The sequence below is a fragment of the Oncorhynchus nerka genome, linkage group LG14 (assembly GCF_034236695.1).
Source record: "Oncorhynchus nerka isolate Pitt River linkage group LG14, Oner_Uvic_2.0, whole genome shotgun sequence".
Classification (NCBI taxonomy): Eukaryota; Metazoa; Chordata; class Actinopteri; order Salmoniformes; family Salmonidae; genus Oncorhynchus; species Oncorhynchus nerka.
This window is the reverse complement of record NC_088409.1, coordinates 37223335-37367513: the sequence shown is the minus strand read 5'-3', so window position 1 is coordinate 37367513 and position 144179 is coordinate 37223335. Positions and strand designations below refer to the sequence as shown.

At 42.7% G+C, this 144179-nt stretch overlaps 2 protein-coding genes and 1 pseudogene across 6 annotated transcripts; all 3 read right to left on the bottom strand.

Moving 5' to 3' along the window:
- Positions 1-57262: 57262 nt before the first annotated feature.
- On the bottom strand, positions 57263-78453 carry LOC115140962 (metalloreductase STEAP4-like). The gene is given in 12 exon segments (XM_029679488.2): positions 57263-58537; positions 58540-58702; positions 61660-61824; positions 62703-62745; positions 62827-62937; positions 65536-65630; positions 65715-65993; positions 75115-75202; positions 75310-75380; positions 75681-75788; positions 75963-76174; positions 78381-78453. Coding segments are annotated over 12 exon segments (1491 nt in total). The 5' UTR covers positions 78439-78453; the 3' UTR covers positions 57263-58439.
- A 3663-nt stretch (positions 78454-82116) lies between these two features.
- Positions 82117-96941, bottom strand: LOC115140963 (metalloreductase STEAP4-like). 5 transcript variants are annotated; one of them, XM_065000032.1, is made up of 11 exons: positions 96782-96941; positions 96317-96565; positions 96038-96145; positions 95765-95835; positions 95570-95657; positions 92224-92502; positions 92039-92133; positions 91818-91932; positions 91694-91756; positions 90679-90843; positions 82117-82619 (listed from the first exon to the last, which is right to left on the bottom strand). In XM_065000032.1, exons 1-11 carry the CDS (start codon positions 96815-96817, stop codon positions 82356-82358), a joined length of 1533 nt encoding a protein of 510 aa, XP_064856104.1. In that variant the 5' UTR covers positions 96818-96941; the 3' UTR covers positions 82117-82355. The 5 variants fall into 5 exon arrangements, with proteins under 5 accessions (XP_064856104.1, XP_064856100.1, XP_064856102.1 ...); XM_065000028.1 differs by lacking the exon at positions 91694-91756 and having other exon boundaries at positions 82511-82619; positions 91822-91932; XM_065000030.1 differs by lacking the exon at positions 91694-91756 and having other exon boundaries at positions 82511-82619; positions 91822-91932; positions 96317-96540.
- A 4971-nt stretch (positions 96942-101912) lies between these two features.
- Positions 101913-113396, bottom strand: LOC135559544 (metalloreductase STEAP4-like; annotated as a pseudogene).
- Positions 113397-144179: the final 30783 nt, after the last annotated feature.

The following is a 144179-nucleotide window of genomic DNA, read 5'->3' as shown; positions in this document are numbered from 1 at the left end:
AGACACACAGAGTGAGAGAGAGATGTTCTGCAGTAAACTGTGATAGCCTCTCTCTCTTTCTCTTTTCTCTCTCTCTCCCTCTGTCTCACTCTCTCACCATCCTTCTCTCTTATGGTCACTTACTGTCAGCAGCATACCACCCTGCATCTCACTGCTGGCTTTCCTCAGAAGCTAAGCAGGGTTGGTCCTGGATGGAAGACCAGATTCTGCTGGAAGTGGTGTTGGAGGGCCAGTAGGAGGTGCTCTTTCCTTTGGTCCCTCCCCCAAAAATATCCCAATGCCCCAGGGTAGTGATTGTGGGCATTGCCCTGTGTATGATGGGTTGTTAAATTGGTATCCTGACTCTCTGTGTTCACTAAAGATCTGATTGGCACTCATCATAAGATTAGGATTGTTAACCTTGGTGTCCTAGCTAAATTCCCAATCTCATACCGTGAACCCCAGCTTCCAATTGGCTCATTCCTCTCCATTGTAACTATTCCCCAGGTTGTTGCTGTAAATGAGAATGTGTTCTCAACCAACTTACCAGGTAGCCCAAAGGCTACAGTCTCCTGCCCCAAGGAGCACAGGTACAACAACCTTCATACTAGATCTGGTGTAATGTGATGATATGGTACATGTGGTGAATGTGGTGCATGTACAAATATTTGTTTATGTTATTAGACGGAGTACATGTGAATATAATGTATGTGTGTTTATGTGTGTATCAATATGTTGATAATGTATATGCAGGTCTTGGGCCATGCTGCAGCTGCCCAGTCAGCCCTTCTGATCTTCATTGCTGTCCAGAGAGAACACTACGACTTCCTGGTACCACTGGCCAATCAGCTAAAGGGTAGCAAATATGTTTTATTAATTCTGCTATATGTATGAATGTTTTTATTTGTATATTTGGCCAATATAATATGCACTAGCGTATTTAGCCAATGTAATGTATGTCCCAGTGTATTTAGCCAATATATTCTGTCCCAGTGTATTTAGCCAATATATTCTGTCCCAGTGTATTTAGCCAATATATCTTGTGTCCCAGTGTATTTAGCCAATAGAATGTATATTCCAGTGTTTTTAGCCAATTTATTCTGTCCCAGTGTATTTAGCCAATATATTATGTGTCCCAGTGTATTTAGCCAATATATTCTATGTCCCAGTGTATTTAGCCAACAGAACGTATATTCCAGTGTATTTGGCCAATATATTGTATGAACCAGTGTGTTTGTCTTATGCAGCAACTACCCAACGGGCTCGGGAGAGGCAAAGGTCAAGTCATGCGTCCTCCGGAACATGACCTGTCAAGCCGCTTGTTTAACACCCACTTGTTTAACCTGGAAGCCAGCAGCCCCAATGTGTAGGAGGGAACACCGTTCATCTGACAACCAAAGTCAGGCTGCAGGCGCCCAGCCCACTAGAAGGAGTCGCTGAAGCTCCATGAGCCAAGTAAAGCCCACCGGCCAAACCCTCCCCTATACCAGATGACGCTGGGCCAATTGTGACTCACCACCTGGATTCGGTCGTATGTAGCAACATTTGAATGTCTGTTTTTCACATTGGATAAAAGTAGAGACTCGGACCTACAAAGTGGTATATCATACACGGCATCTGAGGAAACAATGGGAAAGTAATTCCGCTATGAAAGTTGATCAACTTGTAAACTCACTTTTGAGAAAACTGTCAATGTTTTGATACTACTATTGGAGAGCCCTTCTTTGTCTCCACCCATTCAGCAATGTTCACACCCTCTTAAGCCTTAGCCCCACCCATTCAGCAATGTTCACACCCTCTTAAGCCTTATCCCCACCCATTCAGCAATGTTCACACCCTCTTAAGCCTTAGCCCCACCCATTCAGCAATGTTCACAACCTCTTAAGCCTTAGCCCCACCCATTCAGCAATGTTCACACCCTCTTAAGCCTTAGCCCCACCCATTCAGCAATGTTCACACCCTCTTAATCCTTAGCCCCGCCCATTCAGCAATGTTCACACCCTCTTAAGCCTTAGCCCCACCCATTCAGCAATGTTCACACCCTCTTAAGCCTTAACCCCACCCAATTCAGCAATGTTCACACCCTCTTAAGCCTTAGCCCCGCCCATTCAGCAATGTTCACACCCTCTTAAGCCTTAGCCCCACCCATTCAGCAATGTTCACACCCTCTTAAGCCTTAGCCCCACCCATCTCTTTAAGTGTTGATCCAACCCTTCTGTACTAAGTTGCCAGCTACTTCCAGACATCTAAGAGAGAGAACAGCTCACTGAACATTGCTCGCCCTAGTCAGATTGTCCGTTAGTAAATTCAGAGCGTTTCGCGTTCAGAGTGCACATTGGATGCTCTGTACAATAAGTAGGGTGGTTCCGAAAGCTCAGACCTCACAACTACAGTCAAGCACCCAAGCTAACTGGCTAACATTGGCTAACTACTTAGACATAACATGAGAGAACACCCGTGTCTGACCACTTTACTTGCTCTCACACAGCTGGTTAGGCTTTTTTCATGTTATCCAGAATGCCTACTTTCCTGAATTGTGTCACAATTGTGCACCGCCCTATGGGACTCCCGGTAAAAGACTGTTATGACAGTCTGGGATCAAACCCCAGACTGTAGTGATGCCGCAACACTAAGATGCGGTGCCTTTGATCGAGGAATGTTTTTATGTATCGATCTGTATCTACAGTATGTGTATGTTGATGTACTGTAAATGTGGTTATAATGTTATGTACCTGAGCAGTCTGGTCCCTGGAGTTGAGGTGGTTAAAGGATTCAACACCCTGTCTGCCTGGGCTCTGCAGAATGGACCACTGGCCTGGAAAACAGGAACACGCACATAAACACCTGACAATAAAGAAAACAAATCATTGAGAACATTTATTTATTTACAGCTTATAGAAGTTTTCAAAACGGTCTCCTTTTTTTTTCAAAACTCTACACACAATTCCCAAAACTGCACACACAAAATGCCTCACATCTCCTTCAAAATGTAACACTGCATTCAAAATGCCATAAACACATGTCAGAATGAAGCATTTGCATCAAATGACAAACACTGCTTTCATAATAGTACATTTTTGGATATACCATGTAAACACTGTTGTTCTAAATCTAAAGCTCTTTGGTCTTTCATAGGCTTATATCTACATTTCAATACAATGTTCTACAGTGAAAGTAATCTGCTGAAAGGGGTAACAAGGGTTCAATTCTCGGGCCGACTCTCTGTATACATCAATGATGTTGCTCTTGCTGCTGGTGATTCTCTGATCCACCTCTACGCAGACGACACCATTCTGTATACTTCTGGCCCCTCCTTGGACACTGTGTTAACTAACCTCCAGACGAGCTTCAATGCCATACAACTCTCCTTCCGTGGCCTCCAACTGCTCTTAAACGCAAGTAAAACTAAATGCATGCTCTTCAATCGATCGCTGTCCGCACCTGCTTGCCTGTCCAGCATCACTACTCTGGACGGCTCTGACTTAGAATACGTGGACAACTACAAATACCTGGGTGTCTGGTTAGACTAAACTCTCCTTCCAGACTCACATTAAGCATCTCCAATCCAAAATTAAATCTAGAATCGGCTTCCTATATCGCAACAAAGCATCCTTCACCCATGTTGCCAAACATACCCTCGTCAAACTGACTATCCTACCGATCCTTGACTTCGGTGATGTCATCTATAAAATAGCCTCCAACACTCTACTCAACAAACTGGATGCAGTCTATCACAGTGCCATCCGTTTCGTCACCAAAGCCCCATACACTACCCACCATTGCGACCTGTACGCTCTCGTTGGTTGGCCCTAGCTTCATACTCGTCGCCAAACCCACTGGCTACAGGTTATCTACAAGTCTCTGCTAGGTAAAGCCCCGCCTTATCTCAGCTCACTGGTCACCATAGCAGCACCTACTCGTAGCACGCGCTCCAGCAGGTATATCTCACTGGTCACCCCCAAAGCCAGTGCCTCCTTTGGTTGTATTTCCTTCCAGTTCTCTGCTGCCAATGACTGGAACGAACTGCAAAAATCTCTGAAGCTGGAGACTCACATCTCCCTCACTAGCTTTAAGCACCAGCTGTCAGAGCATTTTACAGATCACTGCACTAGTACTTAGCCTATCTGTAAACAGTCCATCTATCTACCTACCTCATCCCCATACTGGTATTTATTTATTTATTTTGCTCCTTTGCACCCCAGTATCTCTACCTGCACATTCATCTTCTGCCGATCTACCATTCCAGTGTTTAATTGCTATATTGTAATTACTTCGCCATCATGGCCTATTTATTTCCTTAACTTACCTCATTTGCACTCACTGTATATAGACTTTTTGTTTTCTTTTGTTCTACTGTATGTTTTGTTTATTCCATGTGTAACTCTGTTGTTGTATGTGTCGAATTGCTACACTTTATCTTGGCCAGGTCGCAGTTGCAAATGAGGACTTGTTCTCAACTAGCCTACCTGGTTAAATAAAGGTGAAATTACAGTTTTTTCCAACTGCTTACACAAGTTTTCAAAACGTTCTCCTTTTTTTCAAAACTCTACACACAATTCCCAAAACTGCACACACAAAATGCAAAATGCCCCACATCTCATTCAAAATGTAACACTGCATTCAAAATGCCATAAACACATGTCAGAGTGAAGCATTTGCATGAAATGACAAACACTGCTTTCATAATAGTACATTTTTGGATATACCATGTAAACACTGTTGTTCTAAATCTAAAGCTCCTTGGTCTTTCATAGGCTTATATATACATTTCAATACAATGTTCTACAGTGAAAGTAATCTGCTGAGAGGGGTAACAAGTACACTGTAAACACCAATGCAATGTAGAAACAGAAAATATTTATTAGGCCAAACATTACTGTTGTATGCAGTGGCATACAACAAAACCATAAACATATGTAAACCAAAAGTATATTCTTTAGAATACAGTAAAGAACACAATTGTGTGTGTGAGGTCCCGGGGGGGGCAGTCCAGGAATTGGTAGGGGGGGGGGGCAGTCACCAGTGCTAAGCTACGCTTCATCTCTTCTCCGGCCTGGGTCTGGCCACAATACTTCGTCCACATCACAAGATACGTTTTCTCTTGCCAAACATCGAGGGAAGTATCTCCTAGCATGGCGTATCCAACCTTGGACAGGGGCAACCTCTATGTCCCCACATGCGTCCTCCATTGCCTGGAGAAGCGGCATGCGGGCATAGAGTTGGTGATCATACACTTTCCAGCGCCAGGCTGAGAAGAATTCCTCTTTGGGATTTAGAAAAGGTGAATGTGGGGGTAGGTACAAAACTACAAATTGTGGATGGGTGGCAAACCAGTTTTGGACCAGAACAGCCTGGTGAAAACTAACATTGTCCCATAAAACCACAAATATAGCAGGCTCCTGATCTGGATCAGGGACAAGCATTGTGTAAATTGCATCCAGAAAAGTGAGCATATGGCCGGTGTTGTACGGACCCAGTGTGGCATTGTGATCGAGGACCCCGTTTTGAGTGATGGCAGCACACATGGTTATATTACCCCCACGCTGTCCAGGGACATCGGTAATGGCCCTCTGTCCTATTACATTTCTTCCGCGGTGCCTGGTTTTGGTGAGGTTGAAGCCAACCTCATCCACATAAATAAATTCATGGCGAATTACATGGGCATCCAGCTCCAATACTCTCTGCAACAGACAAAAGGATATACAGATGAGTAAATATGGTATGTCTGAAGTACTGGAAGTAGTGTTGCATACATACCTCTACAAAGTCATGTCGCATATTCTTGACTCTGTCAGAGTTTCTCTCAAATGGCACCTTGTAAAGTTGTTTCATCGTCACTCGGTGCCGTTGGAGGATGCGTTGTATGGTCGACAGGCTTACAGCATTGATGTTGTTAAATATGGTGTCATTATTCAAGATATGCTCTCTTATCTCTCGAATCCTAATTGCATTGTTGGCCAAAACCATATTTATAATTGCAGTCTCTTGTACATCTGTAAACAAGTGTCCTCGTCCTCCATGATGTCTTTGCCTTTCCACTCTGTACAGAATTCAAACTTAGTATGTGTTCAGCATAGGAACTGTAAACAATGTACAAAAAAAATGTAGTACAGCATGATAACCAACCTCATTCATTCAATGCAGTAAATGGATGGCTTAGAGTTACAAACGTTTATGCAATACTATGCAGTCATACGTATTTTACAGTACATTACTGTAATGCTAAAATAGTCATTAGATAGTTGCATACCTGTTCACATTTCTGAAAGTTCGAATTATGGACAATTGACAACTGAGTCAAAGGCTGAGAAATAGCTTATGGTTTTGGATATTTGGTGTGTAGTTTAGCACTTTGAGTGAGAGGTTTCAAAAATCGTGTGATATGAAAAGATTTTGTGTGTAAGCAGTTGGAAAAAACTGTAAATGGGTTGTGGGGCCAGTGTGGAGGCCTTTTGTTTGTTTTACTTATATTTTTTATTGGTGAAACAACAACATCATTGTTATAGTATACAAACACACACACACTTAGTTATGTTGTGGAGATGAGGCACTAGCATTCATGCCTCAGCTTCAGAGAGAAAAACAAACACCTCAACCCTCTGGAGAGCAAACCTGAATCTGCCTCACATGCTCTTTGAACACATACACTGCTCTTCCCTCATAACTACCTGTTTTTCAACAAAATAGAGCACTGCAGTAGTGTTTGTGTGTTAATGTGTATGTGTGTGACAGGGTAAGAGAAACAGAGAGTGTGTGTGTGTGTGTGTGTGTGTGTGTGTGTGTGTGTGTGTGTGTGTGTGTGTGTGTGTGTGTGTGTGTGTGTGTGTGTGTGTGTGTGTGTGTGTGTGTGTGTGTGTGTGTGTGTGTGCGTGCGTGCGTGCGTGCGTGCGTGCGTGCGTGCGTGCGTGCGTGCGTGCGTGCGCATGCGTATGTGCATTCTTGCCTTGCAGTTTGATTAAATCCGCAGGGTTGCTCTGCTTGTGTCACAATTACATTCAGATAGGGATCCTGGTCCCTCGTCCCCATACTATTACTTTACTAGTAATGTACAGAGACACGGCTCGCTACCCGGTCCACTTACACACAATATTGAGTGAAACTACTCTTAATCCTCCCCACTAATAAACTATATATACAAAAGTATTTGGACAACCCTTCAAATAAGTGGATTTGGCAAATTTCAGCCACACCCGTTGCTGGCGTGTATAAAGTCAAGCGCACAGCCATGCCATCTCCATAGACAAACATTGGCAGTAGATTGGCCAACGTGGCATCTTCATAGGATGCCACCTTTCCAACAGGTCAGTTTGTACATTTTTTGCCCTGCTAGAGCTGCCCCAGTCAACTGTAAGTTCTGCTATTGTGAAGTAAAAACCTCTAGGAGCAGCAACGGCTCAGCCGTGAGGTGGTAGGCCACACAAGCACACAGAATGGGATCGCCGAGTGTTGAAGCGTGTAGCATATAAACAGTCCTCAGTTGCAACACTCACTACCGACTTACAAACTCCCTCTGGAAGCATTATCAGCACAATAACTGTTTGTCGGAAGCTTCATGAAATGGGTTTCCATGGCCGAGCAACCTCACACAAGACTAGGATCACCATACACAATGCCAAGTGTCGGCTGGAGTGGTGGAAAGCTCGCCGCCATTGGACTCTGGAGCAGTGGAAAAGTGTTCTCTGTAAATGATGAATCTGGCAGTCCGACGGTCAAATTTGGGTTTGACGGATGCCAAGAGAACGCTACCTGCACCCGTGCACAAAGCGAGGTCCATACAGAAATGGTTTGTCGAGATCGCAGTGGAAAAACTTGACTGGCCTACACAGATCCCTGACCTCAACCCCATCGATCACCTTGGAATGAATTGGAACGCAGACTGAAAAAGGCCTAATCGCCCAACATCAGTTCCCGACCTCACTAATGCTCATGGCTAAATGGAAGCAATGTTCCAACATCTAGTGGGAAGCCTTCCCAGAAGAGTGGAGGCTGTTATAGCCGCAAAGAGGGGACCAACTCCATATTAATGCCCATGATTTCGACAAGCAGTGTTCCTCATACTTTTGGTCATGTAGTGCATCTGTCTCTCAAACCGCTTTCACACTCTGATATGTGTTTAAATACAGTATGTCAGGTCTACATGGGGACAGTGTTATGAGTGCAATATGTATGTACATATAACTAATATACTATCTGTGTACCGTATACATGTATATGTGTCAAGTAATTTTGTAATCAGCGTTCATAAATTCCAATTATCTTTATCGGTCTGATATCCAGAGGTTGTAAAGTTCTGATCTTAAATAAAACAGACAGAATTCCCAGCTCACAATTGATCAGATCCAAATTTATTTGCGAAAGCTCTCAAGTTTTTACAAATACATTCCTTTTTATACCATCCTAAACTATGCACATACATACACACCAACATAGGGATTTTCTCATGAGTCTCACCACAGTTTATAACCCTTCAGCTGACAGTTCCAGGCTCCACCAGACACTAGAACTCTGGAGGAGCTCTCCCTGTCCTCTCTTATCTCCACAGATTTACATCCCGGTCGGTTCCAACATAGGTTAATGCTCTCCTCCGTTCTCTTTCTACCCCTACATACATTCCTTTCTTCCTAGGTACATGCCAAATAACCCATTCCTAATGAACAAACATTATTTAATACTACAAGAAAGACAGGGTAGAATTCTTGCCAGTTATAGTGCAGTATACCTCATTTAGTCATTATTGATAAAAAAAAATCCCATAACACTCTTTCCATGATGTAACAATGTGCGTTGAGAGTCGGGAACCAAGTTCAGGGAGTGAGTGTTTTAATAAAATAAACGGAACAAACCAAAGGGAGTGATATATTTAGGGAAGGTAATCAGGGTAGTGATGGAGTCCAGGTGAGTCTGACGACGTGCAGGTGCACGTAACGATGGTGACAGGTGTGCGCCATAACGAGCAGCCTGGTGACCTAGAGGCCAGAGAAGGAGCACAGGTGACACATGGCATAGACAGACCAGATGAATCAAGGTGGAAGCTATGATCCCTTATTGATGTCTGTTAAATCCCATTCAATCAGTGTCAATCAGGAGACAGGTTATAGAAGGATCTTTAAGCCTTTTGACAATTGAGACATGAATTCAGAGAGTGAATGGGAAAGACTAAATATTTAAATTCCTTTGAATGGGGTATGGTAGTAGGTGCCAGGCACACCGGTTTGAGTGTGTCAAGAACTGCAAAGTGTGTATCAAGAATGGTCCACCACCCAAAGGACATGCAGCCAACTTGACACAACTGTGGGAAGCATTGGAGTCAACATGGGCCACCATCTCTGTGGAAAGCTTTTGACACCTTGTAGAGTCCATGCCTTGATAAATTGAGGGTGTTATGAGGGCAAAAGAGGGTACAACTCTACCTCTGCAGCAGAGGTAACTCTGGATCTTCCATTCCTGTGGCGGTCATCGTGAGAGCAAGTTTCATCATAGCGCTTGATGGTTTTTGCGACTGCACTTGTAGAAACGTTCAAAGTTCATGATATTTTCTGGATTGACTGACCTTCATGTCTTAAAGTAATGGACTGTTTGTCTTTGCTTATTAGAGCTGTTCTTGCCATAAGATGGACTTGGTCTTTTACCAAATAGGGCTAAAGAGTCTCGATAATGAAACACTTTAAAAGTGTTACATTATGAGGAAGCAAAACACCCCACGTGCTGGTTCAATTGAAGTAAATTAACTAAGTAGACCAGACCCAGCTGCTATCACATTAGGGTTTATGGGTGTAGAGCCATCCCTTTAGGTACACAGGAACTGACAATTTCCCCCCCCCAATGGTAAACATCCTGCATGAACTCATCATTCATCTTTGGTCACCACCTTTCAAAGCATGTTGCGTTATGGGGACAAAATGCAGCTGCTCGAACACAGCCATTTGCTTAGTATGGTCAGATGTTGAATATCAGTTCTACCCGCCTAAAATTGCAGATAAATATTGCCGTAGATGCTGGATAATAGGATGCCTCTGGTTTAATGTTCTCCTTTGGGCAACAGTTTGTATATTACTCATTGACATATTGCTGGTGGATGTGTTATTCTCAGATTTCCTGGTGTTAATTTGGTCTGCTATAGGGTGCATGACAGTGTATGGTATATTGGCCACACAACTGAAAGACTGGTATGGCATTGCCAATTACAGAACATTACCCAACAGCTTAACTTGATTGGACTTAGATTTATTTGGTCGATTACATGTTTAAAAGGTTACAGCCCGACTGCTTGTTCTCCAGCAGTACTCGTCTGTAGTCGGGAAGTCCAGCCCCCCCCCCCCCAGTTGATCACGTTTCCAGAGGTGAAGTTTGTCTGGTTAGTCTACCTCTGGATCTCACAGGGAGACAGCATGTTGTCATCCGTCAGCAGGCCAACGAACGACTGCTGCTGGGCGAAAAGCCTAGCAAACTCAGCCTGCTCCTGAAACGTGTTCAGTAATAGAACGCCTTGTTTGTGGGCTCCCAAATGGCACAGCACTCTAAGGCACTGCATCTCAGCACTAAGAGGTGTCCCTGGTTCAAATCCAGGCTGTATCACATCTGGTTGTCATTGGGTGGGGCATGGGTTTGGCTTTCATTGTAAATAATAATTTGTTCTTAACTGACTTGCCTAGTGAAATAAAGGTTACATTAAAATAAGTGTTATTTTCAGTGTTTAATGCTTTGTTTCATTAGAGCATTACCTTGTGGCCAAAAGTAACACTGTATGGGAAATAGTGTTTAATTTCAACCAGCCATGGTTTTTCCCTTTATTGGCTTCAGATTGGAGGAATTTCCTGGTGCTGGTTTTGCCGTCCAGCCACAGCTGTCCAAGGCCTGTCTCAGAGGCCCAGATAGTGCCAGGTGTAGTCCTGGCCATCAAAGATAGCGGCGCTGTTCTTGGAAAGTTGTTTGATCTCGCCTACCGCCGTCCTCTTGAAGATGACAAAAGCGTCATCTTTAGTAGGTGTGACGAGGGAGAACAGGATGTGATTCCTTCTGAGATCCATGAGAAACCTGGAGACACATGTAGAGGGACAGGGAGAAACATGGTGAGAAATGGTTATGGTTCATGCGTCATACAATTGGCAAAAATAAAGAAGTCATACCATCCATTTGTTTTAATACATTGAACATTAGTAAAAAAAATGAGGTTTGGTTTCACTGTGTGAGTTCTCTAGAGGTCATTAGTCTCACATGAGCTGTGTTGGTCTCTTGTGGAAAGGTCAACATTTTACCTGAGAGTTATGCAGAAAGATTCTGAACAAGTTTTTCCTGATCAAAACATCTTTAATTTTTTAATCACCTTCAGTCTATGTACATACACACACAAACTTAGAAAAACTGCTACAAAGTTTTACTCTAGCAAGAGTTCAAATAACAAACAAAAGCCCCAACATTACAAAATTAGTTTGTATTATTTACTGTCACATTTCATTACTGTTATCAGTGATTATCTTACCACAAGCACTAGTAGGAATTTCTCCGTTGGGTAAGGATAATTGTAATTCATGTCAATGAACTGTTTCTATTACAGTGTCATGCACTGCAGAACAGAGAGGAGGAATATTAGTTTGGTCAGGTATAAGTAGTAATGACGGTGGTGATTAAGGAGAGTGAGGACAGGTGTGGAGGCTGATTGGCAATGAGTAGCAGCTGGTGCACGTTGAGGTAATAGAGGATCTGCGTTCAAGGCAGATAGTTGAGAGTTATGTTCAAGTCTGGTCCATAGAGTTAGTTAGAGGACCCATCTTTGTATGTTTCAGTATGGTGTCTGTGAGAACAAGGGCAGTGCCATTGATGCCATCTCATTTTTAAAGTTGTACATTTTCTTCTTCTTTTGTATTTGAAAAAAGCATAAAGCTAATATTGGTGGTGGAAGCCCCCGATGACAATGTCCATACAAAAATGGTTTATATCCATGATGAGTCCTATAAGTTCATTATTAACTCCATCAATTACCTTTTTCTGTTGCATAGCCTGCCCTGTACGCTATCAATCTTCTATTTGCCGTAGAACCGGTGCATATCTGTAATGAGTTTACCCTTCCCACATCCTAACTTTTTAAACACTACGGCGAAAAATGCTAAACTGACTTCAGTGCTTAGGATACACTTCATCCTGCACATGGGGATATATTGTTTCTCTGTAGATGGATAACAGACACAGGTACTCCCTGGATGAAGTGAATGGTTTTCCTGAAGGCATACTGTGTCTGCGTCCCAAATCGCGTGTGGGGTGGGGGTGGGGGGGTAGTGTTCAGAGAGACTGTAAAAGACTGTAGTTCTTCTGACTGCCATGGAAGTGTCTAGTCTTCAGAGGTGTACGGATAATCAAATAATTATTATTAGGAGCAAAACTAGGGTACTTGATGCTGTGAAAGTAGTGCACTATATAGGGAATAGGGTGTCATTTGGTACACACGCTATATCAGTCTCTCATCCTGTTTCACTGAAGGCAGAGGAAATTAACAGCTATCCTCGGGTGTGATAGATAGTTTTGACAAACATGGACAGAGCTTTTCTGTTTCCATAGAGTTGCCGTGTCCGAATAGCCATACTAGCATACTACATGCTTAAACTGCTAACAATGTGTCTGGATGTCATAAGGTGAAAGCACCAATTTGTAAGTCGTTCTGGATAAGAGCGTCTGCTAAATGACTTAAATGTAAATGTAAATGTAAATGTACTCATCTTCGTATACTATTTAACAAGCACCCTTTAGTAAAAAGCATGCAGTTTGCCATAGCCGCAACAAAGCAGTAGCGGCTCTTTACTGGCTTAGTAAGTGGGGCGGTGTTGAGTGCGGGTGGATTTTTCCAAATTCAACAGACATCCATCCCTGATAATAACTCATTTCCAATTTGATTAATTCATCTAACCTCTGTATAGAATAGGAATGGAGTTACAGGCCTATTCAGGCTGGTTTAGGCAGACTATCACATTCAATATATACTGTAGTCTATATACATGTAGCCCTTTATCCTATTTAAAAAGGACTGAAGAGAGAAACAGATAATTATGTCCCATTTCAACATATTCATTAATGAAACCAAAGTGTATATATAAATGAAATAATATCCTAGTACACACACCAAAACTTTTCAAATGTTAAAATCAAAAGGCTAGTGCACAGACAATCGTGGACAGTTGGGTGCATGGTCAATTCAGAACCGCTGGAGAGCAACATAATAAACTAAAACACTGGGAAGGAGATCAGAATGACTGCTGAGGCTAAATCCACGAGTTTGGGAAACCCTGGTCTAGCCTACAAAACTAAAACAATCCATATCTTCAAATCAAAAGGCCTGATTAACATGACATCAGTAATGCAGCCACATACCGAGTCCCTGGTGCAGACACATTCAGAAATCAAAAGAGGGTTTAGTGTTCAGTTTAAAAGCTCTGACGAAAACCAAGAGAACAAAACACACTTTTCAATGAGAAAACAGAAATCCACTTTAGGTTAAAAAAATACTTTTGTTTTCAAAGATGTACGCAAAAGGCTACTCGTTATCATTTTAAGGATATTTTTTTAGTTAGCCTACATTTGAACAACACCGCAGAATCAAATCAAATCAAATCAAATGTATTTATATAGCCCTTCGTACATCAGCTGATATCTCAAAGTGCTGTACAGAAACCCAGCCTAAAACCCCAAACAGCAAGCAATGCAGGTGTAGAAGCACGGTGGCTAGGAAAAACTCCCTAGAAAGGCCAAAACCTAGGAAGAAACGTAGAGAGGAACCAGGCTATGTGGGGTGGCCAGTCCTCTTCTGGCTGTGCCGGGTGGAGATTATAACAGAACATGGCCAAGATGTTCAAATGTTCATAAATGACCAGCATGTTCGAATAATAAGAAGGCAGAACAGTTGAAACTGGAGCAGCAGCACGGCCAGGTGGACTGGGGACAGCAAGGAGTCATCATGTCAGGTAGTCCTGGGGCATGCTCCTAGGGCTCAGGTCCTCCGAGAGAGAGAAAGAAAGAGAGAAGGAGAGAATTAGACAACGCACACTTAGATTCACACAGGACACCGAATAGGACAGGAGAAGTACTCCAGATATAACAAACTGACGCTAGCCCCCCGACACATAAACTACTGCAGCATAAATACTGGAGGCTGAGACAGGAGGGGTCAGGAGACACTGTGGCCCCATCTGAGGACACCCCCGGACAGGGCCAAACAGGAAGGATATAACCCCACCCACTTTGCCAAAGCACAGCCCCCACACCACTAGAGGGATATCTTCAACCACCAACTTACCATCCTGAGACAGGGCTGAGTAAAGCCCACAAAGATCTCCGCCATGGCACAACCCAAGGGGGGGCTCCAACCCAGACAGGATGACCACATCAGTGAATCAACCCACTCAGGTGACGCACCCCTTCCAGGGACGGCATGAGAGAGCCCCAGTAAGCCAGTGACTCAGCCCCTGTAATAGGGTTAGAGGCAGAGAATCCCAGTGGAAAGAGGGGAACCGGCCAGGCAGAGACAGCAAGGGCGGTTTGTTGCTCCAGAGCCTTTCCGTTCACCTTCCCACTCCTGGGCCAGACTACACTCAATCATATGACCCACTGAAGAGATGAGTCTTCAGTAAAGACTTAAAGGTTGAGACCGAGTTTGCGTCTCTGACATGGGTAGGCAGACTGTTCCATAAAAATGGAGCTCTATAGGAGAAAGCCCTGCCTCCAGCTGTTTGCTTAGAAATTCTAAGGACAATTAGGAGGCCTGCGTCTTGTGACCGTAGCGTACTTGTAGGTATGTACGGCAGGACCAAATCAGAGAGATAGGTAGGAGCAAGCCCATGTAATGCTTTGTAGGTTAGCAGTAAAACCTTGAAATCAGCCCTTGCTTTGACAGGAAGGCAGTGTAGAGAGGCTAGCACTGGAGTAATATGATCAAATTTTTTGGTTCTAGTCAGGATTCTAGCAGCCGTATTTAGCACCAACTGAAGTTTATTTAGTGCTTTATCCGGGTAGCCGGAAAGTAGAGCATTGCAGTAGTCTAACCTAGAAGCTTCGCTTTTGTCATCTTCCCAATTATGTAGCCTAGATTTGTTGTTTGGTTTCTTGAAGAGAACTAGGGCCAATCATTCGCAGCCCACCTCGGAAAAGTGTGCATCGAATTCTACTAGATGAAGACCCGAAATTAGTATAACATCCCACCGAGGTTGATGAAATGGGGTACCATTTTGAGTGGGGGATGTAGATGAGACTTGAGCAATTATTTCTGTCTTCTGTTCTGGGTATTGACTTGGAGGCCGACAGAGAGGTAGAAGGAGGAGAGCAGAGGTGTGTTCAACAAGGATTTGGTTTGTGAACGTTCATTGCAAACTATGTTCGTCATCAACAGAGTTTGTTGAATGTTTTTAATGTTACATTTCTGTTAGTTTCTGTTGGCAAAACTGAAGTGGATGTAGCAAGAGGAGCAGCTGTGCTTGCTGGAGCAATTGTGGAAGATTTTTTAAAGATTTTGTTCCCGATCCTATTGAAGCTGTCACGGCCTGACCTGTTTCACCTGTTTTTGTGATTTTCTCCACCCACCTCCAGGTGTCTCCTGTTTTCCCCATTAGTCCCCGGTGTATTTTTCCCTGTGTTTCCAGTCTCTCTGTGCCAGTTTGTCTTGTTTTACCAAGTCAACCAGCGTTTCTCCTAGCTTCTGTTTTTCCCCAAGCCCTTGTGGTTTTGACCCTTGCCTGTCCTGACGCCGAATCCACCTGCCTGACCACTCTGCCTGTTCTGACCTCGAGCCTGCCAATCCCCTGGTACTGTTTGGACTCTGACCTGGTTTATGAACTCTCGCCTGTCCCCGATCTGCCTTTTGCCAACCCCTTTTGGTAGAATAAATATCGGAGCTCAACCATCTGCCTCCTGTGTCTGCATTTGGGTCTTGCCTTGTGCCCTTATAGTACGAACCGGCCCTGACAGACCCAGCAGACTGGGACCACCTATGTCATGCTGTCTCCTTGCAGGGAGCCACCATTGGGAGGCATGAGGAGCTACTGCTGGATCTTTTGGAAGGGCTTCGTTCCCTGACGGAACGCCACGGCCAAGTGTTCAAGGCTATAATGGAGCAAATCAGTGAGTTAGCTCATAGGCAGCCCACCACCTCTGAGACCTCCCAACTACCCAGTACCTATTCTACTACTAGTGGACTTGTTCAACCTACCCCGGCTCCTCGAAAACCCCGCTTACCTCCTCCGGACCGTTATGCAGGCGATCCTGGTATCTGCCGGGTGTTCCTTTCCCAGTGGTCCCTCATTTTCGAAATCCAGCACTCTTCGTTCCTGTCGGACCAATCGACGATGGCGTATTTAATCATGCTAATGTCCGGAAGGACGCTCTTCTGGGCAACGGCTCTGTGGGAGCAGCAATCCCCTGTGTGCCATAGCCTGGAGGAATTCATGGCAGAAGTGAGGAATGTTTTCGATTCTCTGGTTCCCTCAAACTACTGCAGGTTCATCAGAACTCCTGTAGTGTGGCAGATTACGCAGTAGATTTTCTCACATTGACCGCTGAGAATTCCTTGAATCCGGAGGCTCTGTTTGACACCTTTCTCCACAGACTGTCGGAGGGGACAAAGGATGAGCTTGCAGCTTGGGAAATACGACGATTCCTTCATCGCCCTGGCAATTTAGGATTAATGGGCGCCTACGAGACCGGCGGTGTGAGATGAGGTCGGGTCTCCGGAACACTCGGTCGTCTGCTGATGCTGGAGCCCATCCGAAGGAATCTGGAAATCCCCAAAGTTGGTATTCCTGAGGAGAGACAAAAACACCCAAGGGGTGAGTTGGATACTCCTGAGTCCATGCAACTGGGAAGAGCTAGGTTATCGGTTGGAGAACGCTCAAGTAGGCTGAATTAGGTATTCTCACTCAACTTCTCTCTGTCCCCATGGATGCAAGGCAACTGGATGGCCGCTCTATTGAAAGAGTCACCTATAGCACTGTGCCCGTCCATATATGGGTATCAGGAAACCACAGTGAGAGCATACCCTGTGTGTTCCTCCTCATCGATTTTTTTACAAATTTTGTAATTGGAAAAAAAAGAAAATATGATTTTTTAAAATATATTATTTTATTATTATTATTATTTTTATATGTATATTTTTTTCCAGATACATGAAGGAGATGAGTGGAAGACAGCCTTTAACTTCTTGGCGCACCCATCCCGTTAGCGGGATCATTTCGTCAACATCCGCTGAATTGCAGAGCGCCAAATTCAAATTAAATTACTAAAAATATTAAATTTTCAGGAAATCACAAGTGCAATATAGCAAATCACAGATTAGCTTGTTGTTAATCCACCTGGCGTGTCAGATTTAAAAAAAGCTTTTCGGCGAAAGCTATCCAAGCGTTTATGTTAGGACACCTCTCTCAGCAAACAAAACATTACAAACAGCTAGCAGCAAAGTAGACTGATCACGAAAGTCAGAAAAGCGTCATTTCCGGTCACAACTTGCAGACTTGTTTTCGAGTTGCTGTGCGTTTTGTTGCCAACCTATTTTGCTACCTGACAACTTTACGGTTTTTACTTTTTAATTACCGTTTATATATATATATATTTTTCCCTCAACTTTTTCACTCCGGACGCTTTATCTGGACACGATTTGTCAGGACCTCCACCAGCCGAAGCTAAGTAGTAACATTAACATGATGCCTTCTAATTGCAGTCGCTGTACTCGCCTTACGGCGAGGATAGCTGTGCTACAAGCCCAGCTTCAGACGCAATCGTTAGGCAAGGGTAATTTCAGTGTAGGAAAGGATGAAACAGCGTCTGTGCCACCAGTAAGTACAGATAGTAGTATAAATCCCCTGGCACAGTCCGCGCAGCCGGACAACTTTCTCACGGTTTCTGGAAGGAAATGCTATAGGAACGCTCAACCGGTGTCGCTCATTCAGCCGACAGAAACTTTCAACCGGTTTTCCCCATTAAGCAGCGAGTCGGAGTCAGAGGCCGAGTCTTCTTTGGTCTCTACTCCTCTCGTTACGGGGTCTGAGACGCCGAAGCTTCCCACCATTAGCTCTGACAAATTGAAAACTCTAGTCATTGGCGACTCCATTACCCGCAGTATTAGACTTAAAACGAATCATCCAGCGATCATACACTGTTTACCAGGGGGCAGGGCTACCGACGTTAAGGCTAATCTGAAGATGATGCTGGCTAAAGCTAAAACTGGCGAGTGTAGAGAGTATAGAGATATTGTTATCCACGTCGGCACCAACGATGTTAGGATGAAACAGTCAGAGATCACCAAGCGCAACATAGCTTCTGCGTGTAAATCAGCTAGAAAGATGTGTCGGCATCGAGTAATTGTCTCTGGCCCCCTCCCAGTTAGGGGGAGTGATGAGCTCTACAGCAGAGTCTCACAACTCAATCGCTGGTTGAAAACTGTTTTCTGCCCCTCCCAAAAGATAGAATTTGTAGATAATTGGCCCTCTTTCTGGGACTCACCCACAAACAGGACCAAGCCTGACCTGCTGAGGAGTGACGGACTCCATCCTAGCTGGAGGGGTGCTCTCATCTTATCTACCAACATAGACAGGGCTCTAACTCCTCTAGCTCAACAATGAAATAGGGTGCAGGCCAGGCAGCAGGCTGTTAGCCAGCCTGCCAGCATAGTGGAGTCTGCCACTAGCACAGTCAGTGTAGTCAGCTCAGCTATCACCATTGAGACCGTGTCTGTGCCTCGACCGAGGTTGGGCAAAACTAAACATGGCGGTGTTCGCCTTAGCAATCTCACTAGGATAAAGACCACCTCCATTCCTGTCATTATTGAAAGAGATCATGATACCTCACATCTCAAAATAGGGCTACTTAATGTTAGATCCCTTACTTCAAAGGCAATTATAGTCAATGAACTAATCACTGATCATAATCTTGATGTGATTGGCCTGACTGAAACATGGCTTAAGCCTGATGAATTTACTGTGTTAAATGAGGCCTCACCTCCTGGCTACACTAGTGACCATATCCTCCGTGCATCCCGCAATGTTGCTAACATTTACAATAGCAAATTTCAATTTACAAAAAAAAAAAAGACGTTTTCATCTTTTGAGCTTCTAGTCATGAAATCTATGCAGCCTACTCAATCACTTTTTATAGCTACTGTTTACAGGCCTCCTGGGCCATATACAGCGTTCCTCACTGAGTTCCCTGAATACCTATCGGACCTTGTAGTCATAGAAGATAATATTCTAATTTTTGGTGACTTTAATATTCACATGGAAAAGTCCACAGACCCACTCCAAAAGGCTTTCGGAGCCATCATCGACTCAGTGGGTTTTGTCCAACATGTCTCTGGTCTCAGTCATACGCCGGACCTAGTTTTGTCCCATGGAATAAATGTTGTGGATCTTAATGTTTTTCCTCATAATCCTGGACTATCGGACCACTATTTTATTACGTTTGCAATTGCAACAAATAATCTGCTCAGACCCCAACCAAGGAACATCAAAAGTCGTGCTATAAATTCACAGACAACTCAAAGATTCCTTGATGTCCTTCCAGATTCCCTCTGTCTACCCAAGGACGCCAGAGGACAAAAATCAGTTAACCACCTAACTGAGGAACTCAATTTAACCTTGCGCAATACCCTAGATGCAGTTTCACCCCTAAAAACTAAAAACATTTCTCATAAGAAACTAGCTCCCTGGTACACAGAAAATACCCGAGCTCTGAAGCAAGCTTCCAGAAAATTGGAACGGAAATGGCGCCACACCAAACTGGAAGTCTTCCGACTAGCTTGGAAAGACAGTACCGTGCAGTACCGAAGAGCCCTTACTGCTGCTCGATCATCCTATTTTTCTAACTTAATTGAGGAAAATAAGAACAATCCGAAATTCCTTTTTGATACTGTCGCAAAGCTAACTAAAAAGCAGCATTCCCCAAGAGAGGATGACTTTCACTTTAGCAGTGATAAATTCATGAACTTCTTTGAGGAAAAGATTATGATTATTCGAAAGCAAATTACGGACTCATCTTTAAATCTGCGTATTCCTTCAAAGCTCAGTTGTCCTGAGTCTGCACAACTCTCCCAGGACCTAGGATCAAGAGAGACGCTCAAGTGTTTTAGTACTATATCTCTTGACACAATGATGAAAATAATCATGGCCTCTAAACCTTCAAGCTGCATACTGGACCCTATTCCAACTAAACTACTGAAAGAGCTGCTTCCTGTGCTTGGCCCTCCTATGTTGAACATAATAAACGGCTCTCTATCCACCGGATGTGTACCAAACTCACTAAAAGTGGCAGTAATAAAGCCTCTCTTGAAAAAGCCAAACCTTGACCCAGAAAATATAAAAAACTATCGGCCTATATCGAATCTTCCATTCCTCTCAAAAAATTTAGAAAAGGCTGTTGCGCAGCAACTTACTGCCTTCCTGAAGACAAACAATGTATACGAAATGCTTCAGTCTGGTTTTAGACCCCATCATAGCACTGAGACGGCACTTGTGAAGGTGGTAAATGACATTTTAATGGCATCGGACCGAGGCTCTGCATCTGTCCTCGTGCTCCTAGACCTTAGTGCTGCTTTTGATACCATCGATCACCACATTCTTTTGGAGAGATTGGAAACCCAAATTGGTCTACACGGACAAGTTCTGGCCTGGTTTAGATCTCATCTGTCGGAAAGATATCAGTTTGTCTCTGTGAATGGTTTGTCCTCTGACAAATCAACTGTAAATTTCGGTGTTCCTCAAGGTTCCGTTTTAGGACCACTATTGTTTTCACTATATATTTTACCTCTTGGTCATTCGAAAACATAATGTTAACTTTCACTGCTATGCGGATGACACACAGCTGTACATTTCAATGATGAAGCCCCAAAATTGCCCTTGCTAGAAGCATGTGTTTCAGACATAAGGAAGTGGATGGCTGCAAACGTTCTACTTTTAAACTCGGACAAAACAGAGATGCTTGTTCTAGGTCCCAAGAAACAAAGAGATCTTCTGTTGAATCTGACAATTATTCTTAATGGTTGTACAGTCGTCTCAAATAAAACTGTGAAGGACCTCGGCGTTACTCTGGACCCTGATCTCTCTTTTGAAGAACATATCAAGACCATTTCAAGGACAGCTTTTTTCCATCTACGTAACATTGCAAAAATCAGAAACTTTCTGTCCAAAAATGATGCAGAAAAATTAATCCATGCTTTTGTCACTTCTAGGTTAGACTACTGCAATGCTCTACTTTCCGGTTACCCGGATAAAGCACTAAATAAACTTCAGTTGGTGCTAAATACGGCTGCTAGAATCCTGACTAGAACCAAAAAATTTGATCATATTACTCCAGTGCTAGCCTCTCTACACTGGCTTCCTGTCAAAGCAAGGGCTGATTTCAAGGTTTTACTGCTAACCTACAAAGCATTACATGGGCTTGCTCCTACCTATCTCTCTGATTTGGTCCTGCCGTACATACCTACACGTACGCTACGGTCACAAGACGCAGGCCTCCTAATTGTCCCTAGAATTTCTAAGCAAACAGCTGGAGGCAGGGCTTTCTCCTATAGAGCTCCATTTTTATGGAACGGTCTGCCTACCCATGTCAGAGACGCAAACTCGGTCTCAACCTTTAAGTCTTTACTGAAGACTCATCTCTTCAGTGGGTCATATGATTGAGTGTAGTCTGGCCCAGGAGTGGGAAGGTGAACGGAAAGGCTCTGGAGCAACGAACCGCCCTTGCTGTCTCTGCCTGGCCGGTTCCCCTCTTCCCACTGGGATTCTCTGCCTCTAACCCTATTGCAGGTGCTGAGTCATTGGCTTACTGGGGCTCTCTCATGCTGTCCCTGGAAGGGGTGCGTCACCTGAGTGGGTTGATTCACTGATGTGGTCATCCTGTCTGGGTTGGAGCCCCCCCCTTGGGTTGTGCCATGGCGGAGATCTTTGTGGGCTATACTCAGCCTTGTCTCAGGATGGTAAGTTGGTGGTTGAAGATATCCCTCTAGTGGTGTGGGGGCTGTGCTTTGGCAAAGTGGGTGGGGTTATATCCTTCCTGTTTGGCCCTGTCTGGGGGTGTCCTCGGATGGGGCCACAGTATCTCCTGACCCCTCCTGTCTCAGCCTCCAGTATTTATGCTGCAGTAGTTTATGTGTCGGGGGGCTAGGGTCAGTTTGTTATATCTGGAGTACTTCTCCTGTCCTATTCGGTGTCCTGTGTGAATCTAAGTGTGTGTTCTCTAATTCTCTCCTTCTCTCTTTCTTTCTCTCTCTCGGAGGACCTGAGCCCTAGGACCATGCCCCAGGACTACCTGACATGATGACTCCTTGCTGTCCCCAGTCCACCTGGCCGTGCTGCTGCTCCAGTTTCAACTGTTCTGCCTTATTATTATTCGACCATGATGGTCATCTATGAACATTTGAACATCTTGGCCATGTTCCGTTATAATCTCCACCCGGCACAGCCAGAAGAGGACTGGCCACCCCACATATGCTCTCTCTACTCTAATTCTTTCTTTCTCTCTCTCGGAGGACCTGAGCCCTAGGACCATGCCCCAGGTCTACCTGACATGATGACTCCTTGCTGTCCCCAGTCCACCTGGCCGTGCTGCTGCTCCAGTTTCAACTGTTCTGCCTTATTATTATTCGACCATGCTGGTCATTTATGAACATTTTAACATCTTGGCCATGTTCTGTTATAATCTCCACCCGGCACAGCCAGAAGAGGACTGGCCACCCCACATAGCCTGGTTCCTCTCTAGGTTTCTTCCTAGGTTTTGGTCTTTCTTGGGAGTTTTTCCTAGCCACCGTGCTTCTACACCTGCATTGCTTGCTGTTTGGGGTTTTAGACTGGGTTTCTGTACAGCACTTTGAGATATCAGCTGATGTACGAAGGGCTATATAAATAAATTTGATTTGATTGATTTGATTTGAATAACATGAATCGCTTACCTTTGATGATCTTCCGATGTTTGCACTCACGAGACTCCCAGTTACACAATAAATGTTCCTTTTGTTCCATAAAGATTATTTTTAAATCCAAAAACCTCCATTTGGTTGGCGCGTTTTGTTCAGAAATCCACAGGCTCGAGCGGTCACGACGGGGCAGAGAAAATTCCAAAAGGTATCCGTAAAGTTTGTAGAAACATGTCAAAAGTTTTTTATAATCAATCCTCAGGTTGTTTTTACAATAAATAATCGATAATATTTCAACCGGACCGTAGCTTTTTCAATAGGAGTGAGAGAGAAAATGTCTGTTCCAAGCTGCTCACGCATGCAAAACTCTGCTGGCACCCAGCCATCCAATAACGCGATGTGATGTTTCTCGCTCATTTTTCAGAATAAATGCCTGAAACTATGTCTAAAGACTGTTCACACCACGTGGAAGCCATAAGAAAAGGAATCTGGTTGATATCCCTTTAAATGGAGGGAAGACATGCAATGGAACAGAGAGGTTTCAGGAAAAACAGAACTTCCTGGTTGGATTTTCCTCAGGTTTTCCCTGCAATATTTTGACAGTTTTGGAAACTTTATAGAGTGTTTTCTATCCTAATCTGACAATTATATGCATATTCTAGATTCTGGGCCTGAGAAATATGCAGTTTCATTTGGGTACGTTTTTCATCCAAACATCAAAATACTGCCCCCTACACTCAAGAGGTTAACACAGCCAGTGGACATAATGAGTATCAGGTCATGCCGTTTGGACTCACCAACGCCCCCGCTGTCTTCCAGGCTGTGGTAAACGATGTGCTCCGGGACATGCTAAACTGTTTCGTGTTTGTCTACCTTGACGACATCCTGTTTTTTTCCAGGTCTGCCCAAGACCACATTCTTCATGCCAGACAAGTCCTTCAGCGCTTCCTGGAGAACTAATTGTTTGTGAAAGCCGAGAAGTGTGAGTTCCACCGCTCTATAATCTCCTTTCTGGGATATGTCATTGCTGATGGAAATGTCCAAATGGATCCTGAAAAAGTGAAAGCAGTGGTAGTGGCCTGAATCTACATCCAGGGTGCAGTTACAATGTTTCCTGGGTTCGCTAACTTCTACCGCCATTTCATTCGGGGCTACGGCACCCTGGCGGCCCCCCTCTCGGCACTCACATCTCCCAAAGTACTGTTCACATGGTCTCCAGAGCCTTCTGATGTTTGAGTGGGGGCCCTGTCCCATCGATCTGCCCAGGACCAGAAGCTTAAACCCTGTGCCTTTCTGTCCCATCTTCTCAATCCTGCGGAGAGGAACTACGCCGTAGGCAACCGAGAACTCCTGGCGGTCAAGATGGCGTTGGAAGAGTGGGGGCACTGGCTGGAAGGATCAAAACAGCCATTCTTGGTCTGGACCGACCATAATAATTTGGAATATCTCCGTACAGCCCAGTGCCTTAACTTCAGGGCCGGTTGGCTTTATTGTTTACAGGATTCAACTTCACCATTTCCTACCGCCCAGGGTCCAAAAATGTGAAGCCTGAAACCCTCTCTATACAGTTCCTCTGCCACACCCTCAGTCTCCGAAACGATTCTCCCTACCTTATGCCTTGCGGCTTCAGTGGATTAGGCTATCGAAACCTTGGTCTGCAAGGCACAACGTTCCCAGCCTGAACCTGAAGTGGGTCCGGCTAACCGGTTGTTTGTCTCTAACTCAGTCCGGTCCCGGGTCCTGAAATGGGCTCATTCCTCCATTCCTCCTGACATATGATCCAGGTTGCCGCCGTACCCTAGCCTTCCTCCGACAATGTTTTTGGTAGCCCACAATGATTCCTGACGTCTCTGCCTTCGTCACCAAGTGCACAGTGTGTGCTTAGAACAAGACTCCATGGCAAACTCCTTCTGGCCTCCTTCAGCCACAACATGTCCCATAGCTCTCTGGACTTTGTCACTGGGCTCCCTCCTTCTGATGGCGACACCGTCATTCTGATGGTAGTGGACCGGTTCTCCAAGACTGCCCATTTCAGCCCTCTCCCCAAACTTCCCTCTGCCAAGGAGGCGGCCCAGCTTATGGTTCAGCACGTATTCCAGATCTGTGGACATGGTCTCCGACCGAGATCTCAGTTCTGGAAGGTGTTCTGCACCCTTATTGGGTTGTCCGCCAGCCTGTCCTCCGGATTCCATCCCCAATCCAACGGCCAGTTGGTACGAGCTTACCAGGACCTAGAAACCACCCTAAGATGCCTGGTCTCAAACAACCCCACTACCTGGAGCCGACAACTGGTCTGGGTGGAGTATGCCCGGAACACCCTTCCCTGTTCAGCCACGGGACTCTTTCCTTTTGAGTGAACTATGGGGTATCAACCTCCACTCTTCTCAGAACAAGAGCAGGAGGTCAATGTACCCTCGGCCCAGATGTTTGTCGGCCGCTTGTCGACATACCTGAAGAAGAGCGGCAGGTATTGTCGACAAGCGGACTGCCGCCGGACTCCAGGTCCCCGCTACTGCATTGGGTGGAGGGTATGGCTTTCCACTCGGGACCTGCACCTCCGGGTGGGGTCCTGCAAACTCCCCCCCCGTGTCATTGACGGTCATCCGGCATACATGGTAAAAAGCCTCCTGGGTGTTCGACCATGGCGCAGGGGTTCCAGTACCTGGTTGATTGGGAGGGTTACAGTTTATGAACTCTCGCCTGTCCCCGACCTGCCTGTGTCTGCATTTGGGTCTCGCCTTGTACCCTTATAGAAGCACTGCTTCCCCTACTAGCAGTTGCTATATATGGGATTGAAGATGAGTCCATTAGAATAGTGAATTATGTGGAGGAGGCGATCCCGACATACAGACCACTCCTTTCGGGATCACTTTCGGATGGGTCAGGAGACCTTCCAGGTAATATGCAGTACATTTGCATATTATATTTTGTATCCAATGTATTATTTATGATATGTGCCTACTCCTCTTTAATGTCTGAACGCTGTCTGATTTCCTGAATAAAATCAATCATAATACAAACAAGCCCAGCCTCAATGATCTAGCTAGCCAACCACAGCTTTGCAGTCTCCATTTGCGTTGTGTTTGGTCATTAGAATTGCCTCTAATTCAACTGAATTAGAAGAAGAAAAATATATATTTCAATATATCAAAACATAGGCAAATACATGATGTTTCAGTAAAGTAATGATTTACCAATCAATAATTAATTAACACCCTCCTCATAAATTACAGCCTACTATTAACCTTTTGCGTGTAGGGGGCAGTATTTTAATTTTTGGCTAAAAAACGTACCCATTTGAAACTGCCTATTTCTCAGCCCCAGAAACTAGAATATGCATATAATTGTCAGATTAGGATAGAAAACACTCTAAAGTTTCCAAAACTGTAAAAATATTGTCTGTGAGTATAACAGAACTGATATTGCAGGCGAAAACCCGAGGAAAATCCAATCAGGAAGTGCCTCTTATTTTGAAACCTCTCTGTTCCTATGCATGCCTATCCTCCATTTAAAGGGATATCAACCAGATTCCTTTTCTATGGCTTCCCTAAGGTGCCAACTGTCCTTAGACATAGTTTCAGGCTTTTATTTAGAAAAATGAGCATGAAAGATTACATTGCGTAAGTGGATAGGTGGGGGCTTTCAGAGTGAGTTTTGCGCTACAGAGTAAAGCGGCCATTGTTTCTCCCGGTGTAATTGAAAAACCTACACACCCGGTTAATATATTATCGAATATATAGTTTAAAAACAACCTGAGGATTGATTATAAAAAATGTTTGACATGTTTCTGTGGACATTATGGATATTATTTGGAATATACGTACGTCTGCGTTGTCGTGACCGCTCTTTCCTATGGATTTCTGAACATAAAGCGACAAACAAACGGAGGTATTTTGGTATAAAAATTATCTTTATGGAACAAAAGGAACATTTGTTGTGTAACGGGGAGTCTTGTGAGTGAAAACATCCGAAGATGATCAACTCCATTAATTAATTTGATTGCTTTTCTGATTTTCGTGACCTAACTACTTAATGCTTAGTGTACATAATGTTTTGTTATGCTATCGATAAACTTACACAAACGCTTGGATTGCTTTTGCTGTAAAGCATAATTTCAAAATCTTAGACGACAGGTGGATTAACAAAAGGCTAAGCTGTGTTTTGCAATATTGCACTTGTGATTTCATGAATCTGAATATTTAAAAAAAATATTATTTGACTGTGGCGCTATGCTATTCAGCGGTTGCTGACGAGTTAACTAGTTGCTCCTACCCTCTACTTTTTTGAACATTTTGTTAAAAATCGCGCAACATTTCAGCGCCCTGCTACTCATGCCAGGAATATAGTACGTTCATATGGTTAGAATGTGTGGATAGGAAACCCTCGGACGTTTTTAAAACTGGTTAAATCACGACTGTGGCTATAACATAACGTGCGTTACATCGGAAAGCGCAGGAAAACCTGATCATAGAAAATGGAAATAAATATCCTTGCGCCACTTCCAGCAGTGAGCCGAATTAGATAAGACCGAGCATTCAACTCCCACAGCATCCCCATGTTGTCTAGAGTCTTGTGAATTGAATCATCTTTGATTCTTGGTTGAACCGAAACAGGGGCACCACTTACCTCCAGTCTCCGCCCAGATCATTCTGGAAGAGCTCTCTCCTGAAATTTTTTCCAAGACGACAGCTAATGATTTTTACATCGCCTACGGATGATTTTTATCGCTTATTAACGTTTACTAATACCTAAAGTAGCATTACAAACGTATTTCGAAGTGTTTTGTGAAAGTTTATCGTCTACTTTTTGAATTTAAAAAAATGACGTTACGTTGTGAAATCGCTGTTTTTTTCGTTTATCACACAGTCTACATATAACGATATCTTGGCTTTATATGGCCCGATTTAATCGAAATAAAGACCCAATAGTGTTTATGGGACATCTAGGAGTGCCAACAAAGAAGATGGTGAAAGGTAATGACTGTTTTCTATTTTATTGTGCGGTTTGTGTAACGCCGAAATGCTAATTATTTTGTTTACGTCCCCTGCTGTGCTTTTGTGTTGTAGTGTATTGGTGCATGCTATCAGATAATAGCTTCTCATGCTGTCGCCGAAAAGCATTTTAAAAATCTGACTTGTTGCCTGGATTCACAACGAGTGTAGCTTTAATTTGATACCCTGCATGTGTATTTTAATGAACTTTTGAGTTTTAACTAATACTATTAGCATTTAGCGTAGCGCATTTGCATTTCCAGAGCTCTAGTTGGGACGCAAGCGTCCCAAGTAGAAGCAAGAGGTTAAAGATCCTCTGCACAGTAAACCTTGGTAAGCTGCCTGTCAATAGGCTACTGATGCCATCTACTGGCAAATGTTGCATTGCAATTGTGCAGTAAATCATCAACCCCAATGAATAACAGATTACTCAAGATTGTTTAGTGTTCTCAGCTGAAAGACAGAGCTAACAGATTCTTATTTTTCTTTGTTCCAGATACTGTGTGAGGACCTGGCTCCTCTAATGTCTTATTGGACCCATTGAAAATAGGGTGTTGGCCTCTCTGTGGATGATGGCCAACCAGGAAACTTTCAGGGGCGTGGTGGACCAGTTCAACTTCAGTAAAGAAACATTGCATCACCACTTCCTTCAAGTCACCAAGATGGCATAGCAGTTCAGACGTCTTTTGTCCTCGTCTTGTCGTGTCCTGTATATATATATATTTACAACTTTTTTTTTTCACATACATTTTATTTTTATTTTCCATCAACTCATCTTCAAAACACTCTCCTGCAACCCGCCTCACCAATTTATATTTATAAAAAAGTATTATTTACCTCAAATCTGTAATCCTCCAAGAAGCTAGCCAGAAACTCCAAGAAGCTAGCCAGAAACTAGCCAGAAGCTAGCCAGGAGCTAGCCAGAAGCTAGCCCAGAAGCTAATCCAGAAGCTAATCAGAAGCTAGTTCAGAAGCTAGTTAGCTTCTTTACTGGCATATCGTTAGTATTCAGCTAACCACGGTTTGTGGTCATCAGCTATCCTTTAGCTCGAAAATCTATCGCCAGTTTTGTACGGCGCAGCGCGGCTCGGAACGGAACATACCGGACCAATTTTTCTCTCCATGTCTCTGGATCTCAACAGCTCTCTGGACATTCATACCCGGATCTCACAGCTAGCTAGCTGCTATCCGTGTGACTATCGGCTTTCGTCGATTCCGGAGCAAACATCAATTATTCCGGAGCTAGCCAGCTCCGTCAATCACTCCTGAGTTCCATCAATCACTCCTGGGCTGCAGTCACCTATCCGGACCCGTTTTACTGCCTACGCGGAGCCCCACCGGGCCTTCACAACTGGACTGCCGACGTTATCTACCCGAAGGAGATCCGGCTGGCTCCTCCGTCGCGACGTTACCTGAACGCCCATCTGCGGCCTGCTAACCGTTAGCTGTCTTACCGGCTGCTATCTGAATAGACAATCGGACAATTTATTTATTTTTATTATTATTATGTTTTCTTCTTGGGCCTCTATAACTATATCTATTGTTTTTATTTTTGTTGTTGTTGTGTGATTTGGATTAATCCCCTCTACCACACGGAACCCCACTAATCTACTGACGGAACGCAAGAGGTGGCTAACAACAGACCTCCATCCTATGCTAGCTTGCTACCGATGGCCTGGCTAGCTGTCTAAATCGCAGTGACACCCAACCAACCTCTCCACTCACTGGACCCTTTTGATCACTCGACTAAGCATGCCTCTCCTTAATGTCAATATGTCTTGTCCATTGCTGTTCTGGTTAGTGTTTATTGGCTTATTTCACTGTAGAGCCTCTAGTCCTGCTCACTATACCTTATCCAACCTATTAGTTCCACCACCCACACATGCAATGACATCTCCTGGTTTCAATGATGTTTCTAGAGACAATATCTCTCTCTTCATCACTCAATACCTAGGTTTACCTCCACTGTATTCACATCCTACCATACCTTTGTCTGTACATTATACCTTGATGCTATTTTATCGCCCCCAGAAACCTCCTTTTACTCTCTGTTCCAGACGTTCTAGACGACCAATTCTTATTGCTTTTAGCCACACCCTTATTCTACTCCTCCTATGTTCCTCTGGCGATGTAGAGGTGAATCCAGGCCCTGCAGTGCCTAGCTCCACTCCTATTCCCCAGGTGCTCTCTTTTGACGACTTCTGTAACCGTAATAGCCTTGGTTTCATGCATGTTAACATTAGAAGCCTCCTCCCTAAGTTTGTTCTATTCACTGCTTTAGCACACTCTGCCAACCCGGATGTTCTAGCTGTGTCTGAATCCTGGCTTAGGAAGACCACCAAAAATTCAGACATTTTAATTCCAAACTACAACATTTTCAGACAAGATAGGACTGCCAAAGGGGGCGGTGTTGCAATCTACTGCAAAGATAGCCTGCAGAGTTCTGGCCTACTATCCAGGTCTGTACGCAAACAATTTGAACTTCTACTTTTAAAAATCCACCTCTCTAAAAACAAGTCTCTCACCGTTGCTGCCTGCTATAGACCACCCTCTGCCCCCAGCTGTGCTCTGGACACCATATGTGAACTGATTGCCCCCCATCTATCTTCAGAGCTCGTGCTGCTAGGCGACATAAACTGGAACATGCTTTAACACCCCAGACATCCTTCAATCTAAACTTGATGCCCTCAATCTCACACAAATTATCAATGAACCTACCAGGTACCTCCCCAAAGCCTTAAACACGGGCACCCTCATAGATATCATCCTAACCAACTTCCCCTCTAAATACACCTCTGCTGTCTTCAACCAAGATCTCAGCGATCACTGCCTCATTGCCTGCATCCGTAATGGGTCAGCGGTCAAACGACCTCCACTCATCACTGTAAAACGCTCCCTGAAACACTTCAGCGAGCAGGCCTTTCTAATCGACCTGGCCGGGGTATCCTGGAAGGATATTGATCTCATCCCGTCAGTAGAGGATGCCTGGATATTTTTTTTAAATGCCTTCCTAACCATCTTAAATAAACATGCCCCATTCAAGAAATTTAAAACCAGGAACAGATATAGCCCTTGGTTCTCCCCAGACCTGACTGCCCTTAACCAACACAAAAACATCCTATGGCGTTCTGCATTAGCATCGAACAGCCCCCGTGATATGCAGCTGTTCAGGGAAGCTAGAAACCATTACACACAGGCAGTTAGAAAAGCCAAGGCTAGCTTTTTCAAGCAGACATTTGCTTCCTGCAACACTAACTCAAAAAAGTTCTGGGACACTGTAAAGTCCATGGAGAATAAGAACACCTCCTCCCAGCTGCCCACTGCACTGAAGATAGGAAATACTGTCACCACTGATAAATCCACCATAATTGAGAATTTCAATAAGCATTTTTCTACGGCTGGCCATGCTTTCCACCTGGCTACTCCTACCCCCACAGCAACTCGCCCAATCCTTCCCCATTTCTCCTTCTCCCAAATCCATTCAGCTGATGTTCTGAAAGAGCTGCAAAATCTGGACCCCTACAAATCAGCCGGGCTAGACAATCTGGACCCTTTCTTTCAAAAATTATCTGCCGAAATTGTTGCCACCCCTATTACTAGCCTGTTCAACCTCTCTTTCGTGTCGTCTGAGATTCCCCAAGATTGGAAAGCAGCTGCGGTCATCCCCCTCTTCAAAGGGGAGGACACTCTTGACCCAAACTGCTACAGACCTATATCTATCCTACCATGCCTTTCTAAGGTCTTCGAAAGCCAAGTCAACAAACAGATTACCGACCATTTCGAATCTCACCATACCTTCTCTGCTATGCAATCTGGTTTCAGAGCTGGTCATGGGTGCACCTCAGCCACGCTCAAGGTCCTAAACGATATCTTAACCGACATCGATAAGAAACATTACTGTGCAGCCGTATTCATTGATCTGGCCAAGGCTTTCGACTCTGTCAATCAACACATCCTCATCGGCAGACTCGACAGCCTTGGTTTCTCAAATGATTGCCTCACCTGGTTCACCAACTACTTCTCTGATAGAGTTCAGTGTGTCAAATCGGAGGGTCTGCTGTCCGGACCTCTGGCAGTCTCTATGGGGGTGCCACAGGGTTCAATTCTTAGACTGACTCTCTTCTCTGTATACATCAATGAGGTCGCTCTTGCTGCTGGTGAGTCTCTGATCCACCTCTACGCAGACGACACCATTCTGTATACTTCCGGCCCTTCTTTGGACACTGTGTTAACAACCCTCCAGGCAAGCTTCAATGCCATACAACTCTCCTTCCGTGGCCTCCAATTGCTCTTAAATACAAGTAAAACTAAATGCATGCTCTTCAACCGATCGCTACCTGCACCTACCCGCCTGACCAACATCACTATTCTGGACGGCTCTGACTTAGAATACGTGGACAACTACAAATACTTAGGTGTCTGGTTAGACTGTAAACATCCTACCAATCCTCGACTTTGGCTATGTCATTTACAAAATAGCCTCCAATACCCTACTCAAAAAATTGGATGCAGTCTATCACAGTGCAATCCGTTTTGTCACCAAAGCCACATATACTACCCACCATTGCGACCTGTATGCTCTCGTTAGCTGGCCCTCGCTTCATACTCGTCGCCAAACCCACTAGCTCCATGTCATCTACAAGACCCTGCTAGGTAAAGTCCCCCCTTATCTCAGCTCGCTGGTCACCATAGCATCTCCCACCTGTAGCACACGCTCCAGCAGGTACATCTTGCTCACATTGTATATAGACTTGTTTATACTGTATTATTGACTGTATGTTTGTTTTACTCCATGTGTAACTCTGTGTCGTTGTATCTGTCGAACTGCTTTGCTTTATCTTGGCCAGGTCCAACATCACTATTCTGGACGGCTCTGACTTAGAATACGTGGACAACTACAAATACTTAGGTGTCTGGTTAGACTGTAAACATCCTACCAATCCTCGACTTTGGCGATGTCATTTACAAAATAGCCTCCAATACCCTACTCAAAAAATTGGATGCAGTCTATCACAGTGCAATCCGTTTTGTCACCAAAGCCACATATACTACCCACCATTGCGACCTGTATGCTCTCGTTAGCTGGCCCTCGCTTCATACTCGTCGCCAAACCCACTAGCTCCATGTCATCTACAAGACCCTGCTAGGTAAAGTCCCCCCTTATCTCAGCTCGCTGGTCACCATAGCATCTCCCACCTGTAGCACACGCTCCAGCAGGTACATCTCTCTAGTCACCCCCAAAACCAATTCTTTCTTTGGCCGCCTCTCCTTCCAGTTCTCTGCTGCCAATGACTGGAACGAACTACAAAAATCTCTGAAACTGGAAACACTTATCTCCCTCACTAGCTTTAAGCACCAACTGTCAGAGCAGCTCACAGATTACTGCACCTGTACATAGCCCACCTATAATTTAGCCCAAACAACTACCTCTTTCCCAACTGTATTTAATTAATTGATTTATTTTGCTCCTTTGCACCCCATTATTTTTATTTCTACTTTGCACATTCTTCCATTGCAAAACTACCATTCCAGTGTTTTACTTGCTATATTGTATTTACTTTGCCACCATGGCCTTTTTTGCCTTTACCTCCCTTCTCACCTCATTTGCTCACATTGTATATAGACTTGTTTATACTGTATTATTGACTGTATGTTTGTTTTACTCCATGTGTAACTCTGTGTCATTGTATCTGTCGAACTGCTTTGCTTTATCTTGGCCAGGTCGCAATTGTAAATGAGAACTTGTTCTCAACTTGCCTACCTGGTTAAATAAAGGTAAAATAAAAAAATAAAAAAATAAAAAGTGGTAGCAGGCCATTAGAGTGAAGTGAAGTGGAAGTGTGAAGTGAAGTGGCCTTCCGTGGTGGACCAATTCAACCTCAGTAAAGGAACATTGCATCACCACTTCCTTCAAGTGGTAACAGGCCATTAGAGTGAAGTGAAGTGGAAGTGTGAAGTGAAGTGGCCTTCTGTGAAGTAAAGTGGCCTTCTGTAGAGCAGCTGCCAGTGGCTGCATTTGAGAGAAAGACGGGATTCCCTAGGGTGATTGGGTGTATAGATGGCAATGTGGGTGCCATCAGGGGCCCTCCAACAACAGGGATGCCTACATAAGCAGAAAGAGCCATGCCAGCTTCCAACTCCAGGCAGTGTGCGACAGCCAGCTCATTTTTACAAACATCTACACAGGGAATGCTGGTTCTGTGCACAATGCCAGAGTGTACAGGACCAGCGACCTCAAGGCCCAACTGGAGACCAACCCAATTCCATCTGCTCTGGGATTCTGCATACTCTCTGAGCTTGGACTTAATTGTCCCATTCAGAAACAACGACCACCTTGAAGACGAACAAAATCATTTCAAGCAGGTCCACAGTTCAACACGTGGACACATTGAGAGGGCGTTTGGGATTCTCAAGTGGAGGAGACTCCTACATTTGGACATGCACCTTCTAAACAAAGTACCATGGAATTGCCAGTGCATGTGTTCTCCACAACATGGTCCTGATCCATGAAGGGATAAAGGAGGAAATACCAGTGCATGTGTTCTCCACAACATGGTCCTGATCCATGAAGGGATAAAGGAGGAAATACCAGTGCATGTGTTCTCCATAACATGGTCCTGATCCATGAAGGGATAAAGGAGGAAATACCAGTGCATGTGTTCTCCACAACATGGTCCTGATCCATGAAGGGATAAAGGAGGAAATACCAGTGCATGTGTTCTCCACAACATGGTCCTGATCCATGAAGGGATAAAGGAGGAAATACCAGTGCATGTGTTCTCCATAACATGGTCCTGATCCATGAAGGGATAAAGGAGGAAATACCAGTGCATGTGTTCTCCACAACATGGTCCTGATCCATGAAGGGATAAAGGAGGAAATACCAGTGCATGTGTTCTCCACAACATGGTCCTGATCCATGAAGGGATAAAGGAGGAAATACCAGTGCATGTGTTCTCCACAACATGGTCCTGATCCATGAAGGGATAAAGGAGGAAATACCAGTGCATGTGTTCTCCACAACATGGTCCTGATCCATGAAGGGATAAAGGAGGAAATACCAGTGCATGTGTTCTCCACAACATGGTCCTGATCCATGAAGGGATAAAGGAGGAAATACCAGTGCATGTGTTCTCCACAACATGGTCCTTGATCCATGAAGGGATAAAGGAGGAAATACCAGTGCATGTGTTCTCCACAACATGGTCCTGATCCATGAAGGGATAAAAGAGGAAATACCAGTGGAGACCCCCATTGCCCTTGCCCCTGCCCCAGACCCCCAATGGGCAGCTGTTCTACAATCACACACACACACACACAAATAGCCAACCACACGTGTATTTATGTGTTTGTGTTATTTGTGTTATTTAAGTTTCCAATGAATAAAACATGTTCCAAAACTATTTGTTATTAACGATTTCAGTTAAACATACAATCAAGGAAAATCTCAGGATAATTCATTATTAGGGTACAATTAAACAATAAATAAATACATAGATTCAGGCTACTATTATTTGAAATTCTGGAGTGCAGCGGTAAACTGTTAAAGAATTGTAACGGCTTTCCTCTTCCTCTTCTGAGGAGGAGTAGCAAGGATCGAACCAAAGCGCAGCGTGGGAATTGTTCATCTTGGTTTTTAATAAGAATAATGAACACTGAACAAAACAATAAACGACAACGTGAAAAAACAAAACCGAAACAGTTCCGTGTGGAACAAAACACTGACACGTAAAATAACTCCACTCAAAAGTGAAACCAGGCTACCTACGTATGGTTCTCAATCAGGGACAACGATGACAGCTGCCTCTGATTGAGAACCATACCAGGCCAAACACAGAAATCCCAAAACATAGAAAAAGGAACATAGACAACCCACCCAACTCACGCCCTGATCATACTAAAACAAAGACATAACAAAATAACTAAGGTCAGAACGTGACAAGAATATCGTTCTTCTCACTCTGTGCTTGAACTGTCTGTTTCTGAAGTGTGATGATATTGTCCAGTTTTGCATCAAGCATCACCTTTGGTCTCCTTTTTGGGTTGAGAGTGGGGAGTGGTGTTGGCATGAGAGTTATAAGGTACTGTAGCAGAGGGAGAGGGTGAGAGTGCATCAAGTGTTACTGTAGTGTGCTGTGTGTGGGGTGTTTGCAGAGATGCTGTGTTGAGTGACAGTGTAATTAGTATTGTGTGCTGTGTGTTGTGTGTGTAGTGATGTTGGGATTGGTGTGGGATGTGAGTGTTGTGGGTAACAGTGTGAGTGTTGTGTGTGGGAAAAGATGATATAATGACTGCGGGGATCACCAGAGAGGACCTCCTTCATGATGGAGTAGAACTCCCACTTCCTTCTCCCCTGCCCCATCTTCTGATGACCATCAAGGATAGCCTTGTACCAGAGATGAGGAATCTTAGGGTGATCTCCAGGTCCTGGTTAGCTTTCCCCGACTGACAGTTTGATTGGGGATGGAATCCGGAGGATAGACTGGCCGACGCCCCAATAATGGTGCAGAACGCCTTCCAAAACTGAGATGAGAATTGAGGACTCCGGTCGGAAACCAAATCCACCGGGAGTCCATGGAACCGGAAGACGTGCATCACAAGGACAGGTGAAACTGATCAGGGTGTGACAGAAGCAGCAGGTAAGGTAAGAGAGATTTTGAGGGTGTGGGGGGAGTAGCTGGGGATGTCCATAAGAGGAGTAGCATGGGGGAGGGGGAGCAGATAGCTGACTAGTGGTGCCTATTCAGCAGCCTGATGGTCTGAGGGTAGAAACTATTGGCCAGTCTTTCAGTTTTTGCCATGATTCTCCTGTACTGCCCACGTCTGAGTGTTTGAAGTAGGGAGAACATGGCATGGCTTGGGTGGCTGGGGTCCCTGATGATCATCTTGGCATTCCTGCGACACCTGCTGTTGTAGTTGTCCTGTGGGGCAGGCAGTGTGCACCCAGTGGTGCGTTCGGCTGCACGTTTCACCCACTGAAGAGCCTTGCGGTCCGCGGCGATGGAGTTGCCGTGCCAGGCTGTGATGCAGCCTGACAGTATGCTCTCGATTATGCTCCTAAGATCGTTCATGGGCCATGAGGGCTGGCCTTCTTTGCAGATGGGGGATGAGGTGGAGCAAAAATCCTGCGCAGGGAGTGGATTAAGGTGAGGGTATGAGTGCACAGTCCCTACACCCACCATCTTCACTCCAGCCAGACAGACTACTGCTTATTACAGCAGACTAGTCTGTTTATTACAGCATCCCACTGCTGATGTAGAATTTTTTTAAACACAAAATGACTGTGGAATGAATTCACATCAAGCCAAATACTGCCACAGAACAAGAATAACTGCAATTTAATAGGCAGAAAACACAGTTTAGGATTTAATAAGAAAATTACGAGGGATGAATGTTCTCTAAACTTCGTGTGTAGTATTAGAATCCTCAGTGTATCAACATCTGGGAATAAAATGTGAGTATTGGGATATATGACCTGTGGTTGTTGTTTTTCTACTGTTAAACCTTCCAGAGGTCTACATAGGATCAGTTATAGCTATGGTTATAGCTATGGTTTTACATGGCTTCTTCTCAAACAAGAATGTTTGGCAACGAAAATTATCTTAGTATGGTCTCAGATGTTGAAAATTAATCCTATCCACACACACACACACACACACACACACACACACACACACACACACACACACACACACACACACACACACACACACACACACACACACACACACACGTTATCTGAGATTGCAGATAGTGTGTAAATAATGCTGTTAGATGCTGGATAATAGGATGCCTCCTGTGAAACGTTCTGCTTTGGGCAACAGTTTTCACTCTCATATTACCATATTGCGCGCGCATGTGTGTGTGTTATTCTCATATTATCAGATTGCTGGTGTTAATTTTAGATTGTTATTTTTTGCTGTAGGGTGCAGCAGTGTGTGTGTGTGTGTGTGTGTGTGTGTGTGTGTGTGTGTGTGTGTGTGTGTGTGTGGGGCATGGGTGAACGCTGATCTACAAAATTAGATATCACAGTGCATATCTTCAGGACGGTATTAAGTTGTAACAACATCAGTAACATTGTGAAACACACTGGCTTACATCCTGCCTTTGCACTAATGTTTAATTTCACGCATTAGAGCAGCTCTTACATCCGTAGCAAGGTTATATTTATCCTAGCATGATAGAACCACTGACAGCTAAATCACGCAACCGAAACAGTACGTACTGTATGCTCACTGTTTATTTACATTGCCCGTTTCTTATGGTATACTGTCAGCACAACTAAAAATAAGCTTTTTGAAGTTGACTGAGAACACATTCTCATGTACAGCACTGACCTGGGGAATAGTTACAGGGGGGAAGAGAGGGGATGAATGAGTCAATTGGAAGCTGGGGATGATTAGGTGGCTATGATGGTATGAGGGCCAGATTGGGAATTTAGCCAGGACACCAGGGTTAACACCCTTACTTTTACGATGAGTGCCATGGGATCTTTAGTGACCACAGAGAGTCAGGACACCCGTTTGACGTTCAATCCAAAAGACGGCACCCTACACAGGGCAATGCCTTGTTGGTGTGTGTGAGGGACAGAGCTGAATACTTGTCTTCTACTAGTTTCCTCATTCATTTCTATCATAAGCAGTTATGACACAAAAAGGAAACAGGTTTATTATTCAAACACGACAGGCATTATTGACCTGAACAGGTATTATTATTCACCAGTTCCCTTACTCATAGAAATATCGACTCAGTCACACAAGAGGAAACATCAGCATAATAGACAACTAGAACATATCTTCATTTTTTGTTGTTGATTTCATCAAGAAATTATTCCTAAACTGGGAATTTCCCATCAGGGTTTTCATGAATACTGTATATATGTCTTGAAGAACATAACAATATAAACAGGTGAACAATAGCAGTCAAGTTTTTATATAACATTGATAAACTTCCGGCCCTAAGTGCTTTACAAACACTCACAAAACACATTCCTAAAAATAGCATTATACCAAGTACATACAACGAACGAAATGGAGATGAGGCTAAAACAACAGAAAACGAATCAAACAAAATCGACAGAACATTTAAAATGTGGAAACTGGTTTGAGCATAAACAAATTAAAAGGTACATTTAAACAGTATGGTCCATTTTGAACATTTTAAATAGCCTGCATTATTCACCTGTGCATTTTTTGTTTCCTCATAAACCAGGTTTCCATCCAACCTTTTTATGCGAGTAACCTGTCAGATAAAAAATGTCATGACACGTCTGATAGAAACAGCACATTTGATGGTAATCATTCCAAATGTTGACAAAACATGATAGACAAAGTGGGATCTTTTGTTTTGTCTAAATAAATAATGTGAGAAATGGCGGTGGAAACGCCTTTATGTGCAAATATCGATACAATAACCATCACAATGGTATGTGGTCCTCTCATTACGACTAGGGAAAAGCATGCAGTTTATTAGGCTACAGATGAAATATGTTATGATGAACTAACTGGTGGTGAAAGTGCATGGTGATGAGCTTGATGCTCCGTTCTAAGAAGTATTGAAGATCTTATTCTGGTAATATGATGTTCGATGTGTTTGGCTGCCGTTTGACTCTTTTGTTCATGATAATCTCATCATGTAGGTTATACCCTAGCTGGGATTTTCTACAAGGAATTTGCCTCCTGAAAAAAATCATCTACTCCCATTGCCTGTTGCACTGCTACTTGGATTCCACCTGGCGATCTGTTCACAGTCTGCCCTGGCCTGTCTCCCCCTGTCTGGTACAGGTACCCCCGCCACACTCTCTCCCCCGAGTTTTCTCTCGCCTCCAGCACAAACGCACTGTTAGCCCCAAGACGTTACATATATTTTTGTGTGCTTTATGCTATTTGTCTCATGGCTCCTGTGTGCTTTGTTGACTATGAACGTGCTTGTTTACCCAACCGTGGGACAGAATAAGTTTGTTCCCACACTCGGGGCTCTGACTCTCTATTGGTAACACAGACTCTTGGCCTCCCATCCTATTCTAACCACCTCTCGCCAGCTCTGTATTCATGTTACCTGTTGAAATGGTTGTAAAATATGATCTTGTTGCCATCTGATGCACATTCAGTTGTCATAAATCAACACTGCAGAGCTCTCCCTGTCCTCTGTCGTACCCTGATTGTATTACTGCTGATGATATCTGGAAATGTGCATGTACACCCTGGCCCATCTATTGTTGCTAACCCAATTCTGACCCACAATTCTGACTTGTGCTCTGATATCTGCTTTGGTGATTTTTGCTTTCGTAAAAGCCTGGCTTTTCAGCACGTTAACACTAGAAGCTTATTACCTAAAATTGATCAATTGAAAGTGTGGGTTCACAGCTCCAATCCAGATGTGTTGGTCTTTACTGAGACGTGGTCAAGAAAGAGTGTTTTGAACACCGATGTTAACCTTTCTGGTTAAAATCATTTTCGGCTAGACAGATCTTCCAAAGCTGGTGGAGTGGCAATCTTAACCAAGGAACACCTTCAGTGCTCGTTTGTCTCCACCATGTCTGTCCCCAAACAATTTAATTTGCTGGTTTTAAGCATAAAATGTTCAAATAGCGCTTTTATTTTACTGTTGCTGGGTGTTATCGTCCACCATCAGCACCGGCCTGTACCCTAAATGCCCTAAGTTCTCTCCTGGCCCCTTACACTAAGTCTGAATTTGTCCTGCTAGGTGACCTAAACTGGGACATGCTTAAACCACCTGACCAAGTCCTAAAGCAATGGGACTACCTAAATCTTTCTCAGATTATTACCAATCCCACAAGGTATGACTCCAAACACCCAGAAAAGGCTACACTCCTTGATGTTATCCTCACAAATAATCCTGATAGGTATAAATCTGGTGTATTCTGTAATGACCTTAGCGATCACTGTTTTACATCCTGTGTTTGTAATAGGTGCTCAGTGAAACGACCTGTCCTGATTTGTCATAGAGCCTTGCTAAAAAACTTTCATGAGCAAGCCTTCCTTCATGACCTGGTCTCTGTAAATTGGTATAGAATCAGCTTGATCCCCTCTGTCGAACACGCCCCCATAAGGAAAATGAGAATTAAAAGGAGGTTCAGCCCCTGGTTCGACAGTGATCTGGCAAAGTTACTCCACCTCAAGAATTACATTTGGCGAAAGGCTTGGCACAAGCATACTCAGGCTGACTGGTTTTCGTTCAGGCAAATGAAAAATAAGTGCACTCAGGCTATACAGAAGGCCAAAGTTAGCTACTTTAATTTAAGGAACAGTTCTCTTTCTGTGGGTCTAACCCAAGAAAATGGTTAAGACCTGGAGAATAAACCCTCCTCCTCACAGCTGCCCATGTCCCTTAATGTGGATGATGTGGTTGTTACTGACAAGGAGCACATGGCTGAGCTCTTTAAATCACCACTTCATTAAGTCAGGATGCCTATTTTACTTAGCCATGCCTCCTTTCCTGTCCAACATTTCCTCATCTCCTACTCCTTCTAATGCGACCAGTCCCGATGCTCCTCCCTCTTTTCCCCTGCCCTGCTACAAAGTTTCTCCCTGCAGGCAGTCACTGAGGTGCTAAAGGAGCTCCTTAAACTTGACCCCCCAAAAACATCTGGGTCAGATGGTTTAGATCCTTTCTTATTTAGGGTTGTGGCCCCTATCATCACCAAGCCTATCTCTGACCTTTTTAACCTGTCTCTCCTCTCTGGGGAGGTCCCAATTGCTTGGAAGGCAGCCACGGTGCGTCCTTTATTAAAAGGGGGAGATCAAGCTGATCCTAAATGTTATACGCCAATTTATATTTTGCCCTGTTAATCAAAAGTGTTGGAAAAACTTGTCAATAATGAACTGACTGGCTTTCTTGATGTCTATAGTATTCTCTCTGGTATGCAATCTGGTTTCCGCTCAGTTTATGGATGTGTCCCTGCAACCTTAAATGTCCTAAATGATGTCACCATTGCCCTTGAATCTAAGCAATGTTGTGCTCCTATTTTTATTGACTTGGCCAAATCTTTTGATACAGTAGAACAGTGGATCCTTTTTATAGTCTCGTACCCCCTTCAAACATTCAACCTCCAGCTGCGTACCTCCAGGGTCAGCGCACTCTCAAATGTTATTTTTTGCCATCATTGTAAGCCTGTCACACACACTATATGATACATTAACTGTCACAAACCGGGTCATTTTTCTAGAGATTGTGAGGCACCGCTCAAACACTGCAATAAAGTAGGCCATAATCACCGAGATTGTAAACAGATAGAACAGGTTGAGTCAGAGCATCTGACAGTAACTATCGGGGTAATTGAAGACAAACATAAAGGAGGCCTTAAGGGGAAGGGACCTAAGAGAGAAGGGAAAAATGGACAGGATCAGACGATAGAACATTTTTCAATTGCGATGAGACAGGACATTTCGCCCGGGAGTGTAAGGCTCCCTGTAAACATTGTGACCGAGTAGGACACAACCACCAAAATTGCAAACATAAGGGGAAGGACAGGCGCGACAATCGGGGGATAAAGAGAGAGGCAGAGACACGAGAGCGAGATTAATGTGAATGCTCGCTGGGGAAACGCTTGGACCTTTAAATTAGTGTTATTTTCTGGGAATTGTCTCGGTAGTACGTGCCGGAGTTAACGACTACAGACAATTATAATAATAGGGTTATCTGCGTCTCCATCACTTCAGTAATGTTGGTGGTCCAGCGGTTGAATTCTTGCCTACAACGTGGGAGAATCGGGTTTGAATCCCAGCCTATGCACCAATAGACATTCTGATTGTAATACAACTATTGATATGTTTTGCCTGGAAGGTTACAGTTAGTGTTTGTTTAAGATATAAATTGAAGGTTTTAATAGCTTGTTTAGGTTAAATTGAGAGACTAATTCATTCAAAATAATAGCGAAGCTAATTTCGATGCAAGACGGTGTCTTGCCTAAATGGTCTGCTGGAATAACCTATTGAGAATGGAGTCGTATTTAAATGACTGAATCAGAGAAGAGACAGTTACCTAAATCTAATGAATTCTAAATAGAGTTGTGCCCATCGAAATGTGTTTTTTATTCTTATGGATTGACCGATTGTCACGATCGTCGTCCTTCTCGGATGAGGAATAGGAAGGATCAGACCAAAACCAGCGTGGTAAGTGTCCATGTTAATTTTAATAAATAAACTGAACACTGCAATAACCAAAAAGCAACAAAGAGAGAGTGAACAAAACAAAACAGTTATGTAAGGTGAAGACACACAAAACAGAAAACCACTACCCACAAACACAGGTGGGAACAGGCTACCTAAGTATGGTTCTCAATCAGAGACAACGATAGACAGCTGCCTCTGATTGGGAACCATACCAGGCCAAACACAGAAATACAAAACATAGAACAAAAACATAGAATGCCCACCCCAACTCACGCCCTGACCAAACCAAAAATAGAGACATTAAATAGGAACTAAGGTCAGGACGTGACACTGATGTCGGATAAAAGTTTTGTGATAGTTTCTGGTTATGTTTTTTTGGTTTGATTGTTTAGGTAACACCAGTGAATTGGAACAGGAAGTTAAGGTATTCTAACATTATAATCTGTTTCCATTACGTGGAACAACGTCAGGTCAGTAAAGGGGATTGCAGGTTGAGTTCATTTTATTTTACAGTGCACATTAATCACAGTTGTGTGGGTCTAATGGCAGGTTATTCCTATCAAGCATTGTGAGAAACTGTTTGCAGACAGACTGAATGGGTTTTAATGTTGCAAAGCAAGCTTGGGCTAAACTAGTCAAGTAGTAGGGGAATTTCATAGATTTAAAGAACAGTATTGTAACCAAGGGTAGTGCATGTTCAATTAAGTACATATAACCATTGAGGAAATTTAAAACTAATGATTGAGGGAGTACAATGGAATTATCATTATTATTATGTTTTATTTGTAGTCAACGTTTGGGTTTCTGAATCGGGGTAGTATAATGAATGCTGAACAAGTGTTTTTTTCTGGGAGAAGGAGTGCTTCATTGTCTCCCTTCGGAAAATGTTTTCTGGGGGCTGTAATCTTGAAGGGAGTGAGTTTAGCTAGAGGCATGTTTCTACCAAATTGAAAAGGCCTGGAAATGTTTTGTTTGTTTTTAGCCTTTTGGTTTGAGGAGATTTCCATTTTTTTCCTAGAGACACGATATCTTAAAGGGGTACACACACATATGGAATATTAGATGTTTTATTTTCTGAGTTTTAATTAAACATGTGAATTATTTTGATAAAGGGAATGTTCTGGGAATCTGGGATACAACATGTAGAAAATGTTTGATGTTTTCTCTTTAATTTGTTTTATATAGTAAGAAACACTACTGTGAAAGGGTGGTATGACTTTTGACCTCTGTCGTGGCTTTCTTTGTGGTCTGATCAGCCTCATGGGAGGGCCATTTGGATAATGAATTTAAGGTAATTTGTGATACTGATTTTAAGGTAATTTGTGTAATTGATAATGAAAGAATGAGTTTATAGTTATTTGACATATTTCTAATTTGGCCCGATGAGAAGAAAGAAATGGCATAGCCTTAGATTAATGGTAGACTTGTGTTAAGTATTTATAACCTAATCCAAGCCAACAGGGCAGGAATATATGACATTTGTGGTGATTCAAGATCATTGAGAGCATCGAGATAACCTTAATCAAACTATGTAATAACATTAGAGATTGCCACCATAGACAGGTGATTTTTCTAGAAATCCATGAGTTCAGACAGGGTGACAGTGAGACATTTAGTTAATATTTGGAAACAGAACCCATATTTGATACTGACTGTTATTAGAAAGAGCGACAGACAGATAGAAGGAAGGGCAGACGGAGAAGCCCTCCCCGCACTGCTGAGACCTTGATGGTTGGGGAGTAGCCTGAGGAGAGAAGATAGAAGTGACACAGGAAGGGTAGATAACAGTTACTGAGTGGAGACAAAAGGGGAATGAAAGCTTAGTTGGTTTCAGGAAATAAGGTGTTAGACACTGAACCATTGCCTAGAAATTATTCGGCACAACAGGCCGAAATTGTAGCATTGACTAGTGCCTGCGAAATAACAAAGAAGAGAAAGGTTACTATTTACACAGGCAAGCACATAGGCATTTAAAACCATAAAAAGCAGCACAGATAAATCTTAAAGAAGACAAGACACTTGACAGAGAATTGTTACAGGATAGCCATGAACGAACGCCCCAGGGAGAATTGGACATGTGGAAAATGAAAGGGGCGATCCTACTAGATAATGTCAGACATAAGGATAATTTACTAATCTTACCTGTCATTGTTTAGATATGCAGCATATTGATACATGGGCAGAGCCAGGTATCAACCGGATGGAGGGTACAGGTAATTAGACAACACTTTGGAGCATACGGAGCATACGGAAATATTTGTGCACAGAATAAGCACCAGGGTAGACAGAAAGCAGGTTAGAGGAAGGATGGTAGAGCAGGTTAGGAAACACTGCAGGTTAGGAAAGAAGTTGTGGCCTATGTGATAATGAACTACTAATTTTATTTTATTTTTTACAATTGATAAATATAGCAAATGGGTAGAAGCGTTCCCAACTTACTTGGCGGACACGATTATGGTAACTAAAATATTAGGTCAAGATATTAGGTTTGGAAGTACAGGAGACAATTCTTAACCTCTCTAGGGTAGGGGGCAGCATTCGGAATTTTGGATGAAAAGCATGCCCAAATTAAACGGCCTGCTACTCGGGCCCAGAAGATATGATATGCATATAACTGATAGATTTGGATAGAAAACACTCTAAAGTTTCCAAAACTGTTAAATAGTGTCTGTGAGTAAAACAGAACTGATTTAGCAGGCGAAAACCTGAGAAAAATCCATTCAGGAAGTAGTTTTTGTTGCTGGTTTTGTAGTTTTCTATTCAATGCCATTACCGTATACATTGACTTAGGACTCCATTTGCAGTTCCTATACCATCCACTAGATGTCAACCGTCTTTAGAAATCGTTTCAGGCTTATATTCTTAATCTGAACTAGTGGACACTAACGTGAAGCAGAGTTCTTTCAGGCGCATGTGCATTTCTTGTTTACCTTTTATATTGACGACGTTATTGTCCGGTTGAAATATTATAGATCATTTAGGCAAAAAAAACAACAACCTGAGGATTGAATATAAACATTGTTTGACATGTTTCTATGAAATTTACAGATACAATTTGGATTTTTTTTGTCTGATTGTTTTGACTGAGTTTGAGCCTGTGGATTTCTGAAGAAAAGGCGTTAACAAAACAGAGGTTTTAGGATATAAAGAGACTTCATCGAACAAAAGGAACATTTATTGAGTAAATGAATGTCTTCTGATTGCCACCATATGAATATCATCAAAGGTAAGGGATTAATTTGATCTCTACTTCTGAGTTTTGTAACGCTTCTGCTTGGCTGGTTACTGTTTGTAATAATTTGTCAACTGGGCTATGTTCTGGGCTAGGTATGTTCTGGGCTAGGTATGCTTTTGCCGAAAAGCATTTTATAAATATGACACTGTGGTTGGTTTAACAAGAAGTTAATCTTTAAACTTATGTAAAATATGTTTTGTTTTCAGAATTTTTATAATCAGCATTTCTGTAATTGAATTTGGTGCTCTGCAACCTCACTGGATGTTGGCCAGATGGGACGCTAGCGTCCCACATACCCTAGAGAGGTTAACCTCACAGCACCTATATCTGATGTAGGGTGGGCTCATACCAGCAAAGGACGCATACGACAGAAACTACCAAAAAGGGTGGTTAGGAACTTGCACCCCGGTGTTATTGGTCCAATCAGTTTGAGTTAGTCATCAGAGGCCAGTTATAGGAGGCTAAAGTAGGCACAGGAGGAGTTTTGACCAGGATGGGAGTAGCTTTGTCTAGATGGATGCTATTGGCATCCTCAGGGAAGTTACAGATTAATACAAAGCTATGAATCAAATAGGTGAAGACATTACCACTACATTATTTTGGTGGTTGACAATATATAAAAATGTGGATTGGATTAATGACATCTATATTATAATCAACAGAGATTCGTGAATGATACTGGGGATGCAGTAAAGGGGTTCTCTGACCAATTATCCGCCACCTCCCTCATGACCTGGTAAAATAGACTGACTCTCGATATGTTAATTGGAAGAAAAGGGCGGGGTAGGTAGAATGATTGGGGTTCATTGCTGTACGTTTATTTTATGATAACACAGCTCCAGACAGATCAGTGACCAAGGCCCTGGCTGTTAAAGATAGGGCTGACTACTGCCCCCTTTGGAGGAATTGCGTGCCCATAGTAAACAGAAAAAAAATCTGTCCAAAATTGCTAATATATGCATATAATAATTATTATTGAATAGAAAACACTCTAAAGCTTCTAAAACCGTTCAAATTATGTCTGTATGTAAAGCAGAACTCTCAGGGCAGCCATTCTCCCAAACTCTCTCTTGTCATCAGAAAAGTTGGCCCAACTTTGACGTCATCGCCCCCACCCCTCCCAACCAGCTACGGATCTGGGAACAGTTTGTATCTCTTCAGCGCGATGTCTCCTTTCAGTGGGGCCTGTCATTGTGAGAATCGCCCGCCCCCTCGACTTTTGGCGGGCTGAAACCTTCAGGTAACGCGAAAATACATGTACTTTCATGCGCGCGTCGGCTCCAGAGCTCTCTTTCTTCCAGGATTGACCAAACGATGTAGGTGTGTCTGTTCGAGCTAAGGATTGTTTTGCACGTTTATAACATGCTAAAGCTTGATTCTGCACTTAGTTTGACCAGTTTAGTCGACATATAATATGTCATTTTGAATTTTTGATGCGCATCCACTAGAATTTTGGCTGCATTTCAACCGGAATTTGTCGCGTTTGATAACCTAAACATTTACATTTACATTTAAGTCATTTAGCAGACGCTCTTATCCAGAGCGACTTACAAATTGGTGCGTTCACCTTAAGACATCCAGTGGAACAGCCACTTTACAATAGTGCATCTAAATCTTTTAAGGGGGGTGAGAAGGATTACTTTATCCTATCCTAGGTATTCCTGAAAGAGGTGGGGTTTCAGGTGTCTCCGGAAGGTGGTGATTGACTCCGCTGTCCTGGCGTCGTGAGGGAGTTTGTTCCACCATTGGGGGGCCAGAGCAGCGAACAGTTTTGACTGGGCTGCGCGGGAACTGTACTTCCTCAGTGGTAGGGAGGCGAGCAGGCCAGAGGTGGATGAACGCAGTGCCCTTGTTTGGGTGTAGGGCCTGATCAGAGCCTGGAGGTACTGAGGTGCCGTTCCCCTCACAGCTCCGTAGGCAAGCACCATGGTCTTGTAGCGGATGCGAGCTTCAACTGGAAGCCAGTGGAGAGAGCGGAGGAGCGGGGTGACGTGAGAGAACTTGAGACTAAAGACACAGACTTGAAAACCAAACGCAGTTTTTGGTAAGTATGACTCCTTCCACGTCTTCTGATCGAAGAACATCAAAGGTAAGGGAATATTTATGTGGTAATTTTGGGTTTCTGTGGACTTCAACATAGAGGAGACATAATGCTAATTTCTGAGCGCCGTCTCATATTATAGCCTAGTGAACGAATTCTGTAACGTTAAAAATAAATGTAACACAGCGGTTGCATTAAGAAGAAGTGTATCTTTCTATCTATATGTAGAACATGTATATTTAATCAAAGTTTATGATGTGTATTGCTTGTTATCTGACGTTATCTGCCGGAGCTATCATCATTTCTCCGGACATTTGAGTAGCATTTTTTGAACATTGCGTCATTGTAAACAGAGATTTATGGATATAAATAGCATATTATTGAAAAAAACATAAATGTACTGTGTAACATGTCCTATTACTGTCATCTGATGAAGATTTTCAAAAGGTTAGTGAATTATTTTTCTTTGAATCCTGCGTTTGTTGATTGCATATTTTGTTCAACTTGGCTATTCAAATTAGCTGTGTCTTTGGTGGTGGTTTGACATAAATATGTGCTATGTTTTTGCCGTAAAACATTTTAGAAATCTGACTTGCTGGCTGGATGAACAAGGTGTTTATCTTTCATTTGAGCTATTGGACTTGTTAATGTGTGGAGGTTAAATATTTCTAAGAATATTTTTGCATTCCATGCGCCACCGTTCCAGCTGAACGTGGCAGGGGTCGTTCCCAAAAGGGAACCCTACCCCGTCAACAGGGTAACCACATTAGCTCACGAATTAGCAGAGAACTCTGGGGTGGATAACGCTCTAACAAATTGGTTTGACAGTGTGTTTTGGAAATGGAAAAATGTCCTAATCACTGTGTTGTGGGCAACTTTCACCTGTATGAGTGTTTTGGTTCTTTGTGGATGTTGTTTGATTCCATGTATGAGAGGTTTGATCTGGTCAGTGGGATGACGAATACAGGCCTCCAGGCCTAGGAGATGGCTCCGTTTCTTTTAACTACGAGGAGCCAATGTTGGATGAGACAATTTCTTATGCTTAGACTTTTTTTATGAAGATGGGATTTTTATTACGAACAGGAAACGTTATAATTGAATATAGGCCTATAACAGTCATTGATGCATATTGAATATACATACATGTATTGGTTTGAAATATTCTTGAAACCAAGAAATATTCTTGTGTATTAGTGTGTATTATTTAGTCAACCTCTTGGAACCACCCATCCCAGATCCGAGATAATTGTCATCAACTATGCTAAATAGCATAGTGCAACGGACAAATAATCTTACTAGAAAATATTCATATTCATGAAATCACAAGTGAAATATAGTGAAACACAGCTTAGCCTTTTGTTAACCTCTTCAACCTATGGGGGCGCTATGTCATTATTGGATAAAAAAAACGTGCCCGTTTTAAGCGCAATATTTTGTCACGAAAAGATGCTCGACTATGCATATAATTGCCAGCGTTGGAAAGAAAACACTCTGACGTTTTCAAAACTGCAAAGATATTATCTGTGAGTACCCCAGAACTGATCTTACAGGCGAAACCAAGATGAAACTTCAAACAGGAAATGAACAGGATTTTTGACGCTATGTTTTACTAACGTCTCCTTATATGGCTGTGAATATGCTGTGAACGAGCTTATGCGCTCTGCCGTTCATCCAAGATGTCTGCAGCATTGTGGCGTATTTGTAGGCATATCAATGGAAGATTGGCCATAAGAGACTACATTTGCCAGGGGGCCGTCCGGTGTCCTTTGTCTAAATTGGTGCGCAATTGTCAGTAACACTCATTTTGCCATGGGATACAGAAGCAGAAGCACACTTCCAGGAACGATACATAATTGAAGAGATATGTAGAAAAACACCTTGAGGATTGATTCTAAACAACGTTTGCCATGTTTCAGTCGATATTATGGAGTTATTTTGGAAAAAGTTCGGCGTTTTTCTAAATGAATTTTCATTTTTTTTGGTAGCCAAACATGACGCAGAAAATGGACCGATTTCTCCTGCACAAATAATCTTTCAGGAAAACTGAACATTTGCTATCTAACTGAGAGTCTCCTCATTGAAAACATCCGAAGTTCTTCAAAGGTAAATGATTTATTGAATGTTTTTGCTGGTTTTTGTGAAAATGTTGCCTGGTGATGCTAACGCTAAATGCTAACGCTAAATGCTAACGCTAAATGCTAAATGCTAGTTTTGCTATGGTAGAGAAGCATATTTTTGAAAATCTGAGATGACAGTGTTATTAACAAAAGGCTAAGAAAGGCTAAGAATGAGAGCTAGCATATTGATTTCATTTCATTTGCGATTTTCCGGAGTTAGTTTGATGCGTTATGCCTAGGAATCCACCGAAAGGTTGCAAGTTCAAATCCCCGAGCTGACAAGGTACAAATCTGTCGTTCTGCCCCTGAACAGGCAGTTAACCCACTGTTCCTAGGCCGTCATTGAAAATAAGAATTTGTTCTTAACTGACTTGCCTAGTAAAATAAAGGTAAAAAAAATAATAATAATAATTTAAAAAAGGAATCCACCGGAAATAGCGATCATGACAACGCAGGCAAAAATTCCAAATTATATCCATATTATCGACAGAAACATGTCAGACGTTTTTATAATCAATCCTCAAGGTGTTTTTCAAATATCTATTCGATAATATACCAACCGGGACAGTTGGCTTTTCACTAGGACCGGGAAGAAAAATGGCTACCTCTCTGTTTTGCACAAAAATCACACTGAGAGCCAACAACTGTCCACTTACGCAATGTGGACCTTTACGCTCATTCTTCAAAATAAAGACCTGAAACTACATCTAAAGGCTGTAGACACCTTAGGGAAGCAACATAAAAAGCAATCTGGTTGATATACCTTTCAATGGGCAATAGGGATGCATAGAAAGACCGGGGTTTCAAAATGATTGGATTTTTCTCAGGATTTCGCCTGCAATATCAGTTCTGTTATACTCACAGACAATATTTTTACAGTTTTGGAAACTTTAGAGTGTTTTCTATCCTAATCTGTCAATTATATGCATATTCTAGCATCTGGTCCTGAGAAATAGGCAGTTTACTTTGGGAACGTTATTTTTCCAAAAATAAAAATAGTGCCCCCTAGCTTCAAGAGGTTTTAAGGGTTGATTGTTAAAGTTAAGCATTAGGGGGTGCTATAAAACATTTTGGACGAAAAACGTTCCCGTTTTAAACAAGATATTTTGTCACGAAAAGATTCTCGACTATGCATATAATTGACAGCTTTGGAAAGAAAACACTCTGACGTTTCCAAAACTGCAAAGATATTGTCTGTGAGTGCCACAGAACTGATGTTACAGGCAAAACCCAGATAAAAATCCAACCAGGAAGTGCCGCATTTTTTAAAACCGCCTCATGCCAATGACTCCTTAAATGGCTGTGAATGAGCTACGAATGAGCTTACATTTTCCACGTATTCCCCAAGGTGTCTACAGCATTGTGACGTCTTTTTACGCATTTTCATTGAAGAATAGCCGTAAGAGAGCATATTTAGCAAGTGGTCACATGGTGTCTCCCGCAGAAAATCTGGTAGCCATTTTTCCAATCGCTTCTTATGAGAAACCAATTGCCTCGACGGATATATTATCGAATATATATGTTAAAAACACCTTGAGGATGGATCCTAAACAACGTTTGCCGTGTTTCTGCGATATTATGTAGCTAATTTTGAAAAAAGTTGGCGTTGTAGTGGTAGCATTTTCCGGTTGATTTCTCAGCCAAGCATGATGACCAAACGGGAGCTTTTCGCCTACAAAAATAATATTTTGGGAAAAAATGAACATTTGCTATCTAACTGGGAGTCTCCTGAGTGAAAGCATCCGAAGTTCTTCAAAGGTAAATTATTTAATTTGGTTGCTTTTCTTATTTTGGTGAAAATGTTGCCTGCTGCCAGCAGAACCTAGCATATCATTATGCCATGATAAACTTACACAAATGCTTGTCTAGCGTTGGCTGTAATGCATATTTTGAAAATCTGAGATGACAGTGTTGTTAAATGTTGAAAGATAATGATGAAATAATTCCACTCTGAAACCTTATAACTGTATGAAATTGATTAGAATCATACAATTATTATCTGATGGTTTTGTGTAGTTTTAGTCAGCAAAAGTATATACAGTGCCTTGCGAAAGTATTTGGCCCCTTTGAACTTTGCGACCTTTTGCCACATTTCAGGTTTCAAACATAAATATATAAAACTGTATTTTTTTGTGAAGAATCAACAACAAGTGGGACACAATCATGAAGTGGAACGACATTTATTGGATATTTCAAACTTTTTTAACATATCAAAATCTGAAAAATTTGCCGTGCAAAATTATTCAGCCCCTTTATTTCAGTGCAGCAAACTCTCTCCAGAAGTTCAGTGAGGATCTCTGAATGATCCAATGTTGACCTAAATGACTAATAATGATAAATACAATCCACCTGTGTGTAATCAAGTCTCCGTATAAATGCACCTGTACTGTGATAGTCTCAGAGGTCCGTTAAAAGCGCAGAGAGCATCATGAAGAACAAGGAACACACCAGGCAGGTCCGAGATACTGTTGTGAAGAAGTTTAAAGCCGGATTTGGATACAAAAAGATTTCCCAAGCTTTAAACATCCCAAGGAGCACTGTGCAAGCGATAATATTGAAATGGAAGGAGTATCAGACCACTGCAAATCTACCAAGACCTGACCGTCCCTCTAAACTTTCAGCTCATACAAGGAGAAGAATGATCAGAGATGCAGCCAAGAGGCCCATGATCACTCTGGATGAACTGCAGAGATCTACAGCTGAGGTGGGAGACTCTGTCCATAGGACAACAATCAGTCGTATATTGCACAAATCTGGCCTTTATGGAAGAGTGGCAAGAAGAAAGCCATTTCTTAAAGATATCCATAAAAAGTGTCATTTAAAGTTTGCCACAAGCCACCTGGGAGACACACCAAACATGTGGAAGAAGGTGCTCTGGTCAGATGAAACCAAAATTGAACTTTTTGGCAACAATGCAAAACGTTATGTTTGGCGTAAAAGCAACACAGCTCATCACCTTGAACACACCATCTCCACTGTCAAACATGGTGGTGGCAGCATCATGGTTTGGGCCTGTTTTTCTTCAGCAGGGACAGGGAAGATGGTTAAAATTGATGGGAAGATGAATGGAGCCAAATACAGGACCATTCTGGAAGAAAACCTGATGGAGTCTGCAAAAGACCTGAGACTGGGACGGAGATTTGTCTTCCAACAAGACAATGATCCAAAACATAAAGCAAAATCTACAATGGAATGGTTAAAAAATAAAAATATCCAGGTGTTAGAATGGCCAAGTCAAAGTCCAGACCTGAATCCAATCGAGAATCTGTGGAAAGAACTGAAAACTGCTGTTCACAAATGCTCTCCATCCAACCTCGCTGAGCTCGAGCTGTTTTGCAAGGAGGAATGGGAAAAAATGTCAGCCTCTCGATGTGCAAAACTGATAGAGACATACCCCAAGCGACTTACAGCTGTAATCGCAGCAAAAGGTGGCGCTACAAAGTATTAACTTAAGGGGGCTGAATCATTTTGCACGCCCAATTTTTCAGTTTTTGATTTGTTAAAAAAGTTTGAAATATCCAATAAATGTCGTTCCACTTCATGATTGTGTCCCACTTGTTGTTGATTCTTCACAAAAAAATACAGTTTTATATCTTTGTTTGAAGCCTGAAATGTGGCAAAAGGTCGCAAACATTTACATTTAAGTCATTTAGCAGACGCTCTTATCCAGAGCGACTTACAAATTGGTGCATTCACCTTATGACATCCAGTGGAACAGTAGTGCATCTAAATCTTTTAAGGGGGGGGGGGGGGGGGGGTGAGAGGGATTACTTCATCCTATCCTAGGTATTCCTTAAAGAGGTGGTGTTTCAGGTGTCTCCAGAGGTGGTGATCCGTCATCCACACTGATATGTCTGCCAGACATGCAGAGATGCGATTCGCCACCTGGTCATCAGAAGGGGGAAAGGAGAAGATTAATTGTGTGTCGTCTGCATAGCAATGATAGGAGAGACCATGTGAGGTTATGACAGAGCCAAGTTCAAGGGGGCCGAATACTTTCGCAAGGCACTGTATCTGTGACTGTAGTTTTAGTCAGAATTGGGGTAAAACAACATATCTGTACAATATGTCTTTATAGTATCTTAAACACAGACTGTCTGAGCAAAATTCGGTGCAGACCTGGCTAGAGATTTGGGAGAGGACAAGGGAGTACTTCTCAAGGTCTCAAGGTCTCCCTAATCTTTGTCGGCTGGGTAGTGATACAGTATGTGCGTAGGATACCTACTGTTTGTGTGTGCAAGTATGTGCGTAGGATACCTACTGTTTGTTTTCACACATGTAAGTGCATAAGGAGCCTGTATAAAATGAATGGTTTTGTACAGCGGACGAGCACTCTCGTGAATAAACATTTTGATCATCGTAGCTGGGCCTCCATCTGTTTCATTCAACCAGAATCTTACGAATTCTGGGATGCAGACTGAGTAGTTTAATTGAAGTGGTTTATGAGAAAATTGAGAAAATTGAGAAAATAATTTCCATGTTGGAGTCAACAGAAGTTAGAAATAACATTATAAATATTCACTTACCTTTGATGACCTTCATCGGAATGCACTCCCAGGAACCCCAGTTCCACAATAAATGTTTGATTTGTTCGCTAAAGTTCATAATTTATGTCCAAACACCTCCTTTTGTTAGTGCGTTTGGTAAACGAATCCAAACACACGGCGCGCGTGCAAGTCCAGCAGAAAGGTCGGACGAAAAGTCCAAAAAGTTCCGTTACAGTCCGTAGAAACATGTCAAACGAATCTTTAGGATGTTTTTATGATAAGTCTTCCATAATGTTCCAACCGGAGAATTCCTTTGTCTGTAGAAAAGCAATGGAACGTGAGGTAACTCTCACATGAATGCGTGTCAGGAGGCCATGGCACTCTTCCAGACAGCTGGCTCAATCCCCTCTCATTCAGCCCCACTTCACAGTAGAAGCGTGAAACAAGGTTCTAAAGACTGTTGACATCTAGTGGAAGCCTTAGGAAAATGACCCCACAGGCACTGTATATTGTAATGGCAATGAGTTGAAAAACTACAAACCTCAGATTACCCACTTCCTGGTTGGATTTTCCTCAGGTTTTTGCCTGCCATGTGAGTTCTGTTATACTCACAGACATCATTCAAACAGTTTTGTAAACTTTCTATCCAATTATAATAATAATATGCATATATTAGCATCTGGAACAGAGTAGGAGGCAGTTCACTCTGTGCACACTATTCATCCAAAAGTGAAAATGCTGCCCCCTATCCCAAAAAAGTTAAGCAATGGCTTTTTCTGGCCACTCTTCCATAAAGGCCAGCTCTGTGGAGTATACGGCTTAAAGTGGTCCTATGGACAGATACTCCAATCTCCGCTGTGGAGCTTTGCAGCTCCTTTAGGGTTATCTTTGGTCTCTTTGTTGCCTCTCTGATTAATGCCCTCCTTGCCTGGTCTGTGAGTTTGGTGGGCGGCCCTCTCTTGGCAGGTTTGTTGTGGCGCGATATTCTTTCCATTTTTAAATAATGGATTTAATGGTGCTCCGTGGGATGTTCAAAGTTTCAGATATTTTTTATAACCCAACCCTGATCTGTACTTCTCCACAACTTTGTCCCTGACCTGTTTGGAGAGCTCTTTGGTCTTCATGGTGCTGCTTGCTTGGTGGTACCCCTTGCTTAGTGGTGTTGCAGACTCTGGGGCTTTTCAGAACAGGTGTTCTATATACTGAGATCACGTGACACTTAGATTGCACACAGGTGGACTTTATTTAACTAATTATGTGACTTCTTAAGGTAATTGGTTGCACCACATCCTATTTAGGGACTTCATAGCAAAGGGGGTGAATACATATGCACGCACCACCTTTCCGTTTTTGTTGTTGTTGTGCATTTAAAAAAAACTTCTAATGGCTGGGGGCAGTATTGAGTAGCTTGGATGATTAAGGTGCCCAGAGGTGCCCAGAGTAAACTCAGTCCCAGTTGCTAATATATGCATATTATTAGTACATTTGGATAGAAAACACTCTGACATTTCTCAAACTGTTTGAATGATGTCTGTGAGTATAACAGAACTCATATGGCAGGGAAAAACCTGAGAAAAAATCCAAACAGGAAGTGGGAAATCTGAGGTTGGTCGATTTTCAACTCTGCCCCTATCGAACACACAGTGGGATGTTGGTCAAGTTGCACTTCCTAAGGCTTCCACTAGATGTCAACCATCTTTAGAAACTTGTTTGATGGTTCTACTGTGAAGTGGGGCCGAATGAGAGCCGAATGAGTCAGGTCTCTGGCAGAGTGCCACAGGCTGGTCACGCGCATTTCACATGAGAAGTAGCTGCGTTTCTTTGCATTTCTGAAGACAAAGGAATTCTCCGGTTGGAACCTTATTGATAATTTATGTTAAACATCCTAAAGATTGATTCCATACATCGTTTGACCTGTTTCTAAAGGACTGTAACGGAACTTTTTGACATTTCCTCTGCAACTAGTGAATGCGCTTCGTGAGTTTTGATTTGTTTACCAAACACGCTAACAAAAGTAGCTATTTGGACATAAATGACGGACATTATTGAACAAATCAAACATTTATTGTGGAACTAGGATCCCTGGGAGGCCATTCTGATGAAGATCATCAAAGGTAAGTGAATATTTATAATGTTATTTCTAACTTCTGTTGACTCCAACATGGTGGATATATGTAAATGTTTTCTGAGCGCCATTCTCAGATTATTGCATGGTTTGCTTTTTCCGTAAAGCTTTTTTGTCATCTGACACAGCGGTTGCATTAAGGAGAAGTGGATCTATAATTCCACACATAACACTTATAACTCTTATCAATGTTTGAGTATTTCTGTAAATTGATGTGGCTATGCAAAATCACTGGATGTTTTTGGAACTACTGAACATAATGCGCCAATGGAAACTCAGATTAAAAAAATATATAAATATGAACTTTATCAAACAAAACACACATGTATTGTGTAACATGAAGTCCTATGAGTGTCATCCGATGAAGATCATCAAAGGTTAGTGATTCATTTGATCTCTATTTGTGCTTTTTGTGACTCCTATCTTTGGCTGGAAAAATGGCTGTGTTTTTCTGTGACTTGGTGGTGACCTTAACATAATCGTTTGTGGTGCTTTCACTATAAAGCCTTTTTGAAATCTTACACTGTGGCTGGAGTAACGAGAATTGTATCTTTAAAATGGTGTAAAATACTTGTATGCTTGAGGAATTTTAATGAGATTTTTGTTGTTTTGAATTTGGCGCCCTGCACTTTCACTGGCTGTTGTCATATCGATCCCGTTAACGGGATTTCAGCCCTAAGTTTTAAACAAGTTATTTTTTTCACTTCACCAAATTGGACTATTTTGGGTATGTCAATTACATGAAATCTTTAAAACAAATCTATTGAAATTACAGGTAGTAATTCAACAAATTGAAAAAACGCCAAAGGGGATGAATACTTTTGCAGGACACTGCACACAAACAGCCAGCTATATCCACCACAAATGGAAGTGCTCCCCATAACAGAAGACACTGTGGGCCACTCTGTCTATCTAGTGATGAAAGGGAAGCCTGTTGCTGGGTTTCAGAGAGTCTGTTTTCTGGAGGAAATAATAACACTCTGCCCCAGAGAGGATCACACTGATAGATGTGTTTTTATGTGTCTGACCTGCCCCTGGAGATGTATGAGACAGACACAAAATATACATTTAAAAAGTTTATATGTCTCTGAAACCTGTGTTTTATCTGGGGATAACTGTACAGTCAATCAAAGAAGAGAGAGGATGTACAGTACGAGAGAATATGAGAGAGTGATAGAGAGAGCTTTCACCAGTGAAAACTAGTGTCTGGTTTGTGTACTATTGAAAATATATGTATTAAAATGCTACAATGTTTACAGTGTAATACAAAAATAAATACGACTGCATATCAATTAAATGTTATTGTTGGTTTTTGATCCCAGAAACATGGCAAACGATGATTGAATGGTAGCCAACCTCTGAGGGTACAATAGCAAAGAAATTAGAGTTCATGCCTCAAAGACAAAGCTGTCATCACACTGAGGGTGTTATTTTGTGTGTGTCTGTGTGTGTGTCCTCTAAGGTATCAGTGGTTGGCTGTCTTTAGGGTTCCTCTGATCTGCCCCCCTCTCCCATCCCTGGCGTATGCGGGTGATGGTTCGGTCCACACAGGGGTGATGAGCAGCAGCTTGAGTAGCAGCACCACAGAGGGAAGTACCAGACACAGCATGTAGCCCGGTGGGGTGTACCACTTGTAGGTGGAGGAACTCAGGAATCTGTTCCAGCCGTACAGGTAGGTGTGCGCCGTACACAACAGCAGAGTCAGGTGACCCAGCTTGGACTGGTAGGGGAGAAAAGAACACATAAACACATGAACCACACACACACACGCGCCAGGTACGTGCACAGATAGAGGTCTAAGGGAGCATGAGCACCTGCCCTTTTGACCTCCCATGATAAATTAAACTTTGTTTACATTTTAGTATATTGCCAATCAAACTAGCTAATTTCTAATTGTTTTCATTTTGGAAAGTTTCCCCTCCCTAGCTGCGCAGAAGCCATTTCCGGCTATCAATCAAGTTAAAGTAGCTAGCTATCTTAGCTGGCATGCCTGCTGGCAAGGTTGGTAGACTTGAAAAAAGCAAGCATTACTAAATGTACTGAATAAGACTCACATTCCTTTCAAGCTTTTACCCAAATTTTAGCATAGATGCAGAGAATAATATTTTGCTTCTTTAATTAAAAAAAGAACCACCAGTCAGGAGGACCCCTGGAATTAAGCATAATGATTATGGCTCTAGATTACAGTAAAAGGCTGCGTCTGGTGTTTGACAAACGCAAAATGCTCCAACGTCCAGATGCGGGGCCTAGCCGTCACCCAGCTATCCTCACGCATCTTCTGCCCTTTCAAATGTTTTGGGGTGCATGCCGGCCCTGCGAGCGCACACACACGTGCATTCTCCTGGCCTGTTCTAATATATTCTTCCTAAATTACATTTGATGAATAACTTAACATTTAAATCACTGCTTCAATTTGAGGGAAATTAATGAATTAGAGAATGAGCCGGAGTTTCTCGTGACCCAGTTACATTATGAATGAGTGTGTGTGTTCCCTGTAGTGATGGGAATACAGCTTCATATCCCCAGCACATAACCTCTGGCTTGTCTGCTGAAAATTAGATTACTTTCCTGGAGTTTTATTGCATTCTGGCCTGGATGTTGGCTCTGCACCCCGCATGAATAAGCTAATAGGGGAAATACTGAAGAGGGTAAGTGTACAAATTAGGGCTGGGAATTGCCAGGGACCTCACGATACAACATTATCACAATACTTAGGTGCTATACGGTATGTATTACAATTTTCACAATTTTATAACTATTGTGATTCGATACTTAGATTTTATTGCGATTTGATGTTCCAAACATATTGTTCAGTATATGTCTGCTGCAGAAAGACAAGAGCGAGCATAAGAAAAATAGTTTTTTTTATCAGTCATGGAAATAAGAAAACATTGTCTCACTATTTCAAAAGAAGATGGAGAACAAACTATAGGATGAAAAATAACGCTACCTAGGCAAATCGATACTTGGAGTCAAAGTATCAACATAATATTGTCCAAAATATTGTGATATACAGTGGGGCAGTATTTAGTCAGCCACCAATTGTGCAAGTTCTCCAACTTAAAAAGATGAGAGAGGCCTGTAATTTTCATCATAGGTACACTTCAACTATGACAGACAAAATGAGAAAAATAATTATGCAAATTATGGTGGAAAATAAGTATTTGTTCACCTACAAACAAGCAAGATTTCTGGCTCTCACAGACCTGTAACTTCTTCTTTAAGAGGCTCCTCTGTCCTCCACTCTTTACCTGTATTAATAGCACCTGTTTGAACTTGTTATCAGTATAAAAGACACCTGTCCACAACCTCAAACAGTCACACTCCAAACTCCACTATGGCCAAGACCAAAGAGCTGTCAAAGGACACCAGAAATAAAATTGTAGACCTGCACCAGGCTGGGAAAACTGTATCTGCAATAGGTAAGCAGCTTGGTTTGAAGAAATCAACTGTGGGAGCAATTATTAGGAAATGGAAGACATACAAGACCACTGATAATCTCCCTTGATCTGGGGCTCCACGCAAGATCTCACCCCGTAGGGTCAAAATGATCACAAGAACAGTGAGCAAAAATCCCAGAACCACACGGGGGGGATCTAGTGAATGACCAGCAGAGAGCTGAGACCAAAGTAACAAAGCCTTCCATCAGTAACACACTACGCCGCCAGGGACTCAAATCCTGCAGTGCCAGACGTGTCCCCCTGCTTAAGCCAGTACATGTCCAGGCCCGTCTGAAGTTGGCTAGAGAGCATTTGGATGATCCAGAAGAAGATTGGGAGAATGTCATATGGTCAGATGATACCAAAATATAACTTTTTGGTAAAAACTCAACTCGTCGTGTTTGGAGGACAAAGAATGCTGAGTTGCATCCAAAGAACTCCATACGTACTGTGAAGCATGGGGGTGGAAACATCATGCTTTGGGGCTGTTTTTCTGCAAAAGGACCAGGACGACTGAAGGAAAGAATGAATGGGGCCATGTATCGTGAGATTTTGAGTGAAATACTCCTTCCATCATCAAGGGCATTAAAGATGAAACGTGGCTGGGTCTTTCAGCATGACAATGATCCCAAACACACCGCCCGGGCAACGAAGGAGTGGCTTCGGAAGAAGCATTTCAAGGTCCTGAAGTGGCCTAGCCAGTCTCCAGACCTCAACCCAATAGAAAATCTTTGGAGGGAGTTGAAAGTCCGTGTTGCCCAGCAACAGCCCCAAAACATCACTGCTCTAGAGGAGATCTGCATGGAAGAACGGGCCAAAATACCAGCAACAGTGTGTGAAAACCTTGTGAAGACTTACAGAAAACGTTTGACCTCTGTCATTGCCAACAACGGGTATATAACAAAGTATTGAGATAAACTTTTGTTGTTGACCAAATACTTATTTTCTACCATAATTTGCAAATAAATTCATTAAATATCCTACAATGTGATTTTCTGGATTTTTTTCTCATTTTGTCTATCATAGTTGAAGTGTACCTATTATGAAAATTACAGGCCTCTCTCATCTTTTTAAGTAGGAGAACTTGCACAATTGGTGGCTGACTAAATACTTTTTCCCCCACTGTATGACTGTATCGATTTTATTCCCCCACTGCTAGTAAAAATGGGCAGAAAATGAGTGCCTCACAAGTGTGTCTGGCCTAAACATTCAGTGTGACCAGTCCTGGTGATCCCACCTGTATGAAGCTGAACTCCCTCCAGCTGAGAGCGTTAATGACGGAGGGAAGAGATGTGATTCCTAACAGGACGTACAGGCCAAATCCCAGAATTCCCAGGGATAAGTAGGAGTCATCACGCCAGGCCGTCGTCGTATCAAACTGAGTGGTCCTGTTCTCTCTGATCTGAGAGAGAGAGAGAGGCGTGTTTATAATCAAAACTAGTGCCTGAATATTGCTATATACTGTAGGTGTGTGTCCAATGTACAGATGTAGGATCTTAATATGACCAGTATTGTCTCAGAAAAATAATCCTGCAGCAACAGCATTCAAACATTTACTCCGTTCCCACTTTTCTGCCAATGTAATGTTACTTGATTGGTGGTTAGGCTATTAGCTGGCCAAAATTAGGCTACCTGAAAAGTGCAACACTGTTAAGACATGCTCCAGTTCCATGGCGACTAAGAAAATATTTTTTAAACCTCCTGCTTTAGGCTAGATGTCTCAATATGTAGTTCATACATTCATTTCCTATGAGCAGAATTACTTTCGTACCTCAATTATTCATGAAATACTTGAAAAGTAACCGTTTTCTTGAAGCTGTGCATCGCCATTTTCCCTACATTTCCCCCATATGGGCCAGCCACTTAGCAATTTGAGTTCGAGCAAAAGAGCTTCAGCCCCTCACATTTGAGTGACAGCTAGCAAGAGGCCCGCCCAGCATTAACCAATGAGGTTGCAGGGCTGGCCCAACAGCTCAGTGGCCACAGCAGATACAGAGAAAGCAAGGACTTGGTGTCACGTAGTACTCGTTTTCACCACTTTTGGCTCGTGAGTGCTGCTTTCAGAACTACTGGCCAAAAAGTATACAAAAGTTCCAGAGTATCTCTTTGAAATAAATTCACACTAATACATGGTTATATAAATGCTGCAGCGCAAGAAAAATCTCAGCGTCAACAGAGTGTTCAAATTAAGGTCTTAAATCTGTACACAATTTTGTCTATCCAATGTTCACTGTTTTGAAAGAGTTTAATTTGGCCTTAAAGATAGGTAGGTGTTCTTACCATAGAGACAGTGCGTTCAGTGGCCATGAACCTCACATAGTACCTGGGAAGAAAATCAATACTTTCTTTACTAAAATCCAATGGAAGACACATTTCACTGTGTGTGTGTGTGTGTTCCACTGACCGTATGGGTATGATCAGTGTGTAGAGCACGTGCAGAAAGGCGAATCCCAGTGCCAGAAGACCCAGCTGTTTCCTGCACAGCATCCAGCGGTCCAGCCAATCAGGGAAGCGCCTGATGTTAAACATACATAAACACTAATAATCAACATAAATACAGTACATATATACAAAAGTACACTCATTCAAGGGTTTTTCATTATTACTATTTTCTACATTGTAGAATAATAGTGAAGACATCAAAACTATGAAATAACACATTTGGATTCATGTCATAACCAAAAAAGTGTTCAATACATTTTCAAATAACCACCCTTTGCCTTGATGACAGCTTTGCACACTTGGCATTTCTCAACCAGCTTCATGAGGTAGTCACCTGGAATGCATGTGTGTTTCTCACCGTAAAGCATGGAGGAGGAGGTGATATAGTGTGAGGGTGTTTTGCTGGTGACACTGTCTGCGAATTATTTAGAATTCATGGCACACTTAACAAACACGGCTACCACAGCATTCTGCAGCGATACACCATCCCATGTGGTATGGGTTTAGTGGGACTGTCATTTTTATAAATTTAATTTTCACCTTTATTTAACCAGGTAGACCAGTTGAGAACAAGTTCTCATTTACAACTGCAACCTGGCCAAGATAACACAAAGCAGTGTGACAGAAACAACAACACAGAGTTACACATGGAATAAACAAATGTACAGTCAAAAACACAATAGGGAAGAAGAAAAATCTATATACAGTGTGTACAAATGAGGTAGGATTAGGGAGGTAAGGCAATAAATAGGCCATAATGAAGTAATTATAATTTAGCAATTAAACACTGGAGTGATAGATGTGCAGAAGATGAATGTGCAAGTAGAGATACTGGGGTGCAAAGGAGCAGGACAATGACCCAACACACCTCCAGGCTGTGTAAGGGCTATTTTACCAAGAATGAGAGTGATGACCTGTCTCAGATGACCTGGCCTCCACAATCCCTCGATCACAACCAAATTGAGATAGTTTGGTCTGAGTTGGACCGCAGTGTGAAGGAAAAGGAGCCAACAAGTGCTCAGGATATGTGGGAACTCCTTCAAGATTGTTGGAAAAGCATTCTAAGAGAGAATTCCAAGAGTGTGCAAAGCTGTCAACAGCTCAAATCTCAAATATTAAATACATTTTGATTTGTTTAACAGTTTTTTGGTTACTACATTATTCCATATGTGTTATTTCATAGTTTTGATGTCTTCACTATTATTCTACAATGTAGAAAATAGCAAAAATAAAGAAAAATCCTTGAATGAGTAGGTGTTTTAAAACATTTGGCAGGTAGTGTATGTGGACACCACTTCAAATTAGTGGATTCGGCTATTTCAGACACACCCGTTGCTAACAGGTGTATAAAATCGAGCACACAGCTATGCAATCTATGTAGACAAACATTGACAGTAGAATGGCCTTACTGAAGATCTCAGTGACTTTAAATTGTTTAACTCTGGTCAAATGTTTCGGGTAGCCTTCCACAAGCTTCCCACAATACGTTGGGTGAATTTTGGCCCACTCCTCCTGACAGAGCTGGTGTAACTGAGTCAGGTTTGTAAAGGCCTCCTTATTCGCACATGCTTTTTCAGTTCTGGCCACAAATGTTCTATAGGATTGAGTTCAGGGCTTTGTGATGGCCACTCCAATACCTTGACGTTGTTGTCCTTAAGCCATTTTGCCACAACTTTGGAAGTATGCTTGTCCATTTGGAAAACCCATTTGCGACCAAGCTTTAACTGATGTCTTGAGATGTTGCTTCAATATATCCACATCATTTTCCCTCTTCATGATGCCAGCTATTTTGTGAAGTGCACCAGTCTCTCCTGCAGCAAAACCCCCCCACAACATGATGCTGCCACCCCCGTGCTTCACGGTTGGATGGTTTCTGGATGTCATAAGGTGAATGCCTGGATGTCATAAGGTGAATGCACCAATTTGTAAGTCGCTCTGGATAAGAGCGTCTGCTAAATGACTTAAATGTAAATGTAAATGGTTGGGGTGGTGTTCTTCGGTTTGCAAGCTATCTAACTGGGAGTCTCCTGAGTGAAAACATCTGAAGTTCTTCAAAGGTAAATTATTTAATTTGATTGCTTTTCTTATTTTTGTGAAAATGTTGCCTGCTGCCAGCAGAGCCTAGCATAGCATTATGCCATGATAAACTTACACAAATGCTTGTCTAGCATTGGCTGTAACGCATATTTTGAAAATCTGAGATGACAGTGTGATTAAAAAAAGGCTAAGCTGTGTCTCAATATATTTCATTTGTGATTTTCATGAATAGGAACATTTTCTAGTGGTATTTATGTCCGCTGCGTTATGCTAATTCGTTTGAGGCTATGATTACGCTCCCGGATCCGGGATTGCTAGTCACAAGAAGTTTTAAAGGCACAATCATTGCACAATCAAGTATATGTAAACTTCTGACTCACTGGAATTGTGATACAGTGAAATAATCTGTCTGTAAACAATTGTTGGAAAAATTACTTGTCATACACAAAGTAGATGTCCTAACCGACTTGCCAAAACTATAGATTGTTTACAAGAAATTTGTGGAGTGGTTGAAAAATGAGTTTTAATGACTCCAAACTAAGTGCATGTAAACTTCTGACTTCAACTGTACGTACACAACATTGATTAAACATACATGTATGCAACCACACTCACATACACACAAAGGTCTGACCTGTACTTGGTGCCTCTGTAGAGCTGCAGGAAGGAAGCCAGGACACCAGGCAGGTAACAGAGAGACAGCATGATCAGAGACACGATGGGACACACCTGGGGAAAACACACACACCTTGAACAGCTGGTAACACACAGAGAAACACAAACACAACCACTCAGAGGGCCTGTGGCCAGTACCTTGTTGGCCAGTGAGACCATGATTCTGAAGGAGATGTCTTTGCTCTGGGTGACGTATGCATAGATGATGTCTCTGATCAGCAGGTAGAAGAAGAAGGCAGCACTGAGGCCAATGGCGATGCGCAGGGGGAGCCTCCACTGGGGGAACAGCTGTAGGGGGAAGTCCTCCAGCTCCCGGGCCACTGAGAGAAATCCCCGGTCCAGGGCACTGAAACCCAGCTTGATGGCTACCGCTATCACCGCCTGCTTGGCCTCCACACTTTCCCCGCAGATATACACCTGACATATATTTATACACATACAGTGGGGTCCTGAAATTGACACCCTTGATAAATATGAGCAAAAATGCCTGCATAAAATAAATCATTCAAATACTCAGCTACATTGGTGCTCCACAAATGCGGAAAATTATATTATTTTATACTAATAAGTGCTCAGTGAAAGATATGTTTAACAAGTAATAAAACAAATCTTAGAAAGGTATTGACACCACTGTTTTCAATACCCCACTTTGTGAGGATAACGACACTGAGCCTTTTTCTGAAATATACCCGTTTCAGGAAACTAGGTGTATATCGTGGGTCACTACTTCACACGAGAGCCATTTCAACATAATCTTATCTTTTTTTTGTTGCAAAATGCGTTTTTTGGCAGAAATGCCTTCTGGAACATGTTACCTTTCATGTGCCTTAAAACTTGTTAAGGATAGGGGTCAGTATTTCCCCTTTGGATGAATTGCGTGCCCATAGTGAACTGCATCAAAATCTGTACTAAATTGCTAATATATGCATATTATTATTATTATTGGACAGAAAACACTCTGAAGCTTCTAAAACCGTTTGAATTATGTCTGTGAGTATAACAGAACTCACAGGGCAGGCAATCTTCCAAACTAGTTTTGGAATCCTGAAAGGTGGGGCAAATTTGACGTCATCGCCCCCTCCCTCTCCCTTCCCTACAAGTTATGGATCTGGAAACACTTCCTATGTCTTCCACTAGATGTCCTCATTCAGTCAAAAGTGTAATGGAGCACTTGCTTTGAACTTTGACCTAATGGGAAGTAAAAGTACTAAGTGTGGCAAAGATTTCCATGTGCTTGAAGGCGCGTATGCGTTAGAGTGCTTTGTCTGTTCCAGTCAGCCCCAGATGAACTAGGATTGTCCGGTTGGAATGATATTCGATCTGTATGATTATAACATCCTGAAGATTGATTCTGCACTTAGTTTGACCAGTTTCGTCGACCTGTAATGTGTAATTTGGAAGTTTTGATGCAAAATTATTCTGGACCAGAAGTAATTCTTTGGGCATTTGAGCTGAAAGTGGTAGCAAATGCTGTTACATGGACACTAGAATTGAACATTATGAAACAAAACGATTTATTGTTGAACTAGGACTCCTTGTACTACATTCTGATCGAAGACCATCAAAGGTAAGGGAATATTTATGTTGTAATTTTGTATTTCTGTTGACTCCAACATAGCGGAGAAATATTGTTACGTCTGAGCGCCGTCTCAGATTATTGCATGGTAGGCTTTTTCCGTAACGTAAAAAAAATGTGACCAAGCGGTTGCATTAAGAACCAGTGTATCTTTTTAATTATATGTAGAATATGTATCTTTAGTCAAAGTTTATGATGAGTATTTCTGTTATCTGGCGTAGCTTTCTATAATTCCTCCGGACATTTTGGAGAATTTTATGAACATGGCGTCAATGTAAACCGAGATTTATGGATATAAAATGCATATTATCGAACAAAACATACATGTACTGTGTAACATGTCATATGACTATCATCTGATGAAGATTTTCAAGAGGTTAGTGAATTATTATTTTTTAAATCCTGCTTTTGGGATTTTATCTTTTGTGGTACAAAATGGCTACGTTTTGTCTTTGTTTTGGTGGTGGTCTAACATAAATATATGATGTGTTTTCGCCGTAAAACATTTTAAAAATCTGACACGCTGGGTAGATGAACAAGGTGTTTATCTTTCATTTGAGGTATTGGACTTGTTAATGTGTGGAGGTTAAATATTTCTAAGAATATTTTTGCATTCCCTGCGCCACCGTTTCAGCTGAACGGGGGGGTGTAGTTCCTGTAGGGGAACCCATAGGCTTAACAACATGTATGCCATCTGTAAATACTAATACATTTTTAAAATGACCAGTCTAGTTGTTTTAGCCACTGAAAATGTCAGCAACCTTCCCGCTAGCCATGATTGGCTGTGATAATGATTGGGATGGACTTGTCGAGAGATTAATTCGGATTGGACTGCCATATTGCACGCTTATGTCTATTTGAGCTGGTTAGTATGTGTAGGTAATCCCATCTTTAAAAATATATATATTGCTTAGTAGAACTGCTCAAGTTCCTCTCTAACTTTAATCATCAGCTGTCAGAGCAGGCGATCACTGTACCACAGCCAATCTGTAAATAGCACACCCAACTACCTCATCCCCATATTGTTTTTTATCTTCGTGCTCTTTTGCACCCCAGTATCTCTGCTTGCACAGCATCGGCACATCTATCACTCCAGTGTTAATGCTAAATTGTAATTATTTCACCTCTATGGCCTGTTTATTTCCTTACCTCCCTACTGTTCTACATTTGCACACACTGTACATAGATTTTTTCTATTGTGTTATTGACTACGTTTGTTTATGTGTCACTCTGTTTTTTGTTGCAGTGCTTTGCTTTATCTTGGCCAGTTCGCAGTTGTAAATGAGAACTTGTTCTCAACTGGCCTACCTGGTGAAAAGGTGAAACAAAAAAAAATAAGAAAATAAGTGTTGCTGTCCACTTTCTGGAGGACCGAGTTTGAAATCAGTTTAATTAAAGTATGATAGCTAAGGAGATGGAGAAAACACTAGTCTTCGAATTACATCTTTAGGCATCCGTTCAACCATGATCTATATGGGTAAGATAGTCTAGCCTTAACAAAATACTCCACTACACACGTCTCCATTTCAATAGAATGTCACTGCGACAACTGTTGATAGACGTAGCTGGTAAATTCGCTCTGGCTATCTACTCAGATTTTAGACCACGGGTAAGATAGTATAGCTAGCTACATTTTCAGAAATTACACGTTTCTCATTTATTTTCATTTCAAGTATACCGTTAGTTAGCTAACATTAGCGACCTGGCTCGCTAGCTAACGTTACATGTATGATCTTATTATTCGTATCTCAGAGCCATTTGCTTTGCTTGTTATAGCCTAATGTTAGCTAGCTAACATTGAACCTGGTTGGTTAGCTAGCTAGCTACATGTCTTCACAAAAGATTCCACTATGCAAGTGTCCATTTTATTAGAATGCTGTTGTTAGGACAGAACCCTCAGATCAACCCTTAAATACATTGGTGGAGCTAAAGCTTGAGAGGGTGTGAAAGATGCTGAATGGGTGTAGACAAAGAAGAGTCCTCCAGTATTTTATTTATTTAACTAGGCAAACCTCAACTAGAGCTCTCCAGTCTGTACCAAAACCTTCAAAGGCCAATTTCTCAAAAATTAGGTTTCAAGTGTATCAACTTTCAAAGCAGAATTACTTACCCATTGTTCCTCAAATGCATTATATATTATATACCATTGTGTAGCTCTGTGTCTCTGTTTTTATCCAATGTAAAAAACACCATTTCAAATGTTGCTACATAACACCGAATCAAGGCAGAGCATGCCAGTTGTGGATTTGGCATTGAAAAACACAAGCATATGCAGAAAAATACTTCAAACCCACTCTTAAATATTGACTCGTTTCAGGACACTAGGCGTGTGTCGCGCGTCACTACTTTACAGGAGAGGAAATACCTTCTGGAACATGTGAACTTTCATGTGCCTTAATAACAAATTTGTATGCCATCTGTAAATATGAATAGAATTGCCTAGTTGATTTATCTACGGAAAAAAGATGGGAACCTTCCCGCTCGCCATGATTGGCTGAGATAATGGATGGGCTAGACATGCCCATATAATATTCGGATTGGTTGCCATGTAGCACTGTCTATAACATGAGCTGGTCAGTTTATGTAGGTAATCCTTTCTAACGCGTTTAAAAAAAATACAATCAGTACATGTAAAACTGCAAAAGTGTTGTTCACCACTTTCTGGAGGACCAAGTTTTGAAATCAGTGGAATGATAGTTAAGGAAATGGAGAAAATTCTGCCGTTTGATTGCAAATATGCTGAGGGAGTCGAAAAGAGAACACGCAGAAGGCTGTTGTAGAAGACACCTGTCTCTGGATTACATCTTAAAACTAAGGGCAACCATGGCATATCTAAATATCTAATTTATATATATATTCACGCCCTTGAGTAAGTACTTTCAAAACTTTCTTGGTAAGTCTCTAAGAGCTTTCCACACCTGCATAGTGCATCATTTGAACATTATGCTCTGTGAAATTGGTTGTTGATCATTGCTAGACAACCATTTTCAGGTCTTGCCATACATTTTCAAGCAGATTTAAGTCAAAACTATAACTCAGCCACTCAGGAACATTCACTGTCTTCATGGTGAAAAGCACCAGTGTAGATTAGGTCTTATGTTTTAGGTTATTGTTCTGCTGAAAAGGTGAATTCATCTACCAGTGACTGGTGGAAAGCAGACTGAACCAGGTTTTCCTGTAGGATCTTTCTTATGCTTCGCTCTATTCCATGAATTGTTTATCCTGAAAAACATCCCAGTCCTTAACGATTACAAGCATACTCATAACATGGTGAAGCCACCACTATGCTTGAAAAATAGGGAGAGTGGTACTCAGCAATGTGTTGCATTGGATTTGCCCCCAAAATATAACACTTTCTATTCAGGATAAAAAGTTAATTGGTTTGCCACATTTTGCATAATTACTTTAGTGTCTTGATACAAACAGGATGCACGTTTTTGAATATTTTTTATTCTGTACAGGCTTCCTTCTTTTCACTCAACTACAATGTTGTTCATCTATCCTCAATTTTCCCATATCATAGCCATTAAAAGCTGTACAGACGCCTGTATCTTTGTATTGACTGTGTGTATTGACACACCATACAAAGTGTAATGAATAACTTAACCATGATCAAAGGGATATTCAATGTTGGCTTTTTTTACCCATCTAACCAATAGGTGCCCTTCTTTGCGAGATATTGGAAATCAAATGACATTTTATTTGTCACATGCGCCGAATGCAACAGGTGTAGGCCTTACAGTGAAATACTTACTTACAAGACCTTAACCACCAATGCAGCTTTAAGAAAAATACAACAAAAAAAGTACGAAATAAAAGTAATAAATAATGAAAGAGCAGCAGGAAAATAACAATAGCGAGGCAGGGGGTACCGGTACACATGGGGTACCGGAACAGAGTCAACTTGCAGACTTGTTTACACGTTGCTGTGCGTTTTGTTGCCAACCTTACTTTGCTACCTGACAACTTTACGTTTTTTACTCTTTAATTACCGTTTATATTTTTGGTTTTTCCCTTACTCAACTTTTTTTCATTCAACTTTTTCACTCCGTGCGATTTATCTGGACGTGGTTCGTCAGGACCTCCAACAGCCGAAGCTAAGTAGTAACATTAACATGATGCCTTCTAATTGCAGTCACTGTACTCATAATATACAGGAGAACGATCGCCTTACGGCGATGATAGCTGTGCTCCAAGCCCAGCTTCAGACGCAATCGTTAGGCAAGGGTAATTTCAGTGTAGGAACGGATGAAACAGCGTCTGTTCCACCAGTAAGTACAGATGGTAACGTTAGTATAAATCCCCTCGCACGGTCCCTAGCAGCCAGACAACTTTCTCATGGTTTCTGGAGGGAAATGCTGTAGGAATGCTCAGCCGGTGTTGCTCATTCAGCCGACAGAAACTTTCAACCGGTTTTCCCAGCCATTTTGTGATCCCACTTTTTCCTCATGGTAGTCACTTGCGTTCCATTGCTCATGAAGACAAGAAAGAATACTCCGGTTGGATCTTTATTGAAGCTATATGTTAAAAACATCCTAATGATTGATTCTGTACTTAGTTTGAAATGTTTCTTCAACCGGTAATATCACTTTTTGAAGTTTTTGTACGATATAATGCTGACCAGAATTAGCGTTTGGATATGTATACTAAACGCTCTAACAAAAGAAGGTATTTGGACATAAATAACGGACATTTTCGAACAAAACAAACATTTATTGTGGACCTGGGATTCCTGGAGTGCTTTCTGATGTAGATCATCAAAAGTAAGGGAATATTTATCATGTAATTTCTTGTCTTGTTCATGTTGACGCCATCTTTGCGGCTGTGGTGTTTTTAAATTGAGCTCCGTCTCAGATTATTGCATGCATTTCTTTTTCCGTAAAGTTTTTTAAAAATCTGACACAGTGGTTGCATTAAGGAGAGGTATATCTATAATTCCATGTGTATATTATCATCTACATTTATGATGAGTATTTCTGTTGAATGATGTGGCTATGCAAAATCACTTGATGTTTTTGAAACTAGTGAATCTAACGCGCCAATGTAAACTCAGATTTTTAAAAATACAAATATGAACTTTATCAAACAAAACATTCATGTATTGTGTAACATGAAGTCCTATGAGTGTCATCTGATGAAGATAATTCAAGGTTAGTGATTCATTTTATCTTTATTTCTGGTTTTTGTGAAGGCTATATTTTGCTGGAAAATGGCTGTGCTTATTGTGGTTTGGTGGAGACCTAACATAATCGTTTGTAGTGCTTTCGCTGAAAAGCCTATTTGAAATCGGACACTTTTGTGGGATTAACAACGAAAATAGATTTAAAATTATATAAGACACATGTATGTTTTAGGAATTGTAATTATGCGATTTCTGTGGTTTGAATTTTGGCGCCCTCCATTTTCACTGGTAATTGTCATATCGATCCCGGTATCGGGATTGCAGCCATAACAGGTTAAGCAACGAGTCGGAGTCTGAAACCGAGCCTTCTCTTGTCTCTACTCCTCCCGTTACGGGGTCTGAGACGCCGAAGCTTCCCACCATTAGCTCTGACAAATTGAAAACCCTAGTCATTGGCGACTCCATTACCCGCAGTATTAGACTTAAAACGAATCATCCAGCGATCATACACGGTTTAGCAGGGGGCAGGGCTACCGACGTTAAGGATAATCTGAAGATGGTGCTGGCTAAAGCTAAAACTGGCGAGTGTAGAGAGTATAGAGATATTGTTATCTACGTCGGCACTAACGATGTTAGGATGAAACAGTCAGAGTTCACCAAGCGCAACATAGCTTCAGCGTGTAAATCAGCTAGAAAGATGTGTCGGCATCGAGTAATTGTTTCTGGCCCCCTCCCAGTTAGGGGGAGTGATGAGCTCTACAGCAGTCTCACAATCGCTGGTTGAAAACTGTTTTCTGCCCCTCCCAAAAGATAGAATTTGTAGATAATTGGCCCTCTTTCTGGGACTCACCCACAAACAGGACCAAGCCTGGCCTGCTGAGGAGTGACGGACTCCATCCTATCTGGAGGGGTGCTCTCATCTTATCTACCAACATAGACAGGGCTCTAACTCCTCTAGCTCCACAATGAAATAGGGTGCAGGCCAGGGAGCAGGCTGTTAGCCAGCCTAGCCTAGCCTGCCAGCTTAGTGGAGTCTGCCACTAGCACAGTCAGTCAAACTTTCTACTCCCCCTTGCCTCCTTACACTAGGCTGCTGTGGTCAGAGGTCGTAAATCCCTGAGAAGACCCTGCCACATGGCCACATAGTAGAGAGAGAGTAAACTTTCATAGAAGGACAAAGGAAATCATTCCACCTCACAGAACTTGAGGTACGAACCAATTTCATGTTCCGGAGAATGTATAAAAGATCGGTGAAGAATCCAGCTACGAACTGGTCCGTTTGTCACAACTTGGGAAAGCTCATGGGAGACGGTGTGGCCACATTACCTTAACGCTGTTTATATAATAGCCTCATATGAGGTTTACATCTAAGTGTTGTATAAGATGAATGAGTGAGTATGATACTGTTTGTATAATTGTGTAATATGATTTTGGACTGTTTAATGAAGAAAAATACAATTCCCTTTTGATTTGAACTAAATCAGGGGACCGCCCCTGAGCCCAGTTAGGGTCAGACATCCTGGGACAGCCTTTTCTGCCATTCCCAATAAAAAACCCACTCGGGTTTTCGATCAACAGACCAAGCTTACCTCAATTATGAGAGACCATGTTTTTCTCCATTAGGAGGACAAAGGTTGTAGACCATAGCTGAATATTTTAACCATACCACGTGGTTAAACTCTTAGACTATCGATACCAACAGAATAAGAACAAGTCTTTGATGCTAATTACTAGTCTGCAGCTAGGAATTCGGTATCATTGAACGCGAAGAACGACAACCGCCGAAACATTCATTCTATAACTAATGTCACTTTGAACTATTCCCTCTAACCAAGACAGAGAGAGAGAGGGAGAGAGACGGACAATTCTACGAAAGACACAAACTTTTCACCAGCGATCAGGACGACACACTGAGCGTAAATATATATATTGATTGCAATTGTTCCCGAATGAGTGAGCGTTCATGTGTAAAGGATTAGCATTTCAATTGTTATAATTATCACTCTGTAGTGACTTCTTAGTCAACCCCCACTTCCCCTTTTGTCTAACAAGCCGCCATGCCGGTTTAGCCCACTAGAACACATTCTCCGATCATTACATTTACCTTGTTTGTTTGTTTGTTTATGCATTTCTGTGAATTACTTAGTTAGTAATAAATATTACTAATAATATTATTAATAAATAATAATTAATAATTATTAAAAAATTATTTAAGACAATTGATGTATGGATGACTCATAGTGAAGACTGGGTTCGTGCAGATAACCAACAATTTACGATGTTTGGAATGAGACTAACGTGAGGTAAAGTAAATAAATAAATAATTCAAAGACTAATTGATCAGATAAAATATCTGAAAAGTTATTTTAGGAAATGATAAATTTTTAAATCTGAATATTTTTCCTTGGTGCCCCAACTTCCTAGTTAATTAGTTACGTGATTAAGCAGTTGATCGTGTAGTAACTAATTACAGAGAATCTTTGATAAAAACTATCAGTCTTCAGTTAGTGATAGTAAAGACACGACATTAGTAAATAAATAATAATAAAATAAGCCTCTTCAGATTTTTAAGAGAGTGGATTCGGGAGATAACTGCTCTATATAATTAATGCTTCTGTTGTACCCCAGGATATTAATGGTTTAATTGTTGCATGGTTTAATTCAATCACATAATCAATTAAACATTAGGTAATCAATGTAATAAAATAGCATGTCATATAATTTAATCAGAGTCAAAGACATGACAACATACTACCACATACATTTGGTCATGTAGTGTATATAGAGTTGAATCTAGTAGCCAATTGGTTTCATGGGCATGGTTTAAACCTCGGTTTTACCTGTCTGTTGGCATCTGAAGGTCCATTCTGCAGACTCCAGGCAGACAGGGTGTTGAAGCCTTTAACCACCTCAGCTCCAGGAACCAGACTGTTCAGGTACATTTAACCACATTTACATTATATCAACATAGAAAAACATCCCTAATTAACAAAATAACATACACATAATAACAACCTGTACTGTATAGCTCTCACCTTTGCAGGTACTCTGCGTTGGCCTCTGGGTACTGATTCTTCCTCAGGTTGTTACTGAGGTCCACCAACACCTGCAATTCAACATGGCATCAAATACACTGGTTCATACTTTATATTTGCCAAAAACACTGGAATATACATTCTATTGGCTGAATGCAATGGTACGTACAATATATTTGCTAAATACACAAGCATTTCGCTACACTCGCAATAACATCTGCTAACCATGTGTATGTGACCATTAACATTTGATTTGACATACAGTGGAACATAGAATATATTGGCTAAATACGCTGGGACAACTTTACAGTTGCATGCTGACAAAACAGATATTCATACATATAGCAGAAGTAATAAAACATATATGCTACCTTTCCCTTCAGCTGATTGGCCAGTGGTACCAGGAAATCGTAGTGTTCTCTCTGGACAGCGATGAAGATCAGATGGGCTGACTGAGCAGCTGCAGCATGACCCAGGACCTGCATATACATCATCAACATATTGATACACACTTAAACACAAATACAGTACAGTATTAATATATACTCCCTCAAACATAAAGAAATATATTGAAATACATTTTCAACAAAGTAAAAACACATATCCACATTTAACATATCAGCACATAAAACCAGATCTACTTTATTTTGTACCTGTGCTCCGTGGGGTAGGAGGCTGCTGCTGCTGTGGGGCCGTCGGCTGCCGAACACCACACCGTACCCCGCCTGCAGCAGACGCAGGCCCAGAGAGCGCCCCAGGTCCCCCGTCCCAAACACACACACCCTCTCACTCTCAGGTGGGGCAGGGACAGCCTCCATCATCGGAGACAGGGACATACACTCACTCTTCTCCTCACCCGTCATGCCTGAACAGAGACAGGCAAAGACCTCCTTGAGTCGTAGATAGAATCAACAGAAAGTGTCAAAAGACCAAAGAGTTTAAAATAGCTTCCTGAAGTTTCAATCACAGAAAAAGTACATTCACATAAATGGAGCTCGAAGGATGAACGTCCCTTTCACTTCGCTAAATTCTTCAGCAGACACCTCTAGATAGAGTTACAGTACTGTCCAGACAGAGCACTGTCAATCAATGCTAGGACAGCTTACTGTAGTTGAAATCCTGCAATGAAAGTTTTCTGCATTACATGTCCCAAAACAATAGTCTTCAGAGTTGGAGCAGCTCCTCTGAGTTATCCAGACTCGACTGACTGAGTCTCTATTTGTGTCTGGACGTGCTCCTGGAGGGAGGAGGAAAGGGAGTAGTCTCTCTGCCAAGGTGGAAATTCAGTAAGAGGAGGGTTTTTGCGTGTTTGTGTGTGTGTGTGTGTGGGCAGGAAAGCCCATGGTACTAACTCTGTGTTGTCTCTGAGGACAGGCCAGTGGTTTCTGGGAAGCAGGGATGTTACATAATAGTAGAATTCCAGACCTGGAAAGATGCCAGATCACTGTTGTCTTTCTGGGTTCACACAAGCACAGGTCTGCAGTTCATGACAATAACACAACAGCTGATGCACTTTGGTTTGTTGTAATTGTACCTTACCTCAGATGGCTTTTGTTCAAAGATGTGACAACATTCCATTGTGTGCAACAATAAGCTTGTAACTCCAAAAATCACAGAATGTGAAATACCAGAAGAACTGTGTCACATCACCATGAACAGCGTTTCCCAAATACAGCAGTTGGTGACCTTGAGTTCCAATGTTTCTTTAAACACTGGTTTCATCACAGCAAGAGCAATCTAAATGCTTGAGGTGGATCAGAGCAGAGAATAATTAGTGAACCCAAGCTTTAGACTGGGCTTAGTTTACAGTAAACCAGTAGCGGTAAAATCACTGGGGAAGCCAGTAAAAAATGGCCATATTACAACCTATGTTGTGATAATTACGTTGTTTGCTCTATAACCTGTTAGTTCATATGCCTTGACACTGTGATCTATAGGCCTAAGTCTGAGACAATATGAAGACACAGTGGCAGAATAAATTCAACCACACATTTCTTTCATCACAAAGCCGGAGAGCGAGCTCTGTTCGGTGAAGTCCACAAAGCATATTGCATGTAACAACAGTTACGTGACCTACAGTATGGTCAAGCAAGTTAATGTCAATGACATTTTCAGACGACTAAACAATCATGGATTTAGAACCAAAGAAAACAGGAGCTGCCTCCACTATTCCAGCACCATTTCAACGTCAACATCATCAAATCACCTATGCTTACTCTAATACAGTGACAACTAAAAGATACCAAAAACTATTTAGTCCAATCAATGGAAGCTAAATATGATGTGGCTGTCATTGGTTCTGATTTGTGTGTGTGTGTGTGTGTGTGTGTGTGTGTAGTGCATGAATGAATGCTGATCTACAAAATTAGATATCACAGTGCATATCTTCAGGACGGTATTAAGTTGTAACAACATCAGTAACATTGTGAAACACACTGGCTTACATCCTGCCTTTGCACTAATGTTTAATTTCACGCCTTAGAGCAGCTCTTACATCCGTAGCAAGGTTATATTTATCCTAGCATGATAGAACCACTGACAGCTAATTCACGCAACCGACGCAGTTTATTTACATTGTCAGTTTCTTATGGTATACTATCTGGAAAGTTACCAGATTTCATAATAGACACTTGATTATTATTTGTTTGAGTGATAATGGTTGTCCAAGTTGGTCAAGTTCATCTGGTTGGTGCACCTCTGGATCTCACAGGGAGAGAACACGTAGTCCCAAATGTGGACATTTGTCAGCAGACCAACAAATGACTAATGCTAGTTGAAACACCCGCTGAACGAATCCAGAAACAGGACACAACAACATGTTGTGTTCTGTAATGGAATGCTTTCTTGTTCTTTTCAATGTTGGACGCTTTATATAAAAGCAGAAAAGACTATGTGCATTTTTCAGCTTACATTTCATTCGGAAAATAAACAGGTGCTAATTGTGCACTGTAGCAAAAGTTTAAATAGTAGTGAGCAAAACCAAAACCGCTAAACATGTCAAAACAGAATAAGTTTTACTCTCTACTATTTACTGTCATATTTCATTGCAGTTATCGCAGTGACTATCTTACTTTGAGTTACAGCACAGCATGTTGTAATCACCTCAAGTACTAGTAGGAATTTCTCCATCTGGAAAGAATTCAAAAAGGGTTATTTTCTCTTAATTAATTAACTTTTTTAATGCATATGAAAAACATCTGCCCTTTATGCTACTGAGCAGAACGGTAGTATACAATTTATCATAGCTGTGATGAAAAACATTTGCCGTGTATGCTAAAAAGCAGACCATTTTAGTTAGATTCAAGGTGCTATTACTAGCATTGCAACAGGTTTAAAATAAATGTGTAAAACACATGATCTTACCTCGTGGGTTGTCAGAGTGCCTTGTTGGTGTGTGTGAGGGAGAGAGCTGAATACTTATCTTCTACTAGTTTCCTCATTCATTTATATCATCAGCGGTTACAGCGCCTTGCAAAAGTATTCATCCCCCTTGGTGTTTTTCCTATTTTGTTGCATTACAACCTGTAATTTAAATGGATTTTAATTTGGATTTCATGTAATGGACATACACAAAATAGTCCATATTGGTGAAGTGAAATGAAAAAAATAACTTGTTTCAATAAATTATTAAAAAAATAAAAAACAGAAAAGTGGTTTGTGCATATGTATTCACCCCCTTTGCTATGAAGCCCCTAAATAAGATATGGTGCAACCAATTACCTTCAGAAGTCACATAATTAGTTAAATAAAGTCGACCTGTGTGCAATCTAAGTGTTACATGATCTGAGTATATATACACCTGTTCTGAAAAGCCCCAGAGTCTGCAACATCACTAAGCAAGGGGCACCACCAAGCAAGCAGCACCATGAAGACCAATGAGCTCTCCAAAAGGCATGTGGGAGACTCCCCAAACATATGGAAGAAGGTACTCTGGTCAGATGAGACTAAAATGTAGATTTTGGCCATCAAGGAAAATTGTATGTTTGGCACAAACCCAACATCTCTCATCACCCCGAGAACATCATCCCCACAGTGAAGCATGGTGGTGTCAGCATCATGCTGTAGGGATGTTTTTCCATCGGCAGGGACTTGGAAACTGGTCAGAATTGAAGGAATGATGGATGGCGCTAAATACAGGGAAATTCTTGAGGGAAACCTGTTTCAGTCTTCCAGAGATTTGAGACTGGAACGGAGGTACACCTTCCGATGACCCTAAGCATACTGCTAAAGCAACACTTGAGTGGTTTAAGGGGAAACATTTAAATGTCTTGGAAAGGCCAACACCCAGACCTCAATCCAATTGAGAATATGTGGTATGACTTAAAGATTGCGGTACACCAGCGGAATCCATCCAACTTGAAGGAGCTGGAGCAGTTTTGTCTTGAAGAATGGGAAACAATCCCAGTGGCTAGATGTGTCAAGCTTATGGAGACATATCCCAAGAGACTTGCAGCTATAATTGCTGCAAAAGGTGGCTACAAAGTATTGACATTGGGGGGGTGAATAGTTATGCAAGCTCAAGTTTTCAGTTTATTTGTCTTATTTCTTGTTTGTTTCACAATAAAAAATATTTTGCATCTTCAAAGTGGTAGGCATGTTGTGTAAATAAAAATATTTATTCAGCCACCAATTGTGCAAGTTCTCCCACTTAAAAAGATGAGAGAGGCCTGTAATTTTCATCATAGGTACACTTCAACTATGACAGACAAAATGAGAAAAGAAAATCCAGAAAATAACATTGTAGGATTTTTAATTAATTAATTTGCAAATTATGGTGGAAAATTAGTATTTGGTCACCTACAAACAAGCAAGATTTCTGGCTCTCACAGACCTGTAACTTCTTCTTTAAGAGGCTCCTCTGTCCTCCACTCGTTACCTGTACTAATGGCACCTGTTTGAACTTGTTATCAGTATAAAAGACACCTGTCCACAACCTCAAACAGTCACACTCCAAACTCCACTATGGCCAAGACCAAAGAGCTGTCAAAGGACACCAGAAACAAAATTGTAGTCTTTTCAGTCTTCCCAGCACCAGGCTGGGAAGACTGAATCTGCAATAGGTAAGCAGCTTGGTTTGAGCCGCCAGTCAGCCAGGAGCCTCCAGAGCCGCCAGCCAGCCAGGAGCCGCCAGAGCCGTCATTCAGCCAGGAGCCCCCAGAGCCGTCAGCCAGCCAGGAGCCGCCAGAGCCGTCAGCCAGCCAGAAGCCACCAGAGCCGTCAGCCAGCCAGGAGCTGCCAGAGCCTTCAGTCAGCCAGGAGCTGCCAGAGCCGTCCTTTACTGCCGGACTCTCCCGTCCATTCAGGACCCGTGGCGAGATTCCCCAGTCCAAGGTCGGCAGCAAGGGCCGGAGTCCGCACCTTTGAGGGGGGTACTGTCACGTTCTGACCTTTATTCCTTTGTTTTGTCTTTATTTAGTATGGTCAGGGCGTGAGTTGGGGTGGGCAGTCTATGTTCGTTTTTCTATATTTTCTATTCCTGTGTTTGGCCTGATATGGTTCTCAATCAGAGGCAGCTGTCTTTCGTTGTCCCTGATTGAGAACCATATTTAGGTAGCCTTCCTTTGTGTTTTGTGGGTGGTTGTTTTCTGTCTTTGTGTGTCTCCACCAGACAGAACTGTTTCGGTTGTTTTCTTTGTAGTTTTGTTATTCAGTGTTCAGTTTACATAAAAAAAAGATGAACACGTACCACACTGCGCATTGTTCATCACTTTCTTCCCAAGACAGCCGTTACAGTCACACAATGATATAGTGTGTGGTCGTCCCATTACGACTAAGGGAAAGCATGCAGTTTATTCGTCTACAGATGAAATAAATTATGACAAACTTCTCAGGGCGGTGAAAGTGCATGGTGATGAGCTCGATGCTCATTTCCAAGAAATATTAATGGTTTTATTCTGGTAATATGATGATTGATGCGCTTGGTTGCCGTTTGACAAATACAAATACTCTTCTGTCCATAATAATCTCATCATGTAGGCTATACCCTAGCTGTACCTGCGAGCTGTTAAATCGGAGTTGAAAATGGAATGGAAACACATTTAAATTATTTTTTATTTGGTGCATAGGAATTTAACCACAGAAGTTGTGTTATGTGGACTAGATCATCAAGCACAACATTTGACCCACAAGTCAATTTGATGGAAACATCTCTGGTGGGAAAATGCATATTTTGCAATAAAAATAATTATTCCAAAAGATCCCACTTGTCAGACACTGGTTGAATCAACATTGTTTCCACATTGTTCCTGTGTTTTTAATGTTGGTACAAGCTGTTTCTGGGAATATGTCTTTCTGCGTGCACCTAAAAGTGAATCTATGTATTTAGGTATTTGGCATCTACACAAACAGCCAGCTATATCCACCACAAATGGAAGTGCTCCCCATAACAGAAGACACTGTGGGCCACTCTGTCTATCTAGTGATGAAAGGGAAGCCTGTTGCTGGGTTTCAGAGAGTCTGTTTTCTGGAGGAAATAATAACACTCTGCCCCAGAGAGGATCACACTGATAGATGTGTTTTTATGTGTCTGACCTGCCCCTGGAGATGTATGAGACAGACACAAAATATACATTTAAAAACGTTTATATGTCTCTGAAACCTGTGTTTTATCTGGGGATAACTGTACAGTCAATCAAAGAAAAGAGAGGATGTACAGTAAGAGAGAGGATATAATAGAGAAAAAGCTTTCACCATTCTCTTTACGTAAGAGAGAAAACTCATGTCTGGTTAACATACGGTTGAAAATATATGCATTAAATGCAACAATGTTTACAGTATAATACAAAAATAAATATGACTGCATATCAATGAAATGTTATTGTTGGTTTTTGATCCCAGAAACATGGCAAACGATGATTGAATGGTAGCCAACCTCTGAGGGTACAATAGCAAAGAAATTAGAGTTCATGCCTCAACGACATTTACATTACATTTAAGTCATTTAGCAGACGCTCTTATCCAGAGCGACTTACAAATTGGTGCGTTCACCAGACAAAGCTGTCATCACACTGAGGGTGTTATTTTGTGTGTGTCTGTATGTGTGTCCTCTAAGGTATCAGTGGTTGGCTGTCTTTAGGGTTCCTCTGATCTGCCCCCCTCTCCCAGCCCTGTCGTATGCGGGTGATGGTTCGGTCCACACAGGGTGTGATGAGCAGCAGCTTGAGTAGCAGCACCACAGAGGGAAGTACCAGACACAGCATGTAGCCCGGTGGGGTGTACCACTTGTAGGTGGAGGAACTCAGGAATCTGTTCCAGCCGTACAGGTAGGTGTGCGCCGTACACAACAGCAGAGTCAGGTGACCCAGCTTGGACTGGTAGGGGAGAAAAGAACACATAAACACATGAACCACACACACACACGCGCCAGGTACGTGCACAGATAGAGGTCTAAGGAAGTTTGAGCACCTGCTTTTTTGCTTTCCTATGAGAAAATAGGAAAGCAAATGTCTATTTAGGAAATCATATGTCTATTTTCTCTGTTGCTATTTAAATTAATTGCCCATCAAACTAGCTAATTTCTCATTTTTTTATTTTGGAAAATGTCCCCTCCCTACCATTCTGCCCCCAGTAGGCCTGAGGCTGATGTTAACAGCAGAACATACTCCAATCACAGGTAAAGTCTAGTTAGATTGTTTCAACAGAATAACTAACTAACTAGCTAGCTAACTAGCTCCTTCTACATTCACTATGATCAGCTGAAAGCCCACCCCTCATTGCCCTCTCTCTAAGCAGTAGGCTATAAGCTTGCTTACAGTGGCGTTAGTGGGATTTGCATAAAATAAAGGTCTACTCTATACTTTCTATGGGGGGCTTTTTTCACTTTGAGCACGTCCCATCCAAAGTTCTGTGCATGGCCCTGACACACGCACAAGCACACCCAAACTCACACACTTTTGACAATTATCTTAAATATATAGTTTAGCTTTAGGATAGCCTATTGGACATGCACACGTTTATCCCAGATAGGGCTAATAACACTCTGGGTATTGGAGCTGTGCAAGAAGAAGCCTGGAGAAACCTCGGAAACAGGCTGGCCAGATACATCTCCCTTAATTGACCCTTAGCTAAGCTTCACCCCAGAATATTAGGCAACCAATCGCAGTGCTCCGTTGGATAGTGTTTTTTCTCCAATTTATGCTTTGGCCACAAATACTGGTATAGGATGAGTCAACAACCTTATCTACCGTAATTGCTGGACTATTAAGCGCACCTGAATATAAACCGCACCCACTGAATTATTTAAAAATATGTATTTTGTACATAAATAAGCCGCACGTGTCTATGAGCCGCAGGTGCCTACCGGTACATTGAAACAAATGAACTTTACACAGCCTTTAAACGAAACACGGCTTATAACAAAAATTAAACAGTGGCCTACCAAGAAAGTCATTGGTCACTATCTTCCTCCTCCTGTGCACTGAAACCACTGAAGCCATCTCCTTCGGTGTCGGAGTTGAATAGCCTCAGAATTGCTTCATCCGATGTTGGATCGTTTTCATTGTCGCTCTCGTCACTTTACATTTACATTTACATTTAAGTCATTTAGCAGACGCTCTTATCCAGAGCGACTTACAAATTGGTGCGTTCACCTTAAGACATCCAGTGGAACAGCCACTTTACAATAGTGCATCTAAATCTTTTAAGGGGGGGGTGAGAAGGATTACTTTATCCTATCCTAGGTATTCCTTAAAGAGGTGGGGTTTCAGGTGTCTCCGGAAGGTGGTGATTGACTCCTCTGTCCTGGCATCGTGAGGGAGTTTGTTCCACCATTGGGGGGCCAGAGCAGCGAACAGTTTTGACTGGGCTGCGCGGGAACTGTACTTCCTCAGTGGTAGGGAGGCGAGCAGGCCAGAGGTGGATGAACGCAGTGCCCTTGTTTGGGTGTAGGGCCTGATCAGAGCCTGGAGGTACTGAGGTGCCGTTCCCCTCACAGCTCCGTAGGCAAGCACCATGGTCTTGTAGCGGATGCAAGCTTCAACTGGAAGCCAGTGGAGAGAGCGGAGGAGCGGGGTGACGTGAGAGAACTTGGGAAGGTTGAACACCAGACGGGCTGCGGCGTTCTGGATGAGTTGTAGGGGTTTAATGGCACAGGCAGGGAGCCCAGCCAACAGCGAGTTGCAGTAATCCAGACGGGAGATGACAAGTGCCTGGATTAGGACCTGCGCCGCTTCCTGTGTGAGGCAGGGTCGTACTCTGCGGATGTTGTAGAGCATGAACCTACAGGAACGGGCCACCGCCTTGATGTTAGTTGAGAACGACAGGGTGTTGTCCAGGATCACGTCAAGGTTCTTAGCGCTCTGGGAGGAGGACACAATGGAGTTGTCAACCGTGATGGCGAGATCATGGAACGGGCAGTCCTTCCCCGGGAGGAAGAGCAGCTCCGTCTTGCCGAGGTTCAGCTTGAGGTGGTGATCCGTCATCCACACTGATATGTCTGCCAGACATGCAGAGATGCGATTCGCCACCTGGTCATCAGAAGGGGGAAAGGAGAAGATTAATTGTGTGTCGTCTGCATAGCAATGATAGGAGAGACCATGTGAGGTTATGACAGAGCCAAGTGACTTGGTGTATAGCGAGAATAGGAGAGGGCCTAGAACCGAGCCCTGGGGGACGCCAGTGGTGAGAGCGCGTGGTGAGGAGACAGATTCTCGCCACGCCACCTGGTAGGAGCGACCTGTCAGGTAGGACGCAATTCAAGCGTGGGCCGCGCCGGAGATGCCCAACTCGGAGAGGGTGGAGAGGAGGATCTGATGGTTCACAGTATCGAAGGCAGCCGATAGGTCTAGAAGGATGAGAGCAGAGGAGAGAGAGTTAGCTTTAGCAGTGCGGAGCGCCTCCGTGATACAGAGAAGAGCAGTCTCAGTTGAATGACTAGTCTTGAAACCTGACTGATTTGGATCAAGAAGGTCATTCTGAGAGAGATAGCGGGAGAGCTGGCCAAGGACGGCACGTTCAAGAGTTTTGGAGAGAAAAGAAAGAAGGGATACTGGTCTGTAGTTGTTGACATCGGAGGGATCGAGTGTAGGTTTTTTCAGAAGGGGTGCAACTCTCGCTCTCTTGAAGACGGGAGGGACGTAGCCAGCGGTCAGGGATGAGTTGATGAGCGAGGTGAGGTAAGGGAGAAGGTCTCCGGAAATGGTCTGGAGAAGAGAGGAGGGGATAGGGTCAAGCGGGCAGGTTGTTGGGCGGCCGGCCGTCACAAGACGCGAGATTTCATCTGGAGAGAGAGGGAGAAAGAGGTCAGAGCACAGGGTAGGGCAGTGTGAGCAGAACCAGCGGTGTCGTTTGACTTAGCAACGAGGATCGGATGTCGTCGACCTTCTTTTCAAAATGGTTGACGAAGTCATCTGCAGAGAGGGAGGAGGGGGGAGCGGGAGGAGGATTCAGGAGGGAGGAGAAGGTGGCAAAGAGCTTCCTAGGGTTAGAGGCAGATGCTTGGAATTTAGAGTGGTAGAAAGTGGCTTTAGCAGCAGAGACAGAAGAGGAAAATGTAGAGAGGAGGGAGTGAAAGGATGCCAGGTCCGCAGGGAGGCGAGTTTTCCTCCATTTCCGCTCGGCTGCCCGGAGCCCTGTTCTGTGAGCTCGCAATGAGTCGTCGAGCCACGGAGCGGGAGGGGAGGACCGAGCCGGCCTGGAGGATAGGGGACATAGAGAGTCAAAGGATGCAGAAAGGGAGGAGAGGAGGGTTGAGGAGGCAGAATCAGGAGATAGGTTGGAGAAGGTTTGAGCAGAGGGAAGAGATGATAGGATGGAAGAGGAGAGAGTAGCGGGGGAGAGAGAGCGAAGGTTGGGACGGCGCGATACCATCCGAGTAGGGGCAGTGTGGGAAGTGTTGGATGAGAGCGAGAGGGAAAAGGATACAAGGTAGTGGTCGGAGACTTGGAGGGGAGTTGCAGTGAGGTTAGTGGAAGAACAGCATCTAGTAAAGATGAGGTCGAGCGTATTGCCTGCCTTGTGAGTAGGGGGAAGGTGAGAGGGTGAGGTCAAAAGAGGAGAGGAGTGGAAAGAAGGAGGCAGAGAGGAATGAGTCAAAGGTAGACGTGGGGAGGTTAAAGTCGCCCAGAACTGTGAGAGGTGAGGCGTCCTCAGGAAAGGAGCTTATCAAGGCATCAAGCTCATTGATGAACTCTCCGAGGGAACCTGGAGGGCGATAAATGATAAGGATGTTAAGCTTGAAAGGGCTGGTAACTGTGACAGCATGGAATTCAAAGGAGGCGATAGACAGATGGGTAAGGGGAGAAAGAGAGAATGACCACTTGGGAGAGATGAGGATCCCGGTGCCACCACCCCGCTGACCAGAAGCTCTCGGGGTGTGCGAGAACACGTGGGCGGACGAAGAGAGAGCAGTAGGAGTAGCAGTGTTATCTGTGGTGATCCATGTTTCCGTCAGTGCCAAGAAGTCGAGGGACTGGAGGGAGGCATAGGCTGAGATGAACTCTGCCTTGTTGGCCGCAGATCGGCAGTTCCAGAGGCTACCCGGAGACCTGGAACTCCACGTGGGTCGTGTGCGCTGGGACCACCAGATTAGGGTGGCCGCGGCCACGCGGTGTGGAGCGTTTGTATGGTCTGTGCAGAGAGGAGAGAACAGGGATAGACAGACACATAGTTGACGGGCTACAGAAGAGGCTACGCTAATGCAAAGGAGATTGGAATGACAAGTGGACTACACGTCTCGAATGTTCAGAAAGTTAAGCTTACGTAGCAAGAATCTTATTGACTAAAATGATTAAAATGATACAGTACTGCTGAAGTAGGCTAGCTGACAGTGGCTGCGTTGTTGACTTTGTAGGCTAGCTGGCAGTGGCTGCGTTGTTGGCACTACACTAATCAAGTCGTTCCGTTGAGTGTGATAGTTTCTACAGTGCTGCTATTCGGGGGCTAGCTGGCTAGCTAGCAGTGTTGATTACGTTACGTTGGGTTAAAAGAATGACAATAGCTGGCTAGCTAACCTAGAAAATCGCTCTAGACTACACAATTATCTTTGATACAAAGACGGCTATGTAGCTAGGCAAATACCCCGCTGAGCTCATGCTGGCCCTTCAACATGCAGTAGTCCAGCCTTTCGAAACCCCTTGATGATAGTGGATTTTTTGACAATGCTCCACGCTGTCAGGACCCACTGGCAGACTTGACCATAAGTTGCTCTTCGCATGCGGCCCGTTTTAGTGAAGGATTTCTCCCCACTTGTCATCCAAGCCTCCCACTGAACAAGGAGCGCCACCTTAAATGCACGATTTACACTGATGTCGAGTGGCTGCAAATACTTTGGGCCATCTGCTTTTCTTCCCTCTGAAAGCTGTTGTTGTCTTTTTGCACTGAGTCAGTTCCTCACGCTGCTTTCCAACGTCTTATCATCGACTCATTAAGGCCAAGTTCCCGTGCAGAAGCTCTATTTCCTTTTCCAACAGCCAGATCGATCGCCTTCAACTTGAAAGCTGCATCATATGCATTTCTCCGTGTCTTTGCCATGATGAGGGTGACAAAATTACTACCGTAATCAGAATGATGGGAAGTTTGAGCGCTGCGATTTACGTCACATTATGTGACGGTGCTCAGTTTTTTGGCGGCATCAATCTTGTGAAAGCGGGAAAAATCCATAAATTAGCCGCGTCATTGTATAAACCGCGAGGTTCAAAGCGTGGGAATAAAGTAGCGGCTTATAGTCCGGAAATTACGTCAGTTAAGAGTTAACAGAACATCAACTTTTAAAAGTGAGATTTTCACTGGACAGTTACTTTAAAACACAATTTAAGATCATCCAATTTCTCCAATGGTGGTATGAACAGGGAGTTGGACTTCCTGGAAAATTAGTGCCCAAGTTTGCTAAGTAATGAAGGGGACGTGGCTTAGCGAAGGGGCAATCGTTGTATAATTTAACTATGATCAAATATGGAACTGACCTTCACAGAGACAGACCTCCAGAGGTGGGACCAAGTCATTGTTTAACAAGTCACAAGTAAGTCTCAAGTCTTAGCACTCAAGTCCCAAGTCAAGTCCCAAGCCAAGACCGACAAGGCTCAAGTCCTAAACTTTGAGTTTCGAGTCCTAAACAAGTCATGATGTGCTCTTCACCAAATGTAATACCATTTCATATTTTTAACAAGAGTAATAGTTAGTATATTACAATACGCAATCATGAATGCTTTAAAAAATATATATATTTATTACTTTCCATGGAAATACATGGGTTGCCATTAGAAAGTCCCCCCCACATTGCGATCAACTATCGAGGATCACTATGGGACCCAACCTTACCACACACACACACACACACACACACACACACACACACACACACACACCCTCTCTCTGTGTGGTTACAGTAGGCTAACATATGTCAATGGTTTTAGGAACAGCAGTAACATCAGGCAGGATTTAGGCTACCAACTGCCAAGTTGGTGCTCAATCTTGGGTGCAATGAACATGTATCCACACTGACTGACTGTGGAGGCTCATTGATTTAACGTTACGTTAGCCTACATGCTACACTAGCAAAGTTATAAATTATATAGCTGTCGTCTATATTAGCCACGACTTACCGTTCTTTGTGCAACTTCAAATGTTGAACAAAGTTGTTGTGCCTCCGTCTGTAATTTTCTTCCCGCATGTTTTGCAAGTTGCAATCTGTTTTTTGTTGATACAGCGTCGTCTTTATATCCAAAAACTAATCATTTTGGGTATCATCTTTCCAGGGGCTCCATCTGAATTCACCCGCCAACATTCCTCTGCACTGCCACGCGCAACTTTTTATCAACTGGCACAATTTGATTGGCTGCTGTCCGATACAAACTTTAATCTGTTAAGTGAAGAGTTGATGCACTGCACACTTTTTTTAATAGCATAATGTTTAATATTTGGGCTTGGGGAGGGTATCAAGTCAGTTTGAGTCAAAAGGCTCAAGTCCAAGTCAAGTCACGAGTCATTGGTGTTAAAGTCAAAGTCGAGTTGCAAGTCATCATATTTGTTACTCGAGTCTGACTCGAGTCCAAGTCATGTGACTCGAGTCCACACCTCTGCAGACCTCTGGCCTACCTTAACAGACACACACATACACACACGTGCACACACACACACACAGACAGAGGCGTCGTGCCAATATGCACACCACAGATTTGTCCTGTTTAAACATTTTTAATAATATAGGTTCTCTGTAATACTACAGTGCCTCCTAGCAATTTTAGGTTCCCAATCTCACAACCTCATTTATAGCCACCAATAAGTTATTTCAGGCTATCAATCAAGTTAGTGTAGCTAGCTTGTCTAACTATCTTAGCTGGCACACCTGCTGGCAAGGTTTCACCCGGATTTGAGCAGAGATGCAGAGAAACATGTTGTTTCTTAAAAAAAAGACTCACCAGTCAGACAGCTCAAGAGGTATGCTTAGATATCTTTTACATATAATTAAGTATAATGATTATGGTTCCTGATTACAGGAAACATCTGTTTCAGATGTTTGAAAAATGCTAAATTCTCCAACTTCAGACCCCCAGTCCGGACCATCACCAAGCCGTCCTCAGACCCTGTAATTTGTGCCCCCTCAAATTTGGGGGGCAGATGATGCCCCTGCACATACATCTCTAGGTGAGTTCTCCTGGCCTGTTCTAATATATTCCTCCTAAATTATATCTGATGAATAACTTAACATTTAAATCACTGCACCAATTTGAGGGGAATTAATGAATTAGAGAATGATCCGGAGTTTCTCCTTATTATCCCCAGCACATAACCTCTGGCTTGTCTGCTGAAAATCAGATTACTTTCCTGGAGTTCTATTGCATTCTGACCTGGATGTTGGCTCTGCACCCCGCATGAATACTTCAATAGGGGAAACACCGAAGGAGATTAGTGTACTAATTAGGGCTGGTAATTGCCAGGGACCTCACGATACGATATTATCACGATACTTAGGTGCGATACAATAGGTATTGCAATTCTCACGATTCTATGTATATTATGATTCGATACATCAATTTTATTGCAATTTGATGTTGACATATTGTTCACTATATGTCTGCTGCAGAGAGACAAGAGAGAGCATGAGAAAACGTTGTTTTAGCAGTCATGGAAATAAAAGGGCTGAAAACATTGTCTCACTATTTCAAAAGAAGATGAGAACAATCTATAGGATTACAAATACTAGCGGTACAGCCGACTAGCGCTAGCTAACGCTACCTAGCAACAAGAAAAGGGGGAGTGCATGGTTACAAATCAATACTTGGAGTCAAAGTATCAATATACTATAGTCCAAAATAATATTGCGATATTTAACTGTATCGATAACTCCACCGCTAGTAAAAATGGGCAGAAAATGAGTGCCTCGCAAGTGTGTCTGGCCTAAACATTCAGTGTGACCAGTCCTGGTGATCTCACCTGTACGAAGCTGAACTCCCTCCAGCTGAGAGCGTTAATGACGGAGGGAAGAGATGTGATTCCCAATAGGACGTACATGCCAAATCCCAGAATTCCCAGGGACAAGTAGGAGTCGTCATGCCAGGCCGTTGTAGTATCAAACATTGTGGTCCTGTTCTCTCTGATCTGGGGGAGAGAGACCGAGAGAGAGAGCAAGAGAGAGAAGAGAAAAAATGTGAGAAATAGGAAGCGTGAGAGCAAGGGAGAGGCGTAAATCCAGTATAATCAAAACCAGTGCCTGAATCCTGCTATATACTGTAGGTGTGTGTTCAATGTACAGATATATGATCTTAATATGACCAGTATTGTGTCACAGCAAAATAATCCTGCAGCAACAGGATTTTAATGTTTTGTCCATTTACACTTTTCCGCCAATGTAATATTACTTGATTGGTGGCTAGGCTATTAGCTGGCCAAAATTAGGCTACCTGAAAAGTGCAACACTGTTAAGACATGCTCCGGAACTTAGGTGTTTTTAAAACCTCCTGCTTTGGGCTGGATGTCTCAATGTGTAGTTCATACATTCATAATCAATGAGCAAAATTACTTTCTTACTGTACCACAATTAGCCACAAAATACTTAGTTTGAAAGCGACTGTTTTCTTGAAGCTGTACAACGCCATTTTCCCTACATTTCCCCCATATGGGCCAGTCCCTTAGCAATTCAAGTTTTAGCCAAAGAGCTTCAGCCCCTCACATTTGAGTGACAGCTAGCAAGAAGCTTGCCCAGCATCATCCAATTAGGTTGCAGGGTGGGCCCAACGGCTCAGTGCCCACAGTAGAGAGAGAGCGAAACCAATGACGTGGTGCACATATCTGCACAAATGTGACACGTTTTTGGGGACCACTTTTGGCTCGTGAGTGCTACTTTCAGGACTACTAGCTAAAAAGTATACTTTGTATATATTTTGTCTATTCAATGTTCACTGTTTTGAAAGTGTTTAATTTGGCGTTACAGCTAGGTAGGTGTTCTTACCAGAGAGACAGTGTGTTCAGTGACCCAGAACATCAGAGTACCTGAGAACAAAATCAATACTTTCTTTACTAAAAACTAAAGGAAGATACATGCCACTGTGTGCGTGTGTGTGTGTTTGCTCCACTGACCGTATGGGTATGATCAGTGTATAGAGCACGTGCAGAAAGGCGAACCCCAACGACAGTAGACCCAGCTGTTTCCTGCACAGCATCCAGCGATCCAGCCAATCAGGGAAGCGCCTGATGTTAAACATACATAAACACTTATAATCAACATAAATACATATGCAACCTTGTGTGAACATACATGCATGCAAACACACTCACATACACACAGAGGTCTGACCTGTACTTGGTGCCTCTGTAGAGCTGCAGGAAGGAAGCCAGGACACCAGGCAGGTAACAGAGAGACAGCATGATCAGAGACACGATGGGACACACCTGGAGAGAACACACACACATCTTGAACAGCTGGTAACACACACAGAAACAAACAGAACACAAACACTCAGAGGTCCTGTGGGCCAGTACCTGGTTGGCCAGTGAGACCATGATTCTGAAGGAGATGTCTTCGCCCTGGGTGACGTATGCATAGATGACGTATCTGACCAGTAGGTAGAAGAAGAAGGCAGCACTGAGGCCAATAGAGATGCGCAGGGGGAGCCTCCACTGGGGGAACAGCCGTAGGGGGAAGTCCTCCAGCTCCCGGGCCACTGAGAGAAATCCCTGGTCCAGGGCACTGAAACCCAGCTTGGTGGCTACCGCTATCACCGCCTGCTTGGCCTCCACACTTTCCCCGCAGATATACACCTAACATATATTTATGCACATACAGCGGGGTCCAAAATCATTGACACCCTTGATAAAGATGAACAAAAATGCCTGTACAATATAAATCATTCAAACACTGAGCTACATTGTATGCTCCAAAAAAAAGGGAAATTATATTATTTTGTACTAATACAATTCCTGAGAGAAATATATTTTGTTTAACAAGTAATAAAAAAAATCTCAAAAAGGTATGGGTCAAAATGATTGACAACCCTGTTATCAATACTTTTCAATAGCTCACTTTGCGAGGATAACAACACTGAGTCTTTTTCTAAAATGATATAAAAATGACTGGAGTTTGTTTAACGGCATTGGTACTTGGATTGGGACAGGTGCTTTTGTCAGATGACATGACAGAGCTCCTTGACCGAGCATGACAGTTGTGGATTTGGTGTTGAAAAACAGAAGGGGCATCCAGCCTGGAGGAGAGGTGCCAAGGCTGCGCACCAGAGCTCCAGTGCTCCCCCACAGCCCGGTCCATCCGGTGCCTCCTCCATGCACCAGGCCTCCTGTAGGTCTCCCCAGCCTGGTGGGCCCTGTGGCAGCCCCACGCACCAGGCTGTCTCTGTCTCCTCCCTGCAGGTGCTCCCGCCTGTCCGGCGCTGCCCGGAGTCTCCCGCCTGCCAGGCGCTGCCGGATTCTCCCGCCTCTCCGGCGCTGCCGGATTCTCCCGCCTGCCCGGCAGGCGGAATCTCCCGTCCATTCGGACCCGTGGCTTGGGTCCCCAGTCCGAGGTCGGCGACGAGGGTCGCTGTTTTTAAGAGGCCACGGAGGCGGAGAAAGAGGCGGAGAAAAACTATGGTGAAGTGGGGTCCAGTCCCCACCACCACGGACACCACGGACAGACGCCCACCCAGACCCTCCCCTATAGGTTCAGGTTTTGCGGCCGGAGTCTGCACCTTTGGGGGGGGGGTACTGTCACGTTCTGACCTTAGTTCCTTTGTTTTGTCTTTATTTTAGTATGGTCAGGACGTGAGTTGGGGTAGGCAGTCTGTTTGTTTTTTTATGTTGGTTTCTGTGTTCGGCCTAGTATGGTTCTCAATCAGAGGCAGGTGTCGTTAGTTGTCTCTGATTGAGATTCATACTTAGGTAGCCTTTTTCCACCTGTGTTTCGTGGGTGTTTATTTTTCCGTGTTAGTGTTTGTGCCACACGGGACTGTTTCGGTTTTGATTACTTCACGTTTATTGTTTTGTTCAGTGTTCGTTATTCATTAAAAAACTAAAAACACACGCTGCGCATTGGTCCTCCGATCCTTCATACTACTCCACTTCGTCAGAAGGAGGACGAAAACCCTTACATTAGCGAAATACCTGGTTTCCTATGCCAGGATGTCATCAAGTGGATCTTCCAACGAGACAATGACCCCAAACACTAATAAAAATCCACAAAGAAATTGTTAATTGGCCCAAAAGAATTGCTCTGAATGTGTTCTCCAACTCATTAAACACGTTAGAAAAAGGCTCAGTGTCTTTATCCTCACAAGGGGAAGGTGCTAGAGTATTAAAAACAGAGGTGCCAATAAAATTGTTTTATTATTAATTTCTCTGAGCAATTGTATTAGTATAAAATAATATCATTTCCCAAGAAAATGTGCATTGATGATAGCTCAGTAATTGAATGATTTATTTTCAACAGTCTTTTTTGCCATTTTTTTTGCTCAAGGGTCCCAATAAATATTGAATTGTTGGTATTTGTACTAATTCAACTAACTGTTGTGGTTTATATTCGGCGGCAAAACAAATAAATATTTTTTATTTTCAAATAACTCAAATATTATTTGGTTTTCTGAGAGCTGAATTTGAATATATTATATATTATTATAATATTGCCTTTGAAAACTATATTTAACTACCCAAAGAATTTGAAAAGCTGGTATTTTCAAATAAAATACAAAAGAATATTCCCAGGTCTGGTGTGTGTGTGTGTGTGTGTGTGTGTGTGTGTGTGTGTGTGTGTGTGTGTGTGTGTGTGTGTGTGTGTGTGTGTGTGTGTGTGTGTGTGTGTGTGTGTGTGTGTGTGTGTGTGTGTGTGTGTGTGTGCAAGCAGAGGATGCACAATACCGGTTTCTAGCTCCAGAATGAAGATGTTCGTATTTAGCACAGAGGAGTCAAAATGTACAGTGTTCCACCCCTTTGACTTTCTCCCCATTTTGTTATGTTACAACCTGCATTTGGTATGGATTAAATTGAGATTATGTGTCACTGGCCTACACACAATACCCCATAATGTCAAAGTGGAATTGTGTTTTTAGAAATTTAAAAAAATGTATACAAAATGAAAACCTAAATTGTGTTGAGTCAATAAATTATGGCAAGCCTTAACAAGTTTAGGAGTAAATATGTGCTTAACAAGTCACATAATAAGTTGCATGAACTCACTCTCTTGCAATAATAATGTTTAACATGATTTTTGAATGACTACCTCATCTCTGTAACACACACATATAATTATCTGTAAGGTCCCTCAGTCAAGTTCGGTAGAGGAGGAATAATGGTCTGCGGATGTTTTCATGGTTCGGGCTAATGCTTTCAGCATACAATGACATTCTAGATGATTCTGTGCTTCCAACATTATGGCAAAAGTTTGGGGAAGGCCCTTTGCTGTTTCAGTATGACAATGCCCCTGTGCACAAAGCGAGGTCCATAAAGAAATGGTTTGTCGAAGATCTGTGTGGAAGAACTTGACTGGCCTGCACAGAGCCCTGACCTCAACCCCATGGAACACCTTTGGGATAATTTGGAATGCCAACTGCAAGCCAGGCCTAAACGTCCAACATCAGTGCTCATCCTCACTAATGCTATTGTGGCTGAATGAAAGTAAATCCCAGTAGCAATGTTCCAGCATCTAGTGGAAAGCCTTCCCAGAAGAGTGGAGGCTGGTATAGCAGCAAAGGATAGACCAACTCCATATTAATGCCCATAATTTTGGAATGAGATGTTCGATGAGCAGGTGTCCACATACTTTTGGTCATGTAGTGTACAGTATATAGACTTGAAACGAGTAGCCAATTGGTTTCATGGGCATGGCTTAAACCTCGGTGTGTACCTGTCTGTTGGCATCTGAAGGTCCATTCTGCAGACTCCAGGCAGACAGGGTGTTGAAGCCTTTAACCACCTCAGCTCCAGGAACCAGACTGTTCAGGTACATTTAACCACATTTACATTATATCAACATAGAAAAACATCCCTAATTAACAAAATAACATACACATAATAACAACCTGTACTGTATAGCTCTCACCTTTGCAGGTACTCTGCGTTGGCCTCTGGGTACTGATTCTTCCTCAGGTTGTTACTGAGGTCCACCAACACCTGCAATTCAACATGGCACTGCTTCATACAATATCTTTGCTAAATACACTGGAATATACATTCTATTGGCTAAATACACTGGGACACAGAATATATTGGCTAAATACACTGGGACATACATTATGTTAGCCAAATATACAGTTACATACTGACAAAACAGATATTCATACATATAGCAGAAGTAATAAAACATATATGCTACCTTTCCCTTCAGCTGATTGGCCAGTGGTACCAGGAAGTCGTAGTGTTCTCTCTGGACAGCGATGAAGATCAGATGGGCTGACTGGGAAGCTGCAGCATGACCCAGGACCTGCATATACATCATCAACATATTGATATACACTTAAACACAAATACAGTATATTAACATATACTCCCTCAAACATAAAGAAATATATTGAAATACATTTTCAACAAAGTAAAAACACATATCCACATTTAACATATCAGCACATAAAACCAGATCTACTTTATTTTGTACCTGTGCTCCGTGGGGTAGGAGGCTGCTGCTGCTGTGGGGCCGTCGGCTGCCGAACACCACACCGTACCCCGCCTGCAGCAGACGCAGGCCCAGAGAGCGCCCCAGGTCCCCCGTCCCAAACACACACACCCTCTCACTCTCAGGTGGGGCAGGGACAGCCTCCATCATCGGAGACAGGGACATACACTCACTCTTCTCCTCACTCCTCTCCTGACCCGTCATGCCTGAACAGAGACAGGCAAAGACCTCCTTGAGTCGTAGATAGAATCAACAGAAAGTGTCAAAAGACCAAAGAGTTTAAAATAGCTTCCTGAAGTTTCAATCACAGAAAAAGTACATTCACATAAATGGAGCTCGCAGGATGAACGTCCCTTTCACTTCGCTAAATTCTTCAGCAGACACCTCTAGATAGAGTTACAGTACTGTCCAGACAGAGCACTGTCAATCAATGCTAGGACAGCTTACTGTAGTTGAAATCCTGCAATGAAATGTTTTCTGCATTACATGTCCCAAAACAATAGTCTTCAGAGTTGGAGCAGATCCTCTGAGTTACTCAGATTAAAGTCCTGACTGACTGACTGAGATACTACAGACTCTATTTGTGTCTGTGCTCCTGGTCTGAGGAGGGAAGGGATTAGTCTCTCTGCCAAGCTGGAAACTTTGTTGGAAGAGGAGCGTGTGTGTGTGTGTGTGTGTGTGTGTGTGTGTGTGTGTGTGTGTGTGTGTGTGTGTGTGTGTGTGTGTGTGTGTGTGTGTGTGTGTGTGTGTGTGTGTGTATGACAGCCCATGACACTCACTCTGTAGTGTCTCTGAGGAGAGGCCAGTGGTTTCTGGGAAGTAGGAAGTTTACATAATAGTGGAATAGTCTGTGCTCTATCATGCAGAAATATTAACATTAAATACATATTCAAAACAGTGTGTACTTTGCAACAAGAGTTTACTAAATGTCATACGAGCACAGGTCCTTTCACAGTTCAGGACAATAACACAACAGCTGATGCACTTTGGTTTGTTGTAATTGTACCTTACCTCAGTTGGCTTTTGTTCAAAGATGTACATTCCATTGTGTGCAACTATAAGCTTGTAACTCCAAAAATCACAGAATGTGAAATACCAGAAGAACTGTGTCACATCACCATGAACAGCGTTTCCCAAATACAGCAGTTGGTGACCTTGAGTTCCAATGTTTCTTTAAACACTGGTTTCATCACAGCAAGAGCAATCTAAATGCTTGAGGTGGATCAGAGCAGAGAATAATTAGTGAACCCAAGCTTTAGACTGGGCTTAGTTTACAGTAAACCAGTAGCGGTAAAATCACTGGGGAAGCCAGTAAAAAATGGCCATATTACAACCTATGTTGTGATAATTACGTTGTTTGCTCTATAACCTGTTAGTTCATATGCCTTGACACTGTGATCTATAGGCCTAAGTCTGAGACAATATGAAGACACAGTGGCAGAATAAATTCAACCACACATTTCTTTCATCACAAAGCCGGAGAGCGAGCTCTGTTCGGTGAAGTCCACAAAGCATATTGCATGTAACAACAGTTACGTGACCTACAGTATGGTCAAGCAAGTTAATGTCAATGACATTTTCAGACGACTAAACAATCATGGATTTAGAACCAAAGAAAACAGGAGCTGCCTCCACTATTCCAGCACCATTTCAACGTCAACATCATCAAATCACCTATGCTTACTCTAATACAGTGACAACTAAAAGATACCAAAAACTATTTAGTCCAATCAATGGAAGCTAAATATGATGTGGCTGTCATTGGTTCTGATTTGTGTGTGTGTGTGTGTGTGTGTGTGTGTGTGTGTGTGTGTGTGTGTGTGTGTGTGTGTGTGTGTGTGTGTGTGTGTGTGTGTGTGTGTGTGTGTGTGTGTGTAGTGCATGAATGAATGCTGATCTACAAAATTAGATATCACAGTGCATATCTTCAGGACGGTATTAAGTTGTAACAACATCAGTAACATTGTGAAACACACTGGCTTACATCCTGCCTTTGCACTAATGTTTAATTTCACGCCTTAGAGCAGCTCTTACATCCGTAGCAAGGTTATATTTATCCTAGCATGATAGAACCACTGACAGCTAATTCACGCAACCGACGCAGTTTATTTACATTGTCAGTTTCTTATGGTATACTATCTGGAAAGTTACCAGATTGCATAATAGACACTTGATTATTATTTGTTTGAGTGATAATGGTTGTCCAAGTTGGTCAAGTTCATCTGGTTGGTGCACCTCTGGATCTCACAGGGAGAGAACACGTAGTCCCAAATGTGGACATTTGTCAGCAGACCAACAAATGACTAATGCTAGTTGAAACACCCGCTGAACGAATCCAGAAACAGGACACAACAACATGTTGTGTTCTGTAATGGAATGCTTTCTTGTTCTTTTCAATGTTGGACGCTTTATATAAAAGCAGAAAAGACTATGTGCATTTTTCAGCTTACATTTCATTCGGAAAATAAACAGGTGCTAATTGTGCACTGTAGCAAAAGTTTAAATAGTAGTGAGCAAAACCAAAACCGCTAAACATGTCAAAACAGAATAAGTTTTACTCTCTACTATTTACTGTCATATTTCATTGCAGTTATCGCAGTGACTATCTTACTTTGAGTTACAGCACAGCATGTTGTAATCACCTCAAGTACTAGTAGGAATTTCTCCATCTGGAAAGAATTCAAAAAGGGTTATTTTCTCTTAATTAATTAACTTTTTTAATGCATATGAAAAACATCTGCGCTTTATGCTACTGAGCAGAACGGTACTATACAATTTATCATAGCTGTGATGAAAAACATTTGCCGTGTATGCTAAAAAGCAGACCATTTTAGTTAGATTCAAGGTGCTATTACTAGCATTGCAACAGGTTTAAAATAAATGTGTAAAACACATGATCTTACCTCGTGGGTTGTCAGAGTGCCTTGTTGGTGTGTGTGAGGGAGAGAGCTGAATACTTATCTTCTACTAGTTTCCTCATTCATTTATATCATCAGCGGTTACAGCGCCTTGCAAAAGTATTCATCCCCCTTGGTGTTTTTCCTATTTTGTTGCATTACAACCTGTAATTTAAATGGATTTTCATTTGGATTTCATGTAATGGACATACACAAAATAGTCCATATTGGTGAAGTGAAATGAAAAAAATAACTTGTTTCAATAAATTATTAAAAAAATAAAAAACAGAAAAGTGGTTTGTGCATATGTATTCACCCCCTTTGCTATGAAGCCCCTAAATAAGATATGGTGCAACCAATTACCTTCAGAAGTCACATAATTAGTTAAATAAAGTCGACCTGTGTGCAATCTAAGTGTCACATGATCTGAGTATATATACACCTGTTCTGAAAAGCCCCAGAGTCTGCAACATCACTAAGCAAGGGGCACCACCAAGCAAGCAGCACCATGAAGACCAATGAGCTCTCCAAAAGGCATGTGGGAGACTCCCCAAACATATGGAAGAAGGTACTCTGGTCAGATGAGACTAAAATGTAGCTTTTTGGCCATCAAGGAAAATTGTATGTTTGGCACAAACCCAACATCTCTCATCACCCCGAGAACATCATCCCCACAGTGAAGCATGGTGGTGTCAGCATCATGCTGTAGGGATGTTTTTCCATCGGCAGGGACTGGGAAACTGGTCAGAATTGAAGGAATGATGGATGGCGCTAAATACAGGGAAATTCTTGAGGGAAACCTGTTTCAGTCTTCCAGAGATTTGAGACTGGAACGGAGGTTCACCTTCCGATGACCCTAAGCATACTGCTAAAGCAACACTTGAGTGGTTTAAGGGGAAACATTTAAATGTCTTGGAAAGGCCAACACCCAGACCTCAATCAAATTGAGAATATGTGGTATGACTTAAAGATTGCGGTACACCAGCGGAATCCATCCAACTTGAAGGAGCTGGAGCAGTTTTGTCTTGAAGAATGGGAAACAATCCCAGTGGCTAGATGTGTCAAGCTAATGGAGACATATTCCAAGAGACTTGCAGCTATAATTGCTGCAAAAGGTGGCTACAAAGTATTGACATTGGGGGGGTGAATAGTTATGCAAGCTCAAGTTTTCAGTTTATTTGTCTTATTTCTTGTTTGTTTCACAATAAAAATTATTTTGCATCTTCAAAGTGGTAGGCATGTTGTGTAAATAAAAATATTTATTCAGCCACCAATTGTGCAAGTTCTCCCACTTAAAAAGATGAGAGAGGCCTGTAATTTTCATCATAGGTACACTTCAACTATGACAGACAAAATGAGAAAAGAAAATCCAGAAAATAACATTGTAGGATTTTTAATTAATTAATTTGCAAATTATGGTGGAAAATTAGTATTTGGTCACCTACAAACAAGCAAGATTTCTGGCTCTCACAGACCTGTAACTTCTTCTTTAAGAGGCTCCTCTGTCCTCCACTCGTTACCTGTACTAATGGCACCTGTTTGAACTTGTTATCAGTATAAAAGACACCTGTCCACAACCTCAAACAGTCACACTCTAAACTCCACTATGGCCAAGACCAAAGAGCTGTCAAAGGACACCAGAAACAAAATTGTAGTCTTTTCAGTCTTCCCAGCACCAGGCTGGGAAGACTGAATCTGCAATAGGTAAGCAGCTTGGTTTGAGCTGCCAGTCAGCCAGGAGCCTCCAGAGCCGCCAGCCAGCCAGGAGCCGCCAGAGCCGTCATTCAGCCAGGAGCCCCCAGAGCCGTCAGCCAGCCAGGAGCCTCCAGAGCCGTCAGCCAGCCAGGAGCCACCAGAGCCGTCAGCCAGCCAGGAGCTGCCAGAGCCTTCAGTCAGCCAGGAGCTGCCAGAGCCGTCCTTTACTGCCGGACTCTCCCGTCCATCAGGGCGGTGAAAGTGCATGGTGATGAGCTCGATGCTCATTTCCAAGAAATATTAATGGTTTTATTCTGTTAATATGATGATTGATGCGCTTGGTTGCCGTTTGACAAATACAAATACTCTTCTGTCCATAATAATCTCATCATGTAGGCTATACCCTAGCTGTACCTGCGAGCTGTTAAATCGGAGTTGAAAATGGAATGGAAACACATTTAAATTATTTTTTATTTGGTGCATAGGAATTTAACCACAGAATTTGTGTTATGTGGACTAGATCATCAAGCACAACATTTGACCCACAAGTCAATTTGATGGAAACATCTCTGGTGGGAAAATGCATATTTTGCAATAAAAATAATTATTCCAAAAGATCCCACTTGTCAGACACTGGTTGAATCAACATTGTTTCCACATTGTTCCTGTGTTTTTAATGTTGGTACAAGCTGTTTCTGGGAATATGTCTTTCTGCGTGCACCTAAAAGTGAATCTATGTATTTAGGTATTTGGCATCTACACAAACAGCCAGCTATATCCACCACAAATGGAAGTGCTCCCCATAACAGAAGACACTGTGGGCCACTCTGTCTATCTAGTGATGAAAGGGAAGCCTGTTGCTGGGTTTCAGAGAGTCTGTTTTCTGGAGGAAATAATAACACTCTGCCCCAGAGAGGATCACACTGATAGATGTGTTTTTATGTGTCTGACCTGCCCCTGGAGATGTATGAGACAGACACAAAATATACATTTAAAAACGTTTATATGTCTCTGAAACCTGTGTTTTATCTGGGGATAACTGTACAGTCAATCAAAGAAAAGAGAGGATGTACAGTAAGAGAGAGGATATAAGAGAGAAAAAGCTTTCACCATTCTCTTTACGTAAGAGAGAAAACTCATGTCTGATTAACATACGGTTGAAAATATATGCATTAAATGCAACAATGTTTACAGTATAATACAAAAATAAATATGACTGCATATCAATGAAATGTTATTGTTGGTTTTTGATCCCAGAAACATGGCAAACGATGATTGAATGGTAGCCAACCTCTGAGGGTACAATAGCAAAGAAATTAGAGTTCATGCCTCAAAGACAAAGCTGTCATCACACTGAGGGTGTTATTTTGTGTGTGTCTGTGTGTGTGTCCTCTAAGGTATCAGTGGTTGGCTGTCTTTAGGGTTCCTCTGATCTGCCCCCCTCTCCCATCCCTGGCGTATGCGGGTGATGGTTCGGTCCACACAGGGTGTGATGAGCAGCAGCTTGAGTAGCAGCACCACAGAGGGAAGTACCAGACACAGCATGTAGCCCGGTGGGGTGTACCACTTGTAGGTGGAGGAACTCAGGAATCTGTTCCAGCCGTACAGGTAGGTGTGCGCCGTACACAACAGCAGAGTCAGGTGACCCAGCTTGGACTGGTAGGGGAGAAAAGAACACATAAACACATGAACCACACACACACACGCGCCAGGTACGTGCACAGATAGAGGTCTAAGGAAGTTTGAGCACCTGCTTTTTTGCTTTCCTATGAGAAAATAGGAAAGCAAATGTCTATTTAGGAAAGCATATGTCTATTTTCTCTGTTGCTATTTAAATTAATTGCCCATCAAACTAGCTAATTTCTCATTTTTTTATTTTGGAAAATGTCCCCTCCCTACCATTCTGCCCCCAGTAGGCCTGAGGCTGATGTTAACAGCAGAACATACTCCAATCACAGGTAAAGTCTAGTTAGATTGTTTCAACAGAATAACTAACTAACTAGCTAGCTAACTAGCTCCTTCTACATTCACTATGATCAGCTGAAAGCCCACCCCTCATTGCCCTCTCTCTAAGCAGTAGGCTATAAGCTTGCTTACAGTGGCGTTAGTGGGATTTGCATAAAATAAAGGTCTACTCTATACTTTTCTATGGGGGGCTTTTTTCACTTTGAGCACGTCCCATCCAAAGGTCTGTGTATGGCCCTGACACACGCACAAGCACACCCAAACTCACACACTTTTGACAATTATCTTAAATATATAGTTTAGCTTTAGGATAGCCTATTGGACATGCACACGTTTATCCCAGATAGGGCTAATAACACTCTGGGTATTGGAGCTGTGCAAGAAGAAGCCTGGAGAAACCTCGGAAACAGGCTGGCCAGATACATCTCCCTTAATTGACCCTTAGCTAAGCTTCACCCCAGAATATTAGGCAACCAATCGCAGTGCTCCGTTGGATAGTGTTTTTTCTCCAATTTATGCTTTGGCCACAAATACTGGTATAGGATGAGTCAACAACCTTATCTACCATAATTGCTGGACTATTAAGCGCACCTGAATATAAACCGCACCCACTGAATTATTTAAAAATATGTATTTTGTACATAAATAAGCCGCACGTGTCTATGAGCCGCAGGTGCCTACCGGTACATTGAAACAAATGAACTTTACACAGCCTTTAAACGAAACACGGCTTATAACAAAAATTAAACAGTGGCCTACCAAGAAAGTCATTGGTCACTATCTTCCTCCTCCTGTGCACTGAAACCACTGAAGCCATCTCCTTCGGTGTCGGAGTTGAATAGCCTCAGAATTGCTTCATCCGATGTTGGATCGTTTTCATTGTCGCTCTCGTCACTTTCATCCGGAGGCAAATACCCCGCTGAGCTCATGCTGGCCTTCAACATGCAGTAGTCCAGCCTTTCGAAACCCGTTGATGATAGTGGATTTTTTGACAATGCTCCACGCTGTCAGGACCCACTGGCAGACTTGACCATATGTTGCTCTTCGCATGCGGCCCGTTTTAGTGAAGGATTTCTCCCCACTTGTCATCCAAGCCTCCCACTGAACAAGGAGCGCCACCTTAAATGCACGATTTACACTGATGTCGAGTGGCTGCAAATACTTTGGGCCATCTGCTTTTCTTCCCTCTGAAAGCTGTTGTTGTCTTTTTGCACTGAGTCAGTTCCTCACGCTGCTTTCCAACGTCTTATCATCGACTCATTAAGGCCAAGTTCCCGTGCAGAAGCTCTATTTCCTTTTCCAACAGCCAGATCGATCGCCTTCAACTTGAAAGCTGCATCATATGCATTTCTCCGTGTCTTTGCCATGATGAGGGTGACAAAATTACTACCGTAATCAGAATGATGGGAAGTTTGAGCGCGCTCGATTTACGTCACATTATGTGACGGTGCTCAGTTTTTTGGCGGCATCAATCTTGTGAAAGCGGGAAAAATCAATAAATTAGCCGTGTCATTGTATAAACCGCGAGGTTCAAAGCGTGGGAATAAAGTAGCGGCTTATAGTCCGGAAATTACGTCAGTTAAGAGTTAACAGAACATCAACTTTTAAAAGTGAGATTTTCACTGGACAGTTACTTTAAAACACAATTTAAGATCATCTAATTTCTCCAATGGTGGTATGAACAGGGAGTTGGACTTCCTGGAAAATTAGTGCCCAAGTTTGCTAAGTAATGAAGGGGACGTGGCTTAGCGAAGGGGCAATCGTTGTATAATTTAACTATGATCAAATATGGAACTGACCTTCACAGAGACAGACCTCCAGAGGTGGGACCAAGTCATTGTTTAACAAGTCACAAGTAAGTCTCAAGTCTTAGCACTCAAGTCCCAAGTCAAGTCCCAAGCCAAGACCGACAAGGCTCAAGTCCTAAACTTTGAGTTTCGAGTCCTAAACAAGTCATGATGTGCTCTTCACCAAATGTAATACCATTTCATATTTTTAACAAGAGTAATAGTTAGTATATTACAATACGCAAATCATGAATGCTTTAAAAAATATATATATTTATTACTTTCCATGGAAATACATGGGTTGCCATTAGAAAGTCCCCCCCCACATTGCGATCAACTATCGAGGATCACTATGGGACCCAACCTTACCACACACACACACACACACACACACACACACACACACACACACACACCCTCTCTCTGTGTGGTTACAGTAGGCTAACATATGTCAATGGTTTTAGGAACAGCAGTAACATCAGGCAGGATTTAGGCTACCAACTGCCAAGTTGGTGCTCAATCTTGGGTGCAATGAACATGTTCCCACACTGACTGACTGTGTGGAGGCTCATTGATTTAACGTTACGTTAGCCTACATGCTACACTAGCAAAGTTATAAATTATATAGCTGTCGTCTATATTAGCCACGACTTACCGTTCTTTGTGCAACTTCAAATGTTGAACAAAGTTGTTGTGCCTCCGTCTGTAATATTCTTCCCGCATGTTTTGCAAGTTGCAATCTGTTTTTTGTTGATACAGCGTCGTCTTTATATCCAAAAACTAATCATTTTGGGTATCATCTTTCCAGGGGCTCCATCTGAATTCACCCGCCAACATTCCTCTGCACTGCCACGCGCAACTTTTTATCAACTGGCACAATTTGATTGGCTGCTGTCCGATACAAACTTTAATCTGTTAAGTGAAGAGTTGATGCACTGCACACTTTTTTTAATAGCATAATGTTTAATATTTGGGCTTGGGGAGGGTATCAAGTCAGTTTGAGTCAAAAGGCTCAAGTCCAAGTCAAGTCACGAGTCATTGGTGTTAAAGTCAAAGTCGAGTTGCAAGTCATCATATTTGTTACTCGAGTCTGACTCGAGTCCAAGTCATGTGACTCGAGTCCACACCTCTGCAGACCTCTGGCCTACCTTAACAGACACACACATACACACACGTGCACACACACACACACAGACAGAGGCGTCGTGCCAATATGCACACCACAGATTTGTCCTGTTTAAACATTTTTAATAATATAGGTTCTCTGTAATACTACAGTGCCTCCTAGCAATTTTAGGTTCCCAATCTCACAACCTCATTTATAGCCACCAATAAGTTATTTCAGGCTATCAATCAAGTTAGTGTAGCTAGCTTGTCTAACTATCTTAGCTGGCACACCTGCTGGCAAGGTTTCACCCGGATTTGAGCAGAGATGCAGAGAAACATGTTGTTTCTTAAAAAAAAGACTCACCAGTCAGACAGCTCAACAGGTATGCTTAGATATCTTTTACATATAATTAAGTATAATGATTATGGTTCCTGATTACAGGAAACATCTGTTTCAGATGTTTGAAAAATGCAAAATTCTCCAACTTCAGACCCCCAGTCCGGACCATCACCAAGCCGTCCTCAGACACTGTAATTTGTGCCCCCTCAAATTTGGGGGGCAGATGATGCCCCTGCACATACATCTCTAGGTGAGTTCTCCTGGCCTGTTCTAATATATTCCTCCAAAATTATATCTGATGAATAACTTAACATTTAAATCACTGCACCAATTTGAGGGGAATTAATGAATTAGAGAATGATCCGGAGTTTCTCCTTATTATCCCCAGCACATAACATCTGGCTTGTCTGCTGAAAATCAGATGACTTTCCTGGAGTTCTATTGCATTCTGACCTGGATGTTGGCTCTGCACCCCGCATGAATACTTCAATAGGGGAAACACCGAAGGAGATTAGTGTACTAATTAGGGCTGGTAATTGCCAGGGACCTCACGATACGATATTATCACGATACTTAGGTGCGATACAATAGGTATTGCAATTCTCACGATTCTATGTATATTATGATTCGATACATCAATTTTATTGCAATTTGATGTTGACATATTGTTCACTATATGTCTGCTGCAGAGAGACAAGAGAGAGCATGAGAAAACGTTTTTTAGCAGTCATGGAAATAAAAGGGCTGAAAACATTGTCTCACTATTTCAAAAGAAGATGAGAACAATCTATAGGATTACAAATACTAGCGGTACAGCCGACTAGCGCTAGCTAACGCTACCTAGCAACAAGAAAAGGGGGAGTGCATGGTTACAAATCAATACTTGGAGTCAAAGTATCAATATACTGTAGTCCAAAATAATATTGCGATATTTAACTGTATCGATAACTCCACCGCTAGTAAAAATGGGCAGAAAATGAGTGCCTCGCAAGTGTGTCTGGCCTAAACATTCAGTGTGACCAGTCCTGGTGATCTCACCTGTACGAAGCTGAACTCCCTCCAGCTGAGAGCGTTAATGACGGAGGGAAGAGATGTGATTCCCAATAGGACGTACATGCCAAATCCCAGAATTCCCAGGGACAAGTAGGAGTCGTCATGCCAGGCCGTTGTAGTATCAAACATTGTGGTCCTGTTCTCTCTGATCTGGGGGAGAGAGACCGAGAGAGAGAGCAAGAGAGAGAAGAGAAAAAATGTGAGAAAGAGGAAGCGTGAGAGCAAGGGAGAGGCGTAAATCCAGTATAATCAAAACCAGTGCCTGAATCCTGCTATATACTGTAGGTGTGTGTTCAATGTACAGATATATGATCTTAATATGACCAGTATTGTGTCACAGCAAAATAATCCTGCAGCAACAGGATTTTAATGTTTTGTCCATTTACACTTTTCCGCCAATGTAATGTTACTTGATTGGTGGCTAGGCTATTAGCTGGCCAAAATTAGGCTACCTGAAAAGTGCAACACTGTTAAGACATGCTCCGGAACTTAGGTGTTTTTAAAACCTCCTGCTTTGGGCTGGATGTCTCAATGTGTAGTTCATACATTCATAATCAATGAGCAAAATTACTTTCTTACTGTACCACAATTAGCCACAAAATACTTAGTTTGAAAGCGACTGTTTTCTTGAAGCTGTACAACGCCATTTTCCCTACATTTCCCCCATATGGGCCAGTCCCTTAGCAATTCAAGTTTTAGCCAAAGAGCTTCAGCCCCTCACATTTGAGTGACAGCTAGCAAGAAACTTGCCCAGCATCATCCAATTAGGTTGCAGGGTGGGCCCAACGGCTCAGTGCCCACAGTAGAGAGAGAGCGAAACCAATGACGTGGTGCACATATCTGCACAAATGTGACACGTTTTTGGGGACCACTTTTGGCTCGTGAGTGCTACTTTCAGGACTACTAGCTAAAAAGTATACTTTGTATATATTTTGTCTATTCAATGTTCACTGTTTTGAAAGTGTTTAATTTGGCGTTACAGCTAGGTAGGTGTTCTTACCAGAGAGACAGTGTGTTCAGTGACCCAGAACATCACAGAGTACCTGAGAACAAAATCAATACTTTCTTTACTAAAAACTAAAGGAAGATACATGCCACTGTGTGCGTGTGTGTGTGTTTGCTCCACTGACCGTATGGGTATGATCAGTGTATAGAGCACGTGCAGAAAGGCGAACCCCAACGACAGTAGACCCAGCTGTTTCCTGCACAGCATCCAGCGATCCAGCCAATCAGGGAAGCGCCTGATGTTAAACATACATAAACACTTATAATCAACATAAATACATATGCAACCTTGTGTAAACATACATGCATGCAAACACACTCACATACACACAGAGGTCTGACCTGTACTTGGTGCCTCTGTAGAGCTGCAGGAAGGAAGCCAGGACACCAGGCAGGTAACAGAGAGACAGCATGATCAGAGACACGATGGGACACACCTGGAGAGAACACACACACATCTTGAACAGCTGGTAACACACACAGAAACAAACAGAACACAAACACTCAGAGGTCCTGTGGGCCAGTACCTGGTTGGCCAGTGAGACCATGATTCTGAAGGAGATGTCTTCGCCCTGGGTGACGTATGCATAGATGACGTATCTGACCAGTAGGTAGAAGAAGAAGGCAGCACTGAGGCCAATAGAGATGCGCAGGGGGAGCCTCCACTGGGGGAACAGCCGTAGGGGGGAAGTCCTCCAGCTCCCGGGCCACTGAGAGAAATCCCTGGTCCAGGGCACTGAAACCCAGCTTGGTGGCTACCGCTATCACCGCCTGCTTGGCCTCCACACTTTCCCCGCAGATATACACCTAACATATATTTATGCACATACAGCGGGGTCCAAAATCATTGACACCCTTGATAAAGATGAACAAAAATGCCTGTACAATATAAATCATTCAAACACTGAGCTACATTGTATGCTCCAAAAAAAAGGGAAATTATATTATTTTGTACTAATACAATTCCTGAGAGAAATATATTTTGTTTAACAAGTAATAAAAAAATCTCAAAAGGTATGGGTCAAAATGATTGACAACCCTGTTATCAATACTTTTCAATAGCTCACTTTGCGAGGATAACAACACTGAGTCTTTTTCTAAAATGATATAAAAATGACTGGAGTTTGTTTAACGGCATTGGTACTTGGATTGGGACAGGTGCTTTTGTCAGATGACATGACAGAGCTCCTTGACCGAGCATGACAGTTGTGGATTTGGTGTTGAAAAACAGAAGGGGCATCCAGCCTGGAGGAGAGGTGCCAAGGCTGCGCACCAGAGCTCCAGTGCTCCCCACAGCCCGGTCCATCCGGTGCCTCCTCCATGCACCAGGCCTCCTGTAGGTCTCCCCAGCCTGGTGGGCCCTGTGGCAGCCTCACGCACCAGGCTGTCTCTGTCTCCTCCCTGCAGGTGCTCCCGCCTGTCCGGCGCTGCCCGGAGTCTCCCGCCTGCCAGGCGCTGCCGGATTCTCCCGCTCTCCGGCGCTGCCGGGATTCTCCCGCCTGCCCGGCAGGCGGAATCTCCGTCCATTCGGACCCGTGGCTTGGGTCCCCAGTCCGAGGTCGGCGACGAGGGTCGCTGTTTTTAAGAGGCCACGGAGGCGGAGAAAGAGGCGGAGAAAAACTATGGTGAAGTGGGGTCCAGTCCCCACCACCACGGACACCACGGACAGACGCCCACCCAGACCCTCCCCTATAGGTTCAGGTTTTGCGGCCGGAGTCTGCACCTTTGGGGGGGGGGGGTACTGTCACGTTCTGACCTTAGTTCCTTTGTTTTGTCTTTATTTTAGTATGGTCAGGACGTGAGTTGGGGTAGGCAGTCTGTTTGTTTTTTTATGTTGGTTTCTGTGTTCGGCCTAGTATGGTTCTCAATCAGAGGCAGGTGTCGTTAGTTGTCTCTGATTGAGATTCATACTTAGGTAGCCTTTTTCCACCTGTGTTTCGTGGGTGTTTATTTTTCCGTGTTAGTGTTTGTGCCACACGGGACTGTTTCGGTTTTGATTACTTCACGTTTATTGTTTTGTTCAGTGTTCGTTATTCATTAAAAAACTAAAAACACACGCTGCGCATTGGTCCTCCGATCCTTCATACTACTCCACTTCGTCAGAAGGAGGACGAAAACCCTTACATTAGCGAAATACCTGGTTTCCTATGCCAGGATGTCATCAAGTGGATCTTCCAACGAGACAATGACCCCAAACACTAATAAAAATCCACAAAGAAATTGTTAATTGGCCCAAAAGAATTGCTCTGAATGTGTTCTCCAACTCATTAAACACGTTAGAAAAAGGCTCAGTGTCTTTATCCTCACAAGGGAAGGTGCTAGAGTATTAAAAACAGAGGTGCCAATAAAATTGTTTTATTATTAATTTCTCTGAGCAATTGTATTAGTATAAAATAATATCATTTCCCAAGAAAATGTGCATTGATGATAGCTCAGTAATTGAATGATTTATTTTCAACAGTCTTTTTGCCATTTTTTTGCTCAAGGGTCCCAATAAATATTGAATTGTTGGTATTTGTACTAATTCAACTAACTGTTGTGGTTTATATTCGGCGGCAAAACAAATAAATATTTTTTATTTTCAAATAACTCAAATATTATTTGGTTTTCTGAGAGCTGAATTTGAATATATTATATATTATTATAATATTGCCTTTGAAAACTATATTTAACTACCCAAAGAATTTGAAAAGCTGGTATTTTCAAATAAAATACAAAAGAATATTCCCAGGTCTGTGTGTGTGTGTGTGTGTGTGTGTGTGTGTGTGTGTGTGTGTGTGTGTGTGTGTGTGTGTGTGTGTGTGTGTGTGTGTGTGTGTGTGTGTGTGTGTGTGTGTGTGTGTGTGTGCAAGCAGAGGATGCACAATACCGGTTTCTAGCTCCAGAATGAAGATGTTCGTATTTAGCACAGAGGAGTCAAAATGTACAGTGTTCCACCCCTTTGACTTTCTCCCCATTTTGTTATGTTACAACCTGCATTTGGTATGGATTAAATTGAGATTATGTGTCACTGGCCTACACACAATACCCCATAATGTCAAAGTGGAATTGTGTTTTTAGAAATTTAAAAAAATGTATACAAAATGAAAACCTAAATTGTGTTGAGTCAATAAATTATGGCAAGCCTTAACAAGTTTAGGAGTAAATATGTGCTTAACAAGTCACATAATAAGTTGCATGAACTCACTCTCTTGCAATAATAATGTTTAACATGATTTTTGAATGACTACCTCATCTCTGTAACACACACATATAATTATCTGTAAGGTCCCTCAGTCAAGTTCGGTAGAGGAGGAATAATGGTCTGCGGATGTTTTCATGGTTCGGGCTAATGCTTTCAGCATACAATGACATTCTAGATGATTCTGTGCTTCCAACATTATGGCAAAAGTTTGGGGAAGGCCCTTTGCTGTTTCAGTATGACAATGCCCCTGTGCACAAAGCGAGGTCCATAAAGAAATGGTTTGTCGAAGATCTGTGTGGAAGAACTTGACTGGCCTGCACAGAGCCCTGACCTCAACCCCATGGAACACCTTTGGGATAATTTGGAATGCCAACTGCAAGCCAGGCCTAAACGTCCAACATCAGTGCTCATCCTCACTAATGCTATTGTGGCTGAATGAAAGTAAATCCCAGTAGCAATGTTCCAGCATCTAGTGGAAAGCCTTCCCAGAAGAGTGGAGGCTGGTATAGCAGCAAAGGATAGACCAACTCCATATTAATGCCCATAATTTTGGAATGAGATGTTCGATGAGCAGGTGTCCACATACTTTTGGTCATGTAGTGTACAGTATATAGACTTGAAACGAGTAGCCAATTGGTTTCATGGGCATGGCTTAAACCTCGGTGTGTACCTGTCTGTTGGCATCTGAAGGTCCATTCTGCAGACTCCAGGCAGACAGGGTGTTGAAGCCTTTAACCACCTCAGCTCCAGGAACCAGACTGTTCAGGTACATTTAACCACATTTACATTATATCAACATAGAAAAACATCCCTAATTAACAAAATAACATACACATAATAACAACCTGTACTGTATAGCTCTCACCTTTGCAGGTACTCTGCGTTGGCCTCTGGGTACTGATTCTTCCTCAGGTTGTTACTGAGGTCCACCAACACCTGCAATTCAACATGGCACTGCTTCATACAATATCTTTGCTAAATACACTGGAATATACATTCTATTGGCTAAATACACTGGGACACAGAATATATTGGCTAAATACACTGGGACATACATTATGTTAGCCAAATATACAGTTACATACTGACAAAACAGATATTCATACATATAGCAGAAGTAATAAAACATATATGCTACCTTTCCCTTCAGCTGATTGGCCAGTGGTACCAGGAAGTCGTAGTGTTCTCTCTGGACAGCGATGAAGATCAGATGGGCTGACTGGGAAGCTGCAGCATGACCCAGGACCTGCATATACATCATCAACATATTGATATACACTTAAACACAAATACAGTATATTAACATATACTCCCTCAAACATAAAGAAATATATTGAAATACATTTTCAACAAAGTAAAACACATATCCACATTTAACATATCAGCACATAAAACCAGATCTACTTTATTTTGTACCTGTGCTCCGTGGGGTAGGAGGCTGCTGCTGCTGTGGGGCCGTCGGCTGCCGAACACCACACCGTACCCCGCCTGCAGCAGACGCAGGCCCAGAGAGCGCCCCAGGTCCCCCGTCCCAAACACACACACCCTCTCACTCTCAGGTGGGGCAGGGACAGCCTCCATCATCGGAGACAGGGACATACACTCACTCTTCTCCTCACTCCTCTCCTGACCCGTCATGCCTGAACAGAGACAGGCAAAGACCTCCTTGAGTCGTAGATAGAATCAACAGAAAGTGTCAAAAGACCAAAGAGTTTAAAATAGCTTCCTGAAGTTTCAATCACAGAAAAAGTACATTCACATAAATGGAGCTCGCAGGATGAACGTCCCTTTCACTTCGCTAAATTCTTCAGCAGACACCTCTAGATAGAGTTACAGTACTGTCCAGACAGAGCACTGTCAATCAATGCTAGGACAGCTTACTGTAGTTGAAATCCTGCAATGAAATGTTTTCTGCATTACATGTCCCAAAACAATAGTCTTCAGAGTTGGAGCAGATCCTCTGAGTTACTCAGATTAAAGTCCTGACTGACTGACTGAGATACTACAGACTCTATTTGTGTCTGTGCTCCTGGTCTGAGGAGGGAAGGGATTAGTCTCTCTGCCAAGCTGGAAACTTTGTTGGAAGAGGAGCGTGTGTGTGTGTGTGTGTGTGTGTGTGTGTGTGTGTGTGTGTGTGTGTGTGTGTGTGTGTGTGTGTGTGTGTGTGTGTGTGTGTGTGTATGACAGCCCATGACACTCACTCTGTAGTGTCTCTGAGGAGAGGCCAGTGGTTTCTGGGAAGTAGGAAGTTTGCATAATAGTGGAATAGTCTGTGCTCTATCATGCAGAAATATTAACATTAAATACATATTCAAAACAGTGTGTACTTTGCAACAAGAGTTTACTAAATGTCATACGAGCACATGTCCTTTCACAGTTCAGGACAATAACACAACAGCTGATGCACTTTGGTTTGTTGTAATTGTACCTTACCTCAGTTGGCTTTTGTTCAAAGATGTGACAACATTCCATTGTGTGCAACTATAAGCTTGTAACTCCAAAAATCACAGAATGTGAAATACCAGAAGAACTGTGTCACATCACCATGAACAGCGTTTCCCAAATAAAGCAGTTGGTCACGTTGAGTTCCAATGTTTCTTTAAACACTGGTTTCATCACAGCAAGAGCAATCTAAATGCTTGAGGTGGATCAGAGCAGAGAATAATTAGTGAACCCAAGCTTTAGACTGGGCTTAGTTTACAGTCACCCCACCCCCTCGCTCATCTTATACAACTACTGCTGTACACACCTTTCCTATTCACATAATGTCTATGCACACCATTATATATACACATACACTGAGTGTACGAAACATTAGGAACACCTTTTTCTCACCGAACAGCCTCAATTCGTCAGGGCATGGACTCGACAAGGTGTTGAAAGAAATCCATTGTGATGCTGGCCCATTTTAACTCCAATGCTTCCCATAGTTGTTTCAAGTTTGCTTAAATCTTTCATCTTGCCCAGTCACACTCTGAATAGCACACACACACAATCCATGTCTCAATTGTCTCAAGGCTTAAAAATGCTTCTTTAATCATCTACACTGATTAAAGTGGATTTAACAGGCGACATCAATAAATGATCATAGCTTTCACCTGATCGGTCTTTGTCTTTCTGTTTGGAAACTCAGTGGATGTACTTTGTGTATATATATATATATATATATAGAGAGAGAGAGAGTGCATTCGGAAAGTATTCAGACCCCTTGACCTTTTGCACATTTTGTTACGTTACAGTCTTATTCTAAAATAGATTCAATTCAAAAGATAGAATTTGTAGATAATTGGCACTCTTTCTGGGACTCACCCACAAACAGGACCAAGCCTGGCCTGTTGAGGAGTGACGGACTCCATTCTAGCTGGAGGGGTGCTCTCATCTAATCAACGAACATAGACAGAGCTTTAACGCCCCTAGCTCCACAATAGGGTGCAGGCTAGGCAGCAGGCTGTTAGCCAGCCTGCCAGCTTAGTGGAGTCTGCCACTAGCACAGTCAGTGTAGTCAGCTCAACTATCCCCATTGAGAGCATGTCTGTGCCTCGACCGAGGTTGGGCAAAACTAAGCATGGCGGTGTTCGCCTTAGCAATCTCACCGGAATTAAGACCGCCTCCATTCATGCCATTATTGAAAGAGATTGTGATACCTCACATCTCACAATTGGGCTACTTAATGTTAGATCCCTCACTTCCAAGGCAGTTATAGTCAATGAACTAATCACTGATCACAATATTGATGTGATTGGCAACCCTATTACAGGGGCTGAGTCACTGGCTTACTGGTGCTCTTCCATGCCGTACCTACGAGGGATGCGCCACTGCTGGTCCAGTTTCAACTGTTCTGCCTGCGGCTTTGGAACCCTGACCTGTTCACCGGACGTGCTACCTGTCCCAGACCTGCTGTTTTCAACTCTATAGAGACAGCAGGAGTGGTAGAGATACTCTCAGTGATCGGCTATGAAAAGCCAACTGACATTTACTCCTGAGGTGCTGACCTGTTGCACCCTCGACAACTACTGTGATTATTATTATTTGACCATGCTGGTCATTTATGAACATTTGAACATCTTGGCCATGTTCTGTTATAATCTCCACCCGGCACAGCCAGAAGAGGACTGGCCACCCCTCATAGCCTGGTTCCTCTCTAGTGCTTCTACACCTGCATTGCTTCTACACCTGCATTGCTTGCTGTTTGGGGTTTTAGGCTGGGTTTCTTTACAGCACTTTGAGATATCAGCTGATGTAAGAAGGGCTATATAAATACATTTGATTTGATTCCTCATCAATCTTCACACGATACCACATAATGACAAAGTGAAATGTATTCAAAATAAAAACACAGACATAACTTATTTACCTAAGTATTCAGACCCTTTGCTATGAAAATCTAATTTGCGCTCCTGTTTCCATTGATCATCCTTGAAATGTTTCTACAACTTGGAGTCCACCGGCGGTTAACTCAATTGATTGATCATGATTTGGATTGGCCAGATGGAAGCCACTCTTCAGCAAAAGGAACATGACAGCCCACTTGGAGTGTGTCAAAAAACACCTAAAGACTCTTAGACCAAGAGAATCAAGATTTTCTGGTCTGACGAAACCAAGATGAAACTCTTTGGCTTGAATGCCAAGCGTTACGCCTGGAGTAAATCTAGCACGATCCCTACGGTGAAGCATGGTGGTGGCGGCATCATGCTGTGGGGATGTTCTTCAGTGCCAGAGACTGGGAGACTAGTCAGGATCGAGGGAAAGATGAATGGAGCAAAGTCTAGAGAGATCCTTGATGAAAACCTGCGCCAGAGAGCTCAGGACCTTCCAACGGGAAAACAACCCTAAGCACACAGTCAAGACAATGCAGGAGTGGCTTCGGGACAAGTCTCTGAATGTCATTGAGTCGCCCAGCCAGAACCCGGACTTGAACCCGATCGAACATCTCTGGAGAGACCTGAAAATAGCTGTGCAGCTACGCTCCCCATCCAACCTGACAGGGCTTGAGAGGATCTGCAGAGAAGAATGGGAGAAACTCCCCAAATACAGGTGTGCCAAGCTTGTAGCGTCATACAGAAGAAGACGTGAGGCTGTAATCGCTGCTAAAGTGCTTCAACAAAGTACTGAGTAAAGGTCTGAATACTTTAGTAAATGTGATATTTTTATATAAAAATATAGAAAACCCCTTGAATGAGTAGGGGTGTCCAATGTTTTGACTGGTACACACACATATACTATATATATATATATATATATATATACTTACATACATACATACATATATATATATATATATATATATATATATACACACACACACACACACACACACACACACACACACACACGCACACGCACACACACACACACACACTGATCAAAAGTATAAACGCAACATGTAAAGTGTTGGTCCCACGTTTCATGTGGTGAAATAAAAGATCGCAGCTGATGAAACTGGGGAGCATTTCTGTCTGTAATAAAGCTCTTTTGTGTGGAAAAACTAATGCTGATTGGCTGGGCCTGGCTCCCCAGTGGGTGGGCCTGCGCCCCTGCCTAGTCCTGAAATCCATAGATTAGGGCCTAATTTATTTATTTCAATTGACTGATATCCTTATATGAGCTGTAACTTAATAAAAAATCATTGAAATTGTTGCTTGTTGCATAGTATGTTAATTTATATTCCAGACTACGTTCTGATATTTCTTAATTTCTTTCTGTACATTTTGGGGGTTTGTGTGTATTGGTTTGTATTATTAGGTACTGTATACTGTACTGTTGAAGCTAGAAACAAGCATTTCAATGCACCTGCGATAACCTCTGCAAGATATGTGTACGCAACAAAGAAAATTTGATTTGAGTGCGTGTGTGTGTGTGTGTGTGCGTGTGTGTTGGTTGATCAGTCTCTGTGTGTGGGAACGACATTAACGACCCTCACATACACTGCATGAAGCACACAAAGACAGACACACATAGACACACTGCTACCCACCCACCCACAGTAAACCACAGAGAGCAGTCACATGTCAGCAGTACTGTGGTTCACCTTTAACCCAAACACAGCAATTATGGAGCTTTCAGAGGTGGAATTGAGTAATGATATTAAACCTTGTCATATATAAGTCATATATAATAATAGTCTGTGTGTGCGTATTTGTAGAAAGAGAGAGAGAGAAATAGCTGGAGAGAGGGAGAGAGAGAGAGAGAGAGAGACTAGGTCTTACATTAGCCTGTAATTTGTGGGTTTGCTTCTGGAACCCATATTACACCCACTCACAAGCAGTCATTATCTCATAAGACAGGAAGGGAAGATACAGGCGCACGCACGCACACACGCACGCACGCACGCACACACACACACAGATAATGGGGTACAGTGTCAGCCTAGTTACTGGCCTTCTGATTGGTCTGTCCCCTTAAGTTTCTGTTACCTGGTAACTAACAATATGTATTCACTTCCTCCCATAATAACAAGGTTCTTCAATTTTGGCTATTGGAATTTGCAGGTTTTTGTTCTTGCCCAGCACTAAAACACCTAATCAAGTTCCAAACTAAAGACTGGGATTAATGTAGTTAATCAGATTTAGGTTGATCAGGCTTATTATTGTTTGGTATTAGCTAAGGACCAGACAGAGACTGTGTTGATGTTACTTGGTGGGTCACAAGACAAGATAAGAAAAAACAACAGAAAACAGTTTTATCTCGTTGTTTACAGATGGCCTGTCAGCAGTGCGTGTGACCTGAACTGCTCTTTAACCCACACAGACCCTTATTACTAACCACCAGTTCAATGACCCTACAGTCTCAGCCCCAGCCCCAGTCCATAACCATAAAAAGCCCAAACAGGAGTCAACACACCCTGAGTTCCCAGGACCAGCATGGGAGACCACTGACTGAGGTCCCAAAACAGGAAATTCACAGATTAAGGGAAAGCGCACTGTAGGCCTGTGTCCTTGAGGTTACAGTGTTCACCCTGAGATTGGAGGGTTGGGGTTTCCATTCCCTGGTCGAGTCATCCTATGACTGAAAACAGGGCCGATGCCTCTCTGTTTAGTTCTCTGCACTCAAATGAATTGGGGGTAAGGCCCTGAGATAAACTAACATCCTGTCCAGGGTTTGTAATTGTACCTCAAGCTACCTTACACTACAGAAACAGGAGATAGGCTCCTGCCCTATGGGCCGTTCTGGCTCAGACAAAATTACATATTTCCAATACAGATGAAGTATTCTGAACCCACAGTGCAGTTTTCCTTTATCTGCAACTACTTTAGTTGGGACCTGAGTCAGAGTGAGACTAGAGGGCAGGAGGATGGGGGAAATGGGCTGAACCTTTCATATAAGTACTGGGGTTATTAGAGTAGGTGCTTGGCAGGGAGAGAACTATCAGATACATAAATATCAGTGGACATTATTCAACAGAGTGCATGGTCATATGAATGAATTATAGATGGACTACGGTCAGGGTTTTGTTCCAGAGTGGGATTTGATGTCAAGAGGGGCGGATGGTAACGAAGAAAGTGAGTCGAATGGAGAGATGGTGATGAAATGGTCCTCCTCCTCTACTTCTCCTTTCCTCCTCCCTCGCAACAGATGGGTAGTAAAGTTTCCCGTATTGCAACATCTAAACTTTGGAAAGAGACAGGGAGATGTTGCAAGCTGAGCTTTTCCCTGTGATATGGACAGGCTGGTGAAAGAAATTGTGTATGTGTGCGTGTGAGTGTTTGGGTGACATACTGTATGGTGGAATATCGCTCTTGACCCCTGCTCCAGTGGTGCGCCGTGTGAGGCCTGTAAAGTTAAATGGGTCAGATCTAACACGCACTCACATGATCCCAGAAGCTTCATAGCATTTCAATCACGGCAGTCGTAAAACATCAATGAGTGATTCACCAATGAGAGATGAGCTTTCAGCACCCTGGATGACCTGTGTGTGTGTGTGTGTGTGTGTGTGTGTGTGTGTGTGTGTGTGTGTGTGTGTGTGTGTGTGTGTGTGTGTGAGTGAGAGAGAGAGAGAGAGAGAGAGAGAGACCACCAGCTTGTCTCCCAGTAGCTCATCTGCCTGGAAACTGACAATACACATATCTTCATTCCCATCTCTCCATTCAACTCCATTCCCTCCTCACCATCCCTCCTTTCTACAAATTTTCTTCGTTACTATCATTCCCTTTGACATCAAATCCCACTCTTGATCAAATTCCTCACTGTAGTCCATCTATAATTTATCCCTCTGACCACACTCTGTTGAATATTTAACTCTGACAGTCATGTATAATAACAGTTAACTGTGTGTCAGGCTGCCTCTCAAACCGTTGTAACGCTCCAGGCCTGCATTTCTTCTCTCCCTGGCACTTAAAGTAAAAATCCACTTAAAAACAATATTTTTGAATTTTTTCCATTAGTCCACTGTTAATACAGTCCCAAAATGTTTTGCATGTCAGAAGATATTGGACTTTCAAGAAGCAAAGTTTCACTTGCCACATCCTTATGATAATGCAATGCATTAAGTGACACTTAACGTCTTGATTGAATATAGTAAAGCAAAAGATCTAATTTATTGTTCGTTTTGTAGGTACTTTCCTGGGGCAAATGTCGAATTCAGATTTGTACGAGATGGATTTAAAAACTGGAAACTCACATGAAATGCTTGCTGCAAACACGAGAATAGCAAATTACATGCTAGTGCCCTTGCAAAATTTGAATCCTACAAGGCAACCCATGGGCCTAGAAGTTGTGGGACTGTGTTGAACCAAATACAAATAGGCAATATCGTCCGCTATTATCCTCAGTAATTTTACATCCAATTTGTCAGACCCCGGTGTCTTATCATTGTTGATAGAATTCAAAATGACAATGCTTGGCGTTCATAATTTGATTAGTGTAACGGTTTTCTTCCTGGGAAGGAGAGGAGGACCAAAATGCAGCGTGGTTATTTATAAACATCTTTAATGAAAGATGAAAACGTGTACACTATACAAAATAAGAAAACGTGGAAAAAAACTAAACAGTCCTAACTGGTGCAAAACACAGAGACAGGAACAATCACCCACAAGATGCCCAAAGAATATGGCTGCCTAAATATGATTCCCAATCAGAGACAACGATAAACACCTGCCTCTGATTGAGAACCACTCCAGGCAACCATAGACTTACCTAGAACACTCAACTGAACACAACCCCATAGACTACAAAACCCCTAGACAAAACAAGACACATAAATCACCTATGTCACACCCTGGCCTAACCAACATAATAAAGAAAACACATAATACTAAGGCCAGAGCGTGACAGTAACCCGCCCCCCACCCATAGGGGAGGGTCTGGGTGGGCGTCTGTCCACGGTGGCGGCTCTGGCGCGGGACGTGGACCCCACTCCAACACAGTCTTAGTCCGCTTACTTAGCGTCCCTTGAGTGGCGCCCCTCACCGCCGACCTTGGCCTAGTAACTTTAACAAAGGGCCCCACTGGACTGAGGGGCAGCTCAGGACTGAGGGACAGCTCGGGACTGAGGGGTAGCTCAAGACTGAGGGGTAGTTCAAGACTGAGGGGTAGCTCAAGACTGAGGGGTAGCTCAAGACTGAGGGGTAGCTCAAGACTGAGTGGTAGCTCAAGACTGAGAGGTAGCTCAGGACTGAGAGGTAGCTCAGGACTGATAGGTAGCCCAGGACTAAGAGATAGCTCAGGCAGGTTGACGGCTCTGGTGGATCCTGGCTGAATGGCGGCACTGTCGGATCCTGGCTGAATGGCAGCTCTGGCGGATCCTGGCTGACTGATGGCTCTGGAAGATCCTGGCTGACTGGCGGCTCTGGAGGATGCTGGCCGACTGACGGCTCTGGAGGATCCTGGCTGACTGGCGGCTCTGGCGGATCTTGGCTGACTGCCGGCTCTGGCTGCCCCATACTGACTGGTGGCTCTGGCGGCTCCTTGCAGACTGGCGACTCTGGCGGCTCATGACAGACGGGAGACTCTGGCGGCTCATGACAGACGGGAGACTCTGGCGGCTCATGACAGACGGGAGACTCTGGCGGCTCATGACAGACGGGAGACTCTGGCGGCTCATGACAGACGGGAGACTCTGGCGGCTCATGACAAACGGGAGACTCTGGCGGCTCATGACAGACGGCAGACTCTGGCGGCTCATGACAGACGGGAGACTCTGGCGGCTCATGACAGACGGGAGACTCTGGCGGCGCTGGGCAGACGAGCAGCTCAGGCGACGCTGAAGAGGAGGAAGGTTCTGACAGCGCTGGACAGGCGAGGCGCACTGCAGGCCTGGTACGTGGTGGTACTGGTGGTACTGGGCCAAGGACACGCACAGGAAGCCTGGTGCGGGGAGCTGCCACCGGAGGGCTGGTGTGTGGAGGTGGCACTGGATGGACTGGAGCATGAAGGCATACTGGAGATCTTGAGAGCAGGGTTGGCACCAACCGCCCTGGCTGGATCTTCACCCTAGCCCGGCAGATGTGGGGAGCTGAGATGTAGCGTACCGGGCTAAGCACGCGTACTGGGGACACCGTGCGTTCCACCGCATAACACGGTGCCTGACCAGTACCACGCCCACCACGGTTAGCACTGTAGCGCTGAGCTGGCACAGGACGTGCAAGGCTAGGGAGGTGCACAGGAGGCCTGGTGCGTGAGGCTGGCACAATCTTCACCAGACGACTAGCACGCACCTCAGGACGAGTATGGAGAGCTGACCCAGGTACCATCAAATCCCGACACGCTCCGTCGGGCGAATGCCGTGCCTCATGCACCAACACAGCAACTCCCTCATAACTATCTCCTCCAATTTCCCCATTAACTCCTTCACGGTCTCTGCTTCGCTCACCTCCAACACCGGCTCTGGTTCTGGTTTCCTCCTTGGCTCCTTACGATAAACAGGGGGAGTTGGCTCAGGTCTGACCCCTGACCCTGCCACACTCTCCCTGTACCCCCCCCACACACACAATTTTGGGGGCTGACTCTCGTGCGTCCATCCGTGCCGCCGTACTGCCTCCTCATACCAGCGCCTCTCTGCCTTCGCTGCCTCCAGCTCTTCTTTGGGGCGGCGATATTCTCCTGGCTGTGCTCAGGGTCCTTTACCGTCCAAAATCGTCCTCCCATGTCCATTCCTCTTGATTCTTTGGCCGCTGTTGCTGCTGCCCGTTACCACGCTGCTTGGTCCTTGGTTGGTGGGTGATTCTGTAACGGTTTTCTTCCTGGGAAGGAGAGGAGGACCAAAATGCAGCGTGGTTATTTATAAACATCTTTAATGAAAGATGAAAACGTGTACACTATACAAAATAAGAAAACGTGGGAAAACCGAAACAGTCCTAACTGGTGCAAAACACAGAGACAGGAACAATCACCCACAAGATACCTAAAGAATATGGCTGCCTAAATATGGTTCCCAATCAGAGACAACGATAAACACCTGCCTCTGATTGAGAACCACTCCAGGCAACCATAGACTTACCTAGAACACTCAACTGAACACAACCCCATAGACTACAAAACCCCTAGACAAAACAAGACACATAAATCACCCATGTCACACCCTGGCCTAACCAACATAATAAAGAAAACACAGAATACTAAGGCCAGGGCGTGACAATTAGTTATACATGGATGTGTAGTGTCAGCGTTTCGTGCTGGTATGGCATGCCTAAGTTTGCTAATCTTGCCAACAAAAACATTCTTAAAATAATTGGCAATATCAGTGGGTTTTGTGATGAATGTGCCATCTGATTCAATGAATGATGGAGGTAAGTTTGCACTTTTGGGAAAAATTTTACTTAATGTGCTCCAGAGCTTTTTACTATCATTCTTTATATCATTTATATTTTTTTCATAGTATAGTTTCTTCTTCATTTTATTCAGTTTAGTCACATAATTTCTCAATTTGCTGTATGTTTGCCAATCGGTTGTGCAGCCAAACTTATTTGCCATTCCTTTTGCCTATTCCCTCTCAACCACACAATTTTTAAATTCCTCATCAATCCATGGGGATTTAACCGAATTACAGTCATTTTCTTAATGGGTGCATGCTTATTAGTAACTGGTTGCTCCTCATTATACACCACTGACCAACAAATATTATTTATATCAATAACATAGAAATGACAAAAAAACATATTGTATGACCGCTTATACATTATATTATGCTCAGTCTTAGGAACTTTGGTTTTCCTAGATATGTCAACTAAACTCAGCAAAAAAAGAAACTGACCTTTTTCAGGACCCTGTCTTTCAAAAAAATAAAAATAATAATAACTTCACAGATCTTCAATGTAAAGGGTTTAAACACTGGTTTAAAGGGTTTAAACACTGTTTCCCATGCTTGTTCAATGAACCATAAACATTTAATGAACATGCACCTGTGGATCGGTCGTTAAGACACTAACAGCTTATAGATGGTAGGCAATTAAGGTCACAGTTATGAAAACTTAGGACACTAAAGAGGCCTTTCTACTGACTCTGAAAAACACAAAAAAAACATCTAAACTCTGAAAGATGCCCAGGGTCTCTGCTAATCTGCGTCAACATGCCTTAGGCATGCTGCAAGGAGACATGAGGACTGCAGATGTGGCCAGGGCAATAAATTGCAATCCGTAGCTGTCCGTACTGTGAGACGTCTAAGACAGCACTACAGCGAGATAGGATGGACAGCTGATCATCCTCGCGGTGGCAGACCACGTGTAACAACACCTGCACAGGATCGGTACATCCAAACATCACACCTGTGGGACAGGTACAGGACGGCAACAACAACTGCCCGAGTTACACCAGGAACGCACAATCCCTCCATCAGTGCTCAGACTGTCCACAATAGGCTGAGAGAGGCTGTTGTAAAGGCAGGTCCTCACCAGACATCACAGGTAACAACGTCGCCTATGGGCACAAACCCACTGTCGCTGGACCAGACAGGACTGGCAAAAAGTGCTCTTCACTGACGAGTTGCGGTTTTGTCACACCAGGGGTGATGGTCTGACTTGCGTTTATCGTCGAAAGAATGAGCGTTACACAGAGGCCTGTACTCTGGAGCGGGATTGATTTGGAGGTGAAGGGTCCGTCATGGTCTGGAGGTGTGTCAGAGCATCATTGGACTGAGCTTGTCATTGCAGGTCATCTCAACGCTGTGCGTTAGAGGGAAGACGTCCTCCTCCCTCATGTTGTACCCTTCCTGCAGACTCATCCTGACATGACCCCCAGCATGACAATGCCACCAGCCATACTGCTTGTTCTGTGCTTGATTTCCTGCAAGACAGGAAAGTCAGTGTTCTGCCATGGCCAGCGAGGACCCCGGATCTCAATGCCATTGAGCACGTCTGGTACCTGTTGGATCGGTTGGTGAGGAATAGGGCCATTTCCCCCCAGAAATGTATGTGAACTTGCAGGTGCCTTGGTGGAAGAGTGGGGTAACATCTCACAGCAAGAACTGGCAAATCTGGTGCAGTCCATGAGGAAGAGATGCACTGTAGTACTTAATGCAGCTGGTGGCCACACCAGATACTGACTGTTACTTTTGACTCCCCCTTTGTTCAGGGACACATTATTCCATTTCTGTTAGTCACATGTCGGTGGAACTTGTTCAGTTTATGTCTCAGTTGTTGAATCTTGTTATGGTCATACAAATATTTACACATGTTAAGTTTGCTGAAAATAAACACAGTTGAAAGTGAGAGGACATTTTCTTTTTTTGCTGAGTTTATAGTGTGATCACTACATCTGATGGATATGGATACTGCTTTCACGCTTATTTCTGCAGCATTAGTTCAGATGTGATCAATACATGTTGATGATTTCATTCCTGTGCTGTTTGTAACTACCCTGGTAGGTTGACTGAATACTTGAACCAGGTTGCAGGCACTGGTTAGAGTTTGAAGGTTTCTCTTTAGTGGGCAGCTTAATGAAAACCAGCCAGTATTTACATCACCCAGAAAATATACCTCTCTGTTGATATCACATACATTATCAAGCCTTTCACACATGTTATCCAGATACTCACAATTCGCAATTGGTGGTCTATAGCAGCTTCCCACAAGAATGGGCTTTAGGTTAGGCAGATGAACCTGTAGCCATATTGCTTCAACAGTTTTTAACATGAGATCCTCTCTAAGATGTACATGAATGCGGTTCTGAATATAAACAGCAACAACTCCACCATTGGCATTTCTGTCTTTTCTGTAGATATTATAACCATGTATTGCTACCACTGTACATTTGCTGAAGCATTATGACAACTCAGCAACACAATGGTAGGAATTAACTGAGCTGGGCTTGGGTCATTGATAAGTCATTGTCTCATCGCAGCCTTATAATGCTGTGAAAAGGCCCATGAACCCAAATTAGTCAGGTGGATCCCATCCTCCTTATAAAGCCTGTCTTGCTTCCAAAAGGTATCAAAATTGTCAACAAAAGTTACACCCATTGAGCTGCAAAAATCACGTAGCCAGTTGTGGAGAGAAAGAATCCTGCTAAAGCGTTCAATGCCACGATTCAGAGAGGGCACAGGGCCAGATTTAATGGATATTTTATTAGCAGGGAATCACTCAACTCTATAAAATCCAGTTTCAACTGGATTTGTCATTAAAACCCATATGGACTAAAATAGCATCATTTCTTACCATGGAGCTGCCCAAAATCAAGGCTGGTGAGAAGGATGAGGAAATGCCCTGGCAAACTTCAGGCAACACCGGCCAGTCGGACAACGACAAATGACAAGGCAGAGATTCATCCAACAAGTGCAAACGCCGTCCAGCCACCAGCATAGAAAAGGTAAACATTCCACTCAACGTTTTCCCCCCAGTTTCTTACGTAGGCTGGCGACCTGCTTGATCAAGGAAGCCACTTCAATCCTATAATCCTTGGCAAGCAAACAATTGCCACATTGGAACTCCGTGTGACCCAGTTTGTCCAGAAACAAAGCGTAGTAGATACAGCTCCTACAGAGCTGGAACTGTTCATGTACTTCTCCAGACAAATGGGGCTCCATTGCAAAACTTATCTTGGACTAACTTTGTTAGCTTGATGGCTAGCAGCTCAGCTAGCTAGCTAAGGTTAGCGGCTCTGTCAAGCAGGCTTCAACCTGTATGTTTAGCAGGATTCTGGGACAGGAAATAGCAGTCCTAGCTGTTAAAAGCTAACCGTGGTGCGGAATCCATGCAAAGACAAGTTCAGCATTAATATTTAACAAATATTGGTTGTTTTAGTCAAAAACAACAAACCGAGTGTGTCCAGTGATGTTTCTGATTTACCCCATAAGTTTCACACACCTGGTTTTACACTTGACTAAATCAGTCATTGATTACAGAGGAAGGGTGAAAAACATCAGAAATTCACCCCTTCCAGGAGTGTAGCGGGATATTGCTGTAAACCAAAGCTATAACTGTCATCTGAGCTGTGTTCAGAATGATGAAAACATAACAAACTGTTACAACGGAAACACTAAAGTTTTGAATGTCCAGTTGATGGCCGCGTCATTCTGTATATACTGATGCTAAATGTTAAGTCAAATAAATGCACCCCTGGGGAGTACTGTCCTCTAAAGTACTGAAACGAGCCAGATATACAGTTGCATGCAGGAGCTACTGAAACAGCAGTACAGTGATGGAGTGAGAATGAGATATAGTTGTCTCCCTCCTTCCCCTCTGCTAGAATGTTAGAACACTGGATCATTAAAATCATCAGAACCTTCCTCTGTTTCAGCATTAAACATAAGACGCCTGGAAACACACTGCCTTTGATTCCAGTGTCCTGTGTCAGGGTTAAAAATGCCCACAGCTAGCTTTTGTGTGTGTGTGTGTGTGTGTGTGTGCGTGCGTGCGTGCGTGCGTGCGTGCGTGTGCGTGTGCGTGTGCGTGTGTGTTGGTCTCTGAGCTTAGCAGCAGTAAATGAGATCAGGGTAAGTGTTACCAAGGAGGAGGCTTTTGATTAAATATGTTCAGAGCGAGACAGAGAGAGACAGAGGGGGTGGGGGAGAAATAGGATAGGGAAGGGAAGGGTATATAGAATGATAGATAGCAATGGGAAAATGAAAGATCGAGACAAGGGAAGGAGAAAGAGAGAAAGTGTAAGAAAGAAAAGAAAGAAGGCTTAGGGAGAAAGAGAGAGAGGTTGGGGAGAATGGAGAGAGATTGGAAGAGTAGAGATAGAGGAGGGGTGATGGAGGAGAGAGAGGAAGAGTAGAGATAGAGAGGAGGGGTGATAGAGGAGAGAGAGGAAAAGAGAGTGATAGAGTAAAGGGCAGAAGAGCGTGAGAGAGGAAGTGGAGGAGATACAGAGAAAGAAAGAAAGAGAGAGTGAAAGAGTGACAGGCGAGAGCAGTAGTGAGGACATTCATGTTCAAACATAGGAAAGGAAAAGTCAGCTTTACTAAAAAAAAGAGAAGGGCAGATAGATGAAGCTGTTTCACACACAGCCAGATATACAGACTCACACGCCACTCTCATTAACAACTCACGTTCTGTTGTAAACACACACACACACACCAACACAGCTTCTAGTGTAGTTTGTTCTAATAATGTGTAGTTGAATGAATGGATTGTAGTGTGTTTTATAAACCAGCAAGGGAGTGTTGGATCATAGTTTTATCTTCATCATCTCTTTAACTCTAATACTTTAATACTAATTACTGCACATAGGCTTCACTGAGCTAATGACTGGGAGTTTAATTAAGCCTGTGAGGAGAGAGAGAGAGAGAGAGAGAGAGAGAGAGAGAGAGAGGGATACAAGAGGAAAAAGGAGGGAAAGACCACTAGAGCGAGAGCGCTATGCATTTTGTTTTGTAACCTCATTTGCAATCCTAAACTATTTCACAGATGTATGTTTGTAGGCTTGTTTTATGTCTGAGTTTATCCAATAAGGATTTAAACTGAGATAACCGGTGTGACACTAAGACATCCCTGTTACAGCAATGACACACGTGACCTCTAATCAACCTATCATGAGCAGGTGACCAGGGAGACACCTAACTGAAAAAATACTAAATGCTCTCTTATTCTCCATCTCTCTCTCGCTGTTGCATTCTCAACCATTATCTCTCATCTGGCATCTGTCTCTTACACACAGTGGGAGCAACAAACACACACACAGCCTTATTTCATGATGCTGTCAGCAGATGGACAGAAGCAAGAGGAATCACACACACACACACACACACACACACACACACAAACACAGTCACATTTCAGACTGCTGTCAGACAAAGGTGTGAGGGATTCTCCTCTCTCTCATTTCATCATACTGCCACGACACCCCTATTTACCTCTCCCATCCATCTCCCAATATGTGTATCTCGCTGTCCTGTGAGTGTTTGTGTGTTTGTGTGTGTGTGTGTGTGTGTGTGTGTAAGCCTTGTCCAAACCCTACAGTATATAGGGCTGTGGCGGTCGTTAAACTTTGTCAGCCTGTTATTGTCATGCAAAACACTGCCAGCCTCATGGTAATTGACCGCTAATAAACATAAACCCGTTTCGCATCTCCACGCCTCCACTCATACAAGCCACTGATGCGAGCCTTTTTGGAACATCTACATTTAAAAAATCAATTTAATATACACCATCTCAATAAATCCATAATTTATTTTAAGCAGGTCTAAAGTAACGTGATATTAAAAAAATGTACTTCAGAAGAACAGAGTATGAGTTGACCTACTGTATGTTATCCTATCTGGCTATGCGCCATTCCTCAAGCTGTAGTCTTGTTTATTTAGCAGGCAAAATATACTTATAAGTCCCGTGCCATTATTTTATATTATATGATTTTATAGTAAGAATAACGTAATTGAACTTAGCTAAATAAAGTAGAAACTATATTTTTCCAATGTCAAGTGGAAAAGTGATCATTTGAATCAGGTCCTATACACTAGATTTAGTGTTAATAGGAAACTTTAGTTGTGAATGATACCAACCTTAGAATGTCTTAGAAATCAAACATATATGGGCCGCATAATGTGACTATAGGTTATTGATGATTTAAGAAAGTTGCAAAAGAAACTTGCCTCAGGCTGCACACACTGTTGTCTCATCAAGTTATCATATTTTTAACCGTCAGACTATTCTCAATTTAATCTCGTCTCAACCTACATGTTAAACTAGTTTATATTTATAACGGCCCATTATCAAATGGGCAGGATCAGGTGCAGGGGGAAAAATACATGTCGTCGGTATGTAATCGAATAGAGAATTGAGGCCGCCTTACTTTTTAAATCATGCTGGGTAGTGTCGTTACTTAACTTTAACATTAATCTGAAGACTGTTATTTATCTAATTAACTATGTTTAACTGTTACCTGATTCATTTGTAACATGTAACAATTAACTCATTCGGATCTGGGTCACCACAAGGGCGGTTCTTTAAAGAGTTACCATCTCCCCGAATTAAACTCTAACCGTCTTTACCTATCATGCCTATGAACAGTCAACTTATTAATCATAACCTCATATCATATCATCATTCTGAACAGTCGTAACTTCCTTGCATCTGCAAAAACCTGAACCTTACTTATGATTCAGTACTACACAAACTGTTGGGCCTTTTTGCGGCACGCTTGTAAGGCTCTGTAGTCCAAAATGGTTCCACCAAGTCCTCTACTGTTGTCCTTCTTTGTACTCATTTTACATCCATCCGCTCTTGACGAGGCTTCTTTGAAGATAGGCTAGCAGGCCGCATCGATGGTTCCCCAGAGGGGGGATGCATAATATGATGGTTTGAGCAGAGTAACCGACGGTCCTCCTTAAATTCACTTTCGAAGATACTTAACTTAGGACAGCTAATCAGTCATACCTGATGGACTTGATTGTCCGGGAGTTGAGTTTATCGTCTCCACCTCGTGTTGAGATTCAAAGTTCAAACCATTTTAAATGTACAGCCGCAGCTTCACATTTTTCTTGTCTAATATGTTACTATCTTAACCCATCATTTATACAGTTGTCAGGAAAGGGTGGTTCTGGCAGGCTGACACGCTCTCTGACCTCATTCAGGGGCGGTTACTACTCACTGTACAAAGTTATAAAAAACAATTATCTTATAGCTTCTCAAAACACACCCATATCTTAACAAAAACACTTTCATCATTGTTCATATTACATGCATAACACAGTATTGAAACTTCATACATGTAGAGGGTATACTTTCCAAGTTACAGTATTTCCTTTATAACATGTTTAATGACATCACAAAATAACCAACAAGTGATATTAGTGTTCTATAGATCGCCTCTGACCATTCACTGTGTTCTATGTTAGAAATATTGTTCCAGTATTTGCTTTTGAACGCGTTACATGATGACCAGACCACACGCGCGCGTGATTCTGTGTGCACCATTGCGCGCATGTTGATTTTGTCCCCCCACACCAGACGCGATCAGGACACGCAGGTTGAAATATCAAAACTAACTCTGAACCAATTATATTAATTTGGGGACAGTTTGAAAAGCATTCAACATTTATGGCAATTTAGCTAGCTAGCTTGCTGTTGCTAGCTAATTTGTCCTAGGATATAAATATTGGGTTGTTATTTTACCTTAAATGCCACAACCCACCGGAGTGTGGACCTTATTTCATCTTACAATCACCCAAGTGAGTAAATGCTCCTAAAAACTATTGAGGAGATGGGAAAGGCAGGACTTGAAGCACGTTGAGCATCACAAATAGAACTAAGTTCTATTTTAGCACCTGGCCACGCAGATGATCGCTGACGCGCGCGAGCAGTGTGGGTGCAATGATTGAATAACATGTACGTGTAAATGTATTTTGCAACACTCACAGTCCGGTCTGGTCAGCATGTTAGAGTTTCCGTGGGGAAAATGATGTTGAAACAAACAGCATTCATTTGGAGAATCTTGGAGAGGGAGATCTTCTCCCTTGATTTACAACAGGATGTGAGTGGTTCATCCCCACTAGTTCCCTCCTTCCACCCTCTACAGTTGAGAGGGGGTCTGATTTAAGTTATTTATTGCAAACCTTATCTGACCCATTTGGATTCTCATGGACAGTCGTGACAGTAGGCTACTCAATGCATCATTACTTAATGCATCAACCATTGTTTGAGGAGCATGCAGCCTCTTGCTGCGTGACAGGTGATATTACGCCCAACTCTGTATGCCATGGGCTCTCCAACCCTGTTCCTGCAGCTACCCAATGCTTAACTTGGGAAACCAAGTGAAATCTGTTCGAGAACATTGACAGTATCATGTTTTCACAAATACAAATTCCCTATAATTGTGGGCTAACTGTAAGCCGCCCTGCACAATCAATGAAACAGTGTCGCCCAGGCCTATATGTTCTCTCCAAGAATCTCCAAGAATCCAAGAAAGTTTGGAGCATAACATAAGGTAACCAGTCCACCCAGTATGCATAATAATAAAGTCAACACTCAAAGGCAATTCCTATAATTATTTTAATTTTAGAGTATAGGCTAGACAAATTCTTTACCAAAGACATCTTAATCCTTTTAAAAGGAAAAATACAATTCTGCCATGCGTAATATGCAATAGGCTATGTATTGTATGAAGGCACAATCATTATTTTTATTCAAGTTAGATTTTTGGAAAGTATTCAGACCTGTTGCATTTAGAAAGTATTCAGACCTGTTGAATTATTCAACATTTTGTTACGTTACAGCCTTATTATAAAATTGATTAAATCATTTTTCCCCCTCATCAATCTACACACAATACCCCATAATGACAAAGCAAAAACAGGAAATATTACATTTACATAAGTATTCAGATCCTTTACTCAGTACTTTGTTGAAACACCTTTGGCAGTGATTACAGCCGAGTCTTCTTGGGTATGATGCTACAAGCTTGTTACACCTGTACTCGGGGAGTTTCTACCATTCTTCTCTGCTGATCCTCTCAAGCTCTGCAATGTTGGATGGGGAGTATCGCTACACAGCTGTTTTCAGATCACTCCAGATATGTTCGATCGGGTTCATGTCCGGGCTCTAGCTGGCCCCCTCAAGGACATTCAGAGACTTGTCCCGAAGCCACTCCTGCGTTGTCTTGGCTGTGTGCTTAGGGTTGTTGTCCTGTTAGAAGGTGAACCTTCGCCCCTTTCTGAGGTCCTGAGCGCTCTGGAACAGGTTTTAATCAAGATTCTCTTTGTACTTTGCTCCGTTCATCTTTGCCTCAATCCTGACTGGTCTCCCAGTCACTGCCACTGAAAAACACCTCCACACAGCATGATGCTGTCACCACCATACTTCACCGTAGGGATGGTGCCTGGTTTCCTCCAGATGTGACACTTGGAATTTAGGCCAAAGAGTTCTATCTTGGTTTCGTCAGGCCAGAGAATCTTGTTCTCATGGTCTGAGAGTCCTTTAGGTGCCTTTTGGTAAACTCCAAGCGGGCTGTCATGTGCCTTTTACTGAGGAGTGGCTTCCATATGGCCACTCTACCATAAAGGCCTGATTTGGTGGAGTGCTCTAGATATCTAGAAAGTTCTCCCATTTCCACAGAGGAACTTTGGAGCTCTGTCAGAGTGACCATCGGGTTCTTTGTCACCTCCCTGATCAAGGCCCTTCTCCCCCAATTGCTCAGTTTGGCTAGGCAGCCAGCTCTAGGAAGAGTCTTGGTGCTTCCAAACTTCTTCCATTTAAGAATGATGGAGGCCACTTTGCTCTTGGGGACCTTCAATGCTGCAGGCATTTTTTTGGTACCCTTCCCCAGATCTGTGCATCGACACAATCCTGTCTCGGAGCTCTACGGACAATTCCTTCGACCTCATGGCTTGGTTTTTGGTCTGACATGCACTGCAAACCATGGGACCGTATATAGACAGGTGTGTGCCTTTCCAAATCATGTCCAATCAACTGAATGTACCACAGGTGGACTCCAATCAAGTTGTAGAAACATCTCAAGGATGATCAATGGAAACAGGATGCACCTGAACTCAATTGCGAGTCTCAAAGCAAAGGGTCTGAATACTTATGTAAATTAGGTATTTCTGTTTTTATTTGTAATACATTCGCAAACATTTCTATAAACCTGTTTTTGGTTTGTCATTCTGGGGTATTGTTTGTAGATTGATGAGAAAAAAATACAATTTAATCAGTTTTAGAATAAGGCTGTAACGTAACAAAATGTGGAAAAACTCAAGGGGTCTGAATACTTTTTGAATGCACTGTATATAGGCCTACGCATATATATAAGCTCTTAGATGCATATGGGAGTTTTGAAATTATCATCACCTCTGAAAGAGCTGTCCATTTCGTTGTTAGGCTTTGAAACAACATCTACAACAACCATAGTTTTACCCTTTTGTTGAACTTCTTTCTTCAATTTGATCATTCAAAGTGAGGTGAGTTTTAAAAGCATGATGCTGTTTTTATGATGTGATTGATGTGATTTTCATTGATGTCAAAGTGGTTAGAGGAACAATAGAGCCCTGAGTACCAGGCCATTAGCTACCTAATGGTTGTTAGTGAGTTGGGTAGAACCAACGCATGTCCAGAGCGCATGAAAGGAAATTACCGTGACTCACCTGTCATGTGGAATTTTAATGCGGTCATGACTCATGACTTCCGCCAATATGGTCACCACAACAGCCCTGCATTGCACTTACTTCCTTTTTCAAAGGAGCACTCTACTGAAGCTCAACATTTAAAGTGGAACTGACAGCGTTTTAGTAACATGAAATCTTATTCAAATCTGTTCCTGTACACACCCAGGAAGGGGGACAATCGAGCGACGTTAGATTATTAGAACTCATCCGCCAAAAGCCTCAAAATACACCTGAAATGATTTCTGCAAATATGAATACCACAGGAGTCGTCTTACATTTGGGAACTTTACAATCCTATTGATCAAACAACCTTGAAGAGGTAGTCTCTCTCTCCCTCAGTTGCCTTTGCATATCAACAACAACAAGATTAACAACTAATGACAGCCAGACGAGATGAGCTCAAATCCAACGAGGGAACATTAGATAAACCCTCTCAGCTAGTTGGCCGTCAAAATTGCACTGAGAAACGATGAAACTGACAAACGTCCTTCTACAGCTTGCCTGCTAATGCATGCTTGTCCCAATCCACGTTTTGACAACTGTCGCCCATATGATCGATGCCAAATACATTTGATTGACAACTAAGAGATATGCGAATTGTGGATAACAAAACAGTCGTTCAAGTTCAGCATATCTAGCTCGCAAAACTATTCACATTTCTTGCTAGCTAACCAAATAACACCTTCAGCTCTAGCTTGAGCCACCAAAAGACGATGTGAGGGGGAAAAGCCAGTCACTCACCCACTATTCCAATGACATGACATCCTCCCAGCAGCTACGCTGTATCTAGTTAATGTTAGGCTCCGTGTTTTTAGCTTGCTAAATAAATATAAAGCAACATAAATAGATACTGTAGCCCAGGGCTGTCAAACTCAATCAGTGGACGGGCTATATTGAAAAAACTACGAATTCGCAGGCAAATTTTACAAAAAAAACGTGCAACTGTGACCCAAACTGACCATTGTCTTTTTTGTGTTTTTTATATAGCCCTTATAATGTTCACTTATGTACATAGGATGCTGTATATAGCATTGTAACATATTACACTGAACAAAATTATAAACAAAACATGAAACAATTTCAAAGATTTTGCTGAGATACAGTTCATATAAGGGAATCAGTCAATTGAAATAAATGCATTAGGCCCATGGGCAAAGGCGTAGCCATGGGTGGGCCAGGGAGGGCATAGGCCTACCTACTTTGGAGCGAGGCCCACCCACTGGGAGCCAAGCCCAGCCAATCAGAATGAGTTTTCCCCACAGAAGAGCTGTCACAGCCTGACCTGAGAGAGCCTTTACATGTCTCTATTTTGGTTTGGTCAGGGTGTGATTTGGGTGGGCATTCTAGGTTTTGTTTTCTAGGTTTTTGTATTTCTTTGTGTTTGGCCGGGTATGGTTCTCAATCAGGGACAGTTGTCTATCGTTGTCTCTGTTTGGGAATCATACTTAGGCAGCCTTTTCCCCTGTTGTATTTGTGGGAAGTTGACTATTGTTAGTGGCCCTATAGCCCTGTTAGCTTCACGGTTGTTTCTTCGTTCGTTGTTTTGTTGGCGACATTTTAAATAAAAGGAAAATGTACGCTCACCACGCTGCAATTTGGTCTAGTTCTTTCGACGGCCGTGACAAGGGCTTTATTACAGATCAAAATACTCCTCAGATAGAAATACACCTTGCATTGCAAGGATCACTTAATGGGTGCATGCTTATTGGTAGCTGGTTGCTCCTCATTATACACCACTGACCAACAAATATTATTTATATCAATAACATAGGAATGACAAAAAAACAAATTGTATACATTATATAAGCCTTAGGAACTTTGGTCTTCCTAGATATGTCAACCAAACTCAGCAAAAAAATAAACTTGGCTTTTTCAGGACCCTGTCTTTCAAAGAAAATTTGTAAAAATCCAAATAACTTCACAGATCTTCATGGTGAAGGGTTTGAACACTGTTTCCGATGAACCATAAACAATTAATGAACATGCACCTGTGGAATGGTCGTTAAGACACTAACAGCTTACAGACGGTAGGCAATTAAGGTCACAGTTATGAAAACTTAGGACACTAAAGAGGCCTTTCTACTGACTCTGAAAAACACCAAAAGAAAGATGCCCAGGGCCTCTGCACATCTGTGTCAACGTGTCTTAGGCATGCTGCAAGGAGGCATGAGGACTGCAGATGTGGCCAGGGCAATAAATTGCAATGTCCATACTGTGAGACGCCTAAGACAACGCTACAGCGAGAGACGATGGACAGCTGATCGTTCTTGCAGTGGCAGACCACGTGTAACAACACCTGCACAGGATCGGTACATCCAAACATCACACCTGCGGGACAGTTACAGGATGGCAACAACAACTGCCCGAGTTACACCAGTAACGCACAATCCCTCCATCAGTGCTCAGACTGTCTGCAATAGGCTGAGAGAGGCTGGACAGAGGGCTTGTAGGCCTGTTGTAAGGCAGGTCCTCACCAGACATCACCGGCAACAACGTCGCCTATGGGCACAAACCCACTGTCGCTGGACCAGACAGGACTGGCAAAAAGTGCTCTTCAATGACGAGCTGCGGTTTTGGCTCACCAGGGGTGATGGTCTGACTTGCGTTTATCGTCGAAGGAATGAGCGTTACACCGAGGCCTGTACTCTGGAGCGGGATCGATTTGGAGGTGGAGGGTCCGTCATGGTCTGGAGGCGTGTCAGAGCAGCATTGGACTGAGCTTGTCATTGCAGGCAATCTCAACACTGTGCGTTACAGGGAAGACGTCCTCCTCCCTCATGTTGTACCCTTCCTGCAGACTTATCCTGACATGACCCTCCAGCATGACAATGCCACCAGCCATACTGCTCGTTCTGTGCGTGAGGAATGTCAGTGTTCTGCCATGGCCAGTGAAGAGCCCGGATCTCAATCCAATTGAGCACGTCTGGGACGTGTTGGATTGGAGGGTGAGGGCTAGGGCTATTCCCCCCAGAAATGTCTGTGAACTTGCAGGTGCCTTGGTGGAAGCGTGGGGTAACATCTCACAGCCCGAACTGGCAAATCTTGTGCCGTCCATGAGGAGGAGATGCACTGGAGTACTTAAAGCAGCTAGTGACTGTTACTTTTGACCCCCACTTTGTTCAGGGACACATTATTCCATTTCTGTTAGTCACAACACTTATCTCCCTCACTAGCTTTAAGCACCAACTGTCAGAGCAGCTCACAGATTACTGCACCTGTACATAGCCCACCTATAATTTAGCCCAATCAACTACCTCTTTCCCAACTGTATTTAATTTATTTATTTATTTTGCTCCTTTGCACCCCATTATTTTTATTTCTACTTTGCACATTCTTCCATTGCAAAACTACCATTCCAGTGTTTTACTTGCTATATTGTATTTACTTTGCCACCATGGCCTTTGTTGCCTTTACCTCCCTTATCTCACCTCATTTGCTCACATTGTATATAGACTTGTTTATATTGTATTATTGACTGTATGTTTGTTTTAGTCCATGTGTAACTCTGTGTCGTTGTATCTGTCGAACTGCTTTGCTTTATCTTGGCCAGGTCGCAATTGTAAATGAGAACTTGTTCTCAACTTGCCTACCTGGTTAAATAAAGGTGAAATAAAAAAAAAATAAATGTCTGTGGAACTTGCTCAGTTTATGTCTCAGCTGTTTAATCTTGTTATGTTCATACAAATATTTACACATGTTAAGTTTGCTGAAAATAAATACAGTTGACATTTCTTTTCTGAGTTTACATGCCCTTATGTCAGTGATCAGTCATAAAGAGTGTGTCTTGTCCTGCTCCTACATTCATATGAGTCATCAGCAACAGAGCGTAGGGGGTAGGTGCATGTCTGACATCAATGTGTGCGCAATTACATTGTAGGCTATGGTGTGATGCAGTGGTTCCCAAACTTTTTAAAGTCCCGTACCCGCTTCAAACATTCAACTTCCAGCTGCGTACACCCTCTAGTGCCAGGGTCAGGGCACTCTCAAATGTTATTTTTTGCCATTATTGTAAGCCTGCCACACACACACTTTAGGATACATTTATTAACCTCATAGTCCGATCCATCCCGGATCCGGTATCGTGACTACAGCCTCAAGCTCATTACCATAACGCAACGTTAACGATTTCTAAAAATCGCAAATGAAATGAAATAAATATGCCTGCTCTCAAGCTTAGCCTTTTCTTAACAACACTGTCATCTCAGATTTTCAAAATATGCTTTTGAGGGCTACTTAATGTTAGACCATAGAAAATCTATCATTTGTGTAAGAGTCAAAGCTTAGCATTTAGCGTAGCATTTAGCACGCAACATATTCACAAAAAAAACCAGCAAAGGAATCAAATAAAATAATTTACCTTTGAAGAACTTCAGATGTTTCAATGAGGAGACTCTCAGTTACATAGCAGATGTCCAGTTTTTCCTGAAAGATTCTTTTGTAGACAAATCGCTCCGTTTTGTTAGCTTCTAGTCATTTATGCAGCCTACTCAATCACTTTTTATAACTGTTTAACCTGGGCCATATAAAATTCAGTCACCTAAACATTCAGATAATATTCTAAACTTTTTTCCGAAAATTAACTCCATAATATGGGTTTTGTCCAACATGTCTCTGAAACATGGCAAACGAATTGTTTGAATCAATCCTCAAGGTGTTTTGTCAATATATCTCTTCATTGATATGCCGTTCAGACTCCTCTGTACCCAAGGGAAGCATTGTTTCTTCTCAGAATCCCATGGCACCCCTAAAAACTAAAAAAAATACCAGCAGATGAGTTTTGCTCACCAATTTCTTCCGCAGGACACCGTGCGGACACTTGGCAAATGAAAAGATTATGATTATTAGAAAGCAAAACGGACTCCTCTTTAAACCTGCGTAGTCTATTATGGTCAACTTCTACTGAAAATGAACATAATAAACGGCTCTCTATCCACTGGATGTGTACCAAACTCACTAAAAGTGGCAGTAATAAAGCCTCTCTTGAAAAAGCCAAACTTGACCCAGAAAATATAAAAACTATGCCTATATGAATCTTCCATTCCTCTCAAAAATTTTACGTCACAATGCTCCAGACCCCTTGGGAAACGATAGAAAGGGTAGGCTCATTCCTGTCGTGCATTCACAGCCATATAAGGAGATAATGGAAAACAGTTTGTCTCTGTGAAGTCCTTCAGAAATCCTGTTCATTTCCTGGTTGCAGAAACATCTTATATTTTGCCTGAAGCTTTTGTTCTAGGGCACTCACAGTGAAAATCTTTGCAGTTCTGGAAACGTCAGAGTGTTTTCTTTCCAAAGCTTTCAATTCCATGCATAGTCGAGCATCTTTTCGTGACAAAATGTTGCGCAATTTCCAAAACGGGACACTTGGCAAATGTAGTCTATTTTATCCAAAAATGAAATACTGCCCCTAGAGTCTTAAGAGGTTTTAAACGTAAGATGAGTGTTTTGTCACAACCCGGCTTGTGGGAAGTGACAAAGAGCTCTTATAGAACCAGGGCACAAATAATAATATGGTAATAATCAATAATTTTGCTCTTTATTTAACCTTATTTGTTCATCAAAAACTGTGAATAACTCACCACAGGTTAATGAGAAGGGTGTGCTTGAAAGGACATCACTCTGCAATATTGGAGAGCGTCTCAGTCTTTTTCCATACACCGTCTGTGCCTGTATTTCGTTTTCATGCTAGTGAGGGCTGAGAATCCACTCTCACATAGGTATGTGATTGCAAAGGGCATTAGTGTCTTAATAGCGCAATTTGCCAAGGCAGGATACTCTGATAGCAGCCCAATCCAGAAATCTTTGAGTGGCTTCTGATTAAATTCAATTTTCACAGAACCGCTTGTTGCAATTTCGATGAGGCTCTCTTGTTCAGATATCGGTAAGTGGACTGGAGGCAGGGCATGTAAGCGATAACTAATCCAGTTGTTTGTGTCATCCGTTTTGGGAAAGTATCTGCGTAATTGTGCACCCAACTCACTCAGGTGCTTCGCTATATCACATTTGACATTGTCCGTAAGCTTGAGTTAATTTAAACACAAAAAATCATACAATGATGGAAATACCTGTGGGTTGTCTTTGTTAATGCACCTCTAGTGACTCCCCATCCCGCATGAGGGAGCATAATCATCAACTGACAATAATTAGCATAACGCAATGGACATAAATATTCCTAGAAAATATTCCTATTCATGAAAATCACAAGTGAAATATATTGAGACACAGCTTAGCCTTATGTTAATCACCCTGTCATCTCAGATTTTCAAAATATGCTTTACAGCCGAAGCTAGACAAGCATTTGTGTAAGTTTATCGATAGCCTAGCATAGCATTTTGTCCAGCTAGCAGCAGGTAACTTGGTCACGGAAATCAGAAAAGCAATCAAATTAAATTGTTTACCTTCTTTATTTTTTTATTTTACCTTTATTTTACTAGGCAAGTCAGTTAAGAACAAATTCTTATTTTCAATGACGGCCTAGGAACAGTGGGTTAACTGCCTGTTCAGGGGCAGAACGACAGATTTGTACCTTGTCAGCTCGGGGATTCAAATTTGCAACCTTTCGGTAACTAATCCAACGCTCTAACCACTAGAAGCTCACCTTTGATGAGCTTCGGATGTTTTCACTCACGAGACTCCCAGTTAGATAGCCAATGTACTCTATATCATCGACTGCATCGATTGCGTCGACTGCATCCTTATGTAATACATGTATCACTAGCCACTTTAACTATGCCACTTTGTTTACGTACTCATCTCATATGTATATACTGTACTCGATACCATCTACTGTATCTTGCCTATGCTGCTCTGTACCATCACTCATTCATATATCCTTATGTACATATTCTTTATCCCCTTACACTGTGTATAAGACAGTAGTTTTGGAATTGTTAGTTAGATTACTTGTTGGTTATTACTGCATTGTCGGAACTAGAAGCACAAGCATTTCGCTACACTCGCATTAACATCTGCTAACCATGTGTATGTGAAAAATAACATTAGATTTGATTTGATTTGATGTTCCTTTTTTCCAAATATATTAGTTTTGTAGGCGAAATAGCTTCGTTTGTTCTTCACGTTTGGCTGAGAAATCGCCCGGAAATTGCAGTCACCAGCCCGGTACCACCAGTGCCGGCACCACGCATCAGGCCTCCAGTGCGCCTCCACAGTACAGTACGTCCTGTGCCTCTTCGTCGCACTCGCCCTGAGCTGCATGTCACCAGCCCAGTACCACAAGTGCCGGCACCACGCATCAGGTCTCCAAGGCACCTCCACAGTCCAGAGCTTCCGGCGACAGTTCTCAGTCCAGAGCTTCCGGCGACAGTTCCCAGTCCAGAGCTTCCGGCAACGTTTCACAGTCTGGAACCTCCTGAGACGGTCCACAGTCCGCAACCTCCTGAGACGGTTCACAGTCCGGAACCTTCTGAGACGGTCTGCGGTCCAGAACCACCAGCAACGGTCGGCGTTCCGGAGCCTCCAGCGACAGTCGTCGGTCCAGAACCTCCAGCGATGGTCGGCGGTCCAGAGCATTCAGCAGGGGTTCTCAGTCCAGAGCCTCCTGTGACGATCTAAGGTCCGGTTCCTCCGGCATAGGATTTTTAATGAATTTATTTGCAAATTATGGTGGAAAATAAGTATTTGGTCAATAACAAAAGTTTATCTCAATACTTTGTTATATACCCTTTGTTGGCAATGACAGAGGTCAAACGTTTTCTGTAAGTCTTCACAAGGTTTTCACACACTGTTGTTGGTATTTTGGCCCATTCCTCCATGCAAATCTCCTCTAGAGCAGTGATGTTTTGGGGCTGTTGCTGGGTCCAGTTCGAGGGACATTATCAGTGGTCTTGTATGTCTTCCATTTCCTAATAATTGCTCCCACAGTTAATTTCTTCAAACCAAGCTGCTTACCTATTGCAGATTCAGTCAGGTCTGTGAGAGCCAGAAATCTAGCTTGTTTGTAGATGACCAAATACTTATTTTCCACCATAATTTGCAAATAAATTCATTAAAAATCCTACAATGTGATTTTCTGGATTTTTTTTTCTCATTCTGTCTGTCATAGTTGAAGTGTATCTATGATGAAAATTACAGGCCTCTCTTATCTTTTTAAGTGGGAGAACTTGCACAATTGGTGGCTGACTAAATACTTTTTTGCCCCACTGTATATGTGAAGCAGTAATTGTTTCAAAACATCTTCTGCCATGTCACTGATGTGTCGTGAACCAGTATTGTTTGATGAAGGCATTGTCTGTATAGTTTTTTGGCCTTTTCCCCCAGCATTGTCCCAGTCATATCCGCGGTAGCAGGAAGAATTAAGTCCTCCACAATAGTATGGGGTTTGCCTGTCCTAGCCACTCGGTAGTTCACCATATATTCTAGCCCCTCTTATTAAAGTTATCTTTTGCTTTTATACATGTCTTACTACTCTAAAGTCATCTTAATTCTCGCTCCAAAAACTCCCTTGGCTTATTTTTCAAATTGGCATGTTTTGTTTCTAAATGTCTGCGCAAGAGTGAAGGTTTCATTGAGTTGTGAGATAGTACTTTTGCACATACAACACACTGTGGATGAGGAAAGGCACTACTCCCAATATAAGTGAACCCAAAATCAATATATTTCTCATAATATTTGCGCCTCTTCGATGGTCCAAAGTCCCTGTTTGTTGTTCGGTGATTTTCTGGGTAAGTGGGCAGTAGCTTTTAGGCTGCATCAGATTCACAACTGTCAGTGTCCATGCTAGCTGGGCTAACAACGAATGTAGAATTACTGATGCTAGCATTGGATGTGATCGTGGAAGCAGAACAACTTGTGTCGTTGACAGTAGAGCTGGTATATATCTCTAGGGACGCAGGTCTTACTTTTTATAACCATTTATCAATTTTCTAACAAAAGGAATGAGCAGTAGCTACGTTTGGCTACGTACGGACTGTTAGTGGAATTCCCGCGAGAGAGTAACAGTTAATGTGATTGGATGTTAATTATTTTACTACGCTACCTGTATTTGACATTGTGTTGTTATTTCGCTGAACACTAAAATCAAATCAAACTTTATTTGTCACATGCCCGTAATAGAACAAGTGTAGACCTTACCGTGAAATGCTTGCTTACAAGGCTTAACCAACAGTGCAGTTCAAGAAGAGTTAAGAAAATATTTACCAAATATACTAAAGTAAAAAAATATTTTAAAAAATTGGGGGTCAATGTAATAGCCCAGTGGCCATTTGATTAATTGTTCAGCAGTATTTTGTTCAGTCGGTTTAATTGAATTTTTGGCAGTGAAACAACGTTGCTTAGGCGAGATAAAACCTCACCCAAATTTATAGCCCAGTTGGAAAATATAAATGGACTGTTTGAAAATGTGTAGATGGACTGTTTGAAAATGTTTGTTTTTTTTTACATGTGAATACTGTTTTTATTTGGCGTTACCCCTGTTTGGGAATACCCCTGTTTGGGAATACCTGGTGTAATGGAATGTTTTGCCTTGTGTGGTATGTTTTGTGGGTTTAGACACTTATGTAGGTGTCATAACCAGCCATAAATTAATGCAATATATGTCACAACAGGTCAAAATATGTGTCATGGCAGTGTTATGACCATATTATGACAGGTTATGACAAGTTATGTCAGCTGTTATGACATATTATGGCATGGTTATGACCATTTCATAACGTGTTATGACGCTGGGTGTCAAGTAAAGTGTTACCCTGCCATACAGTACATCATGGAATGTTTTGTCAAATAGAACACATTTTTAAAACGTCTTCTGAATTTGGTTTTGAAACATAACCTGGGAGTTTGTTATTTTTGACGGATGTTATGATTGTTTCATATCTGCAAAATAGTTAAGGCGCTGTCCGTTCCACTTTAATTATGTACATTACATGTAACACTGAGTAAAGTTTCTCCAGCAAAGTTTCAGTGAAGTTTCTAACAGTCTCATGGGGAGCCCTTGGCTTTCTATACAATCTGTTTGTCTGCTTTTCTCCCTGATTCGTTTTCTGTTTGTGGGCCCTTGTCATTTCTTCAGGGTTACCGGCATCCCTTCCTCCTTCAGATGGATTTTCTTCACACCCCATCACTTTTCCCCCAAATATAAGAGCCACTTTCATTTTGGGAAAGAAAGCGCACTATCCAATTTACCAATCTCATTTTCTCTCAGTCCCTCTCTCCCCATCACACACACATACACACACACACCTGCTGTTTCTCACTCCCTAAAGGCTGTGGTCCTGCATTCTCCTTCTATATTAGACTATGTTTTGTCTCCCTGGTCTCCCATGATCCATGACTGCAGGAGAAGAGAGGGAGAATGCAGAAAAAAAGTCATTCTTCATTAAGTCATTCTGT

What these genes read in the sequence shown, in the direction of transcription:
- LOC115140963 (XM_065000032.1), bottom strand. Translation starts at nt 96,817, where the DNA reads ATGCAGAAAACATTTCATTGCAGGATTTCAACTACA. An exon ending in CTTCAGATGCCAACAGACAG is followed by an intron (nt 92,503 to 95,569) that starts GTACACACCGAG and finishes AATATATGTTAG; the next exon opens with GTGTATATCTGCGGGGAAAG. An exon ending in TGGTCTCACTGGCCAACCAG is followed by an intron (nt 92,134 to 92,223) that starts GTACTGGCCCAC and finishes TGTTCTCTCCAG; the next exon opens with GTGTGTCCCATCGTGTCTCT.